The 121896-nt window shown below is 44.9% G+C and overlaps 2 protein-coding genes and 2 long non-coding RNA genes across 5 annotated transcripts; 2 read left to right on the top strand and 2 right to left on the bottom strand.

Annotated features, from left to right (window-relative positions):
* Window positions 1-1204: 1204 nt before the first annotated feature.
* On the bottom strand, window positions 1205-4071 carry LOC135370121 (uncharacterized). Its single transcript, XR_010415226.1, has 4 exons — window positions 3934-4071; window positions 2982-3056; window positions 1883-2060; window positions 1205-1435 (listed from the first exon to the last, which is right to left on the bottom strand). It is a non-coding gene; the product is annotated as an uncharacterized LOC135370121 (long non-coding RNA).
* An 8981-nt stretch (window positions 4072-13052) lies between these two features.
* LOC135370107 (kappaPI-actitoxin-Avd3d-like) lies at window positions 13053-61238 on the top strand. Of its 2 annotated transcripts, XM_064603801.1 has the most exons (7): window positions 13053-13269; window positions 16858-16914; window positions 16978-17048; window positions 46922-47095; window positions 58849-58884; window positions 59927-59981; window positions 61086-61238. In XM_064603801.1, the coding sequence occupies exons 3-6, from the start codon at window positions 17006-17008 to the stop codon at window positions 59977-59979; spliced, it is 306 nt and encodes a 101-aa protein (XP_064459871.1). In that variant the 5' UTR covers window positions 13053-13269; window positions 16858-16914; window positions 16978-17005; the 3' UTR covers window positions 59980-59981; window positions 61086-61238. The 2 variants fall into 2 exon arrangements, 1 of the variants encoding a protein (XP_064459871.1); XR_010415223.1 differs by lacking the exon at window positions 16858-16914.
* LOC135370101 (uncharacterized) lies at window positions 24115-26223 on the top strand. Its single transcript, XR_010415214.1, has 3 exons — window positions 24115-24561; window positions 24638-24772; window positions 25637-26223. It is a non-coding gene; the product is annotated as an uncharacterized LOC135370101 (long non-coding RNA).
* Window positions 61239-91926: 30688 nt separating the features above from the next.
* Window positions 91927-92781, bottom strand: LOC135386106 (uncharacterized). Its single transcript, XM_064615839.1, has one exon. It carries the CDS (start codon window positions 92779-92781, stop codon window positions 91927-91929), a length of 855 nt encoding a protein of 284 aa, XP_064471909.1.
* Window positions 92782-121896: the final 29115 nt, after the last annotated feature.

Here is a 121896-nt window from a genome sequence, read left to right as displayed (position 1 = left end):
TGGCAAAACCTAGGTTGGAATTATTGTTTCTGGGAATTCAGGGTCTTATGAGATCTTCTCTCTCTTTGTGGCTTGTTTTCTGAAGAGCGTCTGCCTTGCCTTCACCTTGCTTCAAGAAGTCTGAGGACAGGTCAGTAGCGTGCTTCACGAAGTTATCGTTGTCTGAAGAAATTCGCCTTAACCGTGAGAATTGTCCAGATGAGATGGTGACTGTTAAATTGCAAATACTGACGTCTGTCGGTGGGCTTTTTAAAAAGATATGTTGCTAGTTTGCCACATTTTATGATAGAAGATTCATAAGAGAAATGACATGAGAATTTAATGCAGTTGTGTAGCGAGTTAAAATGAACCAAAAACTGTTTCAAAGATATCTCATTACCCTGCCGAATAATGAGTACACACATGAGGTAAACCAATGGGTATATTTCAGACTTCCAGCGCTACTTTTTTGATCGAACCCACGAACACATTGGCGCAGTTGGAAGACACGCGTGAGCCCTTTGTTCGAGCAAGGTTATTACTGCATAACATTGGAGGACGTCGGACGAATATAACTTCAGGATGTTTTCGACACATGAGAACCCCTCGTTGTGTGGAATATTCGTACATAACGACACAACATTCTTAGTGGCAAGAATAGCGGAGTATATAGAAGTATAGTAGAATAGGAAGAAGAGGTGGAATGTGTTTAACACAATTATCGAGGAAGAGGGAAATGTTTTCTGTCGGGGTGTTAATGCTGGATATGATGGGCCTCCCTGGGCGATTTTCTTTGTGTACCTTGATGAGTAGGTAAAACGAGACTGGCTCAGGGGCGGATCCAGACCCGCGGTTTGGGGGGGGGGCGGTTTCTTTGTCGGAGCGCGTAGTGGGGGAGGAGGAGAGGGAAATCCAATGTATGAACTGACATTTTGGGGGTCGCCCCCCCTCCCCTAGGATCCGCCACTGGCCTGGCTTAAAGTCTTTGGGTCGCATGAACTTGGATATATAATGGGCAATTAAATCTCTCTGGTAAAAGGTGTCGATGGTTTTGTTAATAATTTCGCAGAATGAAGACGTGGGGTATTTCTCTAAAGGCTGGTAAAAAATTTGACGTCGCTAAGTCGTTTATGAGCTTTCGCTACGTAGTCTGAGCGATCAAGAACTATAGCACCTCCAACTTTAGGTCACCCAGTAGATGGCCAATGAAATTCAAACCACATAGTTGGTTTTCAAGTTGTTTATTCTTCCTGAAAGATATCCCTCCTGTAAATGTGGCTTCCTCTATGACACATGATATGCGCTTATCAGCACTCAGCACGGGTTGAGATCGCAAGGCTTGTTTGAGAAGAAACGCTTGAGGTCTCCGTTCATTATGCTCACCACCTCTGCGACAAGGACAGGGCACTGTACTCCTAGGTGTCTTCTCATGCAGCTGGAGGCCATGTGAGTACCACTACATCAAACATAGTATTGGTGAGTTAAACTTAATGAACGGAAAGAGCGCTTTCCCAGCTGTCAACATATGGTCAACATATGGTCAACATTAGTAGCGGACCCTGACTTCACCCAGAAAACATCAAATAAATTGAGGGGTTCTGTAGCAGTCCTTCACTGAATTTGTTTCGCGTAGTTTGCTCCATTTGCATCATCTCCTTCAATAGGCACCGCCTAAGCTTGTTTTCAACGCTCTGCTCACACGGACGTCGAGCCTGTTTTTCAAGGAAACAAGAAGAAAGAGAAGGGTATCAATGTAGGAATAAATATTGTAGTGATTATCTGGAATATTCAAGTAGCTCGTAGCACCAAAACAGAATTGAGCTCAGATGCATTGATAAGATATTTTGTTTTCGAACGGAATTCCAGTGAATTTCAGGTCTGGATTTATCTCGTGCACACCTACCAGCAAAAAGCACGATGATCGGGAGCGTTGTTTGAATCGGGTGATTCGGGTGCGTCATGTGGGAGCAACAGAGGTTGCAATAAAGGGTTCGCTCTCATTTCTTCCTGACATGTTTGCAGAACACGCACAGCAGTCTCATCAGTGCAATCCAAGGATACAGGACCAGCGCTCAATGTACCTGCCAGGAATAAGGACATAAAAACAGAGGAACGAACAGAGGAGAGTGTGACTAAATGATTCTAAGCCAGGCAGATTACGGGCATACCGGGTCCAGCGAAAGAGGGAAATATGCGAGATCGCGAAAAATGACACTCTCCATGCTCCTGAGGAGGAAGTTCCCATAAAATAAGATGCTGAATGTGTACTCTGGAATTACAATAAGCGATCGCGAGTCACGTGATAAAATTTTTCGTCCCGTGCGAAAAGTGTGTGTTCCTAATTACCTGAACTAAGTGAATATGTGCTCCCAATTATTTGATGCCCTGGCTACTCTAGTTGCAATATATTTAAGGATACGAAACTGCAATCAAGCCAAGCGTGCAGCAACTAGTCCAATAGCAACGCTGTTGCGCTGCCTACGTAACTGCTATGCCCGCGGAGAAGCATCCTGTCCGGTGTTGATTCTGGGACGATTTTTTCCTAAAAAAAACACTATGTAAACGTTCACTTGGTCAGCTCGACAGAGTCGTTCTTTCTTATTTCTTTTTTACGTTGGTGGTTTGGATGCTGCAGATACCGCTAGAACGTCTTTCTGGACTGCCAAACTGCAGATCTCTACTGCAGAGAGATGAAAGTAATCACGAGATGAAGTGAGCATGATACTTATGGTATTTATCAGGTCCTCCAAAAGTTATCGGTATACTATTGAAGTGAAATAAGTCAAGCCTGGCGCTATTGTGAATTTTGCTACCTGGACCGATTTCATGAGCAGAAGAAATTCAGAAGGCGTAATTACTATTTTCTTTCCCATATCGAATATCAAAGCATTAATTTTAATTGGGTGGAACCTCAAGTGGAGTTATCCTCAATTGCGTCGATATTGTCTGCTGAGTAATCATAAAGCACTAGGCAAAGGAAGAAGTAGAGTGTGCAACCTTACCCAATAAAACGGCAGCGACACACACAGTAGCGAATAACTTCATTTTGATGACTTATTCGTGGGCAGGCGAAACTCCTATAGAAGACGAATTACAACAACAGTAGACTTTACTGTCTTTGGTAGTCATGGATTTCCATGACATCCATTTGTTACTTGATAAACGATACCTTGCTGGTTGCTTGGCAGTTGTGCCCTTCATATCTAATATACTGCAGGTAAAACGCACTCTAGAACATCGAGAAATATCTCGTCTTTAAATATATTCGGTACTTTTGTTACAGTATTATTCAGGTATTTAATTTTTGTACATAAAATATCGCGAAGGTACAAAAGAGCCTAAGCTTTTTACTGTGTAGGTCATATCCAGACCAATGTTTCAGAGTGAAGCATACCTGACGACAGCTGTTGGGAGATCACACTGTATGGTACCCCGGCTGCGTTCGTCGATTTTGCAATTTGTTTTGGACAACATAAATACAGCGTTTTAGCTGTTCGCTTCAACGTGTCAATAGCCATGTTGCTATTTGCCTGTTATGCAAGGAACAGCAAGATCATACAGTGTGTGTGTGTGGGGAGGGGGGGGGGCGAGAACTTCATAAACGCCTAAAAGGCAAAAAAGAAGAAAAAAAGAAAAGAAAAACACTTGGTTTTGTTTGCCAGGTACCCGTACAGTTCTCCATTAAGGCATTCCCCACCACACCACGTTCCACTCTGACTGGTTCGATCCCGGTGTCAATTTATGAAAACCCTCTGGGCAAAGCCTTCGCAAAGAAAGTTGGAAAACGAATGCTTTGCAGGATTTCTGCTGTGTATGCACACAAGTCTGAGCCTCTTTGCTTGTGTGCCCAAAGTTCGGCAAACATTCCTACGTCCCGCAAATGGCATATATCAAGCTGCTGCCGCAGTTGAATTAAACGTCAGATACCTGGGACATTAAAGAAGGCTATCTTACCAGGCGAAGAATATTACTATCAGCAGTGATGACGGATGTCGCAGTGGTAACGCACAATACTATATATGTGTTTCGGTTCCACAAGTGCAATCTCCTAATATACGCAGAAAGCGTGCGTGAGAGAGTTGCCCAGTTTTGTTGCCTCTGATAAGAAAGGGAAGGCGTATGTGGAGGCGATTGACGCCAGTGCACAGACCTCATTTCCTTCCTACGAAGACTTCCGTTGAACGTGGCGAACAGGAAGCACAGCGGTTGCGTCCTTCCCTACCATATCCACTGAAACTCTCCTCTGCTACGAGGCGTCATGCGACACAAATTACACGCGGCTTCAACATGTGAAATGGATTTTGAGACCATCACTTCACAAGAAAACAATACGAACTCGAAGAATATTTGGGTCATACTTGATTCAATTGGCAATATATTAGACTAAGTGCTGGAGTAGGAGTATACGCGCAGCTTGAGCAGAACACGTAGTACTGACTTGCATTAAAACTGCTGCAATGTTAGCTGCGCCGCCTCATAGCCCACACATATATCAGCACCCTCGCCGCCACATTTTGTTCTAGGTTTCTGCAGCGTAGCTGTTGACGGAAAGGTCTCGGGAATAGCTGTCGCTGTATCACAAAACCCTCCGCTTCTTCTCCCTTCTTTTTCTCTGTCTCCTTCTGTCTTTGTCTTCTCTCTTTTGACTGGACTGTCGATTTCGGTCATGCTGAACAAGTTAACATCATCTAAACCTAATAAAAGCAGTTTTGACATACCATACTCAGAGATGGCTACGTTATCCCTGAAAGTATCCCGATTTTTCGGCGTTTTCTGACCCGCTTGTGTCCCGATTTTAGTAGTATTTTCGTTCCGCAAATCCTATCTCTACACATCACCACTCACTTCACAGGTCACAAGACAGTGCTCGTCACTCTAAAGTAGTTGTGCTTATATCACCAATAAAAGTGTCAACATCCACACACAACAGCTATAGCTGAAATTCGTGTTAGACAATCGTAACCGTCCTCTATGTTACGCCTTTTTTTGAAACACTTACGTGATCGATCAGATTCGCATCAGAATTAAAGCTTCTCTAACCTGTTGAAGTACTCCGGAGATGGTCACTTTTAAGACGTCCCCTTTCCTGTACCTGACCTTGATGGCTTCATGTACTTTTGGTTGAGTTCGTTCGCGCTAGAGAATTTACTGGTCCCGTGTGCGTCCGTTTATATACCTTAACCTTTCTGGGGATGGCTCTGGGATGGCTCTTTCCCGATGGCTCTGGCAATATCTGTGAGCATGCAGTCTACTAGTATATCCTGCATAGTGAGCAATTTAGAGATATCTCGCATGCTTAGCCGAACAGGATGAAGCTGAAACGCCAGTACTCTCTCCGCAGTGCTGTCCGCAAACGATAATCTTGTTCGAGACACCGGCAGTCGTTTCAACTATCGCTGTCAAACTTCCTGAGTAGAAACGTAATTATCCGCCTCTGACTCTCCTGCCGATATAGTCCTGCTTATTTACCACGCTCAAATGATATTCGCTAATGCGCGCACTTCAACGCAATGAAAGGTATGGCGGTACACTTCATGTTATCCACTTTTACTGCACGCACCAACACGCACACACACAATTAAAGCCACACGGAGCAGGCCAAAATGAAATTATGTGAAATACGTTTCCCGCTATCTAAGACGCTACTGACTTCATCAAGTGCTAAGCGGTGAGTGTTCCCGAAGACATTTTTAATTCGCTGATATGTAGTTATCTTGTGGACAGCAACAGTATGAAGCAGTTAAAACTACAAATGACACGGTTAACCAAATTCTGCGACAATGATGAGAGGATCCCAAGAAATGCTGCAGTGTCTTTAGAGACAACAGCGAGCGCAGTATTAAGCTACAGCGACCAAGCGGTGATGCTATTCCCTCTGCTGCATTGTCGAGGGAGGGGGATATATTTAGTGGTCAAGAAAACAAAAGTTAAGGGAAATGTCTGTTCTACACGGGGCTTACTATTCCCCTCAAAAACAGAATGAAAAGAACAATACCAGCTCCGGTGGCGCAGCGGTAACGCGTGCGCTTGGAGACTGGGAGGTCCGCGGTTCGAATCCGCGGGCCGGCTGTGCCGTCTGGGGTTTTTCCTGGGTTTCCCTCAGATGTGTAATAGGCGTATGCCGGCACAGTTCCCCTGAAGTCGGCCCATGGACGCAGCTATCTTCCACTTCACCCTTTCCTCCTCTCCACCATCTTTCCCTTCCCGAGAAACATGCCGCCTAATCAGGCAGGCAGACCTCTCGGGTTCCTCCCAACGACACTCCTCCTCCTCCTCGAAAAGAACAATGCAGAAATACAGAGGAAGGCACCTCCTGCACTAGTCGCTGCTCAGGCAGGTGCTGCGGGGATCACACAATGTTGAGCGTGGTACGTGTGCCTCGTTACCCAACAGCATTAGGCGATACATCGTCGAAATGATTGGTAAGTCAACTAGAAGACATTTATGCATGCGTTATAAGAAGACTGATAAGGTCCGTTTTCTATGTTACGCTTTTGTTGTTCAGTGTTAGCATTGTGAAGCAACTACGTCTGTTAGCGATGCAGAGACCTAAACAGATGGGGACATGGCAACAGGAATATCGAACAGCACGTAAAAGGGGATATGCACACTCGTTCAGGTATCCGGCAACAACTGAGCTTGTCGGCCGTGTTGGGTATGTCAAGTGGCCGATGCAACACACATGTGAAATCGAAGTCGAAAGCTGAAAAGCTGAAATGAAAGCTGAATGAAAAATGAAAAGCTGAAGACAAAGCTGAAATGTTAGCGCGACGTTTACGCGCTTTAAAACATGACATGTGGAGAAATGATTTGAGCGTGTTACCAGTACACTCTCAGAAACGAAACGGATAAATTTACGCTTACGTCCAATCTTACCCTTACTAAGCGTAAAGTTCGACAAAATCGCAGACGCCGATCCGTCAAGCTCTGTTTTATTCCTAGTACCCGTAAACGCGCTCGCTGTAAGCGTAAAGGGCGGAGTTTTATGCGTAAATCGGACGGCGGACATGATTTACTCTTATATCCTGACGCATATGATTTCGTCTTGACGGATAAACTGAAGCTCTGCGTTGGAGTATTAGCTCTTTACGCCTATATTGACGCATATTGTTTTTCAGTTGTTATACGGGCCCTGCCTTCTGAGAACACGTGGATGGTTCCGTGTGTAAAGCGTCTTTCCTTTCGCTTGGTTAACGGTCACGCTGGCTTCTGGCGTCTCATATTATCCATTTACGCCTATATTGACGCTTATTGTTTTTCAATTGTTATACGGGCCCTGCCTTCTCAGAACACGTGCATGGTTCAGTGTGCAAAGCGTCTTTTCTTTCGCTTCGTTAACGGTCCTCTGGCTTCTGGCGTCTCACGGTCTCACAATCATGCACGGTCTAGCAAATGTAAGTTGTCAGATTTTGCGCTGGGTGTCTGTAGTTTTTTTTTTTAAATTTCATATCTAATTTGTGTCAAACTTGTCACAGGAAGAGATGGCATCGAACGAGACAACGTCGCACGATATGTGGGCAAGGCACGCGGACGACGCTGCTTGAACAGTTGTGATTCTCCACGCTATCTCCTCGCTACAAATTCGTATGCGTACGCCCATTGTCCACCAGGTGAGACTCTTTTTGTTCTCGTTTTTCTCGGATGTGCGTTTCTCCCCGTTGAAGCATATTTGTTAATGATTCCTCAATCCGTTCTTGTAATAGGAGTTCGGATGATTATTGCTGATTATACCGCAGCATGATGTGTTGACATGAAGCAAATTGGGTTTTTGACGGTTACGATTTTCGATAACCTGGTGCAGGTGGTGGTTGTGGTGGTGCTGCAAAACACGTGTGGAGCCTCACTTCTTAAACAGCTGAATTGAGCTACGCGTCTAACATTATTCGGTTAACTGTTATCTTAAAGAACTAGAGTGTTTCCAGTTATAGTAATGTTATCCATGTTACGTTTATGACTATTTCATGTAAGCGGCCTCTGCGGGGATGGACTCAGGTGTGGCAAAGAGCACCTTATCGGCATGATTTATTTCGGCCTTACCATATTTACGAGATTAGCTTTCCTATTTAAACGCTAGAAACAGTATCACTTCCGCTATATATACTGCTGCACAGACATGTGCACCCATTTGACAGTACGACAGGTCACATCAATGATATGATAAAATGATTTACGGGTCTAACAAAATTCAGTTGAATGCTACTTAAAGGACGAGAAAGATTTCAGAATGCTATGTTTGGCAGCCTGTGACCATTTCATGTGGGAGGTCTCTCGGGATGACCCAGGTCTGGCGAAGAAGACCTTATCTGCATCATGTATTATGACGCTAGCAGAGTTTGAAGATTAGCTTCCTCACTGAAATGCAATAGCATATCTTTGGAATCTACTGTTGAACGGACATGCGTAGCCATTTGACAATATCAGCAAGCACATTATTTTGCGCTCATGACAATAAACTTCTATGTCCAGCGTCCCAAGGAACATGACACGACACGGTTTTCGTAGCCATGCTGGACTGCATAATACCACGCATGCACCCTCAGCTGCCATTAGGTGGTGCTCCTAAAATTTCTACTGTGCGACACATTCTGGGAAGAAATACACAAGACTCTACTCCCTCACGCATGTACAACCAGTACAACTCACCTGTAAAGATCACTTGTAAGTTGTGACTGCTTCATGAGTAATGATGCATTGCTCGATAAATGCAACGTCTGCAATACACAGAACTATAGGGTGTTCAAAATTAGCTTTCACGAGCGCTACGCAAACACAGCGATGACAGGAAACCGGATGGTAACTTTACGCTACTTGTGTAAGAAATGCTGCTGCTAATTATGCAGCACCTGTTTCTTACTCAAGGAACAGAAAAATAGCAGCCAGTTTTCTTTTGTTCGCCTATTTATAAAGTGCTAGTGGAAGCTTAAATTTGAACACCCTGTATACTTCAGTTATTATACGGTGATTTCATGCCGCATCATGCACGGTGGTGATTTTTTTTTTCTTTCAAACATACAGGGTGTCCCAGAAAACGTGTCATTGAATTATAATAAAAAAACTACGCCACCTAGAATCATGCGGTCAACAGCATTTGTTCTTATTAGGTTTTTGCCACCTCCTAATGTGAATGTCATGTACTCCATGTTTAATTATGTAAATATTTGCGAACTGAACTCGGAAATTTGCCAAGTAAAGGTCACTTTTTTACCCCACCAATATCAAGAGCGTGGCGAATTCACTCAAATTTATGATAATTCACAGTGATATTCACGAGCTATCCCATCGGAAAAAATAGCCGAATATCATGCTTTTCGGAGCACCGGACCATAGCGCGCGATGACTTTTTGAGCGCAATCGCTCTCAGTGCGACGAAAGAAGGTTCCGAAGCCAGCCCACAGAGCGATAGTAGAAAAAGTAACACTTCCTAAAATTCGGAGAGGGAAAGCATTATCCCAGCGAAAGTCGGACGAGTCGGACGTGATAAGCCGTGCCTGTTTTATCTCTTTCTGCGATGTCGGGGAGGGCTGGGTTTCCAACCTCCTTTCGTCGGACTGACAAAGATTGCGCTGAAAAATTCATCGCGCGCTATTCTGTGCGACCTCCGTAGAGCATGATGTTAGGCTATTTTTTCCGATGGGATAGCCCCTGAATATCCCTGTAAATTATCATTAATTTGACTAAATTAGACACGCTCTTCACATTGGTGAGGTAAAAAAGTAACCTTTACTAGGCAAATTTCCGACTTAAGCTCGCAAAAATTAACATAATTAAACTTACGTTACACGACATTCACATGAGGAGATGGCAAAAACCCAGTAAGAACAAATGCCATTGACCCCATGACTCTAGGTGGTGTAGTTTTTTTATTATAATTCAATGACACATTTTCTGGGACACCCTGTATATTAAAACATCGTCCTTAGGAGGCATATTGGCGCTGAAAGTAGCTGAAAATAATCGGTGGTTCTATTTTAATGAATTATCATTCTGATGTGGACATTTCGACCATTGCGTTTCCTACGCAGTTTGACGCCACGTATCTTCATAACTATTTAACACTTTTTTTACATATTGTCTGGGGTGGGTAGCATTGCATTGTAAGTTGTGGAGATCCTAAAGCTTGCCTTTGAGGAGATAAAAAATCGCAAATTTGCCTCATTTCTAAAATATGGTACGTTTTGGGAACCTCACAACTCGGCTCCCAGTTGAGATACCCGGATATGATACCCGATATCTAAATGACATAGTTAACATTGATGTCAATTGTGAATTTATTTAGTATGCGGACAATGCAAGCGTGTTTTCCAGTGGCTCTGATATTGATGTAATAGCTACTACTGCTAACGAGATGCTTTGCAACTTGGAAAAATTGGTTAATTTAAACTCTTCACGCATTAATAGTAGTAAAACTGAAGCAATCATATTTCGACCAAAAACATAAGTGTTAGTTTAAATAAAGAGATAGTATATCTTAATAGTCCTGTTGATATTGTCAAATGCATCAAATGTTTGAGTGTCATCTTTAACGAACAGTTCCTATGGGATGAACACATTGAATACGTTCGTTACTAGATGGGCAGGTTGATACGTGATCCTTCGATGTATCCAAACAGGAACGAGGACAAACACGAGAGACACGCTACGTTCGCATTGAATACGTTCAGAATAAACTGTGCAAAATATTAGGCATGACCGCTAGGCATAGACTCGTGTTTCCTTTTCGAATAAGCTACTACTATACCGTTCATGTTTCATGCCTCACCTAAACTATTGCCATTTAGTCTAGGTACGACAACTAAGAATAGTCATGATGAACGCTTGCGAGCAAAATGAACGATGTTACGAGCAAGAATATATTGGGATGCGCGGTGTCGAATTTACGCATTTTCCGTAGATATCCGTCACAAAAGCCTATTGGGGGCGTTGCCCCAATTCACAATACGACGTACTCGCTATGCGAAGAAAGGGCATTTCGAGATGAACACAATGATGTAGATTACTTTCGGGTATCACAACTGGGGGACGAGTTGTGAGGTTCCCAAACGTACCATATTTTACAAATGAGGCAAATTTTAGATTTTTTATCTCCCTCGAAGGCAAATCTTAGGATCTTCACAACTTAGGATTCAATGCTACCCACCCCAGACAATACGTGAAAAAAAAGAAAAGTGATAAGCTGAGTATGTCAAATAGTTTGTGGGTGCTGAGCATGTCAGCACGTAAAGCTGAGTATGTCAAGATGGGTGGCGTCATGCTGCGTAGGAAGCTCACATCTGAATGATAATTCATTCAAAATACCCACCAATTATTTTCAACTACTTTCAGCACCCATATGCCTCCTAGGGCCAAGGCTTTAATATGTGTTTGAAAAAAAAAAATTGAAGAGGTCGACGGGACCACCCTGCCTGATCCGGGGAATCACCCTATATATAATTAGTTTATGACCTGTCTGCTATGGATTTCTTTTTGTATATGTCTGATATTCTGTGTACCTCGATGCCTCATCCTGTGATATAACGCTCATTAAATGTTTATTCCATTATACACGTAATTTAATGCAATTACTATCTCATATAGCTAGTGTCCAATTTATATTTTGTTGTGTTGAAGTGTTGTGAAGATGCACAAATGTCATTTCATAATTCTCTAAAATATTTCAGGTGTTCTAATCTGTTGGTTTATGGCTAGTATGCTGTTCTCATTTTTTTAATGTTTGGTCACGTGCACCTTAAGACACACCATTTTCATGCCATAGGTGCAATATTCTATAAACACACGCATGTATTTATTATTCTGGGCTCTTTCCTGCAATAAAGTGGAATTATTTGGCGAATGTTTGTTGCATTACGGTTTAAATGCGTGCTACTAACGCTGTGGGAAATACTTCGATGTATTCAAATGTTGTGATTTAAATGAGATAGTGGCGTACGCGGGCTATAGTGAGACGATGAACCCGGTTCAAGTGATACACTCGTGCTTCTTATTTTTCTTTTGACTGCCGCGAGAACTCTTGTATATTGCTTGCCTTGCGCAAGAACGTGCCTTTTATATCGGTTATTCACGTGATGGGTTTGTCTGTGTCATACGGTTTTGCAGTGCAGTGGGCCTAGCTATTGTGGCGCACTGTCAGTTGCCAAGCCTTTTGGATGAGCAACAGGCTATGCCTATACCATGGATATCTTTTAAGCGATAGCATATAAAAGTGAACGGGCTTCCGTCCGTATACATGCTTCGTGCACCTATGTGGTACTGCTGACGAGTCTCGGATGATACCAACTGTTTTTCATGCCCTGTGAGATTCGTATAATCGAGATCATGTTGTAGCAGCTGTTCTTTTTCTCCTGTGAAACAATTTCGCATGGTATGCCGTGTTTACACAGAGAATTGCACCGCCAGAATGCCGCACAGTACGCATCGTAACTGGGAACCTTAGGCGCCGCGTGATGTCAGCGTCCCTTGGGCAGGCAATAGCTGCAATGCAAAATTAACAGGCAATCCGATTTTCCATCTACTGCTCTGGAAACTTCTTTCTGATGCTTTTGGCAATCGGGAACCACATACCCTTTCCAGAACAGCCGCCGGAAAACCGCATTGCGGGTCATTTCAGAATTGCAGCCATTGCCAGTACAAGGACCGTGAGGTCACGTGACGTCTACGGTGCTCAGGTTTGCCGCATACTATGTGGTATTTTTAGGTGCAGTAAGCGGTATCACAAGGGTAGCCAAACAGCCCATAGAATAACCGGCATCGAACACCGCTTAAAATAGGGGTAAAAAAATTGACGATTTTTTACGCTTACTATCCGTCATACTTTTATGCGTAAGGTGTTGACCCTTATAATATGGGTAAAAAATTTGACGATTTTTGACCCTTACTATCCGGTTTCTTTGGGAGAGCGTATTGACCCTGTTTTTCAAAATCACTTAACAGTATCACCGTGGACGTGTATCCCGTTCGTTTTAGATAAAAGCGACTGATTAAGACATCCTCAAGACTAACAAGCCTTCTTTTCCGGCACGTGGAGTCCTTTAGCCGACAGAAAACGGAGCCGTATAGTGGGCGTTCATTGGACATCCTGTTTCCGAAAACGTCTGAAGGACGTCTGAGGCTGCTGCTCCAGGAGCGTTGGAGATATGTTGTAGATGGAGAGGTCATAGACGTGGCTGTGACACAGCGCTTGCACTCCTAGGCACACTTGTACTTGCTATTTCCTGCAGCCGCTGTGGGAAGTTTTTAAACGACAGCAAGGCATAGAAGACTACCAGTGCCGGCAACGATTCCAGTCTGTGAAACGTAAGTGTCATTCTGCTCCTTGTCTGTCTGCTTTACAATATTATTATGTAAGATATCCCGGAGTTTATTTTAACTTGTAACTACCTACAAAACTGCAGCAATCCGAAAGAATAATAATTCGCAATGTACAGACAAAGAAGCATATAGAAGAAGTAAAGAAGGAAAAAACAACCGTATTTTATGGTACGCTACACACAACTAAACAATATGTGTGTAATACAGTTGCAATAACTACGAACGTAATATACTTATGGATGAATACAATCAATTTGTTATACACCGTAGCGTACATAATACTACTATGGTTGGATTAGTGTATTATATAACGCCCATCGGACTGAAAATATTACAATTATTTGATGTGATCACAGCGATGTTGCGGCAATGCTGGTTGGTGTTGACCAATTTCATGGTCGTTACACTGGATGCCCTCTGATAATGTGCTGAATACGCGTTGATTCCTTTTCGATGAATTTGAGATGGTAGATAAGCGTTTCAGACCCAGATTGTTGACGCGTACTCTAATTATACTCCTTTTGTAGATGAGGGCCTTAATGTCACTGGAGGCAAAATAGAAGTTTCGTTCTAGGTACCCCAACATCCAAATGTTTTCCTTTTTAATGACGTATTCGATATGAGTAATCCAATTCACGTTAGTAGTGGTGTGATTGTCTAGATGGTCATTCGATACAATTCGAGAATGACAGCGTGAAGACGTAGATAAGCTGATGGAGGGGCGAAAGACGCGCACGTCTTTACACTTTTTTTACATTTAGGGTCATTTACCACGTGCGGCACCAGGAGGAGATACCGTAGATGGCAAACAGAAGTGTGCGAGCGTCGTTGTCGTTTAAATAAGTGAAAATCAATAAGTGAATCGCAGCAGAAACTCCGTTACGTAGGCCACTGCTGTGGACTAATAATATAGTTGGGCCCATGAACGCCCGAAGGCACAACTGGGTGAAAAGCAGAGTTAACACCATCTGCGCTGACGAACTGTTGACGATGTGTGAGAAGGCTTTCGAACCCTCTTAGTACATAGGTATCTAATTCTATCATGTGGAGGTTCAGTAATTATAACCATAAGGAGAATGTACCTATAAGGCTAGCTAAATTCAGGAATCTGCAATCTGGTAGGCAGAAGTGATCGAGGAGAACGTCAGACTGATGACTAAATAAAAGAAGTCCCGTTTTACATGAACATGACTTATGAAAACCATGTTAAGCGATATGGAAAAAAAAATCAGTTAGGTATGAGTTTGAAGGGAAGTGCCTCAGGACGAGAGCTGCCGATATTTCGAACAGAGACTGTTCATCCTGGGCGAGAACAGTCTCTGTTCGAAATATCAGCGGCTTTCGTCCCGACGCACTTCCCTTGAATCTTCCTTACCGGTTCGCGGGATTTTCTACCCGCCTAAGTTAGGTACGAGGATATTTATGATTTCCGATACGATAACGAGGACCGACGAGACGAATTACGGGCCCCGGGGATGCGTCCTGTTCGGGCCGCCCTCATGACGTCTACGTAACATAGTCTAAGTATTTGTTTTTATATGATTACGGGTGTTTTGCTTCGACACATCTCCGGCCTTGGGCACCGCTCGATATTTTACAATCGAAAGATACGGGTGGTTGTACAGGTTAGCACAAAAGTTTACGGAACACGGCACTGGCGTATTTCTACATCGCAGCGGCCCCCTGCTGGCTATCACGAAGAACTCGAATAAGAAATGGATGACAAAATATTCTATATTCTATCAGTACTGTGCCTGTTCCTGTTTGCTACTGGGGTGTAGCTCCAATGAAGAAATGCGGCACCCCGGTGTTCCGTAAACATTTGTCCCAAGCTGTACGTTCTGCAGATTATGCTTTGTTACTGAACAGAAAACAGCCTTGTAGTCATACTCTGCTATGTGTAATTTCATATGGTCTTTGACAGCCAGATAGACATTTCTCCGTCTGCATAGTGATTTTAAATCGAGAAACTGATATGTAAACGAATTCTGCCTCCTGCTGGCTAAGTACCAGAAGCATATAAATAATAATAATAATTAATGATTTGGAGTAGATTTACATATAAATAAGCACATAAATAAGAGATGAACAAGGCCGGCTGGTACACCAGAACAGCAAGGACGACGAAAGTGGCAGGGAGAGAGAAAGGGAACGTCGAACTGTCAACCTTTAATGCGGCAGAGTCAAGGACATAGCAAAACAATAGCCAAACAATGGACAAAATTACAACATTGGCCCCGACGGGAACTAGAGAGTGGCAACCAGTTTACTCAACCGAGTTGCAACCTGCTATCTATGAATGATTTTTGCTTGTACGACTATAACATATTGCCTGGCAGGTTTGGGTTGTGTATTCGGTCCCCCTCTCCTGTGGAAAAAGGAACATAGGAGAGACGGGCCGTTGTCTAAATGAAAGGTCCCATGAGCAGAACAAAGCGACGAAGACTGAGACAGATTCTCAGCTAGTTGTACATGCCGTGCAATGCGGCTGCTCACCGGGGTATGTGTCGACTAAGATTCTCTTAGAGTGCAGCCCTTCCAGGCGTCCGTCCCAGCGTTGAGCGGCTTCGGCGGTGTAACCTGCAGAGCGAACAAAGAGCGAATTGAAGGGTGAAGGTACGGGGGAGCACGAGGAGGAAAGCGAAGGGGGAGCGTACGGCGAGAGTGAAGAGGGCGCGAGGAGGTAAGCGAAGAAGGAAGGCACGCTTGGGAAGCCAGAACGCATCTTTGATTGCAGTTCCGTGAGCTTGGCTCCAAACTTGCGACTCGAACCGTGGCGGCCGCAAAATCGCACCTATGAAAAAGTCGTGTACTCTTATGCGAAAAATCATCCGCAAAAGTTGGTATGCGTGACACTGAGTCGCGCTACAGACATAACCGGGATGTAGATCACCAATGTGAACAACGACCTCAGAACGACTTCACAACGACTTCACGGACTGGGATAGGAGTGCTACCTGAAGGAAGTAGTATGTGTGGAAAATAAAAAGGAAACAGTGGTGTATAACTCAACCTCAACAGCTGCGCTCAAATTTCGCATTACAGACTATTGTAATCGACCACTGCCTTTTTTTTTTTTTTTTTGATCCGCTGATCGTCAGGTCCTACAGGTTGTAGATGCTTCGCAGATAGATAATTCTTGAAGCTCCTGTATCAGTACAGCCACGGTGATTTTATCACACAAGCAAAAATGATTCGTAGATAAGAGCGTTTGTCTCGGTTAAGTAATCTCCTTCCCGCTCTCGAAAGTCACTGGATTGGAGAAAGTACTGCCATCCTCTCATCTTTGCCACCGCAACCTTTGAGGAGCAATGGCTGCCGCAGCATGCCAACAACTGCTGTGGCTACCATTCTTGTCCAAAGGTCGAGGCGGGAAAGGATGGCGTTACTTTCCCCAATCCAGTGACTTTGCTTCTCTCTAGTTCCCGCCAGGGCCGCTGTTGTACAACAACAATAACAACAACTTTATTTGGGGATGATGAATGGGGAGTAGCCGCTGTTGTAATTCTGTATGTTGTTTGGTGATGGACTATACTATGTCATATGATGGACCTTTATTATGTCCCATTAAAGGTTGAAAGTTGGACTTTCCCATTAAGTCTCCGTTTCACCCTCGTCGTCTTTGCTATTGTAAGTACCAGAACTTCGATAGTGTTAGTGCACGTATAAAAGTGGGCTAATTTCTTACTGAAGGTTCAGCCAGTGAAGAACATCCCGAACAATGAAGGTTGCTTTCGTTATCCTGTTGATCTTCGTCCTTTCATGTGAGTATATATGCACTGTACGTGTTTGAAGTGTTCCGAAAATTAGTGGCGTGCGTGATCATCATTTGCTGGTATTCCGCCCGCTACGGTGTCCTGGTCGAACTCGGTCGTGGATGCCAGCAGCCTTTTGGCAGGGTAAGGAACCTTAGACACGTCCCCCTCCACAACTGTAAATACCGTGTGTCTTGCACAAGTTCGTCCGACGGTGAGGGCAATTTGGCTGTCGCCACTCCCACCGATCCCCCCACCGATCTATGTTGTGTGTGTGTGTGTGTGGGGGGGGGGTCACCCCATTTTCGTGCACGGTGATCGGGCAGGTTGCCTAGCATTATTCAGTCAGACTTTTACAGGATCAGCATGCCCTCTTGCAGTCAGAAAAACTTAAAAAATGGAAGCGGTTCTCACACTACATGAGAGATGGACTTAACCTCTTTCCCGATTCTGGGGGGAGTTGAAGCCCCGAAGCCGCAGGCCTGGCTACGCCTCTGCTCACTTGTATCCGCCTTGATGAGAAGTAGAAATGTTCTATTTAACCGCATATCGCAGTGCTTTGACATATTTGGGGTAATTCTGCACATCCTGTTGTTCGTGTCATTCTAGTACGCCAACCTTCTGTACAGATAAATTTGTACTAATCCATCGAACTTTAGCTCACCCCTTCCCCGCTGTGGCGATGAACTTCCAAAATCTATTGGCGTGCGCCGAGTTTTCTGCACACGTTAAAGAAGCTGATGAAAATTAGTCCTCCGTGGCGTCACTCATGATCTTAGTTATCACCCGATGTAAAGCCACGAATTACCTCAATATTCAAATCAAGCGTAATCCAAGGAACACAACGCCAGTTGTCACCCTCCAGTATGCAGATATTGTATGTTCATTTTTGGACGTCTGATCATACAAGAGCCTGCAGAGGGCTTACCCACATGAACCGCAAAAATTAGATTACGCGTTATCGGTGCCTGGTGTTTACTTTCATTTTACCTCACATCATTACAGTGATACAAAATAGCCAGTCGTCAATAACCGGCAAGAACAACGGATGGTAGCTGTCCTTCTACGATGCAGGCCTGCGTGATTTGAAAATTTATCCGAAATATATATATATATATATAGCTCTGGCAATTTTTTTCCTTTTACACTTCACTGGCTTTGCACTGGGCTTTCAGTGAGTGAGTTATCTCACCCTGACGGGAGGAATCACGTGTTACGTGACCTTCTGACGCCATCCACTCAAACGTTGCCTGCCTGCGTACTGTTGATGAGGCCCAACAAGGCCGAAACAGCTGTCCCGTACTGGCATGGCGACGTTTGAGTTATATCTTGAAAAGTTGGATCGGACGACTACGTAATTATAGTTGAAATAAATGGGAGACAGAAGACGAAAGTAGGGGAAGTAACAAAAAAGGGGTTTATTAAAACTTAAAAATCATAAAAGTTAGGGAGGATGTCTACGTTACGGCGGAAGCTCCGCCTTCTTCGGGACAAAACATTTAGCTCTTTTGTCCCGAAGAAGGCGGAGCTTCCGCCGTAACGTAGACATCCTCCCTAACTTTTATGATTTTTAAGTTTTAATAAACCCCTTTTTTGTTACTTCCCCTACTTTCGTCTTCTGTCTCCCATTTATTTCAACTATATATATATATATTCAATAAAGATCAGAAGTGGAGACGGTGCTTCTACAGGATAAGGAATAAAAGGGGGACTTTATTAAAAACTAAGAGGGGGTATTCGACGTTTCGACAGCAGCGCTGTCTTCAACAGGAATGGGATACTATGGTGACGCAAGACAATTGCAAAGAATGAGAGGGGAATATGTACAAGGAGAGAGGGCAGCACACGTGCTTTGTCAAACAAAGGTAAAGGGGTACAATGAATCATAGGCAGTCAAGTTCATACACAAAAGAGTGTATGTATTCTGAGAGAATTAGGAATTTAGGTTGCGAACTGTTGAGAGGACGCCGGGGTCCTCGTTGATCTGGCTTTTAAATTTGTAGATCAGGAACGATTCTCTTTGTTCTCTAAGGCGTTGGGATGGAAAACCCGATTGCAGAACGAAAATGGCTATGTCGTTAATTGAGTGGCCGGGTTTACTAAAATGTCGAGACACTGGCAGATTAGGTTTCTTTGATACGTCGGACCTGTGGTTGTTGAATCGGATTCGGAAGGATGTAGCTGTTTGACCGATATATTGGGCCTTGCACTCATTACATTGAAGGAGATAAAGGACGTTAGAAGAGTTGCAGTTAAATAGACCATTAATTTTTGTGCGATAGTTAGAATTTGTGCTTTCTACTCTGGTAGCAGTTTGCATTAATTTACAGATCTGGCATCTGCGTCCGTTGCATGGTTGACAACCGTTGTGTTCCACGGACTTGTTTAACTTGGCGTTCACAAGTCTGTCTTGGATGTTCCTTGCTCGACGATAAGTAACGCGGGGTGGTTCCGGAAACACCTGACTCATGCGATCAGATTGGGTGAGGATTGCATAGTGCCGTTTAGTGCCAACCATGTAGCCATAGTGTCAACCATGCAACGGACGCAGATGCCAGATCTGTAAATTAATGCAAACTGCTACCAGAGTAGAAAGCACAAATTCTAACTATCGCACAAAAATTAATGGTCTATTTAACTGCAACTCTTCTAACGTCCTTTATCTCCTTCAATGTTATGAGTGCGAGGCCCAATATATCGGTCAAACAGCTACATCCTTCCGAATCCGATTCAACAACCACAGGTCCGACGTATCAAAGAAACCTAATCTGCCAGTGTCTCGACATTTTAGTAAACCCGGCCACTCAATTAACGACATAGCCATTTTCGTTCTGCAATCGGGTTTTCCATCCCAACGCCTTAGAGAACAAAGAGAATCGTTCCTGATCTACAAATTTAAAAGCCAGATCAACGAGGACCCCGGCGTCCTCTCAACAGTTCGCAACCTAAATTCCTAATTCTCTCAGAATACATACACTCTTTTGTATCTCTTTCAGACTCCCCGGTTGGTCACCCCAGGAAATCATTGCCCTCCGGCGAAGAACTTGACTGCCTATGATTCATTGTACCCCTTTACCTTTGTTTGACAAAGCACGTGTGCTGCCCTCTCTCCTTGTACATATTCCCCTCTCATTCTTTGCAATTGTCTTGCGTCACCATAGTATCCCATTCCTGTTGAAGACAGCGCTGCTGTCGAAACGTCGAATACCCCCTCTTAGTTTTTAATAAAGTCCCCCTTTTATTCCTTATCCTGTAGAAGCACCGTCTCCACTTCTGATCTTTATTGAATACCTTTATTTTTCGTGGTCAACCGCATTCGTTTATTTCAACTTATATATATATATATATATACGAGGGGCGTTCAAGTCAAACCGTGACTTTCTGTCTCCTTCTCCTGAGTGTACAAATGGCTCCCGCTACTTCTTTTTCATCATTTTCACACGCGTTCACCACGTAGTGGTCCAAAGTTTGTGCAAAACAGAAGGTACGTGCTAGACAAGATGGCCGACAAGGAGGTGAGCGCGCACATCGAACAGCGAATTGTCATACAGTTTCTCGTGAATGAAGGCGTAAATCATCTGAAATTCACAGAAGACTTCAGGCTCAGTATGGCCATGGTACACTTAGCCGCAGCAAAGCGTTTGAGCGATGCAAACGGTTCCGAGACGGTCGTACATCAGTGCAGGACGATCCCGGCCGGGGCGGCTCTGAGCCCAGTGTCAGTTCCTGAGAACGTCTAACTTGTGGAGCGCCTGATCCTCAAGGACGAACGAATAACATGTCTCGAACTGGCTCGAAAGACGGACTTTTCTGTGGGAACGTTGGACACTATCATTCATGAACACCTCCAGTTTCGGAAAACCGGGCCTCATCACCAAAGGAGTCCTCCTCCTACAGGACAATGCACGCCCGCATACCGCGCATCTCACGACACGCACCTTACAGGAACTTCGCTGGGAGTTGCTGCCACATCCCCCTTACAGTCCAGACCTCGCCCCCAGCGATTTCCATCTCTTCGGGCCACTGAAGGCGTACCTTAGGGGCCGCCACTTCAGCTGCGACGACGAGGTCGAGAATGCGGTCCGATCATGGCTGCTACGCGTCGGTAAGGATTTCTACGCTGATGACATCCAAGCCCTCGTCAAACGCTGGGACAAGTGCATTAGTGCCAGCTGGAGATTACACAGAAAAATAAAACTAATTTCTCGCCTGTAAGTTCATTTTACTTTTGCGATAAATGAAAAGTCCCGATATGACTTGAACGCCCCTCGTATATATATATATATATATATATATATAGATAGGGGAGAAGAGACACCAGAGACTGAAGTAGGGAGTAGGGGAAGTTATTTATTAAGCTGGCATTTAAACTAAGGGTCTGGGGAAGTCTACGTTTCGGCGGAAGCTCCGCCTTCTTCGGGACTGAGACGAAAATCTATGTACAAGGTCTTTTAAAAGGTTACAAAAGTGTCGTCACAGTTGGTACAATTCCACTGCGAGGCAGTCGTCAGTGAGTCATGTTCTGGAAGATTCCGGAAGGTTCCTGGGTCATCGGCCGGGGAGATTACGTGTCAGAGTCTTGGGTCGCGCTCGTTGAAAACCTGTTGTCCGGGGTGTTCTTAGAGTCATTGTGTCCAACTGTAAAGAAAAGAAGAAAAGAGGCAGCGGGCACTCCGAGGACATACAGAAAAAAAGTTATCCGGATATGCTTCTTACAGTTGATAGCACTCCTTTATCCTCATTTATTAGAGATTGGAATTTGTAGATCAAGTACGATTCGCGTTGCTCTCTGCAGCGATCGGATGTGAAATTTGACTCTAAAATAAAAAGTGCGACGTTATTAATGGAATGGCCGGGTCGACTAAAATGGCGAGAAACCGGGAGGCTACCTTTTTTCGAAACATCTGATCGGTGGTTATTGAATCGAATCCTGAATGAATTTTTACTTTGACCTACATATTGCGCGGAGCATGTTGTACATTGAATGATATAAATAATGTTACTGGAGTTACAGTCAAAGTCGCCATTGATTTTAAGGGAGAAGTCGGAGTTTGTACTCTTGACCGCTGCCGTGCTTTGCATTGATTTGCATATTTGGCATCTTTTACCATTGCATGGATGGCATCCCGCTGTAGGTGTTAATGGTTTGGGAACTTTGGAGTTGACTAGTCTATCTTGGAGGTTGCGGGCACGTCTGTAGGTAACTCGTGGCTTCTCGGCAAATATTTGTCGTGTCCGTTCAGATTGCAGAAGGATGCTATGGTGGCGGTGGAGGATACTGTTAATATTACCCGCGCCTGCACCAAAGGTAAGAACAAGGTTTACGCGGTCGCCCTTGGGTTCGTCGTTGCGTTTACCGAATAAGTTCCTCCGGTCTGTTTGTCGTGCTTTGGACAGGGCGTCTCTTACTAGACTGGGTGGAAAATTACGATTAACGAAGGTCTGCTCTAATTCCGCGAGGTTTTTGTTCAGAACATCGTCGTCCGAGCAGATCCTCCTGTATCGGAGTGCCTGGCTATAAGGAATGGCGAGTTTAGTATGGCGCGGGTGGCAACTGTTAAAGGAAAGGTACTGCTGAGCATCAGTTGGCTTTCGGTACAGGTCAGTGGAAAAGCCCTTCTCGGTTAAGGTTACTTTTACATCTAGGAAATTAACAGTCGTTGCCGAGAAGGAGTGGGTGAACTTCATGGCGGGGTGTACCAGGTTGAAATCGCGAATGAATCCTGTGAGATCTTCTTCGGAGTGTGGCCAAACCATGAATATGTCGTCCAAGAAGCGTTTGTATAGACTAGGTTTTTTGTCGCGCACGGCTAGAAATTTTTCCTCTAGTGCACCCATGAAAATATTTGCGTATGTTGGTGCCATCTTGGTTCCCATAGCTGTGCCATTTATTTGTAGATAGTGGCGGCCGTCAAATTCGAAGTTATTATTTTTGAGGATCAAGTTGAGTAGAGTTGGTAATACAGATGGGTCAACCGCGCGATCGGAGTACTTCAGATACGCCGCCTTCGCTGCTAGCACGCCATCCTCATGTGGGATGTTAGTGTAAAGGGAGGTAACGTCTAGCGTTACAAGCAAGCTTGCATTGGGTGGTTCACATTTGCTAAGTATTTCGAGGAAATGGTTGGTGTCCTTAATATATGAGGGTAATCGGGGAGGTATATCTTTGAGGAGGTGGTCAACGAAGCTAGAAATTTTCTCCGTGGCGGTGCCGATTGAGGAAACTATAGGTCGCCCTGGGTTTCCTGGTTTATGGATTTTCGGTAACATGTAGAACCTGCCTGGTTTAGGGTTTTGGGGGGCTAGAAATTCATATAGGCAGGAGTCGATTATTTCACGCGCTTTTAGGGATTTTAGGGTTTTGGTGATTTCGGCAGCTATCTTATCTGTTGGATCACTGTCAAGCGGCTCATAGAACGTGTTACAGCCCAGTTGTCGGAACCCCTCGTTAAGGTAGTCCTGTTTGTCCATCACTACGATTGCCCCTCCCTTGTCTGCCCTTTTGATAATGATATCGCCACAGTTCTGTAAGTCGGAGAGGCTGCGCTGCTCAGCTGCTGTTAAATTTGGTTTAGTTTTGCGGTTAGATGGATTGTTGTATGCGTCAAGTACATCCCTTTGAACAGCCTTGATGTACATATCCAGGGCTTTGTCGCGGTTGGCATCGGGTGTGAAATCAGAAGTTGGTTTAAAGGGATTCGGATTGGAGTTAGGTTTGTCGAAAAAATATTCTTTTAGGCGCATACGTCTTGCGAAATTGTCCAAATCAAGATGGAGTTGATATTCATTTAGTTTAGCGTTGTTGGGGCAGAATGACAGACCCCGATTCAGAAGTGAGAATTCTGAGTCGGTGAGGGTGCGGGATGACAAGTTCACAACGTTTTGTGATACAGTTACACGTTGTTGGACGGAAGAGGCCGCACCGTCCAATTCACCATCATGATCACGTTGAAGTTGGGGCAGTACACTCTCAGAAACGAAACGGATAAATTTACGCTTACGTCCAATCTTACCCTTACTAAGCGTAAAGTTCGACAAAATCGCAGACGCCGTATCCGTCAAGGTCTGTTTTACCGTAAACGCGCTCGCTGTAAGCGTAAAGGGCGGAGTTTTATGCGTAAATGGGACGGAGGACATGATTTACTCTTATATCCTGACGCATACGATTTCGTCTTGACGGATAAACTGAAGCTCTGCGTTGGAGTATTAGCTCTTTACGCCTATATTGACGCATATTGTTTTTCAATTGTTATACGGGCCCTGCCTTCTGAGAACACGTGCATGGTTCCGTGTGGAAAGCGTCCTTCCTTTCGCTTGGTTAACGGTCACTCTGGCTTCTGGCGTCTCATATTATCCATTTACGCTTATATTGACGCTTATTGTTTTTCAATTGTTATACGGGCCCTGCCTTCTGAGAACACGTGCATGGTTCCGTGTGCAAAGCGTCTTTTCTTTCGCTTCGTTAACGGTCACTCTGGCTTCTGGCGTCTCACGGTCTCACATCATGCACGGTCTAACAAATGTAAGTTGTCACATTTTGCGCTGGGTGTCTGTAGTTTTTTTAATTTCATATTTCATTTGTGTCAAACGTATCACAGGAAGAGATGGCATCGAACGAGACAACGTCGCACGATATGTGGGCAAGGCACGCGGACGACGCTACTTGAAAAGTTGTGATTCTCCAGGCTATCTCCGCGCTACAAATTCGTATGCGTACGCCCATTGTACACCAGGTGAGACTCTTTTTGTTCTCGTTTTTCTCGGATGTGCGTTTCTCCCCGTTGAAGCATCTTTGTTAACGATTCCTCAATCCGTTCTTGTAATAGGAGTTCGGATGATTATTGCTGATTATACCGCAGCATGATGTATTGGCATGAAACAAATCGATTTTCTGATGGTCACGATTTTCGATAACGTGGTGCAGGTGGTGGTTGTGGTGGTGCTGCAAAACACGTGTGGAACGCCACTTCTTAGACAGCTGAAATGAGTTACGCGTCTAACATTATTCAGTTAACTGTTATCTTAAAGGACTAGAGTGTTTCCAGTTATAGTAAGTGGTTTTTGAAGTCCATGTTACGTTTATGACTATTTCATGTAAGCGGCCTCTGCGGGGATGGACTCAGGCCTGGCAAAGAGCACCTCATCGGCATGATTTATTTCGGCGTTACCATATTTACGAGATTAGCTTTCCCATTTAAACGCTAGAAACAGTATCAGTTCCGGCATATATACTGCTGCACAGACACGTGCACCCATTTGACAGTACCACAAATCACATCAATAACATGATAAAATAATTTACGGGTCTAACAAAATTCAGTTGAATGCTACTTAAAGGATGAGAAAGATTTCAGAATGCTATGTTTGCCAGCCTGTGACCATTTCATGTGGGAGGTCTCTGGAGATGACCCAGGTCTGGCGAAGAAGACCTTATCTGCGTCACGTATTATGACGCTAGCACATTTTCGAGATTAGCTTTCTCATTGAAATGCAATACCATATCTTTGGAATCTACTGTTCAACGGACATGAGTAGCCATTTGACAATATCAGCAAGCACATTATTTTGCGCTCATGACAATAAACTTCTATGTCCAGCATCCCAAGGAACAGGACACGACATGCTCTTCGTAGCCATGCTGGACTGCATAATACCACGCATGCACCCTCAACTGCGTTAGGTGGTGCTCCTAAAATTTCTACTGTGCGACACATTCTGGGAAGAAATACACAAGACGCTACTCCCTCACGCATGTACAACCAGTACAACTCACCTGTAAAGATGACTTGTAAGTTGTGACTGCTTCATGAGTAATGATGCATTGCTCGATAAATGCAACGTCTGCAATACACTGAACTATAGGGTGTTCAAAATTAAGCTTTCACGAGCGCTACGCAAACACAGCGATGACAGGAAACCGGATGATAACTTTACGCTACTTGTGTAAGAAACAGCTGGTGCTAATTATGTAGAACCTGTTTCTTACTCAAGGAACAGAAAAATAGCAGCCAGTTTTCTTTTGTTCGCCTATTTATAAAGTGCTAGTGAAAGCTTAATTTTGAACACCCTGTATACTTCAGTTATTATACGGTGATTTCACGCCGGATCATGCACGGTGGTGAATTTTTTTTCTTTCAAACATATATTAAAACCTCGTCCTTAGGAGGCATATTGGCGCTGAAAGTAGCTGAAAATTATCAGTGGTTCTATTTTAATGAATTATCATTCTGATGTGGACATTTCGACCATTGCGTTTCCTACGCAGTTTGACGCCACGTATCTTCATAACTAGTTAACACTTTTTTTTTACATATTGTCTAGGGTGGGTGGCATCGCATTGTAAGTTGTGAAGATCCTAAGGTTTGCCTTTGAGGAGATAAAAAATCGCAAATTTGCCTCATTTGTAAAATATGGTACGTTTTGGGAACCTCACAACTCGGCTCCCAGTTGAGATACCCGGATCTGATACCCGATATCTAAATGACATAATTAACATTGATGTCAATTGTGAATTTATTTCGTATGCGGACAATGCAAGCGTGCTTTCCAGTGGCTCTGATATTGATGTAATAGCCACTACTGCTAACGAGATGCTTTGCAACTTGGAAAAATGGGTTAATTTAAACTCTTCACGCATTAATAGTAGTAAAACTGAAGCAATCCTATTTCGACCAAAAACAGGAGTGATAGTCTAAATAAAGAGATAGTATATCTTAACAGTCCTGTTGATATTGTAAAATGCATCAAATGCTTGAGTGTCATCTTTAACGAACAGTTGCTATGGGATGAACACATTGAATACGTTCGTTACTAGATGGGCAGGTTGATACGTGATCCTTCGATGCATCCAAACAGGAACGAGGACAAACACGAGAGACACGCTACGTTCGCATTGAATACGTTCAGAATAAACTCTGCAAAATATTAGGCATGACCGCTAGGCATAGACTCGTCTTTCCTTTTCGAATAAGCTACTACTATACCGTTCACTGTTCATGTCTCACCTAAACTATTCTCATTTAGTCTGGGGTACGGCAACTAAGAATAGTCATGATGAACGCTTGCGAGCAAAATGAACGATGTTACGAGTAGGAATATATGGGATGCGCGGTGTCGAATTTACGCATTTTCCGTAGATATCCCTCACAAAAAGCCTATTGGGGGCGTTGCCCCAATTCACAATACGACGTACTCGCTATGCGAAGAAAGGGCATTTCGAGACGAACACAATGATGTAGATTAGTTTCGGGTATCACAACTGGGGGACGAGTTGTGAGGTTCCCAAAACGTACCATATTTTACATATGAGGCAAATTTTCGATTTTTTATCTCCTCGAAGGCAACTCTTAGGATCTGCACAACTTGATTCAATGCTACCCACCCCAGACAATACGTGAAAAAAAAAAGAAAAAGAAAGTGACAAGCTGAGTATGTCAAATAGTTTGAAGATTCGTGGCGTCAAGCTGCGTAGGAAGCTCACATCTGAATGATAATTCATTAAAAATACCCACCAATTATTTTCAACTACTTTCAGCACCCATATGCCTCCTAGGGCCAAGGCTTTAATATGTGTTTGAAACAAAAACAAAAAATTGAAGAGGTCGACCGGACCATCCTGCCTGATCCGGCGTGGAATCACCCTATATATAATTAGTTTATGACCTGTCTGCTATGAATTTCTTTTTGTATATGTCTGATATTCTGTGTACCTCGATGGCTCATCCTGTGATATAACGCTCATTAAGTGTTTTTCCATTATAAACGTAATTTAATCCAATTACTAGCTCATATAGCTAGTCTACAATTTATATTTTGTTGTGTTGAAGTGTTGTGAAGATGCACAAATGTCATTTCATAATTCTCTAAAATATTGCAGGTGATGTAATCTGTTGGTTTATGGCTAGTATGCTGTTCCCATTTTTTTAATGTTTGGTCATGTGCACCTTAAGACACACCATTTTCATGCCATAGGTGCAATATTCTACAGGGTGTTTCAAAAAACGTGTCATTCGGACTTTATAAAAAAACGGGGCGACGGAAAAATACGAGGTAAACGGCACTTGTGTGGCAACTGAATTTGCCATCTTGCAAAAATATTTTCATTTGATTTTAATTAAAATAAATTGAATTTCTTTAATTGAACTCAAAAATTTCCCAAGTCAACCTAACGTTTTTTTTACAGAACTTGAGAGCCCGTAGCGAACGTAGTCAGATCCACCAAGAAATCCGCTCGATATTGCGAAAGGAAGTGCCCAAAAAAATTTCCGAAATTGAGGCTTCAAAGTTTCGGGTATTCAACGGCGCACCAAGTCAGTCGCAAAGATGCGTAGAGAGCAGCACATGCTCCTGCCCCCATGAAAGATAGAAGGTCGAAAAAAAAAGAGGGCGGGAAAAAAGAGGCGGAATCATTTTTGTTTGCCGCTTATCAACGTATGGTGGAATGTCAACCGCCTTGTTATCGGCACGTCTTGTGCTGCACGCCGGTTCGGCGATAAATTGTACTAGCTTCGTGGGGGCAGGAGCATGTCAGGCTCTCCGCGCGTCTTTGCGACTGATTTTGTGCGCCGTTGAATACCCGAAACTCTGAAGCCTGAATTTCGGGACTTTTTTGGGGCAGTTCTATTTGCAATATCGAGCGAATTTCTTGGTGTATCTGACTAAGTTCACTACGGGCTCTCTAATTCTGTAAAAAAAACGTTAGGTTGACTTGGGAAATTTTGAAGTTCAATTAAAGAAATTCAATTTCTTTTAATTAAAATCAAATGAAAATATTTTTGAAAGATGGCAAATTCAGCCGCCAGACAAACGCCGTTTACCCCGTATTTTTCCGTCGCCCCGTTTTTTTATAAAGTCCGAATGACACGTTTTTTGAAACACCCTGTATACACACATGCATGTATCTATTATTCTGGGCTCTTTCCTGCAATAAAGTGGAATTATTTTTCGAATTTTTGTTGCATTACGGTTTAAATGCGTGCTACTAACGCTGTGGGAAATACTTCCATGTATTCAGATGTTCTGATTTAAATGAGATAGCGGCGTACGCGGGCTATAGTGAGACGATGAACCCGGTTCAAGTGATGCACTCGTGCTTCTTATTTTTCTTTTGACTCTCGCGAGAACTCTTGTATATTGCTTGCCTTGTGCAAGAACGTGCTTGCCTTGCGCAAGAACGTGCCTTTTATATCTGTTATTCACGTGATGGATGGGTTTGTCTGTGTCATACTATTTTGCTGTGCAGTGGGCCTAGCTATTGTGGCGCACTGTCAATTGCCAAGTCTTTTGGATGAGCAACAAGCTATGCCTATACCATGGATATATTTTAAGCGATAGCATATAAAAGTGAACCGGCTTCCGTCCGTATACATGCTTCGTGCACCTATATGGTACTGCTGACGAGTCTCGGATGATACCAACTGTTTTTTTCATGCCCTGTGAGATTCGTATCATCGAGATCCTGTTGTAGCAGCTGTTCTTTTTTTCCTATGAAACAATTTCGCATGGTATGCCGTCTTTGCACAGAGAATTGCACCCCCAGAATGCCTCACAGTACGCATCATATCTGGGAACCTTAGGCGCCGCGTGATGTCAGCGTCCCTTGGGCAGGCAATAGCTGCAATGCAAAATTGACAGGCAATCCGATTTTCCGTCTACTGCTCTGGAAACTTCTTTCTGATGCTTTTGGCAATCGGGAACCAAATACCCTTTTCCAGAACAGCCGCCGGAAAACCGCATTGCGGGTCATTTCAGAATTGCAGCCGTTGTCTGTACAAGGACCGTGAGGTCACGTGATGTCTACGGTGCTCAGGTTTGATGCATACTATGTGGTATTTTTAGGTGCAGTAAGCGGTATCACAAGAGTAGCCAAACAGCCCATAGAATAACCGGCATCGAACACCGCTTAAAATAGGGGTCAAAAATTTGACGATTTTTTACGCTTACTATCCGTCATACTTTTATGCGTAAGGTGTTGACCCTTAGAATATGGGTCAAAAATTTGACGATTTTTGACCCTTACTATCCGGTTTCTTTCTGAGAGTGTAATAATTGAGTAGAGGTGACCGGGTGTTTATTTACCGAGATACTTTCTGGAGGCGTTTCATTATTTTCAGCTAAAATAGGTGAGCATACTCCGTCCCTGGCAAGCTTTTTGTGTTTAGTTCTCGATACGAGCTGTTCACGGGACCTGCAAAATTTTGACAATTCTTCTTGATGGGCGTCGGATAATGTCGTCGTATCGTGGATGATTTTCGCTTCTCGAGAAAGTTCGTTAATAGAGTCATCGCAATGAGAGATTAATACATCTATTAGCGCAGTAGAGGCATTTTGAACGATGTTATTCCACTGACGGGAAAGTCTATCATCGAGGGGGAATGTCGGGTTCACTTTAATGGTCAACCCTCTAGGAGTTTTTTCTTGCTCTTTGTAAAGTTTGAGTGCGGCGCGGTGAGAATTGTAGCGTATTTTCTTATCGCATACTTGACGGAGCCTAAAGAACGCTTCAGTCTCGGGAGTTATGTCGCTATTTCGTTGGGAAAATTTACGCTCACCGGCGGTTAGTCAGTCGTGCTTCGATGTGGTGCTGCAGCCTCCTCGTCGCTGCCGTTGTTGAAGGAGGGAGTCTGCTTCCTGTGGTGTAGGCCACACCGGATCCGGCACTCCAGGGTTGTCCTGTCGTCGTCGTGGCAGTCGTCGGAGGAGCCGTGGGACGAGGTCCTGAAGATGAGCGCTGATCTGTCGGACGCCCTCGAAGTTGGGGTGGAGGCCGTCCGCGGCTAGCACGTGGGGTGGGCGTTGGTGTTGGAAGCCGTGGTCGAGGTAACACAGGTGCGGGGAGCTCCTGCACAACCTTACCAGTCGCCGATTAAATTCGAACGCCCGGGGGTTGCACTGGAACTCCCTGCGCCTGTCAATCTGAACGGACACGACAAATATTTGCCGAGAAGCCACGAGTTACCTACAGACGTGCCCGCAACCTCCAAGATAGACTAGTCAACTCCAAAGTTCCCAAACCATTAACACCTACAGCGGGATGCCATCCATGCAATGGTAAAAGATGCCAAATATGCAAATCAATGCAAAGCACGGCAGCGGTCAAGAGTACAAACTCCGACTTCTCCCTTAAAATCAATGGCGACTTTGACTGTAACTCCAGTAACATTATTTATATCATTCAATGTACAACATGCTCCGCGCAATATGTAGGTCAAAGTAAAAATTCATTCAGGATTCGATTCAATAACCACCGATCAGATGTTTCGAAAAAAGGTAGCCTCCCGGTTTCTCGCCATTTTAGTCGACCCGGCCATTCCATTAATAACGTCGCACTTTTTATTTTAGAGTCAAATTTCACATCCGATCGCTGCAGAGAGCAACGCGAATCGTACTTGATCTACAAATTCCAATCTCTAATAAATGAGGATAAAGGAGTGCTATCAACTGTAAGAAGCATATCCGGATAACTTTTTTTCTGTATGTCCTCGGAGTGCCCGCTGCCTCTTTTCTTCTTTTCTTTACAGTTGGACACAATGACTCTAAGAACACCCCGGACAACAGGTTTTCAACGAGCGCGACCCAAGACTCTGACACGTAATCTCCCCGGCCGATGACCCAGGAACCTTCCGGAATCTTCCAGAACATGACTCACTGACGACTGCCTCGCAGTGGAATTGTACCAACTGTGACGACACTTTTGTAACCTTTTAAAAGACCTTGTACATAGATTTTCGTCTCAGTCCCGAAGAAGGCGGAGCTTCCGCCGAAACGTAGACTTCCCCAGACCCTTAGTTTAAATGCCAGCTTAATAAATAACTTCCCCTACTCCCTACTTCAGTCTCTGGTGTCTCTTCTCCCCTATCTATATTCAACATCCTGGTCGTTCGAACCTAAATTTTGTAGCGTATATATATATATATATATATATATATATATATATATATATTCTTGAAGGTCTTGAAGATTCAGACGGCGCCGTATTAATACACAGAAGAAATAAGTTCGCACAGAGCACCACCAAAGGAATATTTTCAGATGACTTCATTTAATTCATTTTGAAATTACACAGACACGACGTTTCGAACGGTGGACCGTTCTTTTTCAAGTGAAAAGATATAATGAGTTGGTCAAACAGAAAACACTCACTTTCGTGTGCTTCGACAGTGGTGGGGGAAGGGAAATCGCAGTGCGTTGAGGTTGCCGAAGGGAGGTCATAAATTCTGTGTGCGGGGTCCTGTCGAGTATGTTTCGCACGTGGGTGTTTTTTTTCTTTGTTTTTTTTTTGGGGGGGGGGTCTTTCCCTAAGACGCATTTGTGTGGAAAGGACTCGTTTGCGTCGCGTAAACGGGTGTAGCTTCTTGTTGTGTTGTAGGCGTTATTATTTCTTCATGTTTTTCACAGTGGACAGCGATCCCGGGTGTTCGTTTAGTGCCGGATTGAATTTATGTATTAAAAATGATTCCTTCATTTCACGATCCCTATCGCTCTTGAATCCGGATTGTAATATGGCAATAGAGAGTTTCTCAATCGCATGTTCTGGAAGGGCCATATGCCTAGACAGCGGGAGTTCCGGTTTTGTTTTGGTGTGGGACTTGTGGTTGTTGAAGCGAATTCTGAATGATGTGCAGGTTTGTCCAATGTATTGAGCTTGGCATATAGTGCAATGTAGAAGGTATATTACGTTTTGAGTCCCACAGTCAAAACTGCCATTGATATGGAATTTGAAGCTAGTGGTAGTGCTGGTAACATCCCGTGCTGACAGCATGAGGGAACAAATTTTGCAGCGGGGTTTTTTGCAAGGCCTGCAGCCAAGGAATTCTTTTTGTTCCCTCGTGACTTTTGAGTTCACCAGTACGTCCCGTAAGTTTCGCGGTCGTCTATAAACAATCTTGGGAGCCTCTGGGAAGACTTCCCGAAGATGTTCAGATTGGTGCAGAATATTGAGATGACGTTTCAGAATGGATCCGATGCCAACTACATTTTGATTGTAGGTTAAAGTTAAGCGCGGCGCGCAGTACTCATCGGTTTTTGAGGAAGCTGTGGGCTGGTTGGGACCTAAACGCCGAGCTTTTTCAATTGCGTCATTAACGACATCGGGAGGGTAGTTGCGATCGGCGAATGCGTGCCGTAGATCACCTAGGTTTTGCTCGAGGTCGCTGTCCTCTGTGCAGATACGCCGGTATCTGCATGCTCGACTATAAGGTAGAGAGAGTTTGCAGTGACGGGGGTGTGAGCTATTAAAGTGTAAGTATTGCTGACTGTCAGTTGGTTTTCGGTACACCTTAGTTTCCAGTGATTGGTCACTGACTGTTACTGTGACGTCCAGAAAGTTCGTAGTTGTGGTCCAATAGTGGTGGGTGAAATTAATGCTGTGGTGCGCGTTGTTGAAGTCCCGAATGAATTCCAGTAGTGAACTCTCAGTCTTGTCCCAGATTATGAATATGTCATCGATATACCTCTTATAGAGAAATGGTCTGATGTGGCACCGCGACAGAAAACATGTTTCCAATTTACCCATGAAGGTGTTCGTGTAGTTTGGGGCCATTTTTGTGCCCATAGCTGTGCCATTTATCTGGACGTAGTGTTGGCCATTAAATTCGAAGTTGTTCAGCGTTAGTATCATTTCCAATAGTACCTTCAGTGTGGCGCTGTCCACGTGGTAGGGACTGTCCGACGGTGATTTCGTGTAGGCTTTCAGCAAAACCTAGGTGATCTACGGCACGCATTCGCCGATCGCAACTACCCTCCCGATGTCGTTAATGACGCAATTGAAAAAGCTCGGCGTTTAGGTCCCAACCAGCCCACAGCTTCCTCAAAAACCGATGAGTACTGCGCGCCGAGCTTAACTTTAACCTACAATCAAAATGTAGCTGGCATCGGATCCATTCTGAAACGCTATCTCAATATTCTGCACCAATCTGAACATCTTCGGGAAGTCTTCCCAGAGGCTCCCAAGATTGTTTATAGACGACCGCGAAACTTACGGGACGTACTGGTGAACTCAAAAGTCACGAGGGAACAAAAAGAATTCCTTGGCTGCAGGCCTTGCAAAAAACCCCGCTGCAAAATTTGTTCCCTCATGTTGTCAGCACGGGATGTTACCAGCACTACCACAAGCTTCAAATTCCATATCAATGGCAGTTTTGACTGTGGGACTCAAAACGTAATATACCTTCTACATTGCACCATATGCCAAGCTCAATACATTGGACAAACCTGCACATCATTCAGAATTCGCTTCAACAACCACAAGTCCCACACCAAAACAAAACCGGAACTCCCGCTGTCTAGGCATATGGCCATTCCAGAACATGCGATTGAGAAACTCTCTATTGCCATATTACAATCCGGATTCAAGAGCGAGACGCAAACGAGTCCTTTCCACACAAATGCGTCTTAGGGAAAGACCCCCCCCCCAAAAAAAAAAAAAAAAAACCACCCACGTGCGAAACACACTCGACAGGACCCCGCACACAGAATTTATGACCTCCCTTCGGCAACCTCAACGCACTGCGATTTCCCTTCCCCCACCACTGTCGAAGCACACGAAAGTGAGTGTTTTCTGTTTGACCAACTCATTATATCTTTTCACTTGAAAAAGAACGGTCCACCGTTCGAAACGTCGTGTCTGTGTAATTTCAAAATGAATTAAATGAAGTCATCTGAAAATATTCCTTTGGTGGTGCTCTGTGCGAACTTATTTCTTCTATATATATATATATATATATATATAGAAGTTCAAAAAAAGACGCGGAAACAGATTTTAAGGAAGTTAAAAACACTAGTTTATTACATGGGGAGACGTTAAAAAGAAAAATGGGCAAGGGGTCGACGTTTCGACAGTGGCACTGTCTTCGTCAGGACAAAAGATGCGTAGCTGATTACACATTTCTTAAATAGGTTTGCTACATGACGTCATAATCGGTACGGGCACGCCACAGGCGTTTGTCAGTGAGTCAGATTCGGGAATATTCCAGAAGGTCAAGTTCGGGTGGTGATGTCATTCGCCGTAGGTCACTGTCCGCTTTGGGGAAAATTCCGGGCAGGGTGAGCGCTGCTTCAAACTTTGCTGAAAAAAAAAAAAGAAAGAAAGAAAGAAAAACAGAAGGGAAAACGAAACGGAGGAATGTGTAGCTCATCTAGGCGGTCAAATTTCTTACCGTTGAAAGTGCTCCCAGATCTTCGTTAATGGTTGATTGGAATTTGTAAATGAGATAAGATTCGCGTTGTTCCCTGCACCGATCTGAGCTAAAATTTGACTGGAGAATAAAAAGTGACACGTTATTTAGTGAATGACCTGGCTGTTTGAAATGGCGAGAGACCGGGAGGTTTGGCTTTTTGGTAACGTCAGATCGGTGGTTGTTGAACCTGATCCGAAATGATGTTTTAGTCTGACCTACGTATTGTGCTTGGCACATGCCGCACTGAATGACATAAATGACGTTAGATGAATTACAGTCGAAGTCACCAGTAATTTTGACGGAAAAATTGGAATTAGTACTTTTAAGTACTTGGGTGCTTTGCATTAATTTGCATATTTGACACCTTCGACCATCGCACGGGTGACAGCCGTTTCCTGGATGCGCTGCTTTGCTAACTTCAGAGCTAACTAGATTATCGTGCAGGTTGCGCGCGCGCCTGTAGGTTACCCGCGGTGGCTGAGGGAAAATTTGTCCCATGCGCTCTGATTGGAGAAGGATACTATGATGACGGTTTAGTATATTGTTAACGCTTGGAATATTGCTGCTAAATGTTAAGATGAGGTTTACGGAACCATTATCTAACACGCGTTTGTGGTTTTCGAACAGGGATTTGCGATCTGCTTTGCGGGCTTTGTTTAGAGCGTCGTCAGCTAAGCTAGGTGGAAATTGACGACCGATGAATGTTTCCCTAAGTTGAGCTAGATTTCTGTCCAAGTCATCGTCACTGGAACAGATTCGCCTGTATCGAAGTGCTTGGCTGTAAGGGATGGCAAGTTTAGTATGACGCGGGTGACAACTGTTAAATGCTAGATACTGTTGAGAGTCCGTAGGTTTACGGAACAGGTTTGTGGACAAGGCCCCGCTGGTTAACTTTACTTGGACATCGAGAAAGTTAACAGTTAAAGGGGAATAAGAATGAGTGAACTTGATGGCCGGATGTGCTTTGTTAAAGTCGCTGATAAATGTGATTAGGTCATCTTCTGAGTGTGGCCACACCATGAAGATGTCGTCGAGGAACCGTTTGTAAAGCGTGGGCTTCTTCAGGCGCTTAGACAGAAATTCTTCCTCTAGAGCTCCCATAAATATATTTGCATAGTTAGGTGCCATTTTTGTACCCATAGCCGTGCCATGAACTTGCAGGTAGTGCTTACCGTCAAATTCGAAGTTGTTATTTTTCAGAATAAGATTGAGAAATGTGCATAGGACACAAGGATCGTATGAGGTATCAGAATATTTTGAAAATGCCCTTTCAGCTGCAGCAATGCCATCCTCGTGGGGGATGTTAGTATATAGAGAGGAAACGTCTAGCTTGACTAGCAAACTGGAAGAAGGAGGCTGACATTCACTTAGAACTTGAAGAAAGTGATTGGTGTCCTTAATGTAGGATGGTAGTTTAGGAGGTATATCTTTAAGAAGGTGGTCAACAAAGCTTGAAATGTTCTCGGTAGCTGTACCGTTGCATGAAACTATTGGGCGCCCTGGATTTCCAGGTTTATGGATTTTAGGGAGCATATAAAACCTGCCCGCTGCGGGGTCTTTGGGGAGTAGATAATCGTATAGGGTGGAATCTATCTTTTTACTTGCTTTTAGATCTTTTAGACTGCGGATAATATAAGCCGTAATTTCCTCTGTAGGGTCAGCCTCGAGGAGTTTGTAGAACGATGCGCACGATAATTGCCGGATACCTTCGTTAATGTTAGTTTTTGTTGAGGATCTCATTCCACTTATCCTCAACAATGCTTCGGCCGCGTTAATCGAAGTCCTTATATCCCATTGTGAGGACGCCATAGCCCAATCATCCCAGCAGGCGAAAACTATCGACTGTAAATCTGTTCTAACAGACAACCACCAGTTAGAATTAGCACAATACGCAAAAGAAAGGGAGGAGGCAATTCGCAATGCTAAGCGGAGGAAGCTAGTCAGGGACAACGTTAATACTCCAGCTACGCTTGAACCCAGTGTGTCAGCTCAGGACTGTGATCTTATAAGTAATGCAGGTACAACCAATACGCCGTCGCAAAATCGTCAACCGCTTGCTAGAAAAACAGGTCCCACCCCAGCAGCCTCATCTGCAGAGATGCTACCTCAGAAGTCCCATAACGTCGTTAATTTATCGTCCCACGAACTTACCGATTCGGAAATATCACTACTCAGCCGTGGTCTCTCATTCTGCCCCAGTAACAACAAGCTAGATGAATACCAACTTTATCTGGACTTAGATAATTTCGCCCGCCGTCTACGCCTGAAGGAATACTTTCATGACAAACCTAAGTCAGATTCCAACCCATTTAAACCGCTATCCAACTTTACGCCAGAGGCTAACCGTGAAAAGGCTCTGGACATGTACATCCGTGCAGTTCAAAAATATATCATTAACGCTTACAATAAATCATACAACAGCAAATCGAAGCCAAATCTAACGCGGGCTGAGCAGCGCAGCCTTTCTGAACTTCGGAGCCGCAGTGACATAGTCATTAAAAAATAATAATAATAATTTAATAATTGGGTGTTTACGTCGCGAGACAACTGAGATCATGAGCGACGCCACAGCGGTCGGTCTGTGGATTGCTTTTGCCCACCTGAGGGTTCTTTAACGTGCAATGAAAGCTCATCACACGGCACCCCGTATTTAACGTCCCTCGCGGAAGACGGCGTGTCTAAGCAACTTGTACCCTGCCACCAAGTTGCTGGCGTCCTCGGCCGGGTTCGAACCCGCGATCTCGGGATCAGAAGGCGAACACGCTACCGACTGAGCAGTCATTAAAAAAGCTGATAAAGGTGGTGCAATCGTAGTAATGGACAAAGAAAACTACATTAACGAAGGTATCCGGCAATTATCGTGCGCATCGTTCTACAAACTCCTCGAGGCTGACCCTACAGAGGAAATTACGGCTTATATTATCCGCAGTCTAAAAGATCTAAAAGCAAGTAAAAAGATAGATTCCACCCTATACGATTATCTACTCCCCAAAGACCCCGCAGCGGGCAGGTTTTATATGCTCCCTAAAATCCATAAACCTGGAAATCCAGGGCGCCCAATAGTTTCAAGCAACGGTACAGCTACCGAGAACATTTCAAGCTTTGTTGACCACCTTCTTAAAGATATACCTCCTAAACTACCATCCTACATTAAGGACACCAATCACTTTCTTCAAGTTCTAAGTGAATGTCAGCCTCCTTCTTCCAGTTTGCTAGTCACGCTAGACGTTTCCTCTCTATATACTAACATCCCCCACGAGGATGGCATTGCTGCAGCTGAAAGGGCATTTTCAAAATATTCTGATACCTCATACGATCCTTGTGTCCTATGCACATTTCTCAATCTTATTCTGAAAAATAACAACTTCGAATTTGACGGTAAGCACTACCTGCAAGTTCATGGCACGGCTATGGGTACAAAAATGGCACCTAACTATGCAAATATATATATGGGAGCTCTAGAGGAAGAATTTCTGTCTAAGCGCCTGAAGAAGCCCACGCTTTACAAACGGTTCCTCGACGACATCTTCATGGTGTGGCCACACTCAGAAGATGACCTAATCACATTTATCAGCGACTTTAACAAAGCACATCCGGCCATCAAGTTCACTCATTCTTATTCCCCTTTAACTGTTAACTTTCTCGATGTCCAAGTAAAGTTAACCAACGGGGCCTTGTCCACAAACCTGTTACGTAAACCTACGGACTCTCAACAGTATCTAGCATTTAACAGTTGTCACCCGCGTCATACTAAACTTGCCATCCCTTACAGCCAAGCACTTCGATACAGGCGAATCTGTTCCAGTGACGATGACTTGGACAGAAATCTAGCTCAACTTAGGGAAACATTCATCGGTCGTCAATTTCCACCTAGCTTAGTTGACGACGCTCTAAACAAAGCCCGCAAAGCAGATCGCAAATCCCTGTTCGAAAACCACAAACGCGTGTTAGATAATGGTTCCGTAAACCTCATCTTAACATTTAGCAGCAATATTCCAAGCGTTAACAATATACTAAACCGTCATCATAGTATCCTTCTCAAATCAGAGCGCATGGAACAAATTTTCCCTCAGCCACCGCGGGTAACCTACAGGCGCGCGCGCAACCTGCACGATAATCTAGTTAGCTCTAAAGTTAGCAAAGCAGCGCATCCAGGAAACGGTTGTCACCCGTGCGATGGTCGAAGGTGTCAAATATGCAAATTAATGCAAAGCACCCAAGTACTTAAAAGTACTAATTCCAATTTTTCCGTCAAAATTAATGGTGACTTCGACTGTAATTCACCTAACGTCATTTATGTCATTCAGTGCGGCATGTGCCAAGCACAATACGTAGGTCAGACTAAAACATCATTTCGGATCAGGTTCAACAACCACCGATCTGACGTTACCAAAAAGCCAAACCTCCCGGTCTCTCGGAATTTCAAACAGCCAGGTCATTCACTAAATAACGTGTCACTTTTTATTCTCCAGTCAAATTTTAGCTCAGATCGGTGCAGGGAACAACGCGAATCTTATCTCATTTACAAATTCCAATCAACCATTAACGAAGATCTGGGAGCACTTTCAACGGTAAGAAATTTGGCCGCCTAGATGAGCTACACATTCCTCTTTTTCGTTTCCCTTCTGTTTTTCTTTCTTTCTTTCTTTTTTTTTTCAGCAAAGTTTGAAGCAGCGCTCACCCTGCCCGGAATTTTCCCCAAAGCGGACAGTGACCTACGGCGAATGACATCACCACCCGGACTTGACCTTCTGGAATATTCCCGAATCTGACTCACTGACAAACGCCTGTGGCGTGCCCGTACCGATTATGACGTCAGGTAGCAAACCTATTTAAGAAATGTGTAATCAGCTACGCATCTTTTGTCCTGACGAAGACAGTGCCACTGTCGAAACGTCGACCCCTTGCCCATTTTTCTTTTTAACGTCTCCCCATGTAATAAACTAGTGTTTTTAACTTCCCTAAAATCTGTTTCCGCGTCTTTTTTTGAACTTCTGTAAAACTTCGTGGCCGTTTGATACTCCTTTTACCTCACCATATATATATATCTATATATAATGCAGGAAAAAAAGCCATTAAAGAAACAAATAAATGATACTAGACGTGTTTGAAATTCAAACTTACAGATTAACATGGCTTCTATGGCTGCACGCAGAGAAACAGATACTCATGGAACGATGCGGCAGCACCAGAGGACACGAGTTTGCGGCTCCTCGGCCCTGGGTAGCTGCGCATCGTTCCGAATTGGCAAACCAGGGGTCACTCAGCGAGCGATATATACCTGGGAGGGTGACTGAGAACTCCTCAATGCCACAGTGCAAGCCAGTGAATTGTAATGCAGGAAAAGAAAGCCATGAAAGAAACAAATAAATAATACTAGACGTGTTTGAAATTCAAACTTATAGATTAACATGGCTTCTATGGCTGCACGCAGAGAAACCGATACTCATGGAACGATGCGGCAGCACCAGAGGACACGTGTTTCGCCGTGTTTGCGGCTCCTCGGCCCTGGGTAGCTGCGCATCGTTCAGAATTGGCAAACCAGGGGTCACTCAGCGAGCGACATACACCTGGGAGGGTGACTGAGCACTCCTCAATGCCACAGTGCAAGCCAGTGAATTGTAATGCAGGGAAAAAAAGCCATTAAAGAAACAAATAAATGATACTAGACGTGTTTGAAATTCACACTTACAGATTAACATGGCTTCTATGGCTACACGCAGAGAAACAGATACTCATGGAACGATGCGGCAGCACCAGAGGACACGTGTTTCGCCGTGTTTGCGGGTCCTCGGCCCTGGGTAGCTGCGCATCGTTCCGAATTGGCAAACCAGGGGTCACCCAGCGAGCGATATACACCTGGGAGGGTGACTGAGCACTCCTCAATGCCACAGTGCAAGCCAGTGAATTGTAATGCAGGGAAAAAAGCCATTAAAGAAACAAATAAATGATACTAGACGTGTTTGAAATTCACACTTACAGATTAACATGGCTTCTATGGCTACACGCAGAGAAACAGATACTCATGGAACGATGCGGCAGCACCAGAGGACACGTGTTTCGCCGTGTTTGCGGCTCCTCGGCCCTGGGTAGCTGCGCATCGTTCCGAATTGGCAAACCAGGGGTCACCCAGCGAGCGATATACACCTGGGAGGGTGACTGAGCACTCCTCAATGCCACAGTGCAAGCCAGTGAATTGTAATGCAGGAAAAAAAACCATTAAAGAAACAAATAAATGATACTAGACGTGTTTGAAATTCAAACTTACAGATTAACATGGCTTCTATGGCTCCACGCAGACAAACAGATACTCATGGAACGATGCGGCAGCACCAGAGGACACGTGTTTCGCCGTCTTTGCGGCTCTTCGGCCCTGGGTAGCTGCGCATCGTTCCGAATTGGCAAACCAGGGGTCACTCAGCGAGCGATATACACCTGGGAGGGTGACTGAGCACTCCTCAATGCCACAGTGCAAGCCATTGAATTATAATGAAAAAAAAAGCCATTAAAGAAACAAGTAAATGACACTAGTCGTGTTGGAAATTCAAACTTACAGATTAACATGGCTTCTATGGCTGCACGCAGAGAAACAGATACTCATGGAACGATGCGGCAGCACCAGAGGACACGTGTTTCGCCGTGTTTGCGGCTCCTCGGCCCTGGGTAGCTGCGCATCGTTCCGAATTGGCAAACCAGGGGTCACTCAGCGAGCGATATACACCTGGGAGGGTGACTGAGCACTCCTCAATGCCACAGTGCAAGCCAGTGAATTGTAATGCAGGAAAAAAAAGGCCATTAAAGAAACAAATAAATGGTACTAGACGTGTTTGAAATTCAAACTTACAGATTAACATGGCTTCTATGGCTGCACGCAGAGAAACAGATACTCATGGAACGATGCGGCAGCACCAGAGGACACGTGTTTCGCCGTGTTTGCGGCTCCTCGGCCCTGGGTAGCTGCGCATCGTTCCGAATTGGCAAACCAGGGGTCACCCAGCGAGCGATATACACCTGGGAGAGTGACTGAGCACTCCTCAATGCCACAGTGCAAGCCAGTGAATTGTAATGCAGGAAAAAAAGCCATTAAAGAAACAAATAAATGATACTAGACGTGTTTGAAATTCAAACTTACAGATTAACATGGCTTCTATGGCTCCACGCAGACAAACAGATACTCATGGAACGATGCGGCAGCACCAGAGGACACGTGTTTCGCCGTGTTTGCGGCTCCTCGGCCCTGGGTAGCTGCGCATCGTTCCGAATTGGCAAACGAGGGGTCACTCAGCGAGCGATATACACCTGGGAGGGTGACTGAGCACTCCTCAATGCCACAGTGCAAGCCAGTGAATTGTAATGCAGGAAAAAAAAAGCCATTAAAGAAACAAATAAATGGTACTAGACGTGTTTGAAATTCAAACTTACAGATTAACATGGCTTCTATGGCTGCACGCAGAGAAACAGATACTCATGGAACGATGCGGCAGCACCAGAGGACACGTGTTTCGCCGTGTTTGCGGCTCCTCGGCCCTGGGTAGCTGCGCATCGTTCCGAATTGGCAAACCAGGGGTCACCCAGCGAGCGATATACACCTGGGAGGGTGACTGAGCACTCCTCAATGCCACAGTGCAAGCCACTGAATTGTAATGCAGGGAAAAAAGCCATTAAAGAAACAAATAAATGATACTAGACGTGTTTGAAATTCACACTTACAGATTAACATGGCTTCTATGGCTACACGCAGAGAAACAGATACTCATGGAACGATGCGGCAGCACCAGAGGACACGTGTTTCGCCGTGTTTGCGGCTCCTCGGCCCTGGGTAGCTGCGCATCGTTCCGAATTGGCAAACCAGGGGTCACTCAGCGAGCGATATACACCTGGGAGGGTGACTGAGCACTCCTCAATGCCACAGTGCAAGCCATTGAATTATAATGAAAAAAATGCCATTAAAGAAACAAGTAAATGACACTAGTCGTGTTGGAAATTCAAACTTACAGATTAACATGGCTTCTATGGCTGCACGCAGAGAAACAGATACTCATGGAACGATGCGGCAGCACCAGAGGACACGTGTTTCGCCGTGTTTGCGGCTCCTCGGCCCTGGGTAGCTGCGCATCGTTCCGAATTGGCAAACGAGGGGTCACTCAGCGAGCGATATACACCTGGGAGGGTGACAGAGCACTCCTCAATGCCACAGTGCAAGCCAGTGAATTGTAATGCAGGAAAAAAAAGCCATTAAAGAAACAAATAAATGGTACTAGACGTGTTTGAAATTCAAACTTACAGATTAACATGGCTTCTATGGCTGCACGCAGAGAAACAGATACTCATGGAACGATGCGGCAGCACCAGAGGACACGTGTTTCGCCGTGTTTGCGGCTCCTCGGCCCTGGGTAGCTGCGCATCGTTCCGAATTGGCAAACCAGGGGTCACCCAGCGAGCGATATACACCTGGGAGGGTGACTGAGCACTCCTCAATGCCACAGTGCAAGCCAGTGAATTGTAATGCAGGGAAAAAAAGCCATTAAAGAAACAAATAAATGATACTAGACGTGTTTGAAATTCAAACTTACAGATTAACATGGCTTCTATGGCTGCACGCAGAGAAACTGGCTTGCACTGTGGCATTGAGGAGTGCTCAGTCACCCTCCCAGGTGTATACCGCTCGCTGAGTGACCCCTGGTTTGCCAATTCGGAACGATGCGCAGCTACCCAGGGCCGAGGAGCCGCAAACACGGCGAAACACGTGTCCTCTGGTGCTGCCGCATCGTTCCCTGAGTATCTGTTTCTCTGCGTGCAGCCATAGAAGCCATATTAATCTGTAATTTTGAATTTCAAACACGTCGTCTCATTTACTTGTTTCTTTAATGGCTTTTTCCCCTCATTATAATTCACTGGCTTGCACTGTGGCATTGACGAGTGCACAGTCACCCTCCGAGGTGTATGTCGCTCGCTGAGTGGCCGCTGGTTTGCCAATCCCGAACGATTCGCAGCTACCCAGGGCTGACGAGCCGCAAACACGGCGAAACACGTGTCCTCTGGTGCTGTCGCATCGTTCCATGAGTATCTGTTTCTCTGCGTGCAGCCATAGAAGCCATATTAATCTGTAATTTTGAATTTCAAACACGACTAGTGTCATTTACTTGTTTCTTTAATGGTTTTTCCCCCCTCATTATATATATATATATATATATATATATATATATGATAGTTCATCCGCGGTTATGCACATGGGGTGTAAGAGGAACGTGTGGAAACGTTACGCGTTTTTGAGCGTCTTGCTGTATCGCCTTGCGCGCCAACAGTTGCAATGGGCTGTAATAGCTTAATATATGCCGGAGTTGCTTTGCAAGGCTCTCGGGTTGTGCCATGTTCCTGCAGCTTCAGTTTCACCCTGGGAAGGACTGTTGAATACACTGCAAATGTCGGTAATAAGAAGGAAGCACGACGCGCATAAGTTACACTGAAAAGGGGAACCATGCAATTTATATAGCGTGTAAGCAGGTGAACACTGGGTGTTCGGGTGTTCTAACTGGAAAAACAACGTCGAAGAGGGGACCGAAGTAGGTGCGTAACGTAGGGGCGTAGTTCCATGGTTGGCGAGTTCATGTCAGAGTGTAAGCGAAGTCAGGGGAATAAAATCGGTGCTGGATGCGTATGCGAGGGACTTCAATGGTAATTACTTTTCAGTTTGATCTTTTTTTTATATACCGCAGTGTACAGATGGTTTGGTATGGAACACAGCACGTCCAGTGTTGTGCAATCCAACTGAGGCTGCCTATTTAACCGAAGCTTGAAGCTGAAACTGGGGTTGAGCCATGTAAGGTCTCGGCATGACTTCTAGCTTTAGCTTTACAGATGATAGAATATGACTTTAAAGGTAGTTTTTCGCAACTCCCCAATATTCAGGGTGCTTCACCTAACGTGTTAAAAACCCTATTGCGAAACGTGTTCGAAAAGTACTGGATCAACGGCATATATCTTCGGCCAAATTTTGCCGCAACTCACGACCACAACATCATTTTTGTGCCGCGAGAAATTGAGTTTTGTGTATTGAGTACGGAAATGTGCACAGTCAACGTATCGTTTTTGTTTCATTTTTTGCCACAAACGAAAGCGCATGTCCCATTTACCCCATGTTATTACGAAATATATTCGCTACTGCAAAGGTAATAGGCGGGGAAAAAAACGAAAACCGTCGCTCCCAGAGACAAATTGTCCACCCCAATCAGTTCTCCGTCGGGTTAATGCAAGAAGCGGCGGATGTAGGAGACGGACCTACCCCGACAGTTTCCTTTTCCGTGCCACTGCAGATAATGACAAAGGCTATTCGCCAGTTATAAGAAACAACAGTGTGAAAGAAAGAGGAAGAAGAGGGACGCCTTATTTTTCTGCTGCCGCTTCCTTCATTAACATGACGGATGACTGACGGCGGTCGATCATCTTCGCGTCTCGGAACGACTTATTACGCAATTTGTTTCCAGCTATGAGCATATAGTATTAGGGGCGAATTCGACATGTGTTTCTTCTTTTCGGCACGAAAAAGTGACGTTTACTCTGCGTACTTCGTGTGCAATTCAGAGAATTCGTCAAAATATACGCGAATCGTGACGAAAGTTCGCTGAGTCTAAATACGATTGGCCCTATAATTATCAGGAAAGTGGGTCATCCAGTAAAACACTCAAATAAATACATTAGGAGAAACCCTGTGTATGTGTCCATAGCGTCCAAAGGCTTTCTACATAGCTGGATAGCTGGCCGCATGTCATATTCCAAAGATTATGTCCACAGGTGCAGTTAGGACTGTTGGAATGTATGTCCACACACTACAATAGAGAACACCATGACTCTGGAGGTGCCTGGAAGTGAGAGCTGAGCCCGACAAGAGCTCGTCCTCCCTCTAATGCACATATACCTGCTACACTTGAAAAGCGCCTAGCACGGCGTCATCTGCCTTCGAGAACTCTTATGAGCCTCCGGATGCTAATCGAGCAAGCGCGGGACTCCGTGGTTCCGGAAACGTCTAGTAACGTTGAGTACGTCCACATATTGTGCCGCATGTGGCTTTACCGTGAGGGGCTGTTGCGGGGGTTCGTGTAACATAGCCATCCCCAAAACTTCACATCATCTTTCATCATCTCCACCTCAGAGCTGCGTCACAGGAAGGGCGACCCCTCAATTCCAAGTAATGGGGGAGAGGACTCCTTTCAAGAACAACTTGGGAGCCGCACTTCGACTGTCCCAAGCAGTCCGGACTCAGCCATCGTCTCAGACAGTTCATTTCCGTTATAGCTTGTATCCATTGTAAATAGGAATGTAAATAAACGTGTATTGCCCTCATCATCCAATCACACATCATCTCACCCTTTCCACGCAGAACCATTGCCACGCAAGAGATACGTGTAGACAGAATGTCGTATATTAAACGATAAACAGTATTGTTAATCGTTAAATACACGACATTGTGTCTATAACAATCCGGTTCCAGTCATAAACTAGAATTATCCTTAATTTTTGAGCATTAGTGCAGTTCCTCATGTCCATTAAGGCATATAATTAATAGGAAAATTCCTACGCGCTGTTAATCAGTCGATCTTAGGAGTCGATCCGACGCTAAGTGCATCAATATATGCCTATTACTTTTTTAGTATCATCATCGTCGTCATCATACCGTACTTGCAAGTTAGAGGGCATATTTCTACGCAGGTACCGGATATGACGTCTGTCGCTTGAGATACGATCCAGGACCCTGCAAAATGTACTTTCCCAGATATTATTACGATCTGGCTTCGAGAAGCTGCAGGCAGTTCATTTACAGTGGTTGTTCAGGAAAGAGGAACAACTTCAGGACATTGCAGGAATGTTCGAATGCCTGTAGAGGTAAGTGTGAACGGGCAGTGCGCAAAAGTGCATCTATACCAGTGGTTCTCGACTTCTGTTATTCGAGGGGAGCCGTGGTAGTACCAACACGGCTTGAAGGAACCTACTACTGAAGTAACTCTGTAGAAGTGAGTCAGTCTAATGAAAAGTCGTACACAGAGCTGTTCCGATGGGGAGCAGGGGGCGAGAGGGACAGCCGCCACGGGCGTAAACTCGCCTCGTGACGACTCTGGTTGTACATGTAACAAATTATATATTTTCTATAGGAAAATATGCAATTTATCAACTGTTGTTGTAATTCTTGTTTCAACGCGAGAGGTCGCTTAACTTTGCCGTATTACTGAGCTGTTTCACATTACTTCCCCAGAAACAGTGCATGGCCGGTTACTGCTGCTGCATGTAAAGCCCAAGTACATGTACGCACGAGAGTAACTCCGGATATTTTTTTATTTTTTTCAATTGCAGCGGATCACTTTTCATGTGATCGCCATTGTTTCGGAATACAAGAGAGAAAAACATCAACAGGCCCGCGTGGTGCGTAGATGTGGAGTTGGACCACGACCTACTGTTATAACTCTAGGAAAACTGTCGTGCTCGTTTGGTATTAGTAAGTAGTGCTGAGTCGTGGGTTGGATTGCCGGTTTAGCCAACCGATGATGATAATAGCTGCTTGCTTTACCAATTACAACAATCCTCAGCCGCGGCACCCTGTTCCAGCGGTCTCGACGCCATTTCCGATGACAACCATGAGATGTGGAGCACGGTCGGAAAGCAAGACGTCCGTACGGACCAAACTGTCGCACTCCCATCCCAAAGTCAAAGCTCTCAGCACAATGTTCGTCAAGGAGTTCCACAAGGAAGCATCCCAAGTTCGACACTGTTTAATGTGGTGATGGCGGGCCTAAAATCAATAATTCCTCGTGCAGCGGCGTCCTCTGTTTATGCAGATGTCGTCGCACCTTGGACAGTAGAAAAATCCTGACCTGCCATTCAGCATCGCCGGCAACTGGATTTAAATAATATCCACATCCTCTTACGCAACTTGGGATAGACCTTTCGCACGAAAGGTGCGTAGAGCTCCCATTCATGCGCAAGGCTATGAGAAATTTCCCTCTGTGGGTCGGTCTCAAAAATCTTGAGCATGTAGGTTTCCACCGCTTCCTCAGCGGGGTCATGGACTCCGATTTCGCTGTACTCGCCACATTATGCACTTCGAAGCCAAAGTACAGCGATGGCTCTCTGCTATTCAACACCTTTCAGGATTCAACAGAATGTGATCCGTGATGCTGTGATTTGAGCTCCCTTGTTGCAGTTCAGACAGCCTTGGTGTGGGCGAATTTACTTTACAGCCTCCCGGTCGTCCGCAGGATTTCCACAGCATCGTAAACTACTCTTCGGAGCCTGTTTGCTCGTAGCCTTCGTCACTGCCTTGGAGTTCCAAGAATGGCTTAAACAAGGCAGGTTCTCGTTGAAGTGGGAGAACTCCCGATTGAGGTTCCCCGTGAAAGGGGCTCGGCACTTCCTCCGTTTGCTGTGTGCGCACAATCACCCTCACCCGTTCAAGAGGAAAATTCGATAACGCTGAGAAAGTGACTGTTATTGAGTAACGCAGATGACACGCACGAGCCATAGCTGAGGGCGTAACACCACCAGTTAATTTTTAAGGGTGTACCCCACTAGTTCGCAGCGCTCATGGCGCATTCGCCCTCATCCACGATAAGATCACGCTATCTCACCTACGGAACGACAGAACCGCCAGCGCTGTTTACCAGTCGCTTTGAGAAGGAATACCAAAGCGTCTCTTGCGGCTGTTCCTAATCTTCCGTTGCCCCCGTGCGTGAACCAGGCGTATGAACACGAAATTGTCGGCCGGATAGCTGATCCAAAGAGCGCATTGGTGTACTGGTGCAAGAAATACAAAAACCGAAACCGATTAATTACTCGGAAAAATCACTAAGTGTCGACGCGGTTTTTTTCTTGCAATATTTTTCGCTGAATGTCCCGATGCGTAAAACAGAGGTTCCGTGCGAAGCAAAATTTAAAGGTTAGGATGTTTATTTAATTAGTGAGCGTATGCAAATGAGCCGCTAACTACTCAGTTCATGGCAGATGTCCAATTACCTTTAGCAAAAAGAAATTTCTACCTCGGCGCCGGCTGTTCGCGAATTATTCAGCCGGGGGCCTTCGTGAAACAACCGGTATAGTTGATTTTACCCCGGGAGAATTGACTGGGTTCACCGACTCCGAATGTGCGCTCCAAGGTCTTGAGAATACAGACATACAAGGTTCGTCCACACCCTTACTGACAGATGTGTAAATGGCTTGCCAGTATGTGTACAAAGCAGGGCACGGGCGGGCTGACTCTCGATTGGGTTCTAGCTCATTGTGGTGTCGTGGGGGAATGAGCAGGCTGACAGCGCCGCAAAAGCAGTTCTCTCGCATTAGGAGACGAACGTTGCTGAGAGGAGACTGTCGTTCCATCCTACGACGTCTTGTTGCACCCCTGGCTTCCCGTGAGTTGACAACTGACATTCTCCCCCACGTATGCTTGATCCTAGACTCGTTTTTCGGACGCCACAAAACACTTCCCGTCATGACGCTGCATTAATTCCTCCGATGCGACTCGATATGACTTTCACAGCTCCGTTGCCTTACCGCTTGCGACAAGTTCACTCTCCTAGATGCCGCTACTGTGGTAACTTAGAAGATGTCGAGCACATCCTTCCCGTATTGCCCGCACCACCAACCTTTCGGATCCACACTTTTAGTGTCTCTAAAGTAGCTAGACTCTCGCTCTCTCACTATGTCAAACTTGCTTGGATTATGGCCAAGTCCTGCCCACCAGCGCTCTGCCCCTTTTAAAGTTATTAGACACCGCGCTCTTCAGTGCGAGGCTATTCAGTATTCCGTTTTACCACACTACCGCCAGCAATGGCTCGAGTATCGCCACAGGCGATGAAACTCCCAACTCATATTTATTCCAATGACGTTGTTGTTGTTTGTTTTTCACTGGCGGAAGGTAGGTCGGCAGCGTTACGTTCGCGGAAGCTGAGGACAATGTCAATTAACCCCTGGGTTCCGCGGAGCTCCGGCTGAGATCGCCTGGTCCAGGTGGTGATGGATACATAAATTTTTCTTAATCAGTGAAGCACCGCATATAAATAATTCGCCACATTCGAGTTCTTACGCACCGCAGTGGTCGTCTTTCTATACTCTATTGGTGCGTATTCACCGATGACCATTCGAACGCGAACTCTTAGAACAATTACAGTAGCGCCGCCTAGACTGCCTTATCGAAAGTTTTGGGTCAAGTGTGGGCTACAACAATTTACAAAATTACATTTGTCGCAGTTCTACGTAGAATTCTTTCGCGCATCACCGATTTTCAGTTATTGCGGGCACACAGCTTTATTAGATGATGGTGAGCGAGTTTCATCGCCAGGGGGATACCTTACATATCTGCGGGTGGTGATGTGGTAAATGGAATGGGTGTATACCGCTTGAAATCGTTAAAAATAATCATTCAAAAATAAACGCGTAAATATCCACTGTTAAAAATATATCTCCCAGAATATACGCTTAAAAATCAACGCATCAAAATAATCGCCGGAATATCTCCGTTTAAATAAAAACGCTAAGGAATCCACGGTTAAAAATATATCGTTAAAAATAAATCGTTTCAGAATCCCCCCAAATCCACCCTACAGTTGCTAGAATCATGTGGTATGGCCCAAGTCAAGGTGAACTGCAAGCATGCGGCTTAAACTAACCTCACAGGACCAAACTAGCCTAAACTACCCCAAACTAACCTAACATAACCTGATCTAACCCGGCGCAAATTGCAATCAGTCCGCCTCCGTGCTAGATGGTGAGGGGATTTTGAAACAGTTTATTTTTCATGGTGGATTATTAAACAGTGATCTCTAAGCGGGGATAGTAATCGGTTCATTTTAGGAGATATATTTTTAACCGTGTATTTTTTAAGCGAATTATTCTTGAATGTTTTATTCTTAAGCGTTTATTCTAAATGGTGGATTTCGGGGACCCTCCAATGGAATATAGTCGCCTCACAGTCAGCCTCAAAGTCGCCTCAAATCGTACGGTGCAAAAAGGTGAGAGTGGCTTTGAGGGCAGAGCGTTGGTGGGCTGGACTCGGCCATGAACCAAGTAATTTTGTGAAAGGGAGGAGGCGAGAGTCCTGCTGACTGAACTGTGGTTCGGCAAGGTTGGTAGTCTGGGAAATGAAGAACGTGCTCTAGATCAGCCAGATCACCGCAGTGACGGTATCTGGGAGAGTCAACCTGTCTCAAGCGCAGTAAAGCCACTGAGATGTGAAAGCCACATTGAGTCGCATCGGATAAATTAATGCAGCCTTACGAGAGGTGTGTCGTGGCATCTGGAAATCTAGGTTGAATCAACTCTTCTAAGCATAGATGGGGGATAATGCCATTTGTCCGTTGGCGGGAAGGCAGGGGTGCGACTATATGTCGAAGAATGGAATGTCAGTCTCCTCTGAGCAGTACAATACTGGTACGTCTCCTATATGAAAGAGCTGCTTCTGCGGCGCTCTCAGCCTTTTCATTCCCCACAACTACACAATGGGCTGGAACCCACTGGAAAACCAACATATGCACTGCTTCGTGCACTAGCTGGTAAGCCATTAACACATCCATCACTAGGGGCGAAGACGGCGCGCCGAAACGTATTGTTTTTTTAGAAATGTTTTCGCCGCCCGGGGCGTGAGCATCGATATGCCTTATGAAGGTATGGAATAAAATCGGCACCGATTTCTTTCTGGTGGCATAAAAACAACAGCAACAACTTTATTTCAGGATGAAGGGTGGGGAGTTTCATCGCCGGGGGCGATACTCTACCCCATTGCTGGAGGTGAAGCGGGGAATGAAGTAAGGGGTCCCGTTACAATGAGGATCTAAGACCTGTGGCGTCCAAAAGGGCGAAGAGAGCCTCGAGTGCAGAGCGTTGGTGAGCTGGATGCGGCCAGGTGCCAAGCAATTTTGTGAGGGAGAGGGGGCGGGAGTCTAGCTCGTTGAGGGAGGCGGAGAGTACGGAGCGGGAAGGGTGGTAGTGTCGGCAATGGAGAAGAATGTTCTCGAGATCTTCAACAGCTCCGCAATTACTGCAGTGGGGAGAGTTAACTTTTCTCAAGCGGTAGCGCCAGTGTGCTGTGAAGGCCACGTCGAGGCGCATTCGATGAACTAATGCGGCGTCTTGACGAGATATATGTACTGCCATGCGGAAAGCGAGTGCTGGGTCAACTCTGCTCAGCATACCGAGGGGTAGTATGTCAACGGTCCGTTGGTGGGTAGCCAGGGGAGTCACAAGGCTTCGAAGTATGGACCGCCGATCGTCTCTCAGCTCTTCGGCGGTGCTGTCCGCCAGTTCATTGCCTTCGACACCGCAATGGGCTGGAACCCATTGGAGAGCGAGCCTATGTCCTGCTTCGTAGACAAGTTTGTAAACCGTTAACACATCCATAACAAACGGTGCGGAGGAGACTTGTATGCCAGAATTTTCAATTTCTTGCAGCACAGATGCTGAGTCAGTAAAGCCCACCCAATCCCGGGGGGGGGGGGGGGTAGAGAACGATGTGCTCGAAAAAAGAAAGTATGACGTAGAGTTCCGCAGCTGTGGATGATGTACAATGCCAAAGGCGACGTCCCTGAACTACGCCTTCGTCGGGGATGACAAAGGAAGACGCGGACTTGCCATTTCGAGATGCGCCATCGGTGTAAGCGGCGGTAGAGGTGGAAAACTTCGAGTCTACGAGAGCATAAAAATAGGCTCGAAGGATTTGAGGGGGAACCTGAGCTCTGCGGACCTGGAAGTCAGGAAGACGTGCGAAGGTGGGTGGCACAGGCATAGACCAGGGGGCGTTCGGCGGTATGAGTCCTAGGTATGAAGCCGGTTAGAGCGTGGCGTGCCCTCTGCGCCACGCGATGGAAATCACTTTCTGGACGGTATCGAATTATCCGGAGGAGTGGGTGACGGGGAACGTGCGCACGCAAACGTAGGAAGTGCCGAGCCGTTTCCCGCTCACGGAGGACCTCCAGCGGGAGTTCTCCAGCTTCAGCTAGGACTTGCCGTGTTTCAGCCATTCTTGGAACGCCAAGGCAGCGACGAATTCTTCGGGCAAACAGGGTGCGAAGGGTATTTAACGATGTTGTAGAAACCCTATGCAAGACTGGAAGGCTGTAAAGCAGAGTCGCCCTCATCAAAGCCGCGCGAACGGCTAAGAGGGAGTGTTGATCACAGCCCCAGCCGAAGCCAGAAAGATGTTGAATGGCAGGAAGCCATCGCTGCAGTTTGGTTTCAAGGTGCTTGATGTGCGAACCTAGCGCAGGTGGGAGTCCAGGGCCACACCAGGAAGCGATGGGAACGCACAGGCTCGAGGTTCCGTGCACCAACCCAATGAGGCAAATTACTCATAGCCTTGTGGGTGAAAGGGAGCTCAACGCAGTTTTTGGGCGAAAGGTCAATTTCAAGTCGCGTAAGGTAGAGATGAAAGTTGTTTAGGGTTTGTTGTAAACGTCGCTGAAGGGCTGGTTGTGACTTGCCTACTGTCTAAAGGGCAACATCATCGGCATACACGGAGAATGCTACCTTGCGTGGAACTATCGGTTTTAGTCCTGCCATTACCACATTAAAAGGGTAGGACTGTGAATGCTTGCTTGGGGTACGCCTTGATGAACAGGGTGCTTGGGGCTTTGGCCGTGGGATATGCGGTCAGCGACAGTTCAGTCCGTAAGGAAATCGTGAAGCCAGCTGAAAAGTCGACCAGAGACTCGAAAAGACCGCAACCCGTGGAGCATACAGATGTGCGAGAAAGTATCATAGGCGCGCTTAATGTCCAGGAAGACTCATACAACGATCCGCCGATGAGCACGAGCATGTTGGACTGTATAGACCAGATCGAGAACGGGATCCATAGAACTTCGGTGGCGGCGAAATCGAGCTACTTCCTGAGGGAACGCACTTTGTATGTCGAGCCACCAGTCGAGGCGATGCAAAACCATTCTCTCCACCAGTTTTCCCATGCAACTTGTCAGGCTCACGGGGCGAAAGGAGGATAGGGCATTTGCGGGTTTGCCTGGTTTCAGGATTGGAACAACAAAAGCCGCTTTCCAAGTAGATGGTACGGATTCCTGTCGCCAAGACATAGGATGGATAGACATATACAGGATACATAGGACATATATGGGCACATAGGACATATAAACATGAAGGAGGGCTTGGAGTGACGACTCGTCAAGGTTTCGCAGTGCGGCGTCAGTGATTTTATCTGGTCGTGGGGACGATCGCACATTCACAAGTTTCAACGCAGTCTTCAGCTCAATTAGAGTAAAGTCGCGGTCCATAACCTCCGGTGGACGGGGCAAGTCTTGGTGGATTTCTGTCTGCAGGCTCTGGACGAAACTGTTGTGTACTGCAGACGTTGAGGCAGCCGGTGGTGTTGTTAGGACGACGGAGAAATCTGTCGCTAGCGTGGTTTCGTCTACACCCTTAACGATAGCCAATGCGGCGAGACGATTCTTATGTGGGGGCGCATCCTTCAGAGCTCGAATTGTCCTCCGGATCTTTGTGGCGGGGTGAAATGGTGAAAGGTGTTGACAAAACTTACGCCAACGCTTCCGGTCCTCTTTCTTAAGTTCTCGTGTTACTTTAGCTTTCATCCGGCGCTACGCCACAATATCAGGAAGTTGCCCAGTTCGGCGAGCCGTTCTCCCGGCTCGGCGACGTAATGCTCTGAGGTGGTTAATTACTGGAGAATGACCGACGTGACCTGTGACCCGTTTAGACATGACTACAGCGTCCTGCATGGCGGAACGAATGCCTTGTGAGAGGGCCTCTGAGGACATGCCGGTGTGCACAGAAGTTCGGAGGCCAGCACGAAAGAGTGCCCAGTTCGTGAAAGGGATGGATCAGTCCTATAGTGGGTGACAGAGGCAGTCTTTCGTGCGCAATATAGATGGGGAAGTGGTCACTACCTCGGATGTCGGCATCGGTAGCGCACGACATGTAGCGAATTATGCCTGCTGAGCACCAGGAAAGATCCAGGACATCGAGTGACGTTGGTGCTCACATATAAGTTGGCTGACGGTTGTCTAGGAGGAACGTGTGAGCAGTCTCCATGCTCTCCCCCGTCCGTGCGTTCTACGGCTTCCCCAGGCCGCATTATGAGCATTGAAGTCACCCACTACAAGAGCTGAGGATTCCAGTGAACTGTATAAGCGGTGGAGGTCAGTCCACAGAACCTGTACCGCGGGACGTAGAAAGATACTGAGAACGGTTAACATCATGTGCCCAACGCAGATCTTACAGGAGACATAATCATAAGATCGATGTCAAACTGACCCTATGGGAGGAGCAACGAGGTCATTACGAATGTATAACGCTGTTCTGCTCTCAGAGGATTGATGAGATCGATAGATCGTATAACCAGTAACGCGATGTGCTGCACCCATGCCATGTTCTTATACAGCTATGAGAGGAAACTGGTACTGGTAAAGATGATATTTAAAATCTGGGAGCTTGTTAGGTAGGCTGTAAGGCCTTTCATAGAGTCGAGGCACTGCATCGTGATGGCCTTGCTATACAGTTCCGTCATGCGGAGAGAACAATAATGCCTCCAATGCCAAAAACGCTTGAACCTCGGGTAGTCGCGACGCACCAGGAAAGGCAGAGACAATTGCCTTGACTACCGTACAGCTGAGAAGAGTGTCAGAAAGGGGACAGCTTCGGTGGTTGGTGGTGCTATCTGTCGTCTCATGACTGATGGATCCGTTACACCGGTGTAAGTGTACGTGTAATCTTCCTTGAGAGACCCGGGTGTGTCGGGTTGCTGGTGCTGATGGTCTTCGTCGCGGTGGCGTTCTGCAACCTCCGTTCGCCTTGTGAAAGCCGGGGTGGGAGTGTAGGAAACTCGTGGTCATCCGTACGAGGCGTGACGGTGGCATTGGGGCCCCTGGGAGCGTCTTCGACGGGGAGCGTCTGACATAAAGAGAAGGATGCACGATGGCAGGATTTATAGTTGGCAAAATTTGGCTCTCTCTTATTGTTGCAGTCAGATCGGCGGTGAGGCCCAGCGCATACGCCACACCTAGTAGCACCTCTGCAGTTTCGAGCAAGATTGCCAAAGCATTGACAGTTATAGCACTGCATGGGGCCTTCTATTTATTCTTGAACAATGAAGGTCTGAAACCCGAAGGCAATTCAGTGTGGAAGAGGGATTGTGGGTTGAAAAGTTAGGATGACGCTGGGTAACGGGGTGAACATCTCCGCCATCTTCTGCCATGGAGTGCCGAAGCTGTCGCATGGCCGACATAACCCCTGCGTGTTTCAGCTAGAGAACGAGATCGTCATTGGAGTATTCCTTAGGTACCGCATAAATCTTGCCCATATTTCTGAGGTACTGTAGGGGATACAGGGATTCCAGCTAAACACTGAGCTGACAAAAGATTGCGGGCAGCGGGATTGCGGGCTTCAAACTGGACGGAGCCGAAGAGAGATCCATCTCGGTTCAAACGGTGGTGTATAACCTGTTGTTGGGCTAGGAGGCGTATTTCGCTGGCGACTACATTAGGGTTGACCTTCCAGAAGGAGTAGTCACTAGTTGCTGGTCGAAACAGTATTGGAATACCGCCGGCTCGATTCTTCCTGTAGGTGACAGTGGTGAACGGGTCGTGAAGAGAAGTGGCAAGGTTGCCAACGTTCATCTCATCTGTCTGCTGAAGAGCAGCCGGTACCGAAGTGTCCATGGTGTTATCGGGAACATTCACGGTCTGTGGATTGTCAGCATCACCAGAGGAAGGGCTCTCCACCCGTTGTCGTTTGGCAGGGCTGACGGGGACCTGTTGACCTCTGGGAAGTGCCATACAGACGTCGGTATGGTGGCGTAAAAAAGACACCTTAACTATGCAACGTTCGGAGCTGATCTTTTCAAAATGACGACGGTAATGCTCGACACGTAGCAGTAACGTGGCAGTAAGACTAAATACCAGTGACTGTATCAACTTCGGTCGCACCTTTTCTTACAATTTTTTGACGAGGTTACTGGGGCACCCTGTCGAGTTCTTTTGTTTTTTTTTCGTTCGCATACGATACGCAAAAGATAGTGACGTCTGCTTTGAAAATTTTAATTCTTAATTTTATTTGGTCATACGTTAAAGACCCAAAGGGTACTACATAACGGAGGAGGGAACGGCATCACAGGTGCGCAAGTAAAGAACAGGAGCAAGCAGAACGTGACATGAATTGTAATGGTCAACACACAAAGATTATAAGAATATTAACTTGGTAACAGTAATAAAAGATAACACTTGTGCTCTCGTTCTCTGTGGTACACTGAGGAAATTCGTCATACAAGATACACAAGGGCAACTAGCCATCAACAAATCGGCTTACTGCAGCTTTAAAATCCTGAGGGTCACGGAGATCAACAATGGACTGGGGAAGATCATTCCAGGCCTTGGCTGCCCGAGGGCAAAATGAGTAGAGAAAGAAATCGTGGTTGCAGTGAGTCATCCCTACCTTGTAGAAATGATCCAGCCTGGGAGAAATAAGTGATGCTCTCAACAGTAGCTCAGAGTGTAACATTTGGTTATGAAAAATCTTATGAAATAGGCACAGACTGGAAACCATTCGACGCCTGCTGAAATTAATGATAGAAAGCTGAGTTTTCATGCTGGATATACTATTCAGGGAACTGAACTCCTTATAAATGAAGCGGACAGCTCGATTCTGTTCTGCTTCGAGAGCATGCGCATATGTGACTTGGTATGGATCCCATATTGGAGAGGCGTACTCAAGCTTAGGCCTTATAAGAGTGGTATAAGCAAGTTTTTTTACTGACAGTGGGTCACCGGTCACAAGAGATTGTTCCAAAATTAAGACCAAGTATTTAGCTGATATGTACTTGGTATTTTTCAAGAGTTTTGAGTTTATGCCATCCATGCCACATGACGAAGATAGTTTACAGTTATCGATAAGTTTTACAATGCCATTGTAATAGCTATTAAATGCAGACATTCGTGGGAAGTCGTAGATAGGCGCAAGTGGCATACATGACATATCTTCGGTAGTGAACACCGATACGAAGTAATCATTTAAGATACCTGCACATTTGTCGCTATGCACTACCGACTTGGAAGAGTCAAGCAAATGTATTTCAGAGCTAACATTTGGGTTAATCACCCTCCAGAAGCGTTTGGGGTTGCGTTGCAGCAATGAGGGTAAGGTTTGCTGGTAAAACCTAGTAAATTCTCTGTTTATGGTTGCGACACCATGCACCCGTAGCAGACAGCGCGTAGAGCACATCGTGAAGTCTGCATAGCAAGCGACTTCGTGATGTGCGCCTTCGACGACGTCCTCCGAAGTACGCGGACGAGACTTCGGATGGTGACATTTCTGGTGTACATTATGTTGAGGCGCACTTCATATGATTCAAGTGTGGCAAGAATGAAAAAAAGAGGCACTCAGATAATATAGCAACGGTGGTGGGGCCCGACATGTGCTTGTAACTTTTGCCTCGTCCACACTGAATATTGCGAGTCCTCTTTCTTCGGCATTCGAACTCGTGCATCGTACATGGCTATTTCAATTTCTGTTCATGTAAAATGTATGTGTGCAGGCACCGGTAGAGGTCCAGGTACAGACGGTAGAGCCTGACATGGTGCCTTTACTAGAATGGAAGCAGCCAGTAGCGAGATACATGTATTTCTTAATTCTATATGCAGGTGTCACCGCAAGGTCTCTTTCGGATTCTGAACCTGGTAAGCGCTTCAGCGAGTAATCAATAATCTGCAGTTACTTATTTCAATGGATTATAGAACATGACTTTGGCGTAATTTTGTACTTTATCATGAGCTTGAATGTCGCTCAAAATTCACACATACACGTTGTTCTTTAATCAGCGCATACATTTAAAATAACTTTAATAAAAAGAATGAGAGCAGCACAGCTGCCCGTTTTGCAAGATGACTATTCGACCATGCGGACATTCAGACAGGGCGAGTATGCGTCTAAGGTATGACTTATTACGTAGAATTCGTTCATTTACTTTTTACTTACTAGTTTGTGGCACGTACGTTGATGCGCTTATCGGCAAACTTTGCTGTGCAAATGATTCGAAACCGAAACCAACCTCATTAGGAGCTCAAGAAAGACGTGGCCTTCGACTGAGGCGGCTTAGCTGTTTATTCCACGAGTAGATTATAGCCTACCCCAATCATCCCAGTCGCTTCAAAGCACGTGCTCCTCCACGTACAGGTGAAATGGGCGTTGTTGTACTAATTTGCATACCAAAATTTCGTGATGGATATATACAGGTATTTGTTTGTCTCAGGATTTAAAAATGCCATGACTTTGGACGCCTACTTTGTAACTGAATGGGGTACATCCAGCATCCACGTTTCGGGCACCGTTTGGGGCAAACAAACAAATAAAATACATGGGAGATTCACTTTGAAAATTTGAGAGTTCACTTCAGGAAATTCAATGTCTTGCAAATTCAGATTCACGAACGTGCTGGCCCGTGAAACTCCCCCGAAATGAATATCGGCGACACCATAATGTTCAGAAAAGTAGATTTTTTATGACTGTTTTTGGACGCGTAAGGCGAAACACTTTGTAGAAAAAAATGGGTGGGATATAGCCTTCTTTTGTGCTACGTTAGAAGAATATGTTGGCCAATATTCGAGAAATCGTACCAATAGGAAAATTGCACACCTTGCCTTGACCCAAAAACAAATCCTTGATTATGCTGATGGATAATAATTGATAATAATGAATGACTCTTCGTCATTGTCCCTGTAGTTCAACGTGAACACCGGAGCATGAAGACACAGAGGCCTCGCCGTCCAGCTTGAGAGTAAGTAATCGAGAAGAATAGCCATCACAAGGCAGCATGCGAATCAGAGAGAGACAGCAAAATTACCAGCGAGGACACTAAAATTTAAGAAAGAATGAGGTCTTTCGACAATTCTGAGGTCTTGTAGGGATTTAACCTGCACCGGATTCTACATAGAGCCTGTTGGTAGGACGTGGCAAAATTAAAAGCGCTAAAAACAGGCGAAGACACGGACACACAGGTAGCGCACAGATATCAGATAGTGTACACAGATATATGTGTGGGGGAATATGTTTAATGCAAAGTGTATCCGTATCTTCGCCTGTTGTTAGCGCTTTTAATTTCGCTAGATAGGACGTTTTAAAAGATTAAGATTTTTTTTGTCACACATATCAGAGGCTGAAGGTGATGAAACGGCGAATAATATTCGATTTCTAATGGGATTCGATAACCAACTAGATAATGCTTTTTTACTTGGGTGACACGAACTATGTCTCGCTACCTCAACGTGGTACTACAGAGACCAGCTTCATCATTGCAGTGTTTGACTATGAGGTATCGTCTTTACACATGTTGTGTCACTTCAGTATAATAGTCCCTGCTTTAGAGGAAATGTGCCCTTGCTTGCTTTGTAGGAGCTTCGAATGGTCAGCCATGAAAACGGCTTGCTACTCCCGTTGTCCCGTTGCCCCATAGATCGTACTTCGTAAACGGGGTTGTCACTGACAACGGCAGTTTGTTGCGCTGTCTCTTGGATAGCTCAGAGTATTCCCATTGAACAAATTACAGTACAACTGGTGTCGCACACAACTACCATCCTGCTGGTCAGACATTATAGGAGGGTCATGGCATTGGAACAAGGACTAATAGGAGACGAACGCTACACGGTGGTATTCACTCCAAGACACCCTCAAATTTCACCTTAGGGAGAATTTCCCACACGTTGCTTCCTCACAAAGGGATGCGACATCACTACGGATTATGACATGACGTATTGCATGAATGGGTCAATGTGAGAAGGAATTCAATCCTTCACATGCGGGGAGATGCTGATGTCAGACACAATTGTTATTTGTCGCTGTAGTAGGTATATTTACTATAAGTGACTTCTCTTAATGTTTCCAGACGTTGCGGAAGTAACCTGGAGCCAGGACGACATACACTGAGGTGCCTGACGTCTCCTGCATCGATAATGTATTAAGAACATAGCCCAGCTTGCTCTGACGTACAACGGTAAAGTAGTAGGACATAATATCAAATAAAACGTTTAATCCAGCACTTTTGATCGTTTCTCCCCATACTGCTAACGTACTACTTTTCTCAGAATATCCGGCTTACTTACAGCCCTTTGCCGTCGTCATCGTCGTTCTCCTCGTCTCCGCCGTCGCCCCCGTCTGGTAGCACATTCCCTCTGAAGTATTCTATTAGGAAGCTGTCGGCCGAGACAGTGCTAAAATGTACCGCGCGTGAGATCTAGAACAGAAGTACTCAGGCAGCACATGGTGGGATAATAAATATATATGTGATGTCTAACCTTAGACATCTGGGATAACTATAGAATGTCTAAGGCTAGACCTAATGTCAATTAGCTGTGCACTAACATAGCAGTAGACGTGCTAATGTAACGCTACTAGCCGTCTAAACTTAGACATTGAATGTCTACGACCGTAGACGTTATTTACACTTCTTTTAGACATGATTCCTAAAATTAGTCATGGCTCTTAGGCATGCATTAGCACTGAGGTTTATACTTTTTTTTTCGTAGTAGGAAGTCGTAGGAAGATTTCGGAAGTAGGTCTAGAATTAGTCCTGTGTTATGCCTCATTTGCGCTACCCTTACCCGTTGTTTAAACGTTTTGTCTATACCCCCCCCCCCCCGTGCATATTAATATAAAAAAGGGATTTTTTTTTGTGCGTATATCGCTTTGCAAATTCCAACCAAATATCTTCTGAGTGAAGGCAATGCATAATACATTCGTGCCAAGACACATTGAAGGTTGATCGACACTTTTTGTCGAGAGTTTATGCCTCGAGGAAACTAAAATTTCGGGAACTCTTGGAACTTTCTATGAAATTGCAATGTTTTCATATCTGCTTCAACTGTTTAGCGCTGTTGTGTAGGAGGCGTAGAACGTGTTAAAATGTTCTGAGGCACACAGACTTCAAGATTACGCAGAGAAAAAAAAATCATGAATTTCGGAAATAGCATTCTACTACATATTCAGCCGTCAATTGCACACTGATGCGTTCCTGATAAAACTATGAAATAAATTGCATTTCATAGTACGCCCCTTGAAAATCTATGGTACAAAGTTTCATCGAAACATTTGTTTTAAAAACGAAAAAAAATTGTCAACTCTCGCACTCACATTGCCCCGCAAGGCTACTTCACCCCAAGACGCATCGCCACCTCTGACGCCAAACGCAGACGGGAGCTGCCGAAACGGATTTGCGTTCTTCAGCAGGGGGAGGGGGGGGGGGGGGTGAAAAACCTATAGAAATTAATGTTCCGAGCTTCAGGTTCTCGTAAGAACGGCCTACTGTGACAACGGAGTTCAGCAGGGGCACTGGGCGTAGGGATGTACTTCGGTGACATCGGGCACGGGTGGCCATAATCTGTTCGAGCGATGACGGACACGGCACAGACCCTACAGCGCCAGGCTATAAAGGGCGTGGGGGATATGTTTAATGATGATATAAAAAAGGAAGGGAAATCTTAGTCATGAAAGAGGATTGCTATTTGAAACAGCAAAGAGAACCAAACAAAAAGGAAGAGGAAGAAACAGAGACACAGAAAGTTATGAAGAATCACAGAAAAAAAAAAAAACACCTCCTTCAACGTGTATCGGTGAAGTATGATGCAATGCCTTCACTCAGAAGAGATTTCGTTGTAATTTGCGCAAAAGCTACTGGAATATTTTTAACATTTCTTTAAATAATAATTCGGGGCTTTACGTCGCGAGCCACCTGGGATCATTTATAGTTTCTTATAATTTTTTGCCAGGTAGGTTGCATGTCAACTGGCAATCTTCAAGAGGCGGCCATGGCGCGAAAAAGTTTTTTGCTGCCAAAAAAAAGGAAGGAGAGCATTGGCTGCATGGGAACAATCAGCCACGATTTACCTGACAGGAATCTGGGATAGTCGAGCACAATGTCTGGGACGCTTGGCACGGAATGACCTAACTTCTAAATTTGGCGCTGTCGGAATCGCTGTTTTACGGAGCAGTTGCGCTGTTGCAGCAGTTGTGGAGCAGTGCACCGATGCGCTCTATGTGTCAGGCATCCAGCTGTCAATTCAGTGTACATTCGGTTGGATCACGCACCGGGAGGGGAGTAAGCAACAGCACCAGGCGGGTGCATCTACACGCGCTGTTATTTTTGTTTGACATGGTAGACAGCATGGGTTTATCATTACAACGATAAGCAGCTAAGCACTAAACGCGATCAAAAGGATTCCCCGCATGGTGAAAGCGGTGGGGCACTTGTCAGCGCGTAAACACCCAGCCGCTTTCATCATACGTGGAATCATTTGGTCGTGTTTAGTGCTTAGAAACGTGGAAACGGCACCCATAACTGTTCTCTACCTTGCAGCACCTTCATGCGACCCAAGCACACAGAAGACGTATCGCGCCAGGCCAGGAAGCACGTAACTTACATCTAGCTAGCTGCCAAAGAGCGCATTGGTGTACTGCTTCGCACAAAAAAATGCAAAACAAAACTTCTCAAAAATCGTTAATTGTCGACAAGGTTTTTGTCCTTCAAAGTTATTTTCACGGAAGGTCTCTACGGAAGGTGTGCACGGAAGGTGCACAAAACAGGATCAAAAAGCATCCACAATCAAATTGAAAATGTATAATGTTTATTTAATTAGTGAGCATATCAAATGAGATGCTCATTTCATGGCAAATGTCCCAATGATGTTTACAAAAAAAAATTCTTTGATGGCGCCACCTCTTCATCAGTTATTCAGCCGTGGGATTTATGTGAAACACCCAGTATACATTGGCACTGTATGGGAACAAATCAAATTGACTGACCCTCCAACGCCTGAAATACGTAAAACAACTAACCTAACCCTGGCCAGTCTCGACGTGTGCATATTCTACACAAACTGACCTACCCTCCAACGTGTGAAATACGTAAAAACCTAACCTTACCTTGATCAGTCTCAACCTGTGCATATTCTGCTCGAATGGGAACCCAAATGAACTCCCACATACACCCTTACCTACTGCTGTTATAATGTAACTGGACCCCTTTTTTACACCCCCCAACCAAGCTTGCAGTTGCATAAGCTACTGGTTCGCATGTACTACACATGCACTTTCCACAATCCATGTTTTCCATATCAGCCTGACATTCAGGCCATGGTATTTGGATAGTCTCGAAATCCATTTTCTGACGTTTGGGAATTATGGAATTGCTGGACGGTCCGGACCAGGCGGGCCACCACTAGGTCTACACCTGTCCGTCTGCCGCGGGATCATGCGCGGGGTCGTTACCAAAGTACAGTCGCACATCTTGCCGTAGCTATCATTTGCTCTTACTGTTTGAACCTATCCCGGGCAGCGGTTCGGAGGTTGTTCCGTCACACGTGCCGCACCTACAGTAGAGACAGTATACCTCGTTCGCATCTCCTTGTCTTGACATCACATACCATCAAAGACGTGTTCTTAAACGTTCTCGGATCAGCGTCCTCTGTTACCAGAGTCCAGCAACAGAACAACCTATACAACCGCTCTAACCCCTGCCGTCCCGGTGGCATGCGCCAGCCGCAGAGCTATCGCCGTCACACAGGAGCTTCAACTATGCAAGTTAAGCTAGTTAAGAAGGAAGTCATACTGGCGAACGCTCAGCTGCTCACCTTCTACAGGGAAAGGCGAGGACCAATCCACATTTCCAGGTGTGGACGCTATACTGTGACACTCCGTATTCTGTGATATCTTAACGAAATTATTGAATTACGTCGCGCCTACGAGAAATGGCGTGCAGGCAGGTGAAGCCAATTTTATGAGCAACTGATCATGAATTATAAGAAAGCGTGTATTTTTTGTTTTTTATTTTCATAGAGGTATGTTCTCTCCGCTCAGCAAAAACGTACATCTTTATTCCATTCGGGTTCTTTATATGTAAGGCTATCACACTTTTTTTCCTAACGGTGTCTACAATGAATTTTAGAGTGCCCCCCCCCCCCGGCTCAACAGAATATTTATTATATTCATCTGTACAATGTGCCACCCGAGAATGGAGTGCTTTTCCATCAAATGTTGCACAAATACTCTTTCTAGCGATGATTTTGTTAAACTCAGTTGGCTTGAGTTCTCGTGCACATCCCCTGATGTTGGACCGGTCAAGAAATTCAGTTTTAATAAATAAAAAAATTAAAATACTCATAAAACTAAAAGTGCAACCCTACGAAACGAACCCGGGAACGCGAATGCCGGACTTGCCCATTATACCACGACGACAACAACGCAACACCATGTCGGTATGGGATTAGGCTAGAATTGCTGTGAAAGCCATCGTAGGTCTATCTGGTACTGCTTTCGTTGTGTGGAAAAAATTGGGACCTCCTACAACTGCGCACAAAGTTGTGGAACGTAGAAGACAGGTCTGGGCTTCCATATCAAATGTGGACACTTTTAGGAAGGCCATGATTTTGACGTAATTAAAGGGCAAAGACATGTCAAAGTATTCTGCCATGAAGCCAACACGGCGAAAATAGGTCGCACAGGAATATACCGTGATGGTCTTGCGCTACCATTCCAATTGTGGACAATCAAGGAACCTTCCTTCAGCACGCCTAGATGGGGACACTTACATACACAACATGCAACTGTAACAGTTACGAACTCGTTCCTAACGCTCAGGGCCAATGAATATTCTATCGAAGGCAGATGAAATGCATAGCTTCAGTGGAGGGTGGCGAGTACACAGGTAAAGCCAACTTCAACAGTAGGTGCCCCGCAATTCTGGGAAAGTATCATTTCTTCAAATTTGTAGAGATACCAGTAATGCCCTATATTTCAATGGGGTATCGGGTTCTTTATTCTCTTTCGTAAGCGGGTACAGGATTTAGAAAGGTGTGAGGTGAAGGGAGAGAGACATCGGCGTCCGGTGCATGGTGGCTGTTCCGCCATTTTAGCCCGATACAAAGTCCCGCATGTATCGCATCATGTGCAAGTAATATTTTTCTTCTGTTGGGAGGTACTTGTAGGCGCATCCCTTAAAAAAAAAGAAGTGCTGGAGGTTCTAGTAGGACGACATGAAGTTTAATGATGACGAAATCATTGTCGTTTTCAACTCGTTGTGATGTTGGAACACCACGTTCACAGCACACACCCCTTTCGGCCCAGGTGTCGTCAAAATCTTACAAGTCACAAAAATTCCGCGTGTAACTCGAAAACAAAATCAGAACCGGCATATTTTCTACATCCCACACGTCCATACCATCAATTGTCTTTCGTTAGTCGCGTGCCGAGACGAAGACGGAGCGCTAAAAATGGCGGAGCTCGGTAGCGGCCACGAACGCGAAATGGGTGCACTTTGTCATTCTATTCCGCTTTCTGTGCAGAGTGAGGGCATTGATCTTTTGTGATGACATAGAGCAAGACTAAAAAGACAACACTACATTGACAGACTGACCGATGCACGCTTGCCTTCACTCTTCCGTTTGGGCGATTTTGACGCCATCAGGGCAATGGGGTTGTGGAAGGAGGGTGCATATTTCGATGGTTTATGCAGCTGTTGTCGCATAACTCGCCGTCTTCTTCTTTATTTTGATACTTTCTTATAATCATGGCTGATCTCATGTTTCATGCACTAGGGGCAGGTCCAGACCCCACCCTTTGGAAGGTGGGGTAGTAGATTATCTTTCTCATGGCGCATAGCTTAGGGGATACGGACACGTCTGATGCCGGATTAGCTTTGGGCGGGTAGAGGGGCCGTCGCCCACGGCAGCAACAGGAAAAAACGCCTAGCAAACCATCGTGTTGATGAGCAATGTTCACCAGTATCACATTTCAGCTGTGCCAGCAGGCGAATATTTGCAATGACCTACAGAGTGTCATGCCATCTCCACACATTTTTCCCCAATGCATATCAAAAGCATGCTGCTCACGGAGTAAATTATTCTTCGATGTAAAAGAAAGATACAAATGCAGCCAAAGTAATGCAAGTTATACCATTCCACCTGGCAGTGACAATTTTGAAGGATTCGAGACTGTGACTATATATTACAACATTTGTCAGAGAACTGATCTGCTCTGCTTTGCATAAATATAAGTTGCTTTCAAACACTTTTATATTGTTTATGTGGACGGCTCCTCAGGCTCAATTCTGAGCTGCTGAAACGTTCCGTCGTGGGAACCTTTCCATCGCTTTCTTTCTCTTTTGAAAAGAAAAAGATACTGGTCGGCGGTGGAGCATCTCAGACAAATGCTGTGCAAGCCCTATATTGTCTCCCAAGTGTCGTAAATGAATATAACCGCAGCATGGGACGGGTTAATTAGAAAGTTACTTGTAAATCGTTGTACGTAACGTTGTAACTTGTTTCAGATTGTTTAGACTCCATTTGTTCATTGTGGTTGTTATTGGAATACTATGGTCCTTAAATGTGCCTTCGACAAATCAATCCACTACCTGGATTTATAGCCTCCGTTTCCCATGTGCTCCCGCAGTTAGCAACGGTTGAGCCATGGTGTCCTATTTTGACGATAGGCAGCAGCTTATTTTAATTTAATTTTCAATCGAATTTTAATTTCAATTTTTCAATGTACTTATTTTCAACCGATTTTTTTGGCACAGAATTATGTTAGGTGGGTGCGCTGTAGTATATTTAAAAAATAGGATCAAAACAAAAATGCCACGGCCGAAAGGGCTATGGGATGTCCTAAAAATCAAATCTAGGAACCATGTAAAGCTGGACAATGTTAGTGCGGAAGGAGACTGTGGTCACAGTGTTCGCTAAGGAAAGCGACCTCAAATGTACCAGGGACAGAGCTGCTTGACCCGAAAGACAATCTAACTTGAACCATTACATAGACGTTAATGGGCTTTACGGCTCCGTAGTGAGAGAGCAACTACCGTACGGAGATTTTGAGTGGCTAACAGAGATGAAATCGCGAACTTGGATATAAAACAAGTCCCAGATGACGCACCTGTTGGTTACTTCCTCGAGGTAGATCTAGTGTCTGTCTGTTGTGCCCAAAATAATGTCAGTTCCCTATGATCTGCTGTCATCTATAAAAAGGAAATGATGAAGAAGTTTCATCTTCCTCAGAACGGCACCGATCCAAAATTACTGTTCACCTTATTTGACAAGAGAGTACACTTCTACGCAATCACAATTAGCAGTTGTATTTGCTTTTCGGGTTGCGACTCACCAAAGTTCATAGGGTTCAAAAGTCCAATCAAAAATCCGATCACATGTGGACTTCAACCACGATCTTCGGAAACGAGCTGCACAAGCTAGCCTTCGAGAGCTCCCAAGCAAAAACTTGAAATGATGTTTACGTGCGTTCATGTATGCAGGTGAGAAACTTTGTCAATTGTCGTCACAGAGTAACCGACGAACATGTCCTCAAACTCCTACGCAAGGCAAACCTAAAGGAGTTCCGACCTCTGAGCTCTCAAGTAATCCTCTCCTAATTCCCTCAATCTGAGCTCCACATCAGACAACCACTGTACCTAGGATTCACGATATTGGAACTGTCCCAGCTGAAGATGTTTAATTTTTATCACAGCCGTGTTCTTCGTGTAGGTAGACTAGATTGTCGTATATGGACACAGATTCCTTCATCATCAAGCTGAGTGAAGAGAAAGGACTTCACCAACTAGCTGACAAACACCTTGATAACTCTAGCTATGTCCCCGATCATCCACCATATTCCACGAAAAATAATATGGTACTTGGAATGTTTAAGAACGAGTGCCTTGTGATCACATCCTTGGATTCTCTTGTCGAAAATCAAAACTGTGCACCCTCGAACTGAGTAGCAAAAAGCAGTACAACCGTGGGAAATGTGTTCAACATTCTGAAGCAGAGGAGCTTCTTTATTCTATGTATACAGCGATGCTCTTGAGTGCGGTTGTAATTCCATGTATACTGGACCGATAATTGTATCCGCGAATCATACTCATATACACAGTTCACTAGCGAGTGGATGAAAGTACAAAGACATTAATTTAGAGGGACAGACCGCATGCAAGCTAATGTTGTGGAAACGGGGTCACGTGCTTTCTTATGATGTCCCAGTAGTATGTAGGGGTTGAGAAACTACAGGGATGAGAAACTGCGGCACCCCTGCCCCTGAGCCCTGCGCGTATTTTTCCCGCGCGGCGCCCGTGCGGAGGGTTATCCGCGCGATTATCGGCGGGGGAGGGCTGCGTGCGCGCTTTCCCTCTCACATTTTTCAACCTAGGCAGACTTCTTTCGACATTTTTGAGCCTTGGCTGACTTTTTTCGCGAGTTTTTTGTGTGCGCGACAGGCGGCGCTCGGGTGGAGGCGCTTACCGGTTGTCTGTGCGTGGCCGGAGGGCTGCATGCGCGCTTACCCTTCAACCTGGGCCGACTTCTTTCGTAATTTTTCAATCTGTACCCAATTCAATCGTAATTTTTTTCCAGCTACAACAGGTGTGCAGTAGGCTGTTTACATGCAAAGGATATATATTTATTAAAGTCATTAGTGTCAGAAATTATGTTATGGCTCTGCGTGAATGGGAAAAACTTAGCCAAAAAACCTGAAGCAGAAGGAACACAATATATCTAACAAAGAATATACTTATTAAAGGTATGATACATTATCATTGAATAGGTATCACAGATCAAACACAATATTTTGATTAACTGTAATCACACAAGTTTTCAATGAATCAGAAGGGATAGCACAGTTAATCAAAGAAGATATTCTTGATCAATACAATTACAATCAAAATTACAAGTTTTATTATAAAAAGTCTGAGACGTGAGAACCTGATAGATGTAAGCAATTTGGAGCACGATATGGAAACTAACTTTAATATTCCAACGTGACACAAATTTAATTAATCAGTTTCTTATGAAGTGAATAGTGCAGACATAAGGAAATAATTCGAATCAGCACATAGCATTAATATAGAACCAATCATCCAACATGTAAGGAAATAATAGCTACAGATAAAATGGTTAAAAAGCAAGCGAGCTGGTGGCTAAGATCCATGACGAAAACCCGAGACTGGGAAAAAGACGAAAACAGAGTCGTCTGTTTTCGTCTTTTTCCCAGTCTCGGGTTTTCGTCATGGATAACAGCTACACCATATCAAAACGAGAAACGTTCACCACATTTAACCAAAGAAGATATTCTTAATCAATATCATTATAAACAAAATTACAAGTTGCATTATAAAAAGTCTAATATTCCTATACGTGAGAACCATCAGTGCAATAGCGGGAACTTCTGATATTTGTATGTAATTAAAGGTGAACAGCACAGACTCTGGAAGACCATGGGACAAGAACACAAGAGGAAATAAAATCTATACCACTACATTGGTTAATCAAAACAACAGAGGAGGAGAATAATCTATCGTTTTTAGTATCATAAAATCATCCTCGTGACATAATCTAATCGAACACTATACAATTTTCTTTCTAAGAGTCACTAAAAACCTTACTTTGTTTTATGAATCCAACACACCGCATAGCGCGCTCCTAGCCAACAACCAGCTCTAATAGTATCTGCCCTGATTTGTTGAAGACGGGAGGCGTACGCCTATTTTGTGATAGTTATGAACATTTTCGAGATGTGATGAAAAACTGCTTCGAAAAGGAGGAGCCGCGAAACGATTTCATTATCGCTGCATTTCAATACGTCCTAGACATGGTCGTATTCGGAGATATGGTACAAACTACAGAACTGAAGGTGCAAGAATTTATATGCCGAATCTACAATACTTATAAAAATATCTGCACATCAACGTCGGAAGGGCCACTGGGATCGATGGCGGGGTTTTTGAGGTTTGCCAACGAATAATTGAAATACACTAGACCAGATGTAATTGTAATCATTGCAATGGGCATTGCGTTCATCAAGAACGCAATCGGATCAAATTATCATATACAAGCGGTCTATATCGCACGATTCATTACGGATTTGTTGAAATTACACATATCTGAGATGGAAAGTACATAAAATCTTATCACGTGATATGTTCCAATACCACGGCAACGCAATTATTTTCTTCTATCAGTCTCTGCAACGATGTCGAATCAACAGAAGTTCAACATTGTCGTGCAAGGTCTGATGTATTGTCACCTGTTGAAACTCAACAAACATATCAATTGCGGTGGACCATCGGACGATTTTCATCTAATGCTCTCTTGTACGCCATTCAAGAATCTTCATACAAAGAAAGGAAACATCAATAAGAGACTGTGCAAGTTCATCGCGACAAAGTGCAAGTTGTTGAACCAATACAAACACGGCAACAAGATAGCGCCTGCGTTAATCAACAATGGATTCAAGCGCCCAATAATCAGAATAAACTATTTAATGTCTTCGGAATTCATCAATGAAGACAACAAACGAAAACTTCAGAGTTTGAAATAGAACTGTAATTTATCGAAATAAACAAGTGTATAACTGAAACAATAAATGTAATCTTTGTCATCATTATAATGAATTCTATGCATCACAATGAAAAACACCTTACATTTAGCATGGCTAGACTGAGAACAGTGATCGCTAAGGAAACGGATATTCCACAATGTATGTAAGAATTCTCATATAGAATGAGACCTGACCACCAAATAGGTTTTACTCGACTACACTCTGTACAAGTTCAACACCCGAAGGATAGAATTGCCGGAGAAGGATCGATCGGTCATTGAAATTTAGAGACATGATACATCAGTCTATGATTACAAAAAGGATCACTAATCTCATGTGAAAACTTATCATATTTCATGAATTAAATTCCACAGTGCATGTATATTTCTCAATCAGTTGCACTAGCCCAGACATAGTAAAAGAAGAAGAAAAGGCGACTTTAACAAGCAACCTGATTGGAGCGCGGAACAAATAAATAAATATTTTTGTCAACACAGTTGTCCGTTTGTATGACTGGATAGGAAAAATGAACCGTCCAAGATAGGGCAAAACGGGAAATAAGCAAGATAACTGATTGCGGCGTGATAAGTCAAAGCGTTCGCGACACATTGTCATCGACTTTTACAATCGCATTGGGGTTCATTGCCTGGGAGATAATACGAAGCCTTCGCGAAAAGCGAATCTATTATCAGATGCCACAATGCAAACGAAAGATTTTACGAGCATGATGTGCAGGCCAAGTCTACATTTCTAATCACATAGTCTTCGTAACACACGGCACACAAACGTATATGAAATAATTTCCAAGTGGCAATCAGATTTTGGGAGAAGCGGATCACACAACCGCCATCAGAAGTGCTTAACCAATATACAATGAATTGAATGAATTGCCTCAACCGAAACATGGCTTTCCGCTAACATATCTGACACAGAGCTCCTGCCGTATGACACCAAGTACAAAATTCATCGATGTGACAGAGAGGTCCAACGCGGGGGTGGCGTGCTCCTTGGTGTTCTAGACTGCTTTTCGTCGTCTGTCATACGTGTGCAATCAAGCTTAGAGATTGTATGGCTAAAAATTGACTGTTGTAATAGTCATGCCATCATCGGTGTATGCTATCGCTCACCAAGTTTTCATGTTGGTTTCATCGATCAATTGCGCTGCGACATGTCTGTCGTTACTGCTCGCTTTCCTAGCAATACTATCATCCTGATGGGCGACTTTAATATGCCTGGTATAAACTGGTCTGTCCCGTGTGTAACACCTGGCTCCGCTTCCATCGATAAGGATTTTCTCGAACTGGTGTCACGACTTCAACCTTACGCAAGTGGTACCTTTTCCTACAAGAGTTTCAACCAGCTGTTCAAGCACACTCGACCTAGTTTTGTCCACACGTCCTCACATTATAGAAGCTATCTCCGGTATCGGGAAACTTAGCGACCACAATGTGCTACACTATCAACTACATGTATCCGTGCCTAAGCGCCCTCGTTCCAAGAAAGTTATTCGTCTCTACGACAGAGCCGATTTCGAAGCTATCAACGAAGAGCTTCAGTCTAACTTCTCCACATTCTGCCGGGACACCGCCAATAGGTCGGTCAAGGTCAACTGGCTTTTCTTTCAAAACAAACTCTGCAACCTTGCAGAGATTCATATTCCCAAGATAACTATTCCATGCTCGCCGACCGCTCCATGGTTTAATCGCTTGCTCAAGTGTCTGGCTAGTAAAAAGAAGAAAATGTGTCGCCGTGCCAAACGCTCCGACTCCCAGCATGCCTTCCTTAAATCATGCATTCCTTAAATCCATAACCAAATATCTTGTATAGTATGTGTGAGTATATGCACAACTTTTTAATCTATATCTTTAGAAAAATGCAAGAAATAGCGTGCAGTTTTGACTTTGAAAATTTAAAGAAGAAATTTATCTTGATTGTGGAATTTGTGTTTTACAACGTTATGAGCTAAAGACTTATAAAATTAAAGTATGGCCTTTCCATTTGTAGTGCCCATATGCTATGACACTAAAATAATGTGATAGTTTTTCTGTATCGTTACGGGAAATCTCGAGTATATTTGTGACTTGGATCTACGTTTATGTGTGACCTGCGCTGATCTGGTTATTATAATTAATATAACATGCCTTCCATTGTGTTTTTGCATATCGCTCATCTACATTGTATAATGGTTAAGCACTTCTGATGGTGGTTGCGTGATCCGCTTCTCCCAAAATCTGATTGCCACTTGGAAATTATTTCATATACGTTTGTGTGCCGTGTGTTACGAAGACTATGTGATTAGAAATGTAGACTTGGCCTGCACATCATGCTCGTAAAATATTTCGTTTGCATTGTGGCATCTGATAATAGATTCGCTTTTCGCGAAGGCTTCGTATTATCTCCCAGGTACTGAACCCCAATGCGGTTGTAAAAGTCGATGATACTGTCCGCCGTATTCTTGAACGAGCCTCAACTCGAAACTCGACTCGAGCTGCTCCTCGAGGCCGGTTTTGCGCTTCATAAATCGACCTTGACTCGAAACGCTCCTCGAGTGGAGGAATTCCTCCGTGCATTCCTCGAAAATCTCGAGGTAACATCGGTGCTACCTCGAGAACGCTCCTCAACTCAAGTTTGGCTGGTGTCATGGCGTAAGACAGGTCGTTCGCTGCGTCCATCGACTGCGTTTTGTGCCACGATGGCCTTTAACTGGGTGCTGACAACATTACCACTGAGCGACAACGTTCAAAAAGGGGCCATCAAACTCCTTTTGACCATTTTGATGATCACGAGTTCCTCATATGGTATACAGTACCGTTTCATGAAGAAAACAGTACGAAGCATTTTGGATACATTGCCAGTGGAGGAAAATGTGTGCAATAGTGGGATGCCTCTACCTCCTGTGCTACAGCTGCCCGTCGACGTGTGATTTTATGGCGTTAGGACTTTTCGAACTGCCACGGGAGACATTGTGAATGAGTCAGAAACGACGGTGTGCCGCGTTGTGGAAAAAATCCCACACCTTCTCGCAAGCACACTTTTCAAGACAAGGTGTAATAGTAAATTTTCCTTCTGTCGCGCTATTTAGCACAAAGAAGGTGTGTTTGAAGGATGTTTTCACGCAAAAAGTGGTGCAAAAAAAGAAACAGTGCATTGACTGGACATCTAAAAAAAATAAACATCTGATCTGCCTCCTCAATGTTTTTCCGTAATCTTTATACTGTATCAAGCTGGCCCAACCCCTGCTCCAGCTATCACTGAAACGGCTCAACAAATCTTCCATTCATGTTTTTTTTCTTTCTCTTTTTTTTTGCAGTTGTTGTTCCAATAGTACGAATTCCGTTTGTTGGGTGGGATAACAGGCTCCACCGTTTAGGCAGAGCGCGATTGAGGGCCATAAAAGTTCGTACGACATGCTCCCGGTGACTCCCCAAGAATGGTCTCCCCGATTCTTTGCTCGAGATGTTGTTGTAAAATCTGTTTTGTTTGTTTGATTGTTTATAGCTACCCTCAAGGCGTTGGGTAAACGTACCCATCCGCTAAGAAACAGTCATTCACGCCACATATTGTAACATAATAGAAGAGTGGCAAGCAGTGACATCATCTTCCATATTATTTGATACTAGGTGACCATGCCATTAAGCTAGCTGCTGCCGTTGTGGTTGTAATTGCCAGACCAGACAACTAGGAAACCTATCAATCTGTTTCCCTGTTCGAAACACCTGCACCCTTCTTCAAACACTTGCAGACCTTTGTGTTTGTATTTGTAACGTACGTTGGTGGAAATAAAGTAAATAATTACATTTATTTTTCATGCCATAAGTGTGTTTTAAGCACGATAATTAACATTTTCGAGTGGTCCCGAAAGACGGCTGGGGGGACGAGACTACAGCTTTATTCGAGGACGGTTTCTCGAGGAGCGCCTTGGCGGAGGAATCCCCGAAGCGGGTTCATGAAACGCATGGGCTCCTCGAGTGGAGCAGCGCCACTTTCCTCCACTCGTTGGAGTCGAGGCGGAGCGTCCAGTCGAGGCTTGTTCAAGAATACGGCGGTGTGTCGCGAACGCTTTGACTTATCCCACCGCGATCATTTATCTTGCCTTATTTCCCATTTTGCCCTATCTTGAACGGCTCATTTTTCCTATCCAGTCATACAAACGGACAACTGTGTTGACAAAAATATTTAGTTATTTGTTCCGCGCTCCAATCGGGTTGCTTGTCAAAGACGCCTTTTCTTCTTCTTTTACTATGTCTGGGCTAGTGCAACTGATTGAGAAATATACATGCACTGTGGAATTTAATTCATGAAATATGATAAGTTTTCACATGAGATTAGTGATCCTTTTTGTAATCATAGACTGATGTATCATGTCTCTAAATTTCAATGACCGATCGATCCTTCTCCGGCAATTCTATTCTTCGGGTGTTGAACTTGTACAGAGTGTAGTCGAGTAAAACCTATTTGGTGGTCAGGTCTCATTCTATATGAGAATTCTTACATACATTGTGGAATATCCGTTTCCTTAGCGATCACTGTTCTCAGTCTAGCCATGCTAAATGTAAGGTGTTTTTCATTGTGATGCGTAGAGTTCATTATAATGATGACAAAGATTACATTTATTGTTTCAGTTATACACTTGTTTATTTCGATAAACTACAGTTCTATTTCAAACTCTGAAGTTTTCGTTTGTTGTCTTTGATGAATTCCGAAGACATTAAATAGTTTGTTCTGATTATTGGGCGCTTGAATCCATTGTTGATTAACGCAGGCGCTATGTTGTCACCGTGTTTGTATTGCTTCAACAACTTGCACTTTGTCGCGATAAACTTGCACAGTCCCTTATTGATGTTTCCTGTCTTTGTATGAAGATTCTTGAATGGCGTACAAGAGAGTATTAGATGAAAATCGTCCGGTGGTCCACCGCAATTGATATGTTTGTGAGTTTCAACAGGTAATAATACATCAGACCTATAATCGTACATCAGACCTCGTATAATAATACATCAGACCTCGATAATATTGAACTTCTGTTGATTCGACATCGTTGCGGAGACTGATAGAAGAAAATAATTGCGTTGCCGTGGTAGTGGAACATGCCACGTGATAAGGTTTTATGTACTTTCTATCTCAGATATGTGTAATTTCAACAAATCCGTAATGAATCGTGCGATATAGACCGCTTGTATATGATAATTTGATCCGATTGCGTTCTTGATGAACGCAATGCCCATTGCAATGATTACAATTACATCTGGTCTAGCGTATTTCAATTCTTCGTTGGCAAACCTCAAAAACTACGCCATCAATCCCAGTGGCCCTTCCGACGTTGATGTGCAGATATTTTTATAAGTATTGTAGATTCGGCATATAAATTCTTGCACCTTCAGTTCTGTAGTTTGTACCATTTCTCCGAATACGACCACGTCTAGGACGTATTGAAATGCAGCGATAATGAAATCGTTTCGCGGCTCCTCCTTTTCGAAGCAGTTTTTTTATCACATCTTTCCATGACTTATGGTATCGAGTACAAAATCTGTCCATCTTTTCAATGTAGAGCAATTGTCTCTTCTGTTTTGAAGCGCACATCTACACTTAATTAAAAGCATATCTATGTTTATTTTATTGATTAAAATTTTATAATCTGGTTTAGAATGCTATAATCTCCACCTGTCGTGAGAATTATTGTTTTGACTTTGTTTCAAGTATTCACTCGACTGATATTCTATGAGTTGTGAACTTACTGCCTGAAATAATTATTGTCTTGTATTTGTTTCAATGGTTCACTCGATTGACATAAGTAAGTACCTCTAAGATGGGAATGCCTCATAACTCTGAGTTGCATTTCACATTTGATATTTCTGTGTGGTTCATTAGAAATTTCTGTTGCAAGATATATCAATAACTGATGTAATTAAATTTGTTTCTCGTTTTTGATTGAGTATCATTGCTACCAATTAATAATTTGGACTTTCTCTACATGTTCAATAACAATATCGCATCTCTACAAACTTAGTCAACTTGTCAACCACTTTGACCAAATATTTCCGTTTCAAGGAAAGGATGCGAAAAGATAATGATCCCCGCGACTGATATTTAGATCTATTTGCGCTGCACAATAAAATATATCGCCTTTGAACTCTCTTATCTGACCTCTAGAGCGTCCCGTTTACTGGACGAAGTAATATAGCCCCTAGCCCTTTGAGTGATAAAGCATGCGCGGTGCTATGGTCACATAGACAGAGGCATAAAGTCTCCCGGCTTCGAGGAAAAGAGTGAAAACCGAGATGAAAACAGTGCATATTAAATGTTAGATACATAAATTAGATGTAAACAGTGTCACAAAATAGGCGTACGCCTCCCGTCTTCAACGAATCAGGGCAGATACTATTAGAGCTGGTTGTTGGCTAGGAGCGCGCTATGCGGTGTGTTGGATTCATAAAACAAAGTAAGGTTTTTAGTGACTCTTAGAAAGAAAATTGTATAGTGTTCGATTAGATTATGTCACGAGGATGATTTTATGATACTAAAAACGATAGATTATTCTCCTCCTCTGTTGTTTTGATTAACCAATGTAGTGGTATAGATTTTATTTCCTCTTGTGTTCTTGTCCCATGGTCTTCCAGAGTCTGTGCTGTTCACCTTTAATTACATACAAATATCAGAAGTTCCCGCTATTGCACTGATGGTTCTCACGTATAGGAATATTAGACTTTTTATAATACAACTTGTAATTTTGTTTATAATGATATTGATTAAGAATATCTTCTTTGGTTAAATGTGGTGATCGTTTCTCGTTTTGATATGGTGTAGCTGTTATCCATGACGAAAACCCGAGACTGGGAAAAAGACGAAAACAGACGACTCTGTTTTCGTCTTTTTCCCAGTCTCGGGTTTTCGTCATGGATCTTAGCCACCAACTCGCTTGCTTTTTAACCATTTTATCTGTAGCTATTATTTCCTTACATGTTGGATGATTGGTTCTATATTAATGCTATGTGCTGATTCGAATTATTTCCTTATGCCTGCGCTATTCACTTCATAAGAAACTGATTAATTAAATTTGTGTCACGTTGGAATATTAAAGTTAGTTTCCACATCGTGCTCCAAATTGCTTACATCTATCAGATTCTCACGTCTCAGACTTTTTATAATAAAACTTGTAATTTTGATTGTAATTGTATTGATCAAGAATAACTTCTTTGATTAACTGTGCTATCCCTTCTGATTCATTGAAAACTTGTGTGATTACAGTTAATCAAAATATTGTGTTTGATCTGTGATACCTATTCAATGCTAATGTATCATACCTTTAATAAGTATATTCTTTGTTAGATATATTGTGTTCCTTCTGCTTCAGGTTTTTTGGCTAAGTTTTTCCCATTCACGCAGAGCCATAACATAATTTCTGACACTAATGACTTTAATAAATATATTTTCACTTGTACTTGTACTTGGCTATCCTTTGCATGTAAACAGCCTACTGCACACCTGTTGTAGCTGGAAAAAAATTAAGATTGAATTGGGTACAGATTGAAAAATTACGAAAGAAGTCGGCCCAGGTTGAAGGGTAAGCGCGCATGCAGCCCTCCGGCCACGCACAGACAACCGGTAAGCGCCTCCACCCGAGCGCCGCCTGTCCCGCACACGAAAAACTCAGGAAAAATGTCGCCCAAGGCTAAAAAATGTCGAAAGAAGTCGGCCCAGGTTTAAAAATGTGAGAGGGTAAGTGCGCACGCAGCCCTCCCCCCGCTGATAATCGCGCGGATGACCCTCCGCACACGCGCCGCGCGAGAAAAATACGCGCAGGGCTCAGGGTCACGGGTGCCGTAGTTTCTCATCCCTGTAGTTTCTCAATCCCTACATACTACTTGTCCCTTCGTGGTGTAAAATATTTTAGTTAAATTCACAGCAATAGTGTTTTTTGAATACTGAATTTGATAGCCATGGCGTTTGCTGTGTTTGATCGCTGTCACCGCCCATCGGTTTTTGTTGTGCAAAGCAATCAACCCCTCTCGATTCTAGTGGAAAAAAATAGTGATTCCCTTTGATAATATCTGGAAACAGCACCCAAGCAGCACAATGTACTGAATGTCGAGTGCAATACGGGTGGAAGGTATGTGTGTTATCAATGTTCTTTACTTTCGCAAGTCTGTTCAAGACCTTCCACCTACCCGTCCACCCCTATTGCACTCGACTTTCAGTACACTGTGCTGCCTGGGCAGCCTCTCAAGCTTATCTCTGCCACACACCCGTGTAATGTCCGCTAGTGTAAGCGCGCTCATGTTCATTTCACCGTGAAGTGAAAACCGGATACGAACATGCTATTTGCCTTCCATATTGATCGTAAAAGCTAGGGAGCCGTGAAATTTTCGAAATGACGTTTACAGGTAACTTGCAGGGGCTTACAGTTCTAATCTCCAAATCAGCTGACAGATCCGGACACACACACTGCAATATGGCAGTCGTGGAGCAAGGCAGTTAGTTTCCAACATGTCCCTTTAATTTGAAAAAAAGAAAGTTTTACATCAGTTGTGTCAACAGTTATGTGCCATAGTGGTGGTAGAAAACTATCGTGCCACTTACCCTGAAACTTTGCATTACACGGGTGATATTCATGCTGAAAGCAGCGAACTTCTCCTTGAAATGGAAATAAATAGAATTTGCGTATTAATGTAAATATAATTCGTGGCTTTAGATCGTGAGACAACTACGATCGTCAGCGACTCCGCACTGGTCGGTTTGTAGGTTAATTTTGCCCACCTGGGAGTCCTCTAGCGTTCACTGATAAGCAGCATCAGCTACACAGTACATAACGTTCCTCGCCGAAGCCTGCGTCCTTAAGCAACTTTACACTGCCACCAAGTTGTTGACGTCCTCGACGTTTAACCGCGACCTGTACCGAGTAATCGAGGTACCGAGTAATCCAGCGAAGCCGGTGATATGTAATGTGAAGAGGCTGATGAACTAATACAACTCGAAACGAACGAGAGGTCGAACATCAATTAGGTTAAAATCGCGATCCCTTTCTGAGTCTTTCTTCTCTCTAAACTTCTTGTTTCTGCTTTTTGTTTCATGCACTCTCAACCAACACCATACTGCGTCCATACTACTTACATAACGACCGAACACATGATAACATACGATGCTAATGACAAACCCATCAAATCACCGTCGTTGACGTAACGACCAGTGATATGTGCACCGTGGAGATGTGTAGGGATATCGTCGACGTTATAACAATGATCTCTTCGGATGACCCCTTAAGCGTGCAAAAGTGTACGTAGGCCTTTTGAAAACGACTATCGCTTTCATCACTTCCTCTCGTCCGGCTTAACGTGGACCTTGATTATTCATTGGACATGGACTGCAAGAAGAGAAGGGAAATGCCAACCGAAGAATATATTGAATATATTTGTTTAAATTGTTACTGGAGAGTGGCATAGTGACTATTCAAGTTGTGCTACAAATAACATTGCACCGTTGTTATAATTTTATATTATGGTGTACACGCTTCTCTTAAATGTGTACCATCAAAGGTAACCATAAAAACATAATACAGTCGGACCTCGTTTTATGAACCCTCGATATACGAATTCCCTCAACTTACGAACGGTTCCACAGGGAACCAAACTTTTTACGTGTATTTTGACCTCGTTTTACGAACCCTCGATATCCGAACTATGAACGGATTATTAGGGAACGGACCCAAAGTAGCCAAGCCATTCTGACCTCGATATACGAACGGGTGTTATGAACGTACAGAGGATAGGCCAATGGACAGGAGGATAATGAAAGTTCCTCAGTACATGCTGCCAAGGTCAAACATACAATGTCCCAACGCCACTACGTTCCACAAACATGATTCACCATTTCCTGAAAGAATAATTCGGGCGTTTTACAGCCGAACGGTTGTGTGTTTGGACCAGGTCTCCGAGATGGAAGCATCTTGCCGTTCCAAGAGAAGGCGTTCCGTCCTAACAGCCGGTGACAAGCGTGATATTTGCCGTTAGAAACAGTCTCATCGGCGCGCGATACGGTACTTTGAGGACCGGGTGGATGAGTCAAGTGTCAGACTTCTGTCATCTCTTCTAAACAGAATAGACCGTGCAGAAAGTATGGTGCAAAGTACAATAACGCAGTATTTTCAAAAATAAAACTTATTCAAATCAATTTCCATTTCAAATCAATTCAAATCAAATTGGTTTTGTGAGGTATTTGTGCACTGCACAACTTGGACCTCGATTTACGAATACCTCGATTTACGAACGATTTTCTGAGAAACGAAGGGTGTTCGTAAAGCGAGGTTTGACTGTATACAGGTTGCCCGGTGAAAAAGTGTGATTCAATTTCTAAAAAAAATCTACGTGAGATTAAAACGGGAAACCTTGTGCAGGACACTCGTGCATGTTTTTGCCACCCAAATAGGTGTTTTCTGTGAGTGCACCGCATTAATTAGTGTGATTAGCTTTTTTGAACTCAAGAATTTGCCAAGGAAATGGAACTTTTTGCGTTCATTAGAATGTCCATGGCCACAACACACAATTTCAGTCACAAATACAGGATCTTTCACAATGTTTACACATAAATTTGACACTCGAAAACTCGTAACAACCGCCCACACAAAAAAAAAAAAAAAAAAACGTCGTTCATCAAGGCGCTCTCGTTCAAGTTACCCCGCCTAATGCATGTGAACGAGGAAAGGACAGCACCGAAAACAGCACAGAACATCCGATGTCGGTGATTATCAGTAACTCATGGTTGCGAACAGATAAGCTTGCGAGGACAAAATGCGTGATTGGGCCCCGCTCCCCACCCTCCTTTTTTTTTTCTTTTTCTCATGCAGTTTCCATGCACAGTGGGAGTGTCTTCGGGCTTTGCCTAGAGAGTGTCGGCACTAATGAAATCCGAAAACAGGCTTGCAGAGATGTCAAGTTTTCGGGTGTCAAATAAGTGGGGAATAGTTGAAGAAACGCTACTGCGCAAGTAAAAGCATCTCTGCAACGAGAGATCCACCACAAGAAAAAAAAGAGAAAGAGAAGTATAAAGTTCGGGGCAACGCAATGTGGCACAATTCCTACACTCAAAGGTACACCATTTTACTTGGAGTGTAACTTTGTAGAAGGACAGAAAATCCATCCAACCGGTAAGGACATATGCCCTTCCCCAGTCAGTACATGATATTACAAATTCATAATCTTTTGTAAACAATTATATGTTCATCTATCAGTCGTACAAACTCAAATGAGTACTCACACAGAACGCAGTTTAGGAATAATCTGGAATGCGTCGGAAGTACACTCTACTTACTGGATGAATGACCTCCACAATTGTAAGGCCTTCCTCTAGGCAATCCAGCAGTGTCTCTTTGAACGCTGTGGTGTTCTGATAAACGTCCTCGAAAAAACATTGGCACAATTAGGTCCAATATTTCCAGAAATTTGCATTTGTTATCATGGAGAATCGTGGACTCTCATTTCGCCCGTTGACCAAGAGCGAGGGAGGGCTCCGTCTCCTAAACGCGAGCCAATAGGAGGACGCTGAAGGCGGAGCGCTGCGGTCGCTGCTCTTGCCAAAAAGATGGCGCAGCGCTAGCGCTCGGGGCATATGGAAGAAAAGGAGGCGCCCGAACGGCTCTTGGACAGAAGGCAGAAGCATGAGGCAAGTGACGTGAGGATAGGAGATGAAAGGTAGCTTCTTTGAAACCATGCGGAGGTCACGCGACCTGTGTAGCCCAATGAGGTTGCTTTGCACACGCCACTTTGTGGGCCACTTCGGCGCGCTACCACCGCACCTCTCCAAGTATTCCGAAACTATGCGTTGGGGGCACCCATAGAGATGTATGTAACCGAAACCGGGAAGGCGAGCGGTGATGTCACTGGAATGGCCCCCAATCTCGACTTCACTTCTCAGATCAATAGGGCTCCTCCTCTCTTTCCTTCCTCCATGGGAAACAAATAGAGGACGGCCTTTGCGCGCCTCCCATGCGATCCTCCTATTCCCCTTTGTGACCTTCAATAAGCAGCCATTCGTAGGGTAAGGACACTGTTTGCAGGCGAGTTTCTCCCGACAAACTATAGCGGAGCTGCGGAGCTTGCGAGCAACGCTGAGAAGTCAAATGGCGTAACAAAAGGCGGCGGGTCAGACAGGCCGGCGCAGGCTGTGCACGCGCGAAGAATGATAGCTGGCGAAGACAACGAGCGAGCATTCCTGTGCGTTTCGGTGTGTATGTACGGGGCTCCGCAATGCTCGTACATCTAAGCGCTGCTCAGAGCGTCACAGTTTCTTCTCCGGGACACCTCTGGGACGACAACACCAGTGAAAAAAAAAAAAAAAAAGAGGAAAGAAAGAAAAAAGAGGAAAGGAAAAAAAACACTTGAGTACGCCAAGATGAGACCAGCATTGCATAGTGCATACTGATTCCGTACAAGAGGAGGTTTGCACATCGTACTCACTGACGTGTGAGCAGAGCCCTCTTCTTTCTGAATCAAAGAGATAACCCTATAGTGTTTCACGATATAAGACAATAAAGGATAGTTTGCTTCAAACTTGAGTTGGATCCACTTTTTTTGGGCAGTATCCACACCCACACGTTTCTCGCAATGTAACGTAGATTGGCCATTGAATGCGGCTACTTACTTAGGTACTTACTTACTCAGGTCATAGTCACGATTTATTTGCTGTTGTTACTTACTTGTCTCCATAAGAGAATGCGGGAATACGTACGACTGAAATGTCACTCCACAGGATTCACTGTGCCAATTTTACATTTCACACAGCTCATCGATCGGCAACGTCACACGGCTACGCGAAACAACTTGAAGCAGCAGGTCGCGAAACGGGTTGTGGTTTGCTGAGTTCGCATAATAATAAACACAGCACAGCCAAATAATAATCCACGAAATCTTTATTTTTCATTGAGAAAACAAACAGGTGTATCACATATCTACAGGTCTTTCAAGATTGAGCAACGCGCAAAGAGAAACGACCACGCCAGACTTAGCGGAATGTGGCAGTGTATACAAGCAACCCCCTCAATGCCATACGGAAGTCGGCTTCCGTCACAGGGGTGGCACCCAATGTATTGCTCCGTAGACGACAGCGTGCCGGGCGAACGCAATGCATCCTGGACAGGTCCTGGTCGCACGTCACAGCAAACACCAAGCCACACGTGACCTTAAAGATGGCGGCGCCCGTGATCGGCGGCCAAACCGTTTCTAAACAATGCGGTTGTTGTTTCTTCGCGACGTTTTGGATGTCTTTCGATCACGGTAATTATTTTTATCCGATAATCTCGCAGTAAAACGCGCAGCTTTGCACATAAGGCTTCGTACTGTTGACGACTTCCAAAGATGTAATGACGACCGCACGTTACGACTCACTGAGCCGATGCGATGTACTTCAACTAAGGAGAAATGGACTATCATGTTGCGGAAGAAGCACCGCATAGTTTACGCTGGCAAAATACATTCATCTCTGGGCTTTATGACGACGGAGGTATGTCTGTAAGCGGAAAAACGACATGTAAACAATGTCACATGACCTCAAAATGACGTTTTCTATGACGTGCGACCAGGACAAGATGGCTGTTTTGCCAAAAGCAGCCGCTTGAGGGCAGTTACAACAATGGCGGGTTTGTGTCACCCCTGTGGCTTCCGTGGTGTCCGGACGGAGCCCGACCCCCGAGGCTGGGGCTGTGTGACCAGCAGTCGTCTGCTTCTTGTGGCGCGTTGACCTTGAGGCTGACCTGAAGCCTCCGTGCCTCTGGTCTCGCCCAATAGATGGCGTAACGTTACTCGGTAGTGACACGAGCGTGTGACATGCAGTGGTCGCTATAACACGGAGCCTCGACCTTGAGGCTGACCGACGTGACCTAAATTACGATGACTCGTCGCCATCCTGCTGCTCTCCGTCCTGTGCCGCGACTTATACCTTCAGCCAACCAGTACTGTTCATAACGAGAGGATAGAGAGGTAGCAAGCTAGCTGGTGGTATAGATCCATAACTTAAAAACCCGAGACTAGGGGACAAAAAAAACGACAAACACAGACAAGGTCTCAACCTCTCTCAAGGTCTCTCTCAACCAAGGTCTCTCTCTGAGACCATGTCTGTGTTTGCCGTTTTTTTGTCCCCTGGTCTCGGGTTTTTAAGTACTGTTCAGTTTTGACGATTATGCTTTGGGGTGTTAATTTCAGTTAAAACTTTAATGATAAAATTTTAGCAAATACTATATCTTCCGGCGTATAGTTGAGTACTTTCAAAGCCGCTTCAGTAATATTAAGTCCATGTGCATTTAAGACCAGTGCAGCCCTGCATTCGTAAATAATAACAATTTTGATCTTGATTATTATTGTTGTTGTCGGTCACCTAAAATTTTGTTGACATCAAGCCTGTAAATAAATTCGAGATACACACCAAATTGCACAGAATGGGCGAATGGCAAAATATCCTTTTTGACGAAAAAAAAACGTCGCTGCTTCTTCAACTCATCATACTGAACTAAGCCGTTTAAAACAATCGTCCTGTGTGTGTGTCTGTTTTTGCTTTTAGGCAGTTACTGAGTGTGTCCCTTTTTTCGCCATTTGTTTGCACTAGATGCTGAAGCAGATTCTGCACGGGCTCTAAAACTAAACTTACCCTCCACTAAACTCCACTCTTATGCGCAAAACACTGCTTCAGCGCACTCCTGTCCTTGTTCTTTATTAAAAACAAGTACGCAAAGGAATTTCATTTCGGAAAAGGCTCCACGACTATGAGGTTCCGTTCTGCTTGATCGAAATATCTCACCTGAGCGTCTTTGAGAAGTTGCGCAAAATATTGGCACACTGAATGCAGAGTGCACGTGCACCGTCTGGCGTAATGTTCTCTTCATCCAGCAATGTAGCAATTATTTGGGGGACAAGGATAGCGAAGCCAATGGACTGTTGTACATCGGGACGGATCTGCCAGCGCAGAAACGCCACAAACAACTTATCAACCACAAACAACCCAAGCAGCACGACAATATTAGTCCAACATTGGACCCATATGTGCTGCAAAAATTACCAATATTGGTCCACTATGGGACCAATATGGGGAGTGCAACCAGGCTCCATAGTGGTCCAATATGGGGTGCCCATATTGCGCCAATATTTTCGTGATAACGCCAAATGGGAGCCCGTGTAATAATCAAGCATTATACGGTATAATGTCTACCACTGATATTACTTCTCTCTTCCTTTAGCTTTTCAATTTCTACAGATCTTGTTTCTGATCCACGCTGCATAGCGTTACAAAAGTAACACTGCATGGCCCTAAAAACGAAGAACAGGTGGTACGCCCGTCTTACTGAAGGACTCAGGCACTCCTACGCATCTGCCAATACCAAATATCCATCAGAAGCATTCGTTGGGATCGCAGTAGTGTATGAACCGAAAATTTCGAACCCGCTCCTAGACCACAAAGGAGCGAAACACTTTCGTGACGGTGACGGACATGCGCCTCAGTAACTCACACTGCCAGCAGTAACTTGAAAGCACCTAACGTTACAGAAGAGGCATGCCTTCCCATCAAACATTGTTTTTTACATGACGTGTCGCAATTCCATTGTCATTAGAGGAAACTGCGACTTTTAGCCCGAATGAAACGTCCGATCCTAGTGTCGCGCATGCGCATTACTGAACGCGTGATTTCGCTCAAAAGACCACGCTCTCAGTCGGTTCGACAGATTGGCAGTGGCATCGCGAAGCAAGATGGCGGCTGTTTGCAGCAAGTGAAAAGTTGAGTTGTTGAGTGGCAGTCAATCTTACAGTGGGATTGCCAAGTATGTTGACTGTTTCCAACAATGTGTATCATCTGCGGGAAGTTGCTGGAGGGAACAACATACTGAACTGGGCATTTCGCACGCTTCAACGTCCAATCTTGCCGTGCTGCTTGGGCATTTGTACAACACCGGGTATGTACCATTTTCTGCGTTTTCAGTCAATATGGGGTGTACAAGGGAAATATGGGGCAGATATTGCCAGGACTTCCCCATATTGGCTCAAACTTCGCAATATGGGGCCCATATTGCCAAGTTCGCGAGAATATGGGAGAATCCTGGCAAAACGAGTCCCATATCGAATCCGTATCGCCAAAGACCAGGCAATATGGGTCCAATATTGTGTGCTGCTTGGGGAAGTGTTCTGCCGATAGGAAATTTGCACCATGCCGCGCACAGTGGCCTGGAGCAGTGACCCTTGTCTGAGTTAAAGGGACTATGAAATTTCCCGAACCCCCATACTTTTTTTCGCTGGAAACTGTTCTTCCCGCTGAGAAACTAATATGCCACGAATTTTTCCGGACGAAATCGCTCCACTCTGCGAGGAGCGCTAGCTCGAAATGTCTCTTCCGCGTTCCTCCTCTCCCGCGCACATTCTCCCGTCGACGGTGTAACTGTACGGACTGCACTTCTGTTCCTGTTACGTCACCGGTGTTGCGCAATGTCAAGTAATGCTGTGAGCGCGCTGTGGCTGGCGCCGTCCAGTCACGCATAGAAGCTCACAAGGTCTCTGGTCGCGTTTGAGGGTTGAAGTTGGAGCATTACGTTTTCTTGCTTGGAGGCGTTCGGATAGCACGCTATAATGAACAGCTTTTTGCGTGTGAATCGTTTGCTACAGTTGAGCTGGCAAGTATGACATGTGAGCTGTACTTTTTCATCGAATGTATTCGTCCTATGCTCTGCGGCCGTTCACAACAAGGAACTCAAGTACCACAGTGTCTTTGAGAGTTTTGCTGACGAGTTACGTGGGCCTCTAGCGATTCACCGCAACGTGTATTGGTTGTATCGCCGTCACCAATTGAAGGTCTCTGGTGGTTGCTTGGCGTTGCAGTTATATTTACGTCTGTTGCAGTTATGTTTACGTGTTGACAATCTGACAACAAAGGAAGTGCGTTGTGAAGTGTGACTGATATTTGGAAGATGCCCCCTGTGTTGCTCAATTTGTTTGCACAAATTATCGTAAAAGACTGGTTGGTCTGTTTTGTTTTACTTTGTTTCAACTCGTGTTCTTCGTCATCATTACTCTTATTATTCAAAGCAGCTTCGCGCCTTCAGGCGATTTTTATTTACTCTGCAGTTATTGTTCTACAGATGGCTGTATTTCCTTCCGCCCAAGCACTTCTTGTTTGCCTAAGATTATGTTTCATGCAAGAATTTATTTATGAGCATGTCACGTGTGGAAGACGACTGATCAGACCAGGGCGATAGGCAGAACTGACTGTTTATTCCAGAGCGCGAGGGGAGACCGCGCTTGGTGTCGCGCGGATATGGCCGCTACAGGGCTCCCCCCCAGAAACGACAAGGTCGCTCCAGGATACCCGTTTGCGGGGTTTGGGAGGTAGGTCTAGTTGACAGGTGGGGGTGGAGCCTGAAGCGGTAAGGAAGGGAGGCTGAGTGTCGGATTCGGTGAAGGCGGGTTTGAGCCGATCGATGGACACCGTTTCCCGACGACCACCATGGTCGATGATAAAGTATTTGGGATGGCGTTCGATCACGTGGTGTGGACCAGAGTAGGGGGGCTGTAGAGACCGTCGGAGGGCGTCAGTCCGGAGGAAAACTTGAGATGCTGATCGGAGGTGGGGTGAAACGAAGGTCCGATGGGTACTAGGAACTCGAGGGGCAGTTGGTCGAACTCGGGAGAAGTGGTCGCGAAGGCGTCCGACATAGTCCGTTGCTGTCAACTGTAGGTTGTCAAGCGGCTGGGGGTCGAAGAACTGGCCTGGAAGGCGAAGGGAGGCCCCATAGACGAGGTCCGCTGGTGTACATTTCAGATCTTCTTTCCAAGCACTGCGAATGCCCAGCAGTATCAGGGGAAGATATTCGCTCCATTTTGGGCTGTCGTCGTAGGACATTATGGCGGCTTTGAGGTGACGATGAAAACGTTCAACAATGCCGTTAGCGCACGGGTGATAGGCTGTGGTGCGACATCGGGTGGTACCAAGAAGCCGAGTGAGGGCGGAAAAGAGTCGTGATTCAAACTGAGTTCCCCTGTCAGTGATTAACTGAGATGGGACTCCGAAACGGGAGATCCAAGTTGAGATGAATGCTTGCGCGACGGTCTCGGCTGTAGAATCGTGCATCGGGGCCGCCTCCGGCCATCGGGTGAAACGGTCGATGCACGTCAGGAGGTATCTGTAGTTATGAGACGGAGGCAGGGGACCGACGATGTCTATGTGGACGTGGGCGAACCTTGCGTCAGGCAAGGAGAAGGTCGAGAGGGGAGACGCGGTGTGTCTGTGAACCTTTGCCCGTTGACATGCAAGGCAGGACCGCGTCCAGGTGCGAATGTCGGTGTTCATCGATGGCCAAACGTAATGGGTGGCTACCAAACGTTGCGTGGCTTTGACTCCAGGATGAGAAAGGCCATGAAGCGATGAGAAGATGGGCCGCCTGAACGGTTTTGGTACAAATGGTCGGGGCGAACCGGTTGCCGTGTCACAAAAGATAGGCTGCTGGATACCCGTAAAGGGGATAGGCTGTAGGCGGAGGGACGAATTGCCGGATCGGATATGCCTAAGTTCTGGGTCCAGCTCTTGCTGCCTGGCAAGATCGGCGAGATTGATGGGGGTGTCATGGAGGGAAGAGATCCTACTGAGAGCATCGGCGGGGACGTTGTCGGTTCCTTTAACGTGCTGGAATTCAGCGTTGAACTCAGCTAGGAAGGCGAGGTGTCTGATTTCGCGTGGGGAATAGCGAGAGCTTCCAGATTGATACGCGTAGACCAGCGGCTTATGGTCTGTGAAGATGACGAATGACTTGTCTTCGAGGTAGTAGCGGAAATGTTTAACCGCTGTGAAAGCGCCGAGAAGTTCGCGACCAAAGGTGCTATATTTCTCTTCCGCAGCAGATAGTTTCTTCGAGAAAAAGGCCAGCGGCTTCCAGTGGCCGCCAATACGCTGCTGTAGCACCGCCCCCGTGGCCTGGTTGGATGCGTCCACCATGAGGGATGTAGGGGCGCCACTTACTGGGTGACTTAAGGAGGCTGCTGAAGCGAGGGCTTCCTTTGCTTGGCGGAAGGACTGCAGGGCTTGTGGAGGCCACGCGAGTCCAGCGGAGTTGGGCGTATGTGCCTTTAGGAGTTCTTCTAGCGGTCGCAGAATAGCGGCACAGTGGGGGACGAAACGACGATAGAAGTTAACCATGCCAAGGAAGCGGCGGAGCTGGCGGATGGTTGTGGGCAAGGGAAAATCCTGGACTTGCTTGACCTTGCTTTCCAGGGGAGAAATTCCGTGCGCGTTGACCTTATGGCCCAGAAACTCAAGCTCAGGCGCGCCGAACTCGCATTTATCGACGTTGATGAGCAATCCATGGTCAGATAGACGTCGGAATAAGATGCGGAGGTGCTCCGTATGTTGGTCGGGAGAAGCACTAGCAACCAGCAAATCGTCGAGGTAGGCAAATACAAAAGGAAGGCCACGCGTGATGTTGTCGATGAACCGTTGAAAGGACTGTGCCGCATTTCGTAGGCCGAAGGGCATACGGAGGAATTCAAAAAGCCCGAAGGGTGTTACAATCGCAGTTTTCGCGATGTCTTCCTCGGCCATGGGTATTTGATGGTATGCCTTGGTTAAATTGATTTTTGAAAACGTTGTTGCTCCTGTAAGGCCGGCGGTGAAGTCGGAGATGTTGGGAAGAGGGTAACGGTCGGGAAGTGTTGCCAAGTTTAAGGCGCGATAGTCTCCGCATGGCCTCCAGTCGCCAGTTTTTTTGGGGACCATGTGAAGAGGTGACGACCAAGTGCTGGAAGACGGTCTGACGATACCAAGCGCGAGCATATGGTCGAATTCCTGTCGTGCAATGGCCAGCTTCTCGGGGCTCAGACGACGTGCTTTGGCGAAGACCGGCTGACCTCGCGTGACGATGCGGTGCACGACAGGGTGCTTGACGGGTTTCGTCCAGTCGCAGGGGGCAGTCAAGGATGGAAACTCGCGCAGGAGCTCCGCAGAGGCGGTGTCCTGGGGGCGGGGTTTAGTAAGACCTGCCGGTGGTGTGCACGTTGAAACGCCGTTCACAGAGAGGCCTGTAAGGTTGTCAAGCAACACACGCCTAGCGACATCGACCATAAGGTTATTGTGCGCTAGGAAATCGCTTCCTAAGATGCAGTGCGTAGTGTCTGCCACCAAAAAGACCCAATGGAAGGCACGACGTAGCCCAAAATCGAGAGGCAAGGATCGGCGGTAGTACACTGCAATGCGGGAACCATTTACTGCGGTCAAATACATGATAGGGGTACGTCGTCGATCTTGGCTAGATGCGGGGAGAACACTAACTTCAGCGCCAGTATCGACAAGGAAATTCTGGCTTCCGGACCGATTTTTGAGGTAGAAGAGGCGACCGTGCCGCGTAGTCTGGGGTTTCCTGGTCGCCGTTAGGAGTCCCCGGTGAAGTTTCCCTGCCAGCGGCATGGTGATTCGCAACGTCGTGCCCTGCGGCCGAAACGACGATGGTACCAGCAGACTGGACGACGGTTGGATGACGATGGCGGTGTTGGAGAGCGTACTATTCTGCGGGACTGTCCAGCACGACCAGGAGAGTGGCTGTCGCGGCGCGTGGGCCTGTTGAAGGCGTCGGCGAGCCGCTTTATTTCATCACGTAAAGCGATGAGTTCCGAGTTTTCCGAGGACGCCGATGAAGAGGTGCAGGTACCGCAGGCTTCGGGTGAGGATTGCGGATGGGTGCTGTTCACCGCAGAGAGAGTGTGCGCAGAAGCTTGGCCGGATGCAATTTCCGTTACCTTGTCGGCGCGTGCTGCGAGGGACGGAAGGTCGCTGTCGTCCGAAGCGGATAAGACCAGCTGTACGGACGGAGGCAGTCGAGAAAGAAAAAGCTCGCGAAGGAGCTTGGGGTCGAAGGTGGAGCTTCCGATCAAATGCTGCATTTGCCGCAAAACTTGGGAGGGCTTGCGGTCGCCAAGAGGCTCGTTCAGCACTAATTCTTGTAAGCGCTGGCGGTCAGAGGGAGAGGTTCGCTCGACGACGGCAATCTTCAAGGCGTCGTACGAAGCGTCAGCGGGAGGACAGTTGACGATGTCTGCCACCTCGATGAGAATGTCTTCGGGGAGGGCGGACAAGGCATGGTGAAATTTCGTTACTTGGGATGTGATGTGCGCCAAGGTGAACTGTGACTCTGCTTGCCGAAACCATATGTCCGGGCGTGAACGGGTAAAAGGCGGCAGTCGTACGGCGAAGGAGGATACCAGGGGCTGCGTACCGTTGCCATCCATGATCACGTTCGGGTCACCAGTGTGGAAGACGACTGATCAGACCAGGGCGATAGGCAGAACTGACTGTTTATTCCAGAGCGCGAGGGGAGACCGCGCTTGGTGTCGCGCGGATATGGCCGCTACACACGTATTCTGTATTCAATGTTGAGCACGTCGTAAATCTGAACATTTAGCATTGCTAACCACCATGACTACAAAGCTAAGCTGTAGCGTATTGTGTAAGAGTATTCTGCACATCTGTGTTTATCTGTGCACAGTGTTTGTCGTTTAACAAATTTATTGTTCAACCAGGTTTCCAATACTGTGTAATACATCCCTAAGACTGGGGGCACTATCTCACAACACCAGTTCGCCTGCTTCATGCCCTCTTATATTATTGTGTTACGTAAGCTTGAAGTCACCAGTTGAGGTAACTGGAAAGATCTTTCCAGTTACCACAACTGGTGACTTCGAAGCAAAAAAACCCCAGTACTGACGTAGCATGCCCAATATTTTGCAATTAGAAAAACGACAAGTAATTGGTACTATTTCAAGAAAACTGTTTGTTGGTCTTCTGGCGGAAATCTGCTTTCTTTGTGAAAGAACTGTTCCATTTGCCACTGGGACAGAGTCCTCGCTATGCAGGCTCCTCCGAGGGTGTGGGCACACTTGTATGTGCGTCAAGGACGAGGGCATCAGGCTCAAACAGCTGAAATGTTGACATGTAGCTCAAATAGTACAATAACTAAGACCTAACATCTACATATACACGTTATATGCTATACATGCATAATTTTTATTTTTAATAGAACACATGATATGTTCTATTTTACACTGTCACATCTCAACTAACAACTGTATTGGCACCAGTGTTACCAGCGAATAAGGGCTGAAGTAGCTGCACAGCCCTGCAGGATGCCCAGAGCAAGTTGAACTGGTTGAACACAGCAGTACACCGGTATGATAATGGTTGGTAGGGTTATTTTTTGGTAATGCGAAACAAAGCGCAGAGTTGTAGCAGGAACAAAATCCCGTGAGGACATAGTGCATCAAAGGTAGTTTTTTTTTATTTAGAGGTGACCTGCAGAGCACTTGCTGGCGTTGTCCTGGTATGTTACCCTGGTGAAGGACTTCAGCTGCCATACACATGGGCCAGTTCCGGTGAATGGAAATGATGTAATCTAACTGAGCAATGGTTATAAGATAAGGAGTGTAAACAAGAAAATGTCCCCCTCAATATCATATTTGTGCACATGATAAAGCAAACTGTAAATCAAATGACAAAAAACGTATTAAAGAAACTTGTGAACAATATACAGAGCCCGAATGGTAAGCAAGACACTGCATTAAAGAGGAATCTGGAAAGAGGGTGCACAAGCATTTGTCTGCTCTGAATAGTGGGTTGCAATGATTATGCTGTCTCACCTAAGGGGTTTCCGGCTCCGCTGAGGAAGTCACCTGTGAACATGAAAGCAGCTGAGTGAAGAGAAAAGAACGGATACGTATGTTCAACATATTACATAAATATTCTGTTGAAGTATGGTTTCTAAGATCATGCTAAACGAAGTGTACTTTTATCAACAGTGCACCACCTGAGTTTAGAGACTAGATTCGGTAACTTATATTTTCTTTTTTTTTTTTACTCTCTCTGTGCCGTAAGCGGCGGCAAGGTTCAGAGTCACGCAGATGTTAATTAACCCATTCACGCAATCCTGAAATCTATGATAGCATTTGAACCACACGGACTGAGAGACCTTTGTTAGCCCCAATAACGAAAAATACTCACACCTTTGCGCCGTTTAGGTGGATGTCCCTTCCCCGGTGTGTGCAGGTTGCTACACCTTGATTCAGACGACACTGAGCTCGTTATCTAGTACGTTGAAGAGATTCAGCGTACCCTTCGTAAATTCGATCATGCAAATGTCCGCTAAAAACACGAGCAGTCGATGGCACCACATCGTCTTTCCACTCCGGCGGATATTGACGTAAATTAGGACAACCAACTATCCAACATCGTCTCAGCATGTCGACAAAAACCACAGGATGCGACTGCGATAAACTGCGACCATCGCGCGGAAGCTGCCGTCATGGAGATTTCCACTCCCGATGAACGCATACGCGGGATCCTTCGGCTCGGCCACACGTCACGATGACGTGTAGCCGAGCCGGCCGTGGTCCCGTCAAGTTACCCGCTGTGTCTCCGCTCGGCAGCTCGCCACGGCGCCGCGCCAGCTGTCCTCCCTTCGCCGCTCCGTTTAAATTCGCTCCCGAGAATACTCCTCGCGTGATGAAGGTAAAATTTTGGTTCTAGACTCGGAAAAAGGTTTACTTTCTGATGAAAACGAGAAAAAAATCATTTCATAGTCCCTTTAAAGGGTAAAGGACCGGATGTGACCTTAATTGTGATGACGCGGCGCCTTGCCGCTGCTGTATGATTTTTTTTTCTTTTGTCTGCTTGACGCTGAAGTGGACTTGACTGTTTTTTTTTTCTTTTTTTGCTCAAGTCAAGGTGGCATTTCTGGGATTATAGGTGTCAGATATATGTGGAAATTGTGTTTTACCTTCCACGATCTAACGCTTAGAAAGAAACCAGCCGCATGTGCGACTTCGATAGCATGTGCGAATATCCTTATGCCACGTTCAAGGCCTTTTTTTTTGTACTATAGAACGATAGCAACCCCACTGCCCTGGCACGCAAAGTTACTGTAATATACTTGGCGTGTGTTTTCTTTTTACGTCCGTGCAGACTTTAGAATTTTCTGTAAAAGTAACTACACACGACAGCCATATGATAATGACATGTCGCAAAGTTCGTATCCTTGTCTATCACGCTAAAAATATTTTTTTGGCTTCTAGACCGAGAGGAAGCAGCTCAGGAGACTCTCAAATACGACTCAAACAGAATCGCGTGCAAGAGTCCCAAGAGCGGAAGCCCATCAAAAGGCCGAAAATCATAACCCGAAATAATCATGAGGCTGAAAAGCCAAACAGTCAGAAGGCCGAAAGCCAAGAGGCCGAAAAATCATAAGGCCCAGCAGTCGGAAGACCGAAGGTCAAAACGCCGCACAATCAGAAGGCCCAAAATAAAAACAAAAAAACTAGAAAGCGACAGAAATCGCTGTGCAGATTGTCATTGAAATGCGATAGCAGTTTACAGCTTGCATTCTCCGACGATAAACAGTAGAGGCATGTGAAGACTGAAGTGGCTGACGTACTTGACCAACACTATATTGTCTACGCTGGTGACGAAGACACAATCATGACACTTCGCATACGGGTTGTGGTAATTTATCGTCACTCACTAGTCGAAACTTTCCTTCATAAATTTCGCGAACTAGTTGTTCTGGGGCTTCTTAATCATCATATTGAAGTTTCCACTGACAATCATTATCATGTCGTTTTCCTTCAATTTTTTTATGAGGACGTGCTTACGCACGTGAGGACGTGGCTTACAGAGTAGTTGAAGAGTTCGGCTAGAAGGAACTTCTTGATTTTCCCTTTATCGGATCCTAGCGTAGTGTATACAGCACGACGAGGGTGGGGCGTCCATGTATATTGGATTGCATACATACAGTGCCGTTGTACAGGCATAGGTGAGGTAACCTCGCCAATCATGCTTACAGTTACCGTGGTACAGAGAGGATCCCAGTGAAGGCTACTGAGGTGTAGTCGTGTGTTTTCTGCGGCGGGAAGTTCGTGACTACCCTACTCCGAGATCAGGAGGGACTGCACGACCCTCCCTGTGTTGTATCACCACATTATTCCCCTTTCCTTTTTTTCACCCTTTCCTCTACTCCCTTTACTGGCTGCACCTAGCCGCCGAAAGCTGGGGCGCGCACTCCACAGCTGTTGGTCCAGCTCTGTGCTAAAGAAAGATTGTATACCTCATTCAGTATTACGAACAATTGAACAGTCATATAATAGTCATCAGACACAAGGAAATGTGCAACATTAAACGGAAACTAAATATATCATAAAAACATAAACATTAAAAACCATTGTGCACTCATTACTTACAAAATTTTTGTCTGCACGTTGCTATATCACTGACAGACAGGAAACAGAGACAATGGAGAAACTTGCCTGTGATTGCCTAGTTGCTGCCTTTAGAACTGCTTGTTTGAATTAAAGCTCAAACACCCTGCACTGACACAACCTTCAGATGTCAATCATACTACATTTATCTTTGATATTTTCTTTTTCGTGTGTGTCACCAAGAAATAGGTCAACGATCATATTATCACAGAAGAGCTCTCGGAATCAAGATGGTGCATGAGAACTTACAGTGTGGAACGAGGTGCAGACCTCATAGTAATCATTAAAATATGCGCAGACCGGCTTCAACGCAAATATATGTTGTCCTGGGCAGCCACTTTCATCACGGGTGCCATATATAGGCTGCAGCAACTTTCTTGTTTGCGGCTTCCATGCCAGTCTCCTTGGGTGTATGACACAAAGATGTTATGTATAGATGAATGTATCTGGAAGCAGGGATCGGAACCGGTATTTTTTTCGGTCCGGTTCGGGTTCGGGTTCAGGCATATTGGTTCGGTTCGGGTTTAGCTCCGCTGAACCGAAATTATCAGCTTGAACCGGTTCAGGTATATCGGTTCGGTTCGGGTTCGGCTCAGGGATAACTCCCCCCCCCCCACCCCTGCACATACACAGACAAAAAAAATCTGTCAGCGGTCGGAGCATTTACAGGGATTGGAACAGTTACTTTTTTCGGCTTCGGTTTAACCGGTCCACGGGCAGTAATTTTGCTACATGCAAGCAAGCTTACGCTCACCGTACACGATTGTAAGAGAAAGGTGTGAGATAACCGTTCAGGTGAGCAAAAAAAAGGTCGGTCAGCAGTACAATTAATTCACCTCTGAACCGATTCCCGAACCGGTAACCGTATCAATTTTTTTCGGTTCAGTTCCGGTTCGGCTCAGGACAAGCAAAAAAATCGTTCGGGTTCGGTTCGGTTCGGGTTCGTCAGAAAATAACGGTTTTTTCCGGTTTTCGGTTCGGGTTCAGTTTCGGTTCCGATCCCTGTCTGGAAGTGCTTTGATAATCATAAAGGTAGACTTGAGGCAGTTTGCATTCACAGCACAGTACATACTCGTTTGCTGCTTGATTCTTGTCTGTATATGCAAAGACCCTGTTTGGCAATAAGATAGAGAAAGAGATAAAACCACAAAAGTACTAAAAAGAGGGCGTATACAAGAAGATGCCTGAAAAGGACCCAAGCAGCACAATGTACTGAAACTCGAATGCAATGGGCATGGACGGTATGTGTCTTATCAATGTTCCTTAGTTTCACAGGTCTGTTCAAGGCCTTTCACCTACCCGTCCACCCCCATTGCCCTCGACTTTCAGTACACTGTGCTTGGGGAACAGGTGTTGTCTGCGTCAGAGTAAAAGCTGTAAAAAAGTGTATTGTGCTGCTACACTATCACTTCATCATGCAAACACCGCTCAGCTAACGAAACGTGTCACAACATTATCGCGTACCCTTCGCCAGATTTTCGTTAAACTCAGAGACGTGCAATCGCCATTCTTCCCATTCAAAGCGGGCTCTTCTTGCTGCTGTGCCATCAGTGCGGTGCCGTAACTTGATACCCGTTCATGTCAGGCGATGTCGTCGAACACTTTTGGTGCTAACAACGAAGATACTCTCGCATATACGGGACAAATGAAAATACGTCTCGCCGACGCTTTTAGCAATCTGCTTTTAGCAAACATATCTGCTACTGTTTTATCCACATGTTTGTTTCATGTATTCTGTATACAGCTATGAAATTTGCCTCATAAATACTGCAAACACTTAAAAATTGTATGAACGGCGGGCGTACACAATGGCCTCATTCGATCAACGTCGGTTAAGCGAGATCAAGGGCCACTCGACTTGGAATTGCGACTCAACTGTCTCTTGACAGCACTGTCATGCATTTCTAAAATAAATCTTGCGTCCCGAATTAACCTTACTAATAAAAAGTGTGAAGGATCCTCAATCTCGGTTGAGCGTTCAATCTCGTTAACCGGCGTTGGTTAACCCCGGCCTATTTAAAATGTCCATGCGAGAGAATGCACACCCTTCCACTAGTTCCAGAAAGTTACACACTGCTCATTTTAGTGGTTTGAGAGGGAAATTTAACATGCATGTTCTACGACATGGACAGTATGACAAGTGAGAACACAGCGGAAGGCGATAGCGTTCCGTTGAAGAAGGCGCCATTCACTACGTATTTGGTAACGCACAACGGCGGCACATGCAGTGGCGTATCTAGAGCTACCTGCGCCCATGGCAACATGGTTAACATGATGTCCTTGGGGATGCGTTTTCGTGTGGTCCGCACTAGGTTTCACACTACAACCTCTCTAATGGCGGGTGCTTTAGATCATTTATGAATGTGCCAGGTTGAGTGCCCGACCTGGCACATTCACTCCCGACCACATAATGGCGCCCCTGTTCACCTGGCGCCCATGGCACCTGTCCACACCTGCCACACCCTAGATACGCCACTGGGCACATGTTTCCCTCTATTCTAAGAACCTCACAGCATAAAGGGCGTAATAAGAGCTCACGTACCTTAGAAATCGTCTTGCGAAAGCCCACGGGGGCAGGCACTGCACAGCATTGACTTTGACGGTTGTGACAGTCGCGGCACACATGCTTTCCTCACACGAGTGCCGGTTGCTGCGGGACAAAGCCATGCAGATCCAGTGCGCATGCCCAGATTCCTCCTCCCCAGCGGAATAACAGGAAACGCGTGTGATTTGAAACAACGGGTTGGCGCCCGTTATTTTCGCGGCGATATGCACGTATTTTTCACGTCTATTTTTTGCAGTGTGGTTGAGGGCTTCGTGCGCGGGCCTATGCAAGTGCGAGGCCTAAGGCGGTCGCCTTAGTCGCCCCCCCCCCCTATCGCCAGCCCTGAGTGGTGGAGCATTGAGCTGGAACGGAATAAGCATCGCACGTGCACTTTGCATTCAGTGGGCTAATATTTTGAGCAACGTCTCAAGGACACTGATATGAGATACCTCCTTCACCGAAGAATGGAACCTTATAGTTGTGAGGCATCTTGCCAATTAAAATTTTCTACTTAGGTTTTATAATTAACATGAATGACAGTAGTGCGCTGAAGTGGTGTTCACGCATAACAGGGGGGCGAAACGTCTAACTTTAATGTCAGGCACACACTTCAGTAACTACGTACCAAAACGAAAAAGACACACACGCACAGACAATTATTTTGAATTATTTAGTTCAGTGTGATCAATAGAACAAGCAGTAACGTTTTTTATTTCACTAAATCGATGCCCATACGTTTTTTTTTTCATTCTGTGTCTCTAGAATTTACTTTCTGCATCACTCGGCATGCTTTATGTCGAGTTGTTTTGAGGAAAATGTTAAGTGACCGACAAGTATAACAGTAACTATGATCAACGTTATTACTATTGATGAACACAAAGTTGTCCTGCTCTAAAATGCACATGAAATTCATATCATTGAAGCTTGAGGACTCAACTATACCGTAGAAGACGTGGTATTCGCAAAAAAATGGTAATACACATCGAGAAAGTTTAGAAATTAACCCCGGAAAACGAAATTGTCAAAATTAAACAGAAGTGGTTCGCTGTCGCCGCGTCATCGAAATTTGGCTCACGCTGGTCAGTCTCAAGGTGGAGGCGCTGCACAAAGCCGACCACGCGTGTCACACACACATGTCACTACTAAACGCTAAAGCTACGCAATCTCTTAGGCCTGAGAAGAGGCAGCTACATTCGTAAATTTATGCCGATGCACTAAACTGAAACACGCCTTCCGGAAAATCGGTCTTGGCAAAAATATGGGACCGTTTTGCGCGTTTTTTCGTTTTCCCATTTAGTACGCGAGGACGTCCATTACTCGCAGATGACAGTCGCTGGCCGTGCGGATGACGGTGGCTCGTCTCTATAGGTAAGACCACTGACAGCACGTTCGCGATTGGCTAGGGCCGTTGAAAACACGATCCTCATTGGCTGACTCTTAGTTGTTACGTCACAGCGACGAGTAAGCAGGCTTTCTCTATCTAGGTGGTGTTGCCCCGAGCGCTAACTCTGCGTCATCTCTTAGGGAAGAGCAGTGGCTGCAGCGCTCCGCCTTCCGCGTCATCCTATTGGTCCACATTTAGGAGGCGGAGCCTCCCTCGCGCTTGGTCAGCAAACGTATTGACGGTCGAATCGTGTGCTCCTTTCGCTTTTAGCGACAGATGACAGTATCTGAATGCGGCATCGCGGTTAACGGTCTTGCGGCACATATGCCTCGGGAGAACATTTTCGTAAGTTTTGCAAAAACAAAACAAAACACAGAAAACCGGGATTAATGACCAATGTCGTATAATAGACAACAGCAGACCCAGTCCATCTGCTTTTGTAGTGTCTACACTTCTGAAACTTTACACAGCTCTGAAACAGCTGTCCGAAGTGGCTGAAGCGGTACTCGACAACCATTCTCGCTCGGCTGTCTCTCCCACAGAGCAGGCAATGCGGCGATCGCCGTGCTGTTTCAGACCAGTGTAGTGTAGCCACTACAAAATCAGATGGACTGGGTCTTCTGTTGTCCATTATAAGACACTGGTCATTTATCTGTCCCGGTTTTCTGTTATTTTTTTTCTTAGTTATGAAAATGTTGTCCCGGTACACTTAGGGCGTTCCTTCACGACAAGCGAATGACTACGCTGTATAGCACTAGAACAGGAACGGAAGAAGTAGTTTTTCACAGTGGTAAATATGCTTAAAATATTCTAGCAAGTTAATAACTTTACCTGAATAGTTACTAGGTTATTATTTTTTCTCGGCACTTGAAATACGTCACGTGCAAACATTCTGCAGCAGTCTCTGAAACTGTGTTAAGTTGTTAAGCGACGACATGCTTATATATGCATAAATATGTATTTAATTAATTATTATGCAGGGACATGCAGGTTACTCTGGGGCTATTGGTGGTATGTCTTTCCCGAAAGGATCCTAAATGGCACCTTCAAACACTAACACATTGAGTCCACGAGAATCGTACTCAAGCACACTCACCTTCACGAAAGGTTCAGCAATTGCATAGCACATTCGGAGTCCACTGCAGAACATCCCGATATCCTTCACACAATGACAAGGAAAAAGTGTGTAAAAGAAGACGACTGAGAATAATGTGTAAAGAGGCAAATGTGGGAAAGCTCCAGGCATTGTGCAGCGATAAACAAATCTATTGTTGCCACCCTGATCTTATCATAGAAGACTTGCAGCAGCGAGCAAGTGGAACCTTGATAAATGCGATACTGGTGCTACTCATTAAAACGACAAAGAAGACAGTCACATGCCTTCAGAGACAGTTATTTCTTCCTTACAACATCGAGGCTTCAGACACGCAATAGCTCTCTAATGCCTTGAGCAGTTTTTCAGCACTATAATTTCACTGACTCCCCTTTCAACCGGGCGCTACGAACTCAGTCACCTAACAACACTGAGAAGCCGCAGCGCCCCATCAATAGAAAATCCACGCAGCAACGTTCGAACCGCATGGTACTGTGATGTTTTATGATGTAAAACGCTCGTCGTTGTAAGTGTCCAGGAGTGCATACGAATAACCAAGAATCCAACAAACTGCCCAAGTCTAGCCTTTATTAATTATATTCAAACGAGTCAGGAAAAAAAGGGGCTGGCACCAGGAATCGAGCCTGATTCTTCTGATTCCTGGCATCAGCACTTCTGTTCCCTCAATTGTTTGAATTCGTTAATTTCTGGGCGTTGAGGCTTTCGTGTATGTGTCGTCCCTAACTGTGGTCTTCTGGGCCGGTTCTCGTGGTTTGACTTTATTGTTCAGGCAGTAGTTAAGTCTAATTAATAATATGCTGCAAATCGCGTCAGACATTACAATATTTTTAGACCGTACTTGACTGTCAACCCACGCCAACGTGCCTATACTTCTTTCCATGGACATCAGTACGCGCTCTTCGCGCTGGCACAATATCAATCCATTCGTATTGAAACAAAAACAACACAGATATAGTTAAACATCTCAACTTTTTAATAAGTACCGAGTCCTCGTACATGGTGCACACTTCGTCAGTGTGCACTCTGCAGTCAACGCACGAATGCTTGTCACCCATTAAAAGTGTCCTGAACTACATTATCGCAACTTTTGGTGTTTCAATACTTCCTGCTGTTGGCCTGAGCTAGTCTGCTCCTTCTACAGTTCAATTAATTGCTAGTGTAAGTAACGATGCTGGCGTGGAGACTTATGTCCTGAGAAAGACCGATTTTCCTGTTTATCAGCCTTCGCTTTACGGGCTCTTTAAGGTGCGTAGCAAGAAACATGTAATCGCTTTCCGCCTATTTTTCTGGTATAGCTTCCAATTGGTCTGGTACGTATACAAGCTATGCCGGTATTAATGAATCATATGAATTGTGCCAATCTGGAAAATTTCCGCTATGCAGGTCACGTAGAGTGTGTAAAAGCTTGTTACCCTCTGCGTAGCGCGGGGGGCAGGGGGGGGGCAAGATCGCTTGGAAAATTGTGCACCATTTATTCATAGGTCGTCGTCATGCTTCTCAGATGTCATAATATTATTAAGCTCCGAACACCCGCGCTGTCCCCAGCGTCCACCTCGACGAAGAGAGATGAACGTGTTGCACGCCTTGGCCCCCCCGGATGCACTTTGCCCTCTTGCCCTCGTCCCATTCAAAAATCCAGGAAACGGCCATGCTTGTTGGCCAATGACGCATTCTACGTGACTGCATTGTACCAGGGCGGTGAAAATGTACATTACTCTGTGGAGGCGGTGGTGTGGACAATTTGGTCCATATCAAGAAAGGGACAAAACAGCGTGGACAAGGCACGAAGCCTTCACCTGCAACGACTTGCCGAACCACAGCCTTAACTCATTTACTTTCCTATACATTGAGCTATTCTCTCTCACAACGCCCCATGTGTGTGCCTGGTTCTTCGTCCCGTCTCTGCACTGTTTCTTCACCTGCGAGTACATTACTGGTTCCAGTGCAGCTTACACAGATGCTTTTTATTTGAGTTCACTGTTAAGAAGGTGGAGAGTGAGGACCCCAGAAAGTCTGCACTAGATTGCAGTGAGAATATGGAGGTAAGTTCCAATACAAACTTGAAAAAAACTAAAAGAAAGGAAAAGACCATTCATCCTTCTCACCCTGATTACCGAAGCGTTGATGTTCTGTGCTATCAAGTCGTCTTTGCAGGACATTAGAGTTGCCGTAGCGATGCGACCGCCGCGCGCCACTTCTATGGCATCTTGCCAGAGGAGGAAGTAAACAAACATTGAGAGGTAGAAAATCCAGAGAACACATGAGGAAATTCTAGATATGTTCTAAAGTAGTTTAGACACTAATATCATCACACAAAATACGTTCATTCAAGAGCGGAAGCCGTAATAATTGTTCTGTTTTGTTATGCTTTGATAAGAACAAGATAATGACGGTAATAGCTGGGCCACGCCAGGTGATCCAAAATGAGCGGTCGACCATAACCGATTTCTTAAAAAGACCAAAGAAAAAAAGGCGCGGATAGAAGATTCACGCGGAACTGCTGGAGAGCGCAGCTCAAAACGCATTGTCTTAAAATTTAGGGGGCCTAAATAAGTACGGTAAAGTCAGAAAAGTATACCTCTCCTTTTTACCGTTTATTTAGCCGCGCGTAGTTATGCGAGATACCGCTTGCGATTTTTGTGTCGTGGAAAGGTGTAATATAACCCATTATGTGTGTTATCCAAAGCGGGTTTCTCCTTCCTCTAGTCGCGCGCCGAAACGGCGTCACTTCCCTTCCGTTAGACATTGTTAACTGCTTTCCGTGGCAACTCAGGAATGAGGTATTCACTGCCCCTGAATGAGTTTGGTTCCAGAATGCCCTTAAAAAGTTGCATGTTCGCGCGCGTATACATCACTCGAAAACGAGTGGAGCCCGAAAACACAAAATTTGAAATTTTCCCAACTTTCTTCGGCCATTTTCAGGACATGGCGGTCCATGCCAAATAAGTGCATCGTGCTACTCGCTAAAGAAGACATTGCATTACATAATACTCAAAAACTGGAAAACTAGTGTTGGAAACGCGCGAGTTTTTTTCTTTTTTTCTTTTTTCTGGACCACGCTTGACATTCCGCGGATACGTTATAATCCGTTTACTAAGCATGTTCTGCTGTGAAACCGTGCAACAGCTAAGTGGCGGCACGTTGAAATAACCGCCAATGTCATGATCTCCCCATGTTTTTGTTACTCTTCTGTATTCACTAGCGTTTCTTGTGTTCCCTCTACAAGCGGCCGTCCGTAAATGTGGGGTGTACCTTCAAGTTCTTCTCACAAATTGCGAAACAAGTTCGGAAAACTTTACCTTTTCGACCTACGCTCCGCTAACAGCCCGCATGATCATTAAAGGTCAGCTACGCCGATTTCCCGATGTGTTAAAACGGTTGTGATATTCAAAACGATCACGTCCAGCTGCCGCCGAAACGCACCTTCGTTTCTCAATTTTGTCTTCCTATTACGAAAATTAATTAAAGGACGACGGAAACGAAAATAGGCTGCAAAGCTGTTTGCCTCATATTGCGATATGTACCAAAACAATCCGGAATTCGACTTAGATTTGCGTATATTAGTTGGAACGCCGCCACAATCGCGATATAAAATTCGGCCGTGGAGCACTCTGAGCCCCTGGTGAGCGTCGCCGCGCCGCCGTAGCAGACCACGGAAGTGACGCACGTTGGCTCTCCTGTTGGAGTTCCTGACTTTCATTTCTCTTCATTTCATTTGGTGTTTCGGCGTACGTCTAATTCCTGCTACGGGGAAAGAACGGAGACGAAGAAGCATGTACGAACCCGGTGGTGATGGTGATAATGAAAAGGCTTGCCGTTGTCGGCCTCACGTATGTGGGCAACGTCACGACTGACGCCCTGGGGAAATGTGCGTCCTGGGCCGACTTCTAGGGGAACTGTGCCGACATATGTCTGAAAGCGTCTGAGGAAAACCCAGGAAAAACCCCAGACAGCACAGCCGGCACCGGGATTCGAACCCGGGTACCTCCCAGTCTCGACGTGACATGGCTAGCACGCTAACCACTGAGCCACGGGAGCTGGTGTGTACGAACCCATCTCTCATAGGGTTCGTACACACCAGCTCCCGTGGCTCAGTACGAACCCATCTCTCATAGGATATATTGTCTTCAGACTTCCACGAGATCTCCGAATCAAACATCTTCAGGCGTTATTCAGAATTCGCCGTGTTTGTGCCGGGCAGCCGCACATGGAGCGCGAGAGATATTTGACGTCACGCGCTCCTCAGATTTTCCCGCAATGCTTGGCGCGCTCCATGGGCGATCGTGTCGGGTGGGCGGCCCAGCGCTCTCGTAATCGTCAGAAATATGGCCATCCGCACAGCGTACTTGCAAAATACTAGTGGCACCATAATTTTACATAATATTTACACCTTGTTCGGTCCCCTTTTTGCAATGGACAAATTTCGTTTCCGTTGTCCTTTAATCAAAGAAACCAAAACAAGCCATGGGAGTAGCCATTTTTGTGACGTAGATGGGAAAAACCTGCTCCATCTACGTAGATAGAGAATCGTGCTTCTGAATGGATGAAAGCTGAGGCGTTCTCTGACTTCCCTGGCGTCTTCTCCCGTTTGCAAGGAAATCCAGTTATGGCCGCCGGCTACGATGAGCGTTTTGTCCGAGGTAATCCCGAGAACTATTGAACGATGGAAACAACAACCAGGCGAACTCTCCTCAACAACATTTTCGGCGTGAAATTGTGATGGTGTGCACGAGAACTTCGCAGTTCAACCGTTCAGCTGCCATTCACATCGACCCGTTTGCTGCTTTTACTACAAGTGCAGGAATGGAAGCGATTGAGCAACAACGTGAGACTTGGTGGTCGTTTGAGCATATACCTGCAGAGGACTGGTCTTCAAAGAAAGAAGACCATATTTCTGCCTATGCACATCGTGCGATTGCCAGGCTTGTTACACGAGATACCTATATTGTGCAGCATCATAGCGTGACCACTCGAACTGTATTCGTTGAACCATTCGTCGGTTATATGAAAGTGCTAATTAGAGTTGCCCCGCACAAAAAATGTTAGATGTGGTTTTGTAGTGTGTTGTTTATCTCGTAGAACGCATCGCGGCATGTAGATAGAGAGCCCTTATACGTATTTTTTGCATGTTTACTTGAGTGTGCGCATTATTCTATACCGCACAGGCCATATTTCATGCATAATACTTTCGCAAATAAACACGTACGGGTCGCTCTCATACTGCTTTTGAGTTAGGCATAATGTCTTCAGATCAGGGTATGTGTATCCTGTTTGCTGGGCCCAACAGATGTTATTAAGGGTAGTGCAACGTTTCCCGCTTCTTGAACCATGCTAACATTGCCAGAATAAGGAACATTACACTGTGCTGTGTATTCCACACTCAGTTGTCTCGCGACGTAAACCCTCCAATTATTGTATTGTGTATTTCACACGTTCAACCAGGCAGCATTTCCCATACCGTATTTTTTTTATGAACATGTGCTTAGAATTGCACAACTGCCACTCAAGTAACTTTGGCACCAAATTAGTCAGTGACAAAGGGTATGTACTTTGTCACAAATTTAATAACCTTGAAGGAAATGGTTGATGCTGTCCTCTGCCTTGTACGGTGCACTTCGTAGCAAAATACACAGAGTCCAAATGTTTTCCTCATCCACACATGCCCTGTCAAAGCTGAAAGACCCTTATCAAAATGGGGAAGCACGGGCTCGCTTGTCCAGAGAGACAAATATGAAACTGCAGCGCTCAACGTAAATAACTGCATGCTGAGCAACTAAGGCTGGTGATGACGAAGACCTAATATGTCTAGGTTAAAAGGAACAAAGGAGGAAAACCCACAGCGGCATATTAATGTTGTTTCAACAGTATAACACCACAAAATTTGTGAGAGTCCGTTGAGTCAGTGATTCAGTTGAGTAGTGGTGTTGAGTCAGTAGAGAATTTTTTATTTATATTTTCCAAAGAACATATAAAAAACAATGTGCTGTACCAACTGTATTCAAAGGAATACAAATATATTTTGTTTTAGCTATGTGCATGTTAGCAGATTACAGGTGACCGATGACACACAATGGGCGTCAAGGGTGAGAACACAGGAATACTATCACTCCAGGCACTATGCTGAAATCCTGAAAAGTCACCATTTATCAGAAAGCAATGACCACGCACAGCCTAAGGATCATAATGAGCTCTTTCTATTATTCTTTTTATTGATGGCTGCCATCCAGTTCATGAAAGTGACCTTTATCGTTGAAAGAACGTTGCAACAGTAAGCGAGCTGGTGATAGTGTCCATGATGGCGAGGGACCTGAAGAGGAGATTCAAGAAGGGACATACACACACTATGTTGAGACATTGTGTATGTCCCTTCCTATGCCTCGTCTCAGGGTTGTTTGCTATAGACCATAAATTCATATAAGGTACACAGTCATCTTCAGCATTGCACGCATCTATGGTGCATGTTGATCACTTTGGAATGTCACAGACATGTCATGGAGGCCGGCACATGATTAGTGGTGTTGAACAGACAATTATTTGTCATATTTTAGGCACAAAAAACAGTTTTGGCACCCGCATGTTGAGACAGATGTATCTGTACATACTTTGCCTTGACACAAATATATGAAGCAACAAATGTACCCTCTACTTTATTATGGATGAAACACTGCCAAGAATGTGGGAACACAGTCTTTACCACCTACACTCTTCAAAACGACCTTCACACACGACACACTGTAGGTCAACGAGACTCCAGAATGATGTCCTCTCCCTCCCCATTGGCTGAAAACATTTTTCTTCTACTTTGCATAAGGGGAAGTTAGTACAAGAAACGCACACGTTCCTTTTTTGAGCAAATCAGTATTCAGAGCGCTACCATACTGTGGTGGGCCTGCAGTACATTACGTGGTACAGCACACACTGCAAAAAATTTCACCGTAGAACATGTCCCCCGTTTAATGACAGTCTTCTCCAGTTTTTCAAACTGCCATTTCCCATAGTCCTTTATGGTATGACACAGTATTTCTAAATCTTTACAGTAGTTTACAGGTTGTAGCAGAAAAAGATACTACTGTTTCCGATCACAGGACGCAAGCCATAAGTGCTATACGGCAACAGTACGTGCTGCTGTCTAGCAGTCGTTCGTGTTTGGACATGGTATGGTGCATGCAGGGTAAATTCCATGGTTAAAATATCCAAACGTGAACAACTGTTAGATTACATGATGCAGAATGCTGAATAGTACAGTAAAACCTCCAAAGTCGGACACCTCCCTACCTCGGACAACTTCCCATGAATTCATTGCACGGGCAGGCTCCCGTTGAAACTACATGGGGGCGAAATTCTTTATGTCAGACACCTCCCTATCCCGGAAGTAGGACAGGATCTTCCCTGCAAAGTCGAAAAAAAGAAAAACCGGGCTAAATTACCTCAATCTCGGCCCATCTTTGCACCAAAAAGACCCAAAATGAGCCAGTGGCCTTGACTTTCGCCCCTTTTTTCACCTACACTGGTGTCAGTATTTTGTTGTTTTAGTTTTTCGAGTGCAAAAACAAGTGCTGTCAGTCTACATTGTAATTCTTTGTGTGAGCTCTTGTCTTCGGTTTGTCTAGAGCCTTTGAACGCGCACCGCACCAAAGCAATGAAAAGCGGGCTGACGCTTCAGAGAAAAGTTCTCGCTGCTCGGAAAGCTCCAGAGGTAATGCCATTGAGTGGAACCTGAACGGAATTGAATCTACCAGAATCAGTAAAAATTATCAGTGAATAGTGGGTAGGGGTACCACTACCATCAGGTACTACTACCAGGCACCACTAAGGAACATAAATTGAAGAAGGGGCACATTTCTGGCAATACAGCTGTGATGTTTTCCATTTTTTTGTTTCTCTCATATTCTGTAACTCGGACACCTCTACAAGTAGGACACGCTTCGGCTGCACCGCGGGTGTCCAACATAAGAAGCTTTCACTGTATTTATGCCCGCGTCATGTGACCAAAAACAATATGTGCTTTTGCTCATGCCGCACAGCACAGGCGAAATGAGCTGCATGTGAGAGTGATAACAACATGAAACCCGAGGCGCGGAGGAAAAGGCATCACTTCACGATCTCTGTGTGAGTTGTTTCATGTTGTAATTACGTACCAGCTCGTCTGTACCTGAGAACAGGTTTGATGCATTGTACATGCACAATAGACATGTAGTGTGTGGTGTGTTGTGATAGCAATGCCACTGCCAATTGAAAAATAATGCTCCAGGTTGATTGTTGCGGTACAGTCTTGAACTAAGCATACCAAGGGGTAGGGCATCTGCGTGACAGGTTTACTTGGAAGTAAGAGCGTAACTGTTAGCTGAAGTCATTGAATAATTAACATTATCAATATACTAAAAAATGGCTAGGAAGCAAGTCAGCTGGTGAAGGTGATGAATGATGTAAAACCCCGAGACTAGGGAACACAGAACGAAACGAGACTAGGGACAGACACAAACACGAAGTCTTCGTGTTTGTGTCTGTCCCTTCGTGTTTCCTAGTCTCGGGGTTTTACATCATGCATCAATATACTGCTGCAGATCATACCTACAATAGCACACAAGATGCTCCGATATGTTGTGCAGCAATGTCTCCGTACTCACAATATTAGGATAGCATCTACAGAAAGGCATAAAACAAGTTTTTGTATGCATGATACCACTTGAATGCAACACAAGCTTTTGCTGCAATGCCAGAACACAACAAATGACAGATTTACCTTACATCACCTGGGAAAAAGAATGTACTGTTGCACACATGATGCTGTTTGAATGTAATCCTGAAACTTCTGGAAAAACATAATTTATGACCGAAACACACCAATTGGAAGATTTCGATTTGCCTTACTCAAAACTGAGAAAAGATATGTGCTGTTGCACACATGAAACTGCTTGAACTGCCCTTGAGGGCTCTGGACGAACACCTTATTTGTGACCAAAATACTACAGCTGAGCCAACATTTTAATTTATACCTCACTCAAAATACACAAGATGTGATGATAATGATAATGATTAGTATTTTAATGGCGCAGCAGCGACGGAGGCTATAATTATACACAAGATGTGCTGCCGTGCATATGATATGATGATACTGCTTAAATGTACTCTGAAAGGTTTGGAGTAAGAACATAAACACCTCAGGCATGGTTTCTTTAAGCTAGCGAGCAACAGCAAGGGTATACGAACACAAGAAGTCGAGCGCAAGTGATGCAATGCACTTGATTCATCAGAAAATGAAATGTCTCAGTACCAGGTGTCACTGTTCCGTCAACAAAAGCAGATGAACTTTGAAGGGGCGTCTGGTTGGCGCAGGTGACAGCCTTCAGCTTGAAACCCAGACGGTGATAGTTGAGACGTGGAGTGCAAGGTTTTCGGTAGTGCCAGAATGCGTGCGAAACCATTTAACAAATAAGGCAATTCCAAACTGTACTGAGAATATACCCGCTGGGGCCTAATCTCTAAAGGATGACGCAGTAACTGACAGACAGCGTATTTTTCTTTTCTATGTGATGGCATTTGCACCGCATGACTGACTTGTCTAACATTACGCGTCTACAGTAACGTACACTGGTGGTGATATTACACCTTTCCACAACATAGAAGTCACATGCGTCATCTTGCCAGATCATGCGCGGGTGAATAAATAGCAAAAATATGAGGTGTACTTGTGTGACTTTATCTTGCTTATTTAGGCCTCTAAAATTGTAGAACATATATTTTGAAATGTGTTCTTCAGAACTACTGTTCTTGGTGGGTCTTCTATTTGCACTTTTTTTTTAATAATGGGCGACGGTGCAGTGCCCACTTGGGATAATCTGGCGTGGAATGACTATACGCTCCGTAACAAGGTCGTGCATACAGTGCACTAGAATATATAAACAGTGGAAACAACGGCAGCCATGTCACCACCAGTAGCTGAGGGAAAATATCACTAGGCGATTACGATAGTCGATAATTCGGAACTTGAGCGCGGCTGTTGAGGTTGAGTTATACGTCATTCTGTTCATTTCCTAGACATGCACTGTATGCCATTTTGCGCTGTCGCGGCGACGGAGAATCTACTGTGCGTAAGAGATACGGACGAACCGCCGCTCGCGGTTGTGAAATGGCTCGCCGTGGTGAATGGCTGGCCTCACAGATGTGGGCAACGTCATAACTGACGCCCTGGGGAATGTGCGTCCTGGGCCGAATTCGAAGGGAACTGTGCCGACATATGTCTGACAGCGTTTGAGGAAAACTCAGGAAAAACCCCACACAGCACAGCCGGAACCGGGATTCGAACCCGGGTACCTCCCAGTCTATGTCACGTAGTTGCAGCCTGACCAGCGCGTAGCCCACCCAATCAACGTTCACTTCGTCACCTTCTTTCCCATTGTGCTCTCTTTCTTTACTGTTTGACGGAACGCATGTGCGTGCGTCGCATGCCGTTCTTCGGCGTCCCGAACGCTTTCACTTTGATTTGGGAAGCACATTTCGTAGGGTAAGTATGTTTTGCGTTAAAAACACAGCTTGCTAAGAGCCTGTTTTCGTATGTGCCTTTCGTCCAGAGTCTGCGGTTCCTGGTTTTCGGCACCAAAAGGTTTTAAGGAAAACACGACCAGAAGTCCAAGACGATGTGCAACGTTTAATGCCGACAAATCGACTGACTGAGCACCCTACTTAATTGGCATCGAACGAAAATGAAATTCAAAACACGCGCAACAACCTTGTGGCTTGTGACTTGCGCTCTTCCTTGTCGTCTTCTGTAAGATTTCTCACAGGGGTAGGGTATCGCCTCTGGCGATGAAACTCCCCATTCATCATCATAAAGTAAGGTTGTTGTTGTTTCTTATTGCCCTGCCCTTGAGCCTTCATATGTATGTCGTCATGCGAGCAATGATGATTGGATTTCTCTGGCGCAAAAGCAACATGGGCCATAGAGAACCGAACTCTGGTAGTGAATGTAACAAATTAGGTTAAAAACAATGCGGTTTTAAATGATTAGGTTAAAAAACGTAAAATGTGGCATAAGCATGTCTGTATAACTTAAGAGATAGAAAATTATCGTGCACTTAGAAACCCAATATCCCTAAAAGAGTTAAAAGTTCTTGAAGGAGGTATAAGAAGTTCATCACCCAACAATTGGGCATCGTGTGATGAACAGGTGATCAGGATGTGTAGAACAGAGAGTTGCACCCCACAGCTCGCACACTGGGGTAAATCCTCCCTGCGTGTTCTATCTTGAGTCGGCTAAAAATTACTTCATGTGAACGGTTTTTGAAAGAGAAAGTGGGGCTGCCTACGTTACACTTAATGAGATGTAGCTTGTTCATTTCCAGAGAATCCCAATCTCGTTGCCATGCTTCGTTGATTTTCTTTTTGAGGCACTTTCTAAGGTCTGGGTAAGGAAGTAGTATAGGGACGGGATAGGACTACAACATTGTCACCAGGGCAGCGCCACCGTCGCGTCTGCGCCGACTTTTATCGCGTATTTTTTCTCGCGCGCGGCAGGCGGCGCTCGGGTGGAGGCTCTTACCGGTGGGCGGAGCGTAGCCGGAGGGCTGCGTGCGCGCCTACCTGCTCACATTTTTCAGCCTCGGCCGACTTCTTTCATCATTTTTCAATCTGTGTCGAATTCAATCGCAATTTTTCCACCGCTACAACAGGTGTGCAGTAGAGCGATTCCACGCGAAATGATCCAGCGGACCTGCTCCGCCCTCATAAAACTATCACGAAGTTTTACGAAAATTTTTAGCAGTCCCTAATAGTGCAAAACGACACACCACGAAACATTTCTTCCTAAATCTCAATGTGGCGGGTGCTAGACACGAGCAAAGTTCGCAGTGCTGGCTAAAACCGTGCCTAGCTTGAACGGCAGGTGCGGCTCATAGAAAGCACCTAGAACTGTGCGGTTTTCTTTTGCGTATAGAGGAAACCATGCTTTACAGAGCGTTCAAATCCCGGTTGTCGTGCTGTAATCGCCGCTGGTATACAAAGGCCGGAAGTTTCGCAATTTTCCTCCTACTTTGCGATTTTTTTGTGGAAAATCAAACCATTAAATTTTACTGAATATTTTTCCTTGACAAGGTCTCGTGGAATACTTCAACAGGAAAAATCGCAAGACACGTAACTCTTGCAGTCATTCCAGGAAAAAAATAGGAAGTATGCGATTTTTCCAAAATTCACTACAATCGAGCGTAAAACACGCAATGAAGAGGTCGGAAGAGACGCCTGAAACCAACGCAGTTTTATAGAACGAGCCTTCCTCTACAACATATTAAAAAATCTCGAGGGTGTTTTTTCGTATACGGGAGAAAATAACTTTTTTGGAGTAGAGGGCATTACGGCCACACTGATTCACGTTGCATGTATCCGGTGGGGTGCTATACAGGGTGTTCAAAATTAAGCTTTCGCGAGCGCTACGCAAACACAGCGATGACAGGAAGCCGGATGATAACTTTACGCTACTTGTGTAAGAAACAGGTGCTGCTAATTATGTAGCACCTGTTTCTTACTCAAGGAACAGAAAAAGTAGCACCAGTCTTCTTTTGTTCGCCTATTTATAAAGTGCTAGTGAATGCTTAATTTTGAACACCCTGTATTTGTTTCTTGGGCTCCCGTTTTAATTCATCGTATTTCCGATTTTTTACTGGTTGGTTTTCAATATCACAACCACCCGGACCAAAGGAACATGGCTCCAGTTGAGCGCTGTGGAGTTCCAGTTCACCAGTATGAATGTTATAAGCACGTAGATGCATGTTCAGTTGATGAAAGCTCCCTTTAACTCTCAGTTTTAAATGCTGAACTATTCAGCAAAAATATTAACCACGAAAGATCAGGAAAAGATCTTCCCGGAACAGCACCGCAAGCGGTACTGCCCCGACGACCTTGTTATCGGCCACGCGTTCAAAGACACGGCCCACCCAGGGGCGGACCGCGTTATCAAGGGGGCCCTTCTCCAAATATGAAGGACCGGCTCCCTTTCGCCTCCCTCCACCGCGAAAGAACCACGAAAAGTCTAACAAATTATAACGCTAGAAGAAAAGACGAACGTGCAAAAAATTCATTGACATGGCAGCACTGGAAACGACGGAATCTCGTGGTGGTGGCTCATCGTCCATACTGTCCTAGGTTCCAGTGAGGCTCACTGCTATATAAAGCCTTGCACCATTCGAATATGGACGCGTATACCTGCGGATATCCGCAAGAAACTTCTGGGTTCGGATGAAATAGGGACGCTTGCTGTGATCTGCGGATCGGACGCGGATGGCGCCGGATCAGGAGCGGGTCAGACTCGGATAAACCGCGAGATCGCGCCATCAGTTTGCTTCACACTAGGTACAGAACATAGAGTACAAGGTGTACAAAAGCCGCTCGCGCATCTGAGAGAGATCTCTGGCGTCTCGAGTCGGGGTGCGCGTTTGGCGCCGATCATGCTTTTCACTTGCAAAAAACTCTACTTATCCCGTTTGGTGCAAAATGTGTTGCTGCGCTTGGTGCCCTATAATCTTTCGTGGAAGCTAAATCTCTACTTGCTGTCGTGTATCCTTTGGTGGCATCATGGACACTCAGGACCTGAACTCGCTCCAAAAGCTATGCCGCTCTGGGGTTTTCACTGTCAGAATGAAAGAGAGGAAGTCGCCCGTGTGGATGACGTTTGGTGACAGTTTTTTTCTTTTCTTTCTTTTTTTTTTTTGCTGTTTTGTGCTAACGGGAAATAACGTTTATTTCCCGGAAAATTGGCCTGATATGTGGAGCATAGAAACAGAACTATTGCTGCGTGCCGTGGGAGACGCGGATTTTTCAGATAGAATGCGGATGTCAAAAAGCTCATCAGGGCAGGGCTTTAGCTCACACGACAGAAAGTATTACTTAGACCTGCCTATCACCGCTAATCCCCAATCTCCGTTGCCGGCACCGTGCACACCGGAAACAATGCCATAAACTTAACCACCCAGGATTGCAATACGTGTGTTATGCTACAGCAGCAAAGACTATGGTAACCTTGCAGAAGTCTGTGCCACAGCATATTGCGTGGTCATTGAAACCCAACCAGACCAGAGAAAACTTGAAAATAAAAAGAATTAAAATCAGGAGCCCAAGAAACAAATATAGCACCCCACTGGATACATGCAACGTGGCTCAGTGTGGCCGTAATACCCTCTACTACAAAAAAATTATTTTCTCCTGTATACGAAAAAACACCCTCGAGATTTTTTAATATGTTGTAGAGGAAGGCTCGTTCTATAAGACTGCTTTGGTTTCAGGCGTCTCTTCCGACCTCTTCATTGCGTGTTTTACGCTCGATTGTAGCGAATTTTGGAAAAATCGCATACTTCCTGTTTTTTTCCTGCAATGACTATGAAGGTTACGTGTCTTGCGATTTTTCCTGTTGAAGTATTCCTTAGGTCCTTGGCAGGAAAAAATATTCATAAAAGTTTAATGGTTTGATTTTCCACGAAAAAATCGCGAAGTAGGAGGAAAATTGCGAAACTTCCGGCCTTTGTATACCTACACCGATTACAGCACGACAGCCGAGGTTTGGACGCTGTGTAGGACATAGTTTCCTCTATACGCAAAAGAAAACCGCACAGTTCTAGGTGCTTTCTATGAGCCGCACCTGCCGTTCACGCCAGGCACGGTTTTCGCCAGCGCTGCGAAATTTGCTCGTGTCTAGCACCCGCCACATTGAGATTTTGGAAGAAATGTTTCGTGGTGTGTCGTTTTGCACTATTAGGGACTGCTAAAAAAAATTCGTGAAAATTTGGGAACTTTTTGTGGGGGCCTAGCAGGTCCGCTAGATCATTTCGCGTGGAATCGCCCAGTAGGCAGTTTACATGCAAAAGATAGCCATACACAAAAGTACAAGTGAAAATATATTTATTTTAAGTCATTAGTGTGGAGAATTATGTTATGACTTTGTGTGAAGGAGAAAAACGTTGCCAAAAATCTGATGCAATAGCATTGAAGGGGTATCACATTTTTTATTAGTGATAATCACGCACATTTTAATCAAAGAAGATATTTTTAATCAATACGATTACAATCAAAATTACAAGTTTTATTATAAAGTGTCTAACATTATTATACGTGAGCACCCTTGCGGAGTTTTAATTACAAAGTTCTGTCAGATGTGCGTAACTTCATGCACAACAACTAATATTCCATTATGGCACATTTAATCAAAGAAGATATTTTTAATCACTATGATTACAAGCAAAATTAAAAGTTTTATTATAAAAAGTCTAACATTATTATACGTGACCACCATAGTGGAGCTTTCATTACAAGTGCCGATAGTTAATTGCGGACAGCAGAGAACCTGGAAGACCATGGGACACGAACACAAGAGGAAATAAAATCTATAACACTACAAAGAAGATATTCTTAATCAAAACAACAGAGGAGGAGAATAATCTATTATTTTAACTATCATAAAATCATCCCCGTGACTTAATCTAGTCGAACCCCATACAATTTTCATTCTAAGAGACACTACAAACCTTACTTTGTTTTATGAATTCAACACAGAAAATATATTAAAAAATGGACTTCACCACATAGCACGCTCGTAGCCAACAATCAGCTCTAATAATATCTGCCCTGATTTGTTGAAGACAGGAGGCGTACACCTGTTTTGTGACAGTTATGAACATTTTCGAATGCAATAGGGAAGATTATTCCAACATTACACAATTAATCATATTCTTATTAAGTAAACAGCATAGACATACGGAAATAATGAGAAACAAAACGATCAACAGCTAATAGAGAACCAAAACCCATCACGTAAACAAGAGGTACACAAAGGATAAATAGTTGAAGAACAATCTAATAAACGAGAAACATGCACGAATGAATAGCAGAGAAAACACTTTGAACAACAACTGACACATGCAGGAAAATAATTGAAAAAGAATCTATCAAAACGATAAACATGCACGGATGAATAGCAGAGAAACACTTTGAACGGCACATGATGAATAATTTAATACAGCACAGAGCTAACGCTGAGTAGCAGAGAAACACTCTAAAGGGCGCATCTGCCAACGTGTAAACAACAGACAGGAAATATTATTGAAACAAGATCAACAGCTAATAGAGAGCCAAAATCCAACAAGTAAACAAGAGGTACACAAAGGACAAATAGTTGAAGAAAAATCTATCAAAACGAGAAACATGCACGGATGAATAGCAGGAAACACTATAAACGGTGCATTTAGCCAACGTGTAAACAACATGCAGGAAAATAATGGAAAAAAGAATCTATCAAAACGGGAAACATGGACGGATGAATAGCAGAGGAACACTTTGAACGGCACACAACCCACATGTAAACAATAGCACACACACGAGGTAATAATAAAAAAAACACGATCAACAGCTAATAGAGAACCAAACAAATGCACCAAAGCAAACAAGAGGTACACAAAGGATAAATAATCGAAAAACAATCTATCAAAACGAGAAACATGCACGGATGAATAGCAGAGAAACACTCAAAACGGCGCATCTGCCAACATGTAAACAACGCACAGGAAAATAATAGTGAAACAAACTATCGAACATTACAAATTGAAATGGAAATAATATATCTTTTGAACTACCATAAACTCAACTTTGCGACCTAGCAATATCGAATTTTCATCCTACTCGGGCACTATAAACTTTACGTTGACAGAGGTATCCAAACACGCAGCACAGCTATGCTTTACACAGTACAACCAGACTCGAGACCGGTGGGGTCACTCTCTCCCTCTAAACACCCCAAAGCAAAGAATCTGTTGTCAATCTATGGGATGGGGAAACCCTCTCTCTTTTTCACATGCTTTCCTCCAAAAGGAAATATCCTCAGGACTGGTGTACAGAGATGAAATTTTTTGTTGATTGCAAAGAGACATTGGGATTATTCGATTCTCAAGAACACAATAAGAATTCTATCAACAAACAATACCACGCAAAAAATCTAGGAATAGACGTCAATATCAGTGCAAACTGGTTTTTAGAGAAACATTATCTAAGCAAATGAGAAATATTATCGGCACAAACAATACCAAACGAGAAACGCTGGATTTTAATGTATTTCAGATCAGACACAACTATTATGCATACATTATTCTCAACTCACAAAATATCAATCGAGTTAACATCTGAAGCAAAAAGATAAAATCAAATTTATTCAATGATAGAAACAATACTCATTCGAAAACGAGAATCAAATTTAATTACATCGTTTTATGACAACTTTGCAATAGTAATTTCTACATGCAGAAGCCACAAACAACTCATCTGAAATGCAAATTAATGTAAAAGTTTGCTACAGTGAAAATCAACGCACACAACTTAAAAATACATTCCCAACTAGTAGAATATTTTTTATTAATATCAATCGAGTGATCATCTGAAACAAAGTCAAAGCAGTAATTAATTTAGACAAACATTTTCCTAACCACGCGCGCAAATACATCACAGAAACACGTCTTTTTCATTCAGGACCCACTAGTGGATTAGAAGTGAGAGGGGGAATCTGGCCTCCCATACACTGTCGTTAAGGTTACGCCCGCAGGGAGTAGGGGAATTCTACAATGGTCTTGCTACACAATGCGTGGATTAAAACCATAAACTTGCTCCTGCAAGTCAAGTTAGGGAAGGGAGGTTTCTAGCGTGTTTAAAGCTCGCGTTTTTCTTACTCATCACATCTTTTTGTAAATTGATTTTCATAATTCTCACGGCAGGTGGAACATTCTAAACCTGATAACATAATAAACTTTTAATAAATAAAATTAGCACCGATATGATTTAATTAAGTGTCGGGGCACACCACAAAACAGAACAGACAATTCCTATACATTGAAGAGATGGACGGATTTTGTACTCGCTACCATAGGTCATGGGAGGACCTGATAAAAACCTGCTTCGAAAAGGAGGAGCCTCGAACCGATTCAATTATCGCTGCATTTCAATACGTCCTAAACATGGTCGTATTCGGAGATATGGTGCAAATTATGGAATTCAAGATGCGAGAACTTGTATGCCGAATCTACAATAGGTATAAAAATATTTGCACGCCAACATCGGAAGGACCACTGGGATTTATGGTGGAGTTTTTGAGGTTTGCTAACGAAGAATTGAAATACACTAGACCAAACGTAATTGTAATCATTGCAATGGGCATTGCATTAATCAAGAAAGCAATCAGATCAAATTATCATACAAAAGCAGTCTATATCGCGCGATTCATTACGGATTTCTTGAAATTACACCTAACGGTTGAAATGGAAAGTACATAAAAAAATCTTATCACGTGATATATTCCACCCTAGAACCTCTACACATTTATTTTATTCGACCAGTCAAGGATGTCGAATGAACAGAAGTTCAATATTGTCGTGCAAGGTCTCATGTATCATCACTTATTGAAACTCAACAAACACTGTAAAAAAATACGGTCGTTTCCACTGGTTTCTGCCAGTTTATCTTGACGGTATAACACAGTAATTGTAAATACGGCTGAATCAACGTAAAACAATGGAAGATAGGGCGCCACCCTGCGGCGATTCCGTGAATCGCGGCCGCCAAGTTCAAGATACTGCAAGTCGCCGTCGGCGCCATGTTGGCATCGCGACAAACCGGTGGGAGCAACATCACAATAACTTGCGGTAAGGATTACTGATATCTTTAAACGTAGTCAGTTTGCAAAAGAGATCGACAAACGAAGTAGTGTGGACATAAACGAGGCCCGATTGCTTCTAGTTCCAGTACAAAACCAACAAGGGCTATGGGACGCTGGCAACACAAGACGCCGAAGAATTCATGAAGGAGACGCCGGGACCAAGAAGGTAAAATCATTCTTTCTGACTACGGGCTTTATGAATATCCCGAAATTAGTGCACAACAGGCGGGAGATTATAATGGAAACTTTTTTGCCCGGTTCTTACTCCTTGTCGCAGTGCCCGGTGTCGTTTTTAATTGGTTTCTGTTGTCCGTTTGTTGACTTCACATTGCATGCGTCTTCGTACTTGTACTTCCTTTGTGAGCACAAGATCCGTTAGTGATGTTGAGGTGTACCAGTTATTCTCATCTCATTTTGCCGGATTGATAACCTCGTGCATTACCGACGTTTTGGCGTTCAAACTGCCCATCTGTCTCCCGATCTGTAGCGAGTTAGGTTCAGCATTAACAATGAAGCACATCATACGACGAGACTACCATGCTGCCACGGCTCATGCTCGTACGAAACTGTGACATGTCTTTCTCTAAGGTGCCACATCTTAACGTGTCACAGAAGTTCGGCAGCCACGACTTGATTTGCACAATCAGACACTAACAACGTCTGTCATGTACGGTATACATGATTCTCCTCTTCCTGTGTTTCTTTTTCGAACTGCTTCATGAGTGACAGGGCAAACACAGGGCCCATGGCCACTCTCACGCTGCTGTCTCATATTAACCACTGTGAAGTGGGGAAGGTTCCCGTAGCTACCACGGGGAAACATCCCAAGTCATCATCACTTGTACTGCCATCATCACAGTCATCATCACAGTATTTGCCATCTGTTTCATGAGTGACGGGGCAAATAAAGGGTACACGGCAACTCTCATGTTGAGTTTTGAAGGTACGTGCTTCTGTTTTCCTGTCCGTGGGGTCATGACGCATACATGCTGCTTCTCTTCCAGTATTTTTCATCTGTTTCGTCAGTGTCGGGGCAAATAAAGGGTACACGACCACTCTCGTGCTGAGTTTTTGAAGGTACGTGCTTCTGTTTTCCTATCCGTGGGGTCATGACGCATACATGCTGCTTCTAATCGAGTATTTTTCATCTGTTTCGTGAGTGTCGGGGCAAATAAAGGGTACACGGCCACTCTCGTGCTGAGTTTTTGAAGGTACGTGCTTCTGTTTTCCTGTCCATGGGGTCACGACGCATACATGCTGCTTCTCTTCCAGTATTTTTCATGTGTTTCGCGAGTGTCGGGGCAAATAAAGGGTACACGGCCACTCTCGTGCTGAGTTTTTGAAGGTACGTGCTTCTGTTTTCCCGTCCGTGGGGTCATGAC

This window comes from Ornithodoros turicata, chromosome 1 (genome assembly GCF_037126465.1).
Source record: "Ornithodoros turicata isolate Travis chromosome 1, ASM3712646v1, whole genome shotgun sequence".
Lineage (NCBI taxonomy): Eukaryota > Metazoa > Arthropoda > Arachnida > Ixodida > Argasidae > Ornithodoros > Ornithodoros turicata.
This window is presented reverse-complemented; position numbering and strand designations above follow the sequence as displayed.

What these genes read in the sequence shown, in the direction of transcription:
- LOC135370107 (XM_064603801.1), top strand. Translation starts at nt 17,006, where the DNA reads ATGAAGGTTGCTTTCGTTATCCTGTTGATCTTCGTCCTTTCAT. An exon ending in ATGTTCGAATGCCTGTAGAG is followed by an intron (nt 47,096 to 58,848) that starts GTAAGTGTGAAC and finishes TTCTATATGCAG; the next exon opens with GTGTCACCGCAAGGTCTCTT. An exon ending in TCTTTCGGATTCTGAACCTG is followed by an intron (nt 58,885 to 59,926) that starts GTAAGCGCTTCA and finishes TTGTCCCTGTAG; the next exon opens with TTCAACGTGAACACCGGAGC.
- LOC135386106 (XM_064615839.1), bottom strand. Translation starts at nt 92,781, where the DNA reads ATGGATGGCAACGGTACGCAGCCCCTGGTATCCTCCTTCGCCGTACGA.